The 136,244-nt window shown below is 42.3% G+C and overlaps 1 protein-coding gene, 2 long non-coding RNA genes and 2 pseudogenes across 12 annotated transcripts; 2 read left to right on the forward strand and 3 right to left on the reverse strand.

Annotated features, from left to right (window-relative positions):
* Positions 1–19,261: 19,261 nt before the first annotated feature.
* Positions 19,262–21,146, reverse strand: LOC129018344 (uncharacterized). Its single transcript, XR_008495240.2, has 2 exons — positions 21,036–21,146; positions 19,262–20,725 (listed from the first exon to the last, which is right to left on the reverse strand). It is a non-coding gene; the product is annotated as an uncharacterized LOC129018344 (long non-coding RNA).
* RHOT1 (ras homolog family member T1) lies at positions 20,474–103,536 on the forward strand. 10 transcript variants are annotated; one of them, XR_008495238.2, is made up of 22 exons: positions 20,609–20,741; positions 52,998–53,056; positions 55,821–55,902; positions 57,310–57,353; positions 57,949–58,002; positions 58,148–58,200; positions 61,887–61,995; positions 62,307–62,408; positions 69,941–70,039; positions 70,870–70,978; positions 71,721–71,841; positions 76,694–76,778; positions 77,152–77,297; positions 78,698–78,798; positions 80,507–80,637; positions 81,655–81,738; positions 84,676–84,795; positions 85,876–86,078; positions 87,126–87,221; positions 88,886–89,008; positions 90,501–90,614; positions 102,420–102,535. XR_008495238.2 is itself a non-coding variant. In XM_054459966.2 (21 exons), exons 1-21 carry the CDS (start codon positions 20,666–20,668, stop codon positions 102,535–102,537), a joined length of 2,163 nt encoding a protein of 720 aa, XP_054315941.1. In that variant the 5' UTR covers positions 20,511–20,665; the 3' UTR covers positions 102,538–103,536. The 10 variants fall into 10 exon arrangements, 8 of the variants coding, with proteins under 8 accessions (XP_054315937.1, XP_054315940.1, XP_054315941.1 ...); XM_054459966.2 differs by lacking the exons at positions 87,126–87,221; positions 90,501–90,614 and adding an exon at positions 100,554–100,697 and having other exon boundaries at positions 20,511–20,741; positions 102,420–103,536; XM_054459959.2 differs by lacking the exon at positions 90,501–90,614 and having other exon boundaries at positions 20,522–20,741; positions 102,420–103,536.
* LOC129018343 (arginine-fifty homeobox-like) lies at positions 32,562–33,630 on the reverse strand (annotated as a pseudogene).
* Positions 103,537–105,632: 2,096 nt separating the features above from the next.
* Positions 105,633–105,939, reverse strand: LOC129017558 (ubiquitin-like protein 5; annotated as a pseudogene).
* A 14,086-nt stretch (positions 105,940–120,025) lies between these two features.
* On the forward strand, positions 120,026–131,690 carry LOC134738713 (uncharacterized). Its single transcript, XR_010124651.1, has 3 exons — positions 120,026–120,190; positions 121,194–121,305; positions 131,409–131,690. It is a non-coding gene; the product is annotated as an uncharacterized LOC134738713 (long non-coding RNA).
* Positions 131,691–136,244: the final 4,554 nt, after the last annotated feature.

Consider the following 136,244-nt stretch of genomic DNA (forward strand, 5'->3'; position numbering starts at 1 on the left):
GACCAGGTATGACCTCCATGAGGCAAACATCGCTACCTGCCAGTTCATCATTTGTCCTTCTCAGCTGGTCTAGGAGCTGAACCCAGAGGCAGGTTCATCAAGGAGCTAATACAGCTTGAGCTTCAGGGCCCTTCTCTGCATGGGCAATGTGTTCACATGCTCACAGACTTCTCTAATATTTGCAAAAGTTAAAATGTTTTCAATGGACTGATGCTACCGTCTTCTTCCACTCCAACTTCCCCTCCAGCACACTTCCTCTTGAGTCAAGCGGTGGTGGAGAGGCCGTGTACATTTTGGGGATCTTGCTAAGGAGTTGAGTTGGGCAACATTTATTGTAGGTTTATCAGGACAGGTCTATGTGGTTCACCGCCACTTCCATGAATGACTCAGTTATTCCCAGCTGTTAGGAATGGCTTCTAGAACACTCCTCTGCCAATTGCGCCAACTCACCTGGACCCAGATGCAAAGATGCAGGGCCGGAGGGTCCAAGGAGCATCGTGAAGCAACGTGTCCCATGGCGCCTGGCACCCAAAGTATGTGGGCAATGGAGAATAAACAGATCAATGGAAAGACAGAATGGTCACTCTATTTTCTTTATAGAAAATGTGTTAAACCCTGGCCAGGCATGGCGGCTCATGCCTGTAATCCCAGCACTTTGGGAGGCCGAGGCGGACAGATCACTTGAGGCCAGGAGTTCAGTACCACCCTGGCCAACATGGTGAAAGCCTGTCTCTATTAAAAATACAAAAATTAGGGCCAGGCGCAGTGGCTTATGCCTGTAATCCCAGCACTTTGGGAGGCTGAGGGGAGCAGATCACCTGAGGTCAGGAGTTTGAGACCAGCCTGGTCAACATGGTGAAACCCCATCTCTACTAAAAATACAAAACTTAGCGGGCCATGATGGGGGGCACATGTCATCCCAGCTACTCAGGAGGCTGAGGCAGGAGAATCGCTTGCACCTGGGAGGCAGAGGTTGCAGTGAGGAAGATCGCACCACTGCACTCTGGCCTGGGTGACAGGACAGAGCAAGACTCCATCTCAAAATAAATAAATTAATTAATTAATTAAATTAAAATACAAAAATTAGCCAGGCATGGTTGTGTGTGCCTGTAACCCCAGCTATTTGGGAGGCTGAGGCAGGCGAATTGCTTGAATCCAGGAGGCAGAGGTTGCAATGAGCCGAGATCATGCCACTGCACGCCCACTGCCTGGGCAACAAAGTGAGACTCTGTCTAAAAAAAAAAAAAAAAAAAGTTATACCTTCATCATTTGAAGGAGCAATCGAAGAGTATGCTGAAGAAGTAGGACAGTATTAAAATATTAAAATATTTGGCAATTTTTTTTTTTGAGATGGAATTTTGCACTTGTTGCCCAGGCTGGAGGGCAATGATGCAATCTCGGCTCACTGCAACCTCCGCTTCCCAGGTTCAAGTGATTCTCCTGCCTCAGCCTCCCAAGCTGGGATTACAGGTGCCTGCCACCACACCCAGCTAAATTTTGTATTTTTAGTAGCGACAGAGTTTCATCATGTTGGCCAGGCTGGTCTCGAACTCCTGACCTCAGGTGATCCATCCGCTTTGGCCTCCCAAAGTGCTGAGATTACAGGCGTGAGTCACCTCACCGGCCATCTTTCTGGATTTTAAGATGTTTGAGGTATGTGTCAAGTTTTTAAAAATCTGTAATCTGTTTTGATTTCTTTGTTTCTTCTAAACAAATATTTACTTCAGTACCTGGCTTTGTATTCACAATTTTGTACATTTTCTTTTTTTTCTTTTTTTTTTTTTTTTTTTTTGAGACAGAGTCTCGCTCTGTGGCCCAGGCTGGAGTGCAGTGGTGCATTCTCGGCTCACTGCAAGCTCCGCCTCCCAGGTTCACGCCATTCTCCTGCCTCAGCCTCCCGAGTAGCTGGAAATAGGAGCGCCCGCCACCACGCCCGGCTAATTTTTTGTATTTTTTTTAGTAGAGACGGGGTTTCACGTGTTGGCCAGGATGGTCTCGATTTCCTCACCTCGTGATCCACACGCCTCGGCCTCCCAAAGTGCTGGGATTACAGGCGTGAGCCACCGTGCCCTGCCAATTTTGTACATTTTCTTAAAGAGAAATTGCAAAGGCTTCCGGACCCACTAAAAAACCTGGATATGCCCCTAACAGAACCCCAATTTTGTTTAGGGTGACAATATACCTAATAACACTGCTTTTCAGTCTCCCTTGCAGTTATGAGTAGCCACGTGAATAAGATCCAGAAATGGGGTGAAGTTGAATTGCGTGGGACCTCCAGGAAGGCTTCTTAGAGGGAGCAAGATAACTTGTCTGAGAGGAGGAGTGCCCTTTGCCCCTTCCGCTCGTTCTCCTTTATGTTGCCTGAAATACAGATGCGATGGCTGATGCTCCAGCAGCCATTTTAGTTCATGAAGTAACAAACTAAGGGTGATTCAGGAGAAAATACAAGGAGCTGAGTCCCCAGGAACAGTGGGGCTGCCACCCCAGCCCTGAATGGCTGACCGCCAGCCTTTTTCATATGAGAGAAAAACAAACCCTTCTATCTTGTTCCAGCCTCTGCATTTGGAGGTTTTCTGTTCAATGCTCCCAAAAGTAATCCTCAACTGTACAATGATCCCTTGAGAAAGTCACTTCCCCTCTCTGTGCCTCAGAATCTCATCCGAAAACTGAAATGAGGCTGAATGACTAAACTGGTGCCTAATATTTCAGCCAACCACATGCCACATTTCTGAATGTTCCTGTGTCCATGTGCCATCAACACTATTTATTTAATATTCTTCTTTAAATTGATCTGTACTTCAAATTTTTTATTACATACCTTTGACTAATCCCAGATTGCTGTTCTAACATTTCTGCAAAGATATGTCTTCAAATCTTGATTTTAAAAAATAACATTTATTTTTTCAAAGAAGGCATGGGATTTGTTCTTTTTTTTTTTTTTGAAACAGAGTCTTGCTTGTTGCCCAAGCTACACGATCTCAGCTCACTGCAGTCTCCATTTCCCACATTCAAGCGATCCTCCAACCTCAGGCTCCCGATTAGCTGGGACTGCAAGCATGCACTACCATGCCCAGCTTATTTTTTATTTTTTGTAGAGACAGGGTTTTGCCATGTTGCCCAGGCTGGTCTGGAACTACTGGGCTCAAATGATCCTCTTGCCTCCTAAAGTGCTGGGAATGCAGGTGTGAGTCACAGCGCCCAGCGGGATTTGTTTTTTTATGGCCATTTCAGTAAGCAACATGTTGACATGAGCAATTTGGATGACTTTCTTTGAATTACGTTACTGTTTTATACACACAGTATTTTTGGAAGTTGGACACTGGGGAAAGTCCTGGTGGATTTGTAATTTGTGTAACTCCACAGGAAGTTTCACAGAGCTCTTATTTCACTACGAGCCCATTCTAATGTTGACTCTGTCATGGGCCTTACTTTATATAAATTATGCTTCCCTCAAAAGATTGGGACTCACTGTTTTGGTTCACTCACTCCAGCCAAAACTTGAGGGTCTGAAGTTTAGGCTGTATGTCTGGAACTTGTCTTTGTTCATGAAGACAAAAAATGCTTAAATCACTTTGATCTGAGTAGCTCCATGGGGTCTGATTAACTCCACATGGGTGCCAACTGGACTGTCCCACACTCACCCCACTCCCATCAGTGTTTTATTTTTTATTTTTGTATTTTTTGTAGAGACGGGGTTTTGCTATGTTGCCCAGGCTAGTCTCAAACTCCTGAGCTCAACTGATCTGCCCACCTCAGCTTCCCAAAGCGCTGGGATTTACAGGCATGAGCCACTGTGCCTGGCCCCATCACAGTGTTTTATATTGGGTATTTCAGAACCTCTTGCCCACAGAGAAATGGGCAGATGGGACCACACTATGAAAATTGATTGTATGTGCTCAGAAATGGGATCATGGGCCAGGTGCAGTGGCTCACACCTGTAATCCCAGCACTCTCGGAGCCCGAGGTGGGTGGATTGCCTGAGGACAGGAGTTCAAGACCAGCCTGACCAACATGGTGAAACCTCGCCTCTGCTAAAAACACAATAATTAGCCAGGTGTGGTAGCAGGCTCCTGTAATCCCAGCTACGTGGGAGGCTGAGGCAGAAGAATCGCTTGAACCCAGGAGGAGGAGGTTGCAGTGAGCTGAGACTGGGCCATTGCACTCCAGCCTGGGCAACAAGAGCGAAACTTTTGTCTTAAAAAAAAAAATGAAATGGGATTGCGGTGCCCACATGGTTGCCAGACAGACCAGGTGTCTGCCAGGGAGTGGTTTCATATCAGATGACCTGCTATCTCTGTGAAGTTAATATTGTACCATGGCCTTATCCAGCCCTGCTGCAGTTCTTTACTGTGGGTAATAGGAAGCTGTGAAACAGCACTTTTCATAACACAAATGGCCAGTTACTTGGCCTGTCTCTGTCCCACTGCCACTGCCCAGGCTCTGAGCTGAGTGCGAGTCTCAGCTGGATGTCTGCACTGCCTCCCAGACAGCCTCCTGCAGTTTGTCTTACCTCCTCCAACCCCTCCTCCTCTTTACCACCCGAGTATTTTTATGACACCCAAAACCTGCTTTCTTATTCCTCCACTTACAGTCCTTCGGTGATGATTCGCACTGCTCAGGAAAAAGTCTGAGCTCCTTTGCTGGAACACAAGGGCCTCCAGATCAGTCCCCTGCCCACTTCTCCAAACCAGGCCCCTGCTGCTTCTCCAGCACCCGGTGTCTAAGCTCCTTGGCCTGGAACACGAGGCCTCCAGACTGGGACCCTGCTGCTTCTCCAGCACCTGGTGTCTAAGTGCCTCCTTCTTGATGTCTGCTCTTCAGTCACAAGGAGCTGCTCATCTCTCCCTGAGGACACACGTGCACAAACACACACACACACCACACACACATGCACACACAAGTGCACACACAGAGAGAAGCGTGCTCTTCTACTCCTTCTCCCTGTGGTCCCTGGAATGCACCATCTGTCCTAAACCAAAGGCCCACCCCCTCCCTGAAGTTCACCCTGGTCTCATCAATCACAGGTCCGATATGCAAAAACACAGATATAACTTATAGAGTGCTCACTCTGTGCCGGGCACTGACTTAAGTGCCTCACAAGCATTAGCTCTTTTAATCCTCACAACAACCTTATGAAATAGTTTCTGTGATGAGCTCCATTTTACAGAAGAGGAAACTGAGGCTTGGAGATTTAAAGTAACTTGCCTGGTTTCACTCAGCTGCCGGCCCCTTATCTCCCCCCAGAACACTGACTACATTTCCTTCATAGCATGTTAGTGCATTTAATACTTTTCATAACCACCAACTCTAATGATACATGGTGGGAAAGGTCAGTGCCCTCTTGGTCTGTGGTCCCCACAGCCAAGCTCAGGGCCTGGCACCCAGCAGGCGCTCAGTAATGCTGTGACTAAAGCACTGGTCTGTGTTTCTTCAAGGAAGCTCTTCCTGCATTAAAATCCTCTTGGCTCAGAAGTGGACTCATGGGAAGGGCTACGAGGCTTGTGTCGCAGGGTCCTTCCCTTGTGTAGGGCCCCTCTAGCAATGCGCACAGATGCTCATCTAGTTTTGTAAAGTAAGATATTATTTTTTGGCCAGGCATGGTGGCTCATGCCTGTAATCCGAGCCTTTGGCAACCCAAAGCAGGAGGATCGTTTGAGCCCTGGAGTTCGAGGCCAGCCTGGACAACATGTGGAAACCCTGTCTCTACAAAAAATGTAAAAATTAGTTGGACGTGGTGGTGTGCACCTGTAGTACCAGCTATTCAGGAGGCTGAGGTGGGAGTCCTGGAGGTGGAGGCTGCAGTAAGCAGATATCATGCCACTGCTCTCCAGCCTGGGTGACAGAGTGAGACTCTGTTTCAAAGACAAAAAAAAAAAAAGAAAGAAAGAAAAGAAATTATTTTTCTTAAAGATGCCCCCTATATTTGTAATCTTTAGGGCCCACAAAACCAAGGCCTGGGTGAGAGGCTTGTTGAAAATGCAGATTTCAGCTGGGCATGGTGGCTCACACTTATAATCCCAGCACTTTGAGAGGCCAACGTAGGGGGATCACTTGATCCCAGGAGTTTAAGACCAGCCTGAGCAACATAGCAAGACTCTGCCTCTACAAAAAAGTAAAAAATTAGCCGGGCATGGTGGTGCATGTCACTGGTCCCAGCTACTTAGGAGGCCGAGGTGGGAGGATCACTTGAGCCTGGGAGGTCGAGGCTACAGTGAGCCATGATTGAGCCACTGCACTTCAGCCTGGGCAACAGACCGAGACTCTGTCTCAAAAAAAGAAAAAGAGAATGCACTTTTCTAGCCCTACCCCCAAGCACCCAAATCTTGGAAGATTCTTGTCTTACCAAAGTCTGAGCACCACTATGCTAAATGTTTCTTCCCTACCCCAGTGATTTTTCTATTTGCTTTAGGGCTCAAAAGAGAGTCATTGCAGTGGTGGGGTCAGCTATTAACATCTCTCTTTTCCTGGAAACCAGTTGATGCCTGTAAGAGGGGTTTCCTGAGCTCTCTGAATAACTTCAATTTGTTCTTTTTGGGCCAAGCCCTGTGCTGCCTGGTCCTGCTGATGAGAGTTCGGCTAGAGGGAGGGGTGGGGAGGGGCCTGGGCTGGGGGATCAGCTGGGGGGCAGCCTGCAGCCCTGAATCCTAATCCTCGCCACTGCCCCTTCTCTGCCTCATAAAGGTGTTCTTGCTCTTTCTCCTTTCTAGCCAAGCCTCCTCCCTCCACATACGTGTTCTCATCCAGATCAGTTTTGATTCCCGTTGGTGGAAAGCAGCCTCAGGCAGGGCCACTGCGCAGGAAGGGAGGGCCTGGGTGCAGGCAGGGCTCTGGGAGTCACCCCCAGACGCCCGGCTGCCCTTCATTGTCCTCCGCATGACGCTGGTGCCGGAGCCCACGTGAGCCTTTGCCAAGGAGAGATTCAGAGATGTGAGCGGAAGAACTGGAAGAGGGACTTCTTCAATAAGACAGCGGGACGGTTTGGCTGTATCTGATTTTCAATTTTGCTTGAAATGTGATGCAAGTGGTGTCAGCCTGCTGATAAGTTAACATTGTTCAGGATGAATCTTCTACAGAAATAATTGCTTTTTTTCCCCAGTATTTAGTACTGAAAGATATTAATGGTAATATATTTCTGGTTTAATATAAATTAAGCATGTTTTCTAGTTGTGCGTGAATGCTGGCTGGCAACTTAGTAAGTTTTGACAGTTGTTTAAATATGTAATGTTAAGCTTAGGTTTTAAAAAAGTAAAAGTTATAAAGGAAAATAAAAAGAATCTCAGGCTCCCCAAACTCCTTATGCCAAAGATAAAGTTAAGCCTGGAGGTTGTGCCACACAACACTGCCATGCTTTTGCCAAGTGCAAAGCTGCTACTTCACAAGCTTGTGTGAAAGCATGAAGCATTAGCCAGACTCCCACAGGATGCAAAAGGCCTCAGGCAGCTCCAGATGTTTGCCCCACAAATCAGTCACACTTAAATATTTTGCTGCCTCAAAAACTTTCAAGATGTATATCTGCCCATAAAATGAGGGTATGTTGATTGTAACTTTAGGTCTGCAATCTAAATGTAGCTCCTGAAACCAACGTTGTTCCTTTCTACGCAGATAATGTTGATTCCAAGCTTGTCTTTCCAGATGCAGAGCAAAGCGAAGATGTAATTAATCATTCTTCCACCTACCCAGAGACACCTGCACAATTAATTCTTCCTTTACTCCCTTTTTTTTCCTTCAGAAGTTCACCTTATCTTATGTAAAATGCAGATCTACTGGGCACTAACTGAAGTCTCACAAGAATATAACTATTCCCTCTCTCACTACCTACCTGCCCCTCATCCTACATGCCTTCCTCACCCCCCTTTTTTTTGAGATAGAGTTTCGCTCTTGTTGGCCAGGCTGGAGTGCAATGAAGTGATCTTGCCTTACCGCAACTTCCGCCTCCTGGGTTCAAGTGATTCTCCTGCCTCAGCCTCCCGAGTAGCTGGGATTATAGGCATGCACCACCACACCCATCTAATTTTGTATTTTTAGTAGAGATGGGGTTTCTTCATGTTGGTCAGGCTGGTCTCCAACTCCCAACCTCAGGTGATCTGCCTGCCTCAGCCTCCCAAAATGCTGGGATTACAGGCTTGAGCCACCGCGCCTGGCCATGCCTTCCCCTGTTTAAGGATATGTATAAATACTAAATCTCCTTAAAACCTCTTCAGAGGATCCATGGCACAGACTGTTTCTGTGCCTTGTGTTTTTCCTGGGCACTTCCTCAAGCTTGGACTCAATAAATTTTGGCTGATGGAGACTTACCTCAGCCTGTCATTTTTTTTGTTTAACAAACTGATAAACTGCTGTTTATGATTTACTTTTAAAAAAAGAAAATAAATATGAATGTGTTGGCACATTCAAAAAAATTTAAGAACTGCTTTTGAAAGACGTTTTTGAAAAAATGAAAAGATAGTCACAGGCTGAGAGAAAATATTTGAAAATCAGTTTTCTGATAAAGTGCTTGCATCTGTCAAGTCTTGTTAAATACCAACAAAAAAAGAAAAAAGTACTCTCATCCAAAATATGTAAATTACTCTCAAAACTAAATAATGAGAAAACCATCTAAGTTTATAAATGGGCAACATGTTGGAACAGACAATGCAAAAAAAGAAGAGACACAGGCATAAATAACCAACTGAATAGATGTTCAACATCATCACTCTTTAAGGAAATGCAAATTAAAACCATTAATGAGACACCACTCCACAACTATTAGAATGTCTAAAATGAAAACATTTCACTCAGGCTTGAGAGGCTGATAATGAGGTTCTGCCTAAGTCTTGTCACCCAGAGTTATCTGATATACCTTAGGAATGCACCCTAAGACTGGGTAATTTACAGAGAAAAGAGATTTATTTTGGTTCACAGTTCTAGAGGCTGGGAAGTCGAAGATTGGGCAGCTCATCTGGTCAGCTTCTGGTGAGGGCCTTTGACCTGTGTCCTAACATGGCAGAGAAGCAGAAGGGCAAGCAAGCATGTGCCAGAGAGAGAGGACAAAATAGGCTGACCTGCTTCATAACAACCTACTCTCAGGAGAGCTAATCCATTCTCTCGATAATTCACCCAAAGGAAGTCATTTATCCATTCTAATAACCCAGTCACCTCTTAAAGACCCTGCCTCCAAACACCATCATGTTGGCAAGTAAATTTCAACATGAGTTTTGGTTGGCACAAACCACATTCAAATCATAGCACCTGTCAAGCAGAGAGACCAGCCTGTCCTGAACACCCTGAAAGAAGTGCCTAGGGTAAGGCCCTGTGGGGGGACGGGGAACAGAATAAACCTGGCAGTGGTAGATTCTCAGTCTGGTTCATAGAGACCATCATACTTACATTAAAAAAAAAGTTTTTTTTTTGAGACAAAGTGTCACTCTCGTTCCCCATGCTGGAGTGCAATGGCGCGATCTCGGCTCACTGCAACCTCTGCCTCCCAGGTTCAAACGATTCTCTTGCCTCAGCCTCCCGAGTAGCTGGGATTACAGGCACCTACTACCATGCCTGGCTAATTTTTGTACTTTTAGTAGAGACTGGGTTTCACCATGTTGGCCAGGCTGGTCTCAAACTCCTGACCTCAGGTGATCCGCCCACCTCGGCCTCCCAAAGTGCCGGAATTAACAGGCATGAGCCACCGTGCCCGGCCACATTTTTAAAAATTTTAATTGCAGGCAGGTGCAGTGGTTCATGCCTGTAAATCCCAGCATTTTGGGAGGCCAAGGGCGATCTATTAACACAGCCAAGCGGGGACAGCAGATTGCTAGAAGGAATGGGACACAGTCACACAGGCCACACTAGCATGGGCTATCGATGGGGTGGGGAGGAGGAAGGCAGAGGAGATTTAAATTATGAGATGTACCTCTTAGGGAAGATTTTTGGCAGGGGTGATTAGGGCAAATAGGGAATGATTTGCAGGATTCTAGTGAGAAGAAATATGGATGCCTAAAGATGAACTTCCTTGTTCACAACTTGCCTGCCTTGATAAATCTATGTTGTTCATTACTATGTCCCTAGCACCTAGCACAGAGCCTTAAGCATAGTGGAACTTAGTAAATATTTGTTGAATGACTTAATAAACATGATATCCTACATTAATATCTCACTTAAAGCATTGCTATCCTTCTAAATATTTCTACTTAGTTTAAAATACATAATTATTAAATCAACTTTGGGCCGGGTGTGGTGGCTCACACCTGTAATCCCAGCACTTTGGGAGGCTGAGACGGGTGGATCACTTGAGGTCAGAAGTTCGAGACCAGCCTAAAAATACAAAAATTAGCCAGGTGTGGTAATGTGCACCTGTAATCCCAGCTACTAGGAAGGCCGAGACAGGAGAATGGTTTGAACCTGGGAGGCAGAGGCTGCAGTGAGCTGAGATTGCACCTCTGCACTCCAACTCGGACGACAGAGCAAGACTTGAGACTCCATCTCAGAAAAAAGGCCGGGCCAGGTGCGGTGGCTCACACCTGTAATCCCAGCACTTTGGGAGGCCGAGGCAGGCGGATCACCTGAGGTCAGGAGTTTGAGACCAGCCTGGCCAACATGGTGAAATCCTGTCTCTACTAAAAATGCAAAAATTAGCCAGGTGTGATGGTGGGCGCCTGTGATTCCAGCTACTCGGGAGGCTGAGGCAGGAGAATCTCTTGAACCTGGGAGGTGGAGGTTGCAGTGAGCCAAGATCACGCCACTGCACTCCAGCCTGGGCAACAGAGACTCCATCTCAAAAAAAAAAAGGCCGGACATGGTGGCTCACGCCTGTAATCCCAGCACTTTCTGAGGCCGAGGCAGTCAGATCACCTGAGATCAGGAGTTCAAGACCAGCTTGGCCAACATGGCAAAACCCCGTCTCTACTAAAAATACGAAAATTAGCCGGGCGTGGTGGTGCATGACTATAATCTCAGCTACTTGGAAGGCTGAGGGAGGAGAATCACCTGAACCCAGGAGGCAGAGGTTGCAGTGAGCCGAGATTGCACCACTGCGTTCCAGCATGGGCAACAGAGCGAGACTCCGTTAAAAAAAAAAAAAAAAAAAGATAATAAAAATAAATCAATAAACTTTGAAATTTTACAAAAGATGGTTGTACTAAAATTAATTTATGATCTTTAACTTACTTTTTCCTTCATTTGTGCTCTTATCTAATATTTATGTATATCCATTAGTTTTTATTATCTGAGTAACGCATGGGCATGCTTGTAAAAGTTCAGAATTTAAAAAGTCTAGAAGGTTAAAGTTGCATAAATGAATATATCACATGGTTTTTACATAGTCATAATTGTATATAGTTTTATATTTCTATATTCTCACTTATTTTGTAAATACTTTTCCATTTCTCTAATAGTCACTAATTTAAATGACTGCAAAAATTCCAATCATGTTATGTCATACTTAATTTAGCTAGTCCCCTACAATTGTACATATTTCAATTTTTAAACATTTTTTAAAGCATGTAGTGTTGCTTACACAGAATATATATATATATATATATATATATATATATCTGTTGATATAAACAGAATATATGTATTTGAGATATCAAGGGGAAAAAAAACCAAAGTGTCTTTTTTTTTTTTTTTTTGAGACAGAGTCTTACTCTGTCACCCAAGCTGGAGTGCAATGGCACGATCTTGGCTTACTGCAGCCTCCACATCCTGGGCTCAAATGATCCTCCTGCCACAGCCTCCTGAGTACCTGGGACTACAGGCATGTGCCACCATGCCTGGATAATTATTGTATCTTTTATAGAGATAGGATTTTGTCATGTTGCCCAGGCTGGTCTCAAGTTCCTGGCCTCAAGTGATCTGCCCGCCTCGGTCTCCCAAAATGCTAGGATTGGAGGCATGAGCCACCGCACCCAGCCCAAAGTGTCTTTTTCCTATTCTCTTACACAGTCATTCAGCACAACACTTTTGATACCAGATATGTGTGAGTTTTTTTCCTCACACACCAAACAAGCAATTCTGTAACAGACACCAGCTGGATGTCTTATAATTCAATTCAATTCAATTCTGACACCTGGCGATCCCACAGGTTAATGGCTCAATGCCATAAAACCATCCCCCATTGCTGCGAGGCACGAACCTGTACAACATGTTACTACACTGAATACTGTAGGCAACAGTAACACAATGGTGAACATTTGTGTATCAAAACGTATCTAAACACAGAAAAGATATGGTTAAAATACAGTTTATAATCTAATGGGACCACTTTCATATATGTGGTCCATCACTGACCAAAATGTTGTTGTGTGGTGCATGACTATATATATACATGGTCATCCCTCGATACTGAAGGGGAATTAGTTCCAGGATCCCCTTGAATAACAACATTTGAGGATGCTCAGGTCCTGCAGTTGGCCCTGCTGAACCCCCAGATGTGAAAAGTAAGCCTCTGTACGTGGGTTCTGCATTCTGAGAATATTGTATTATCCCCATTTGGTTGAATCCACAGATGTAGAGCTCATGGATATGGAGGGCTGACTGTACATATTTATCTATCTACATTTTTTCTTTTGAAGTATTTTCTTATACTATATTTAATTCTGCTGATTTCTTTGCAGAGGTAAACAAAAATGATATTTTTTTCTTGCTTTACAAAAGAGCAAGAAAATAAATTATAAATGTGCCATTCCATGGAATTTTTTTGTTTGACAGAAATGGATTGTGGTCTAAAAAAATCTTGAGAATACATATATGTTTGTGTGTGTGTATGTATGTATAAAAGATTTAAAAAGTCAGCAGGCCAGGTGGCTCATGTCTGTAATCCCAGCACTTTGGGAGGCCGAGGCAGGCAGATCACTTGAGCCCAGTTCAGGACCAGCCTGGGCAACATGATAAAAACCCCATCTCTACAAAAAATACAAAAAAAATTTAACTGGGCATAGTGGTGCACGCCTGTAGTCCCAGCTACTCAGGAGGCTGAGGTGGGAGGATCGCTTGAGCCCAGGGGTGGGGGATGGAAGGGTGGGGGTGGAGGTTGGGGTGGGGTGGAGGTTGCAGTGAGCTGAGATTGCATCCTGGGTGACAGAGTGAGACTCTGTCTCAAAGAAAAAAAAAAGAGGTCAGAAAAATTGTTAATGTCTCTAAAGTGATTAAAAATTAAACGCATTTTTGCCTTTCAGAGTTTACAATTTGGTAGGCTGTAGGGACCAGCCCCATAGGGTCGGTGGGTCTCTCCCCATGTGCAGAGATGAGAGAGTGTAGAAATAAAGACACAAGACAAAGAGATAAAAGAAAAGACAGCTGGGCCTGGGGGACCACTACCACCGAGATGCAGAGACAGGTAGTGGCCCCGAATGCCAGGCTGCCCTGATATTTTATTGGATACAAGACAAAGGGGCAGGATAAGGAGAGTGAGCCATCTCCAATGATAAGTAAGCCCACGTGGGTCACATGTCCACTGGACAGGGGGCCCTTCCCTGCCTGGCAGCCGAGGCAGAGAGAGAGAGGGAGAGAGAGAGACAGCTTACACCATTATTTCTGCATATCAGAGACTTTTACTACTTTCACTAATTTTGCTACTGTTATCTAAAAGGCAGAGCCAGGTGTACAGGATGGAACATGAAGGTGGACTAGGAGCATGACCACTGAAGCACAGCATCACAGGGAGTTGGTTAGGCCTCCGGATAACTGCGGGCAAGCCTGACTAATGTCAGGCCCTCCACAAGAGGTGGAGTAGTAGAGTCTTCTCTAAACTCCCCTGGGGAAAGGGAGACTCCCTTTCCTGGTCTGCTAAGTAGCGGGTGTTTTTCCTTGACACGTAGACTACCGCTAGACCACGGTCCGCCTGGCAACGGGCGTCTTCCCAGACGCTGGCGTTACCGCTAGACCAAGGAGCCCTCTGGTGGCCCTGTCTGGGCATAACAGAAGGCTTGCACTCTTGTCTTCTGGTCACTCCTCACTATGTCCCCTCAGCTCCTATCTCTGTATGGCCTGGTTTTTCCTAGGTTATGATTATAGAGCGAGGATTATTATAATATTGGAATAAAGAATAAGTACTACTAACTAATGATTAATTATATTCATATATAATCATATCTAAGATCTATATCTGGTATAACTATTCTCGTTTTATATTTTATTATACTGGAACAGCTCGTGTCCTTGGTCTCTTGCCTCAGCACCTGGGTGGCTTGCCACCCACAGTAGGTAGGCTAATCAGTTTGCCCTTGGGAAGATGATGTAAATCAGCAAATGAATTCCTAATTTAAAATGTAGCTGTTAAGGGTGATATGTGAGCATGTTTAAGCAATGTGACAAATGCTTTACCTGCATCATTTTATTTAATTCTCAGAAGAGTCCTATGAAATAGCTCCATTTTGCAGATGAGATTTATATTTTTCAGAGAGGTCAGTCACTTGCCCAACATTGCTAGTCAGTGTTACACAGCTAGCAAAGTATTGGAGATAAACTGTAGACTCCAGAGCCCATGCTCTTAATCACTCCATAGACATTCAGGCCATTTGGAGGTAGGCTTCTCAATATCAATTATGTCTTAATTGAGGGTATTTGTTTTCCAATTTATCTGAAAGGAGCTCAAGAAAATTAAAAAGAAGACTGGATGCAACCTCATTAACAGATGAAGCTCTTGTCTGGAAATAGCCTTTCAACACTGACAGTTATAATCAAATGCCTTTTAATAAGTAATTGTGCTGAGTGATGTACCTTCAAGCCAAATCAAGCAAACAGGCAGAATCCATGTCCTCTAGAGACCAACCCTTGTGACTGACTATGCCGAAGACATGGATGTTTGAACAATGAACCAAGAACGAGTGTGTTAAAAGGCAAGATAAAATATAGCATTTACCTGGTATCAAAGCATTGGACTTTTCCACTCCACCAGAGTGGGCCTGGCAGGAAAAGGAGGAAGGCATCCTGGAAGGAATGGGACACAAAAGTGAAGAAAACACAGATGATGGATGCTGCTTTCGGTTTAACTTGAAAGACCAAAGATAGATGGGTCTGAAGCATGGGACTGATGCCAAGCCAAGTCTTATTTGGTTTCCTGCCCAGGACTGTGTCTAACTCACCAATCAGAGATGGAGCCCCTGTTCCCACCCAATGTCAGTCATTTAACACACACTTTATCTTCTACCCAGCAGGCCTGCCCACTTGTCCTGGGTGTTCTGCTATTCTGGAACTCAGAGAGAGGCTGTGTCGCTAGGCATAAAGATGGATCCTCTTATCTCCTGGCGAAAGCACTTTGCTCTGACCTCCTCCCCTGCACAGTTGAGGAGGCATGAAGCCTGTATTGTAAGAGTAGAGCTCCTTCCTAGCATTCTAGAGGAAAATTCCATCAGTGCCTTCTAGATACCAATCTGTCCTCTTGGCCTTATCCAATCTATTTAATACATTGTATTCAATCTGTAATATCCCAACAGTAAATTCACTGCCAACAACTCTGTTCTTTGGCTTATGATTTGCTGCAGTATGTGTCATCATGAAGCTCTGTCCTTAAGCTCAGAGAGGTGTACGGAAGCCACTTCCCTTATAATTTATTTTATTTGATGTGTGGGTGGGAAGGGGGAGACTAAACCTCCTTATTTGCATCCTCCCTGGAATATTTCTTCATTATCTGCCAATGAACAAGGAGTGTGTCTTTCCTATCTCCCTCTTCCAACATTTATATATCACTGACCATGCACCAGGCAGAATTCTAAGTGTTTTCCTTATATATATATATGTATACATATATATATATACACAAATATATATATATACACATATATATACACAAATATATATATATACACATATATATACACACACATATATATACACACATATATATTTTTTTTTTTTGAGACAGGTTCTTGCTCTGTCACCCAGTCTGGAGCGTAGTGGCACAATCACAGCTCACTGCAGCTTTGACCTCCTAGGCTCAAGTGATCGCCCACCTCAGCCTCCCAGGTAGCTGGGACTATAGGTGCATGCCATTATGCCCAGCTAACGAATTTTTTTTTTTGTTTGAGATGGAGTATTACTGTGTTGCCCAGGCTGGAGTGCAGTGACGTGATCCCAGCTCACTGCAACCTCCACCTCCCAGGTTCAAGTGATTCTTCTGCCTCAGCCTCCCGAGTAGCTGGGATTACAGGTGCCCACCATCATGCCTGGCTAACTTTTGTATTTTTAGTAGAGATGGGGTTTCACCATGTTGGTCAGTGTGGTCTCGAACTCCTGACCTCAGGCGATCCGCCCACCTCATTCTCCCAAGTGCTGGGATTACAGACGTGAGCCATCGTGCCCAGCCTTTCCTATTATATTAACTAATTTAATTTTCATAACAATCTCATGAGGTATGTCCTATTGTTATTCCCATTTGGCAGATGAGGCACAGAGAAGTTAAATAATCTGTCCAGTGATGCACAGCTAGTAATTGGCACAACTGATGGTCAGACCTAGCAGGCAGACTCCAGCATCCTTAGTCTTCGTTGTTGTTGTTGTTTAAGAGACGGGGTCTTACTCTGTGGCCCAGACTGGAGTGCAGTGGTACAATCACGACTCACTGCAGCCTCAACCTCCTAGGCTCAAGCAATCTTCCCACATAGCTGGGACTACAGGTGTGCGCCACCACGTCCAATTAATTCTTTAATTTTTTTTCTTTTCTTTTCTTTTTTTTTTTTTTTTTGGAGACAGTCTCGCTTAATCCCCCAGGCTGGAGTGCAGTGATGCGATCTTAGCTCACTGAAACCTCCGCCTCCCGCGTTCAAGAGATTCTCATGCTTCAGCCTCCCAAGTAGCTGGGATTACAGGCGCCTGCCACCACACCCGGCTAAGTTTTGTATTTTTAGTGAAGACAGGATTTTGCCATGTTGGCCAGGCTAGTCTCAAACTCCTGGCCTCAGGTGATCTGCCCACCTTGGCTTCCTAAAGTGTTAGGATTACAGGCGTGAGCCACGACGCCCGGCTTAATTCTTTAAAATTTTCTGTAGAGACAGGGTCTCCTTGTGTTATTCAGGCATGTCTCGAACTCCTGGGCTCAAGCAATCCTCTCATCCCCAGCCAAGCTTCCCTGCTTTAACCAGCGACCTGTGCTGTCTCCAGGAGAACATCAGAGTGACCCCTAGTGGACGTTTGTTAACATCATAAGGCGGGCATAAGGTTCAAGGCAAGTCAGGGAGCCAGACTGGCAGAAATATAGATGATCAGGAGATGGCTGCGGACTGTAGAAAGAAACTTACATTGCAGGGGAGGCAAACCCTGGCATACCAGACTCCCTCTCCCCAACTTTAGCAAGTGCTGGCCTCAGTTTGTACCAAACCATATCCATTGCTTGCTGAAAGTGCTTGATATCGCCTCTCTTCTGCAGCTCTTAAATTAGGTTTTTTATTTTATTATTTTTTTTTAGATGGAGTCTCACTCTGTCGCCCAGGTTCGAGTGCAGTGGTGCGATCTCAGCTCACTACAACCTCTACCTCCTGGGTTCAAGCCATTCTCCTGCCTCAGCCTCCCAAATAGCTGGGATTACAGGCATGCGCCACCACACCCAGCTAATTTTTGTATTTTTAGTAGAGACGGGGTTTCACCGTGTTGGCCAGGCTGGTCTCGAACTCCTGAGCTCAAGTGATCCACCCGCCTCGGCCTCCCAAAGTGCTAGGATTACAGGTGTGAGCTATCGTGCCCGGCCTAGTCAGATTTTTATTTTTTTTATTTAGAGACAGACTCTGGCTCTGTCACCCAGACTTGAGTGCAATGGTGCAATCATAGCTCACTGCAGCCTCCAACTCCTGGTCTCCAGCGATCCTCCCACCTCAGCCTCCCAACTGGGACTACAGTTGCATGCCACCACGCCCAGCTAATTTGTTTATTTTTTGTAGAGATGGGGTTTTGATGTTTCTCAGGCTGGTCTTGCACTCCTGGCCTCAAGAGATCCTCCCACCGCAGCTACCCCAAGCTTTGGGATTATAGGTGTTGAACCACCATACCTGGCTGGATATGGATTTTTAAGTAAGTTTTACTTACAAAGGAGTTCTTTGTAATATTGTATCTGTGATGTCCCTCTAAATAAATGCTTTTTCCCAGCCCCTGCCTACCAGACATTACCCAGTACACATCTACAACCCCATGAAGACCTTGTTACTGCTCACCCTCCTGGAGAAGCCCCAATGAGTCAACATTGTCATTAACTGGCAACGCTGATTGAGAGCTCTTAGGGATCTAGATTCTTTACAAAGCTGCATGGTGCAAGCAGTGCCCTAAAGAATTTGCCCCTCTGTAAAAGGCTTTTGTCCTCTGTGCTCTGATATTTGTGTAACTTGTTTTGTTTGTTTGTTTTTTAGGAAAAAAATTTACAATTCATTACATTATTCACATAAAATGCATTATTTACATAAAATACATTATGAGCTCCTCCAAACAATTTCATAAGAGATCACAGCCTTCACTTGGTAGAGAGGAAACTGAGGCACAACTAGGTGACATGAGTTGCCTAGAGTCATGCACTAGGAATGGCAGAGCAAAGCTCAGCCTCAGCCATGCCGTCTGTGCCAGGTCACTGTGTCTCTGTGGGCCTTGCTTTTTTTTTATCTACAGAGTGACGGGATTGGAATAGGAGCTCTATCAGGGTTCTTCCAACTCAAACATTTTGTAACACTAAAATTCTGAGGGCTACTTTTCCCCGAAAGATCAGGTAACCAAGCCTCCTGAATTTCACATTTCCACTCATTGAGGTGGGGCGGGCGGGGAGGGAGATGAAAGCTCCTTATTTACGTCTACCCAGGAACGTGATTTCATTATCTCTCAGTGAACAAGGAGTATGTCTTTCCCATCTCCCTCTTTTTCCTAACAGGGACAGGGATAGAGTTGTTTTTGAAAGGGCTTTCTCCCCTATGCTCCTTATGGACATCAAATAACTAAGATGGTGAAATTCTGCAGTAAACACAACAACATATTTGCCTCAAAACCTGTGGATTAGGCTGGGCGCGGTGGCTCACTTCTGTAATCCCAGCACTTTGGGAGGCCAAGGCAGGCGGATCACGATGTCAGGAGATCGAGACCATCCTGGCTAACACGATGAAACCCCTTCTGTACTAAAAATACAAAAAATTAGCCAGGCGTGGTGACATGCGCCTGTAGTCCCAGCTACTCGGGAGGCTGAGGCAGGAGAATGGTGTGAACCCAGGAGGCGGAGCTTGCAGTGAGCCGAGATTGCGCCACTGCGCTCCAGCCTGGGTGACAGAGCGAGACTCCGTCTCAGAACAAAAACAAAAACAAAACAAAACAAAAAACCTGTGGATTACAACTTTTTAGTGACTTTTTTATAATAATGACAGCTGAGATCAGTAGAGCACACATTCTGAGTCTAGCACTGTACCAAATGCTTGACAAGTATTATAGTATTTATTACTCACAACCATCTCAAGAGGAAGGTATTATCATCATTATTTCCATGCTACAGAAGAAGGAACAGTGGCTGAGAGAAGTAAAAATAAAAGCACTTAGTCGGGATCACAGAGCTATTACGGGGAGCCTAGATTCAAACCCAGGAAATTTGCCAGCAACTCTTAACTGCTGCAAGAGACCACATGACTTCTCCTAGGAGAAAGGGAGATTGGTATTACGCACATTTCATTCCCTTTAAGTGTTTATTATGTAATATTTAAGATAGAAAAAATGTACATTATGCACAGATAGTGCTTCCCCATTAATTTATGTATTTTATATTTCCCACTGTGTGCCAAGTATTAGGGATGTGATATATATTTGCACGCTTATGTATGTATATATATTTGCCATTGTGTACCAAACATTAAGCATGTAACAACAAATTCCTCCAGATGGAGAGGGTCAGGAGAAAATTAAGGCAATGTTAGAAAAATCATTTAGAGTTTATTATCCAGTGCCACCTCCGAGTCTAGCATTACGCTGGGTAAGCCTGAGTAAAGAAGAGTGTCCGAAAACCCTGCCATAAAATAAACTACATAGACAGAAAAAAAGTCACTTAGTTTGGTTATAAAGAAAGGAGTCTGTTCACACAGCGTAAAAACGAATCTTATAATCGTACTTTATAAGCATCACAGGCAAAAACAGCTAGGGTGACGGGCTTTGGGGAGTGGGAAGCGCCGGATCCTGGGAGCCAGTCGTCCTACTCGATCAAGCATTTTCTGAAGGCCCTATCCAATAACGTGGGGACGCAGCTGAAAACCATGCAAGCTGATCGCTGCCCTCCCGGAGTTTATGATCTGGTGAGAAGATCCCTGCTCTGAGTCACTGCCAAGCTCTAGCTATGTGACTTTGAACAGGGAATTTCTGTCCCTATCTATAAAATAAACGGGGTTAAACCAGGGAATCCACCATTCAAATTCCTGGCCCAAGTGTCTCCTGGGTTGCGGTGCCCAAAGGAGGGTGGGCGAGGCTCCCTGGGCCTGCGCTGCGGCGGCCTGACAGCGGGAGCGCTCTTCCGGCGCGGAGAGCGTTCGCGTTCCGAAACCGCGTGTCCCTCGCCGCGTGCCGTCGTCCCCGCCGCCGCCGCCGCCGCCGCCGCCGCCGCAGCCCGCTGGGCCGGAGGAGGCGGAGCTGGTGCCGTCCTGGCTCTCCTGCGGGGAAGCAACTGAGGGGGCGGCGCGGCGGGCCCCGGCGGCCGAAGAGGCTGGCAGGTGGCGCCGTGGGGTGGGTGCTCCTGGTGAGAGGAGTCCACTCCATGCGTGCGGGCGGAGGCCGGCCCCCGAGAGCCGCCGACATGAAGAAAGACGTGCGGATCCTGCTGGTGGGAGAACGTGAGTCCGCACCCTCTGGCCGGCCCGAGTCCCTGCCCTCCCTGCCCCTGCAGCTCCTGTCGCCCCTGTCGCCCCTGCAGCCCCAACCTTTGCAGCCCCGGGCCTTCTCGCGCCTCACAGCTCCGCTCGCCTTTCTTCGCGTTCCTAGGCCTTCCAGCCCCTTCACTCTTCTCTTTTGGCGGCCCGCCGGCGGCCCTCACACTGTCACCTCACTTGGGCCCTCCAGAGATCTCCTTTCCCTGTTCCCCAGCCGTCCTCCCAAGCCGTGTCCCCATTAGCCCCTAACCGCCCGACCTCATCCCTCCGAAGGTTCTCTCCTTTTCCTCTTCGAACCCTGTCCTTCTGGGCCTCACAGTTTCCCAGGCCTCCTCCTTTCAGACCTTCTTGTCTTCTCCTGGAGATTCCCTTATCACTGCCAGGCAGGTGCTGGAATAAGCAGACTGACCAATAGGGATTGCGTGAACCGGCTCCCGGGGAAGCTGGGGGAGGGGTGCAGAACTATTCGACTTGTGGGCAAGGTCAGGTTTCTGCATTTTTTTGGCACTCGCAGTCTTCATTCCCTCTATGTGTTGACATTAAGATATGAGTAGTGGAAAGGGCCGGATCCTTTTTACCAATACTTGTACTTTGCATTGGACTAACTCCTCGTACTCGAGATATTTCATCAAAAATTTTTTCTCAACTTCGAGTTATGCAAGCGCTCAATGAATTAGAATTATCTGGGGAGGGTCCAATTATTGTTACCCTAAAGCCTAATCTTTGCACTCTTTTTAAGCATTATTTATTCCATAGTTACTTGGTAGTTAACTTATTAATAACCACAGGCACACAGACATTTGATATCTCCCCCCACCCAGAAATTTCATACATTTCACCTTTTGAAAATATAATAAAGGAGAGTTGCTTCTGTTCACTGACATGAGGACACAACAGCGGGGACTTCTTGATATCACTCTGCAAGTTATGTGACTCAGTTGCTAGAACTAAAATAAGAAAGTGGGCCAGGGATAACTGGATTGTTTGTTTTAAAGTGTTAATACATTCGTTAATAGTCTGCCATTGCTGTTTCGAAGCATTCTATTCTAAATCATTATTTCATTCTTGGTAACTCCTCAGGGTCACCATGATGGAATCCCAAGGAAGAAAGTTAACACGTTTTTACCCTCTTCTGTAGTGTTGAGTTCATTGAAATTTCATCCACCTGCTGTTTGGAGAAATCTTCCTTTAGAATTAGAATTTAGGAGTAAGCTTAGCCAGCCATAGTTTACTTTTTGATTTGCAGTTGTAAATTTTAATTTTTATTTATAACTATATCTTAATCTGTATTTTTCATGGACTTCCTTGACAAAGTTCAGGAAGGTATTATTTAACATATAATTCATGCTTATGCTTTTGGAGCAAGGTAGGGAAAGTGAGTAGACGACTTGCTTAAAAAACTGATCCTTAAATATATGATGAAATAGTTTGTTGTTGTTGTTGTTTTGAGACAGTCTTGCTCTGTCAACGAGGCTGGAGTGCAGTGCCGTGATCTTGCTCACTGCAACCTCTGCCTCCCAGGTTCAAGAGATTCTCCATGCCTGGCTAATTTTTTTTTTTTTTTTTTTTTGTATTTTTAGTAGAGACAGGGTTTTTACCATGTTGGCCACGCTGGTCTCGAACTCCTGACCTCAGGTGATCTGTCTGTCTCAGCCTCCCAAAGTGCAGGGATTACAGGTGTGAGCCACCGTGCTTGGCCATGAAATAGTTTTATAGTATAATAATTTTTATACTAGTTTTTAAAAAATAGAGTCTATGTTTTGGGTTTATTTTTGAATATAGGATCAATATTTTGAATATCATTAGTGTGTAAAACATCTAAATAGGCTGGGCATGGTGGCTCACATCTGTAATACCAGCACTTTGGGAGGCTGAGGCAGGTGGATCACCTCAGGTCAGGAGTTTGAGACCAGCCTGCCCAACATGAAACCCCATCTCTACTAAAAATACAAATACTAGCTGGGTGTGGTGGTGGGTGCCTGTAATCCCAGCTACTAGGGAGACTGATGCAGGAGAATCGCTTGAACCCAGAAGGTGGAGGTTGCAGTGAGCTGAGATCGCACCACTGCACTCTAACTTGGACGATAGAGTGAGACTATCTCACACACACACAAAAAAATCTAAATAGAAGTGTTACACATACAAACAATGTGTCATCCTTAGGACATGTAGGTTAAAACATTAGCAGTATTACTTGGGCCGGATGCGGTGGCTCACACCTGTAATCTCAGCACTTTGGGAGCCCAAGGCGGGAGGATGTCAAGATCGAGACCATCCTGGCCAACATGGTAAAACCCTGTCTCTACTAAAAGTACAAAATTATCTGGGCATGGTGGTGCGCGCCTGTAGTCCCAGCTACTCCAGGAGGCTGAGGCAGGAGAATTGCTTGAACCCAGGAGGCGGAGGTTGCAGTGAGCTGAGATCAGTAGAAAGCTGACTGCATGTTCTGTAGAAAGCAATAAGAAAGTTGGTAAAACTATATGTATGTGCTAGAGTTTTCTGATTATAGTGAGCAACTTGACACAAGAGAAAGCCTTCGTTTTTGAGAAAGAAACCTTTCTTTCTTTCTTTTTTTTTTTTTTCTGAGACGGAGTCTTCCAGGCTGGAGTGTGGTGGCACAGTCTCAGCTCACTGCAACCTCTGCCTCCTGGGTTCAAGCGATTCCCCTGCCCCAGCCTCCCGAGTAGCTGGGATTACAGGCGTGCACCACCATGTCTGTTTAATTTTAGTTGAGACGGGCTTTCACCATGTTGGCCAGGCTGCTCTTGAAATCCTGACCTCGTGATCTGCCCACCTCAGCCTCCCAAAGTGCTGGGATTACAGGCGTGAGCCACTGCGCCTGACCCTTTTTTTTTTTTTTTAAAGAGATGGGTCCTCGCTATGTTCCCAGGCTGGAGTACACTAGCTGTTCACAGGAATGATCATGGTGTACCACAGCCTCAACCTCTTGGGCTCAAGCGATTCCTCCTACCTCAGCCTCCGGAGTAGTTGAGACTACAGGTGAAGGCCACCATGGTCAGCTACAGGAAGACACTTTTTTTTTTTTTTTTGAGATGGGGTCTCACTCTGACAACCAGGCTGGAGTGCAATGGCACGATCTTGGCTTACTGCAACCTCTGCCTCCCAGGTCCAAGCAATTCTCCTGCCTCAGCCTCCCACGTAGCTGGGATTACAGGTGTTTGCCACCATGCTTGGCTAATTTTTGAATTTTTAGTAGAGATGGGGTTTCGCCATGTTGGCCAGGCTAGTCGAAGACACTTTTCTTAGAGGATGGTACCAAAAGCCTTAGGCCATCAATCATGTATGTTATTTTTTACATTTAAAAATATTAGAAATAGAGTTAATCAGAATATGTAATTTTAATTTTAAAGGCTGATATTTTGGGGGAAAATGTTAGAGGCTTTACTTCGTGAGATATAATGTAAATATTTGGCAGCTGTTAGCCTAGGTGTAGCACTTTTAAATGCTAGGTCTTGGCGGGGTGTGGTGGTTCATGCCTGTAATCTGAGCACTTTGGGAGGCCAATGCGGGTGGATCACCTGAGGTCAGGAGTTCGAGACCAGCCTGACTAACATGATGAAACCCCATCTCTACTAAAAATACCAAATTAGCCGGGCGTGGTTTCCCATGCCTGTAATCCCAGCTACTCTGGAGGCTGAGGCAGGAGAATAGTGTGAACCCAGGAGGCGGAGGTTGCAGTGAGCCAAGATCGCGCCACTGCACTCCAGCCTGGGCAACAGAGCAAGACTCCGTCTCAAAAAAAAAAAAAAATGCTAGGTCTATTTTAGTAGTGATCTGATACATATATTTATCTACAACATTGACATTAGAAAAAAGTAGTAGAGATTTGAGTTATTACTTACCTGTTTGAGCAAGTTTAGTTTTCAGATGTAGTTTTAACATGTTTAATTGAGAGGAACAGGAAAAGCAAAGAAAAAGAAGTATCTTTGTATTATTGTTGTAAATCCTGTTCATTCATTCACTATCACTTCAGTAGTTGCACAGTGATATTTTGTTGCTGTTAGTATCTTTCTCTGAACCATAGTAGCAGCATCATTCACCAAAGCTCTGAAATAGTTGTGAATGGTTTCAACATTATGTTGACTAAACCATTATGCTGTACTGTTGAGGTGAAATGGATCTTTTCTTGGCCTGCTTCTCATCTATCCAGGTTTTAATGCTAACTAATTGCTTAATGATTGTTTAGTGCTTAGATCAAAGAAGTTACTATTAATATATATATTTTAAGGTATTTATTTGCAAGGAAAGCCAAAGTGTTTTAAATATTATCTGCATCTTAATTTTTTTTTTTTTTTTTTTTTTTTTAGATGGAGTTTCGTTCTTGTTGCCCAGGCTGGAGTGTAATGGTGTGATCTGGGCTCACCGCAACCTCCACCTCCTGGGTTCAAGCGATTCTCCTGCCTCAGCCTCCTGAGTAGCTGGGATCACAGGCATGTGCCACCATGCGCGGCTAATTTTTTGTATGTTTAGTAGAGATGGGGTTTCACCGTGTTAGCCAGGATGGTCTCAATCTCCCAACCTCAGGTGATCCACCCACCTCTGCCTCCCAAAGTGTTGGGATTACAGGCGTGAGCCACCGCGCTCGGCCCGCATCTTAATTATTGAGCAAACCAAATACAAATCAGGCCAAATCAAAAGTCAGCTACTATTCCTTAAACAAAACAACATTTTGCCAGGTGCACTGGCTAATACCTGTTATCGTAACACTTTGGGAGGCTGAGGTGGGAGGATCGCTTGAGCCTAGGAGTTAAAGATCAGCCTAGGCAACATGGCGATTCTCCATCTCTACATAAAATTTTAAAAAATTAGCCAGGCTTGGTGGCACACACCTGTGGTTCCAGCTACTCAGGAGGTTGAGACAAGAGGATTGCTTGAGCCCAGAAGGTTGAGGCTTTGGTGAGCCATGTTTGTGCCACTACACTCCAGCCTGGGCAAAGACCCTGTGTTGACAACAACAAAAAAAAAACAAGGCCAGGCACGGTGGCTCACACTTGTAATTCCAGCACTTTGGGAGGCCGAGGCGGGAGGATAGGTTGAGCCCAAGGAGTTCGAGACCAGCCTGGACAACATAGCAAGACCTCGTCTCTAGAGAAAATAAAAAAAAAATTAGCTTGGCATGGTGGCACATGCCTCTAGTCCCAGCTACTTAGGAGGCTGAAATGGGAGGATTGCTTAAGCCTGGGAGGTCAAGGCTACAGTGAGATGCGATTGTGCCATGGTACTCCAGCCTGGGTAATAGAACAATAGCCTCTCTCAAAAAAAAAAAACAGACCGGGCATGGTGGCTCATGCCTGTAATCTCAGTACTTTGAGAGGCCAAGGCAGGTGGATTGCCTGAGGTCAGGAGTTCGAGACCAGCCTGGCCAAAATGGTGAAACCTTGTCTCTACTAAAAATACAAAAATTAGCCAGGCATGGTGGTGTGCGCCTGTGATCCCAGCTACTCAGGAGGCTGAGGCAGGAGAATTGCTTGAACCCAAGAGGCGGAGGTTGCAGTGACTGAGATCGTGCCACTGGACTCTAGCCTGAGTGACAGAGTGAGACTCTGTCTAATATAAATAAACAAACACAATTTTAAAAATCTGCCGGGCACGGTGGCTCATGCCTGTAATCCCAGCACTTTGGGAGGCCAAGGCAGGCAGATCACTTGAGGTCAGGAGTTCGAGACAAGCCTGGCCAACATGGTGAAACCCCGTCTCTACTAAAAATACAAAAATTAGCCGAGTGTGGTGGCACACACCTGTAGTCCCAGCTACTCTGGAGGCTGAAGCAGGAGAATCACTTGAACCCTGGAGGAGGAGGTTGCAGTGAGCTGAGACGTGCCGGCCTGGGCAACAGAGCAAGACTGCATCTGAAAAAAAAAACTTTAATAATGCTCCCACACAGCTGGGTGAGGTGGCTTATACCTGTATTCCAAGCACTCTGGGAGGCTGAGGCAGGAGGATCACTTGAGGCCAAGGAGTTCAAGACCAACCTGGGCAATGTAGTGAGATCCTGTCTCTACAAAAAATTTAAATATTAATGGCTGGGCACGGTGGCTCACTCCTGTAATCCCAGCACTTTGGGAGGCTGAGGCAGGAGGATTGCTTGAACGCAGGAGTTTGAGACCAGCCTGGGCAACATAGTGAGACCCTGCCTCAAAAAAAAAACAAAAAACAAAAAACAAAAAACAAAAAAAACACACTATTAGCTAGGCATGGTGGTATGCACCTGTAATCCTAGCTACTGGGGAGGCTGAGGTGAGAGGATTGCTTGAACCCAGAAAATCGAGGTTGCAGTGAGCCATGATCACACCACTGCACTTCAGCCCAGGTGACAGAGCAAGACTGTCTCTTAAAAAAAAAAAATGAATTTTTAATGGCTGGGCACAGTTGCTCATGCCTGTAACCCCAACACTTTGGGAGGCCAAGGTGGGCAGATCACCTGAGGTCAGGAGTTTGAGATTAGCCTGACCAACATGACGAAACCCAGTCTCTACTAACAATACAATAATTAGTCAGCTGTGGTGGCACGCACCTGTAATCCCAGCTACTCAGGAGGCTAAGGCAGGAGAATGGTTTGCACCCAGGAGATGGAGGTCGCAGTGAGCTGAGATCACACCACTGCATTCCAACCTGGGCGACAGAGTGAGACTCTGTCTCAAAAAATATATATATATATTAATAATAGTAAACAGGATAGTTTTCATTTTAATGGAGTCTTCTTTTTAAATTAAATTGAGATATATTTGTTTTTTACTAGTTAAGTTCATTAAGAAAATGGAACTGTTATCTTCTTTTAAAATGAATCTAGCAGCTCTTTAACTGGTTTGTCTGACTCTGATTATCATTGCAACCTCTGCCAAACTAGTTCAAAATTCCATTGGCTTTGCCTTGACTTTTGCAATATCTTCCTTAACCAGTCTTTCTGCTCCTGCTTTCCTCCATTTTCCATGGAGCAGGCAGATTCATTTTTATTTTTTTATTTTTAATTTTTTTACCTGAAGTATAGATTCAAGCTGTCCTGAATATATACAGATTCCTATTTAGAAAATATCTCAGATTCTGCTATGCACCTTAAAAATCATCTAATATGCCAGGTTTGGTGGCTCATGCCTATTATCTCAGCACTTTGGGAGGCCGAGGCAGGTGGATCACTTGAGGTCAGGAGTTCGAGACCAGCCTGGGCAACATGACAAAACCTCATCTCTACAAAAAATACAAAAACTTAGCTGGGTGAGGTGGCATGCACCTGCAGTTCCAGCTACTTGAGAGGCTGAGGTGGGAGAATCACCTGAGCCCAGGAGTTCGAGGCTGCTGTGGGTCGTGACTGCACCCCTGCACTCCAGCCTGGTTGACAGGGTGAGAATCTGTCTCAAAAAATAGATGTATATCATCCAGTGATTTCTATTTTCACTTAGAATAAAGTCCAAACTTTTTAATGTAGTCCTGTTAGGCCCGCCACAATCTAGCCCTTACTTCCCTTTTATGCTACTCTCTCTTTCATTGCTCTCTCTATAAGAAGGCTCTGACCTAGGCATTATCCCCATAACCATGTATATTTGTACATTTTTTGTCCTGTCTCTTGGGCTAGAAAAGAATCATCATGAAGGCAGGGGATTTGTCTTTCTTCTTGCTGTATCCCCAGTGGCTAGAACAGACCTGGCACAAAAGAGGCACTCAGGTATTTCTTAAAAGAATGAATGAGTTCAAGCTAGTTCAGTTTGTTTAGACTTTCCTTGTTTTCCAAACCACTCCTCTTTGTCATAAAAATTTGATCATTTTTCTTTATTATTATTATTATTATTTATTTATTTATTTATTTTTTGAGACGGAGTCTCGATTTGTCGCCCAGGCTGGAGTGCAGTGGCACGATCTCGGCTCACTGCAAGCTCCACTTCCCAGGTTCAGGCCATTCTCCTGCCTCAGTCTCCCGAGTAGCTGGGACTACAGGTGCCCACCACCACGCCCGGCTAATTTTTTTTGTTGTTGTTTTTTGTTTTTTTGTATTTTTGGTAGAGACAGGGTTTCACCATGTTAGGCAGGATGGTCTCAATCTCCTGACCTCGTGATCTGCCTTCCTCGGCCTCCCAAAGTGCTGGGATTACATGAGTGAGCCACTGCACCCGGCCTATTATTATTATTTTTTTGAGACAGGGTCTTGCTCTGTTGCCCAGGCTGGAGTACAGTGGTGCCTTCTTGGCTCACTGTAACCTCAGCCTCCCAAGTAGCTGGGATGACAGGCATGTGCCACCACGTCTGGCTAATTTTTGTATTTTTTTTTTTTTTTTTAATAGAGACAGGGTTTCACTGTGTTGGCCAAGCTGGTCTGGAACTGCTGACCTCAAGTGATCCACCCACCTCGGCCTCCCAAATACTGGGATTATAGGTGTGAGCCACCATGCCTGGCCTGCTCTTTTTTTATTTTTTTTGAGACAGTCTCACCCTGTCACCCAGGCTGCAGTGCAGTGGCACAATCTCGGCTCATTACAGCATCAGCCTCTCAGGTTCAAGCGATTCTCCTGCCTCAGCCTCCCAAGTAACTAGGATTACAGGCGCATGCCATCATGCCTGGCTAATTTTTGTGTTTTTAGTAGAGACAGGTTTTCACTATTGGCCAGGCTGGTTTTGAACTCCTGACCTCAAGTGATCCACCCACTTTGGCCTCCTGAAGTGCTGGGATCACAGTCATGTGCCACTGTGCCTGGCCTAAGATCATTTTAAAGCCATATTGCTAATCCCAGCACTTGAGAGGTTAAGGCAGGAGACTTGGTTGAGCCCAGGAGTTTGAGATTGGCCTGGGCAACATAGTGAGACCCTGCCTCTACTTTTTTTTAACTGTTAAAAAAAAAAAAGCCATATTGCTTTCCATTCTGGTCTTTGTTGGAATGATATTTAAAGATTAAACTGGCCGGGCGCGGTGGCTCACACCTGTGATCCCATACTTTGGGAGGCCGAGGCGGGTGGATTACAAGGTCAAGAGTTCAACACCAGCCTGACCAACGTGGTGAAACCCTGTCCCTACTAAACATACAAAAATTAGCTGGGCATGGTGGCGTGTGACTGTAATCCCAGCTACTCAGGAGGCTGAGGCAGGAGAATCACTTGAACCCAGGAGGCGGAGGTTGCAGTGAGCGGAGATTGTGCCACTGCACTCCAGCCTGGGCGATAGAGTGAGACTCCATTTCAAAAAAAAAAGATTAAACTGCTCCAGTTTCAATTACACTGTGTTTACTACTTGGGTAATATTCTATGGCCAGGGATGTTCAGACACCCATTGAGGTGAAATGGATCTTTTCTGGGCCCACTTCTGATGCTTGCAGGCTTTAATGAAAATTGCTTAATAAGGGCGGGGCGCAGTGGTTCACGCCTGTAATCCCAGCAGTTTGGGAGGCCGAGGCAGGCAGATCACAAGGTCAGGAGATCGAGACCATCCTGGCTAACACAGTGAAACCTCATCTCTACTAAAAATACAAAAAATTAGCCAGGTGTGGTGGCCGGTGCCTGTAGTCCCAGCTACTCGGGAGGCAGAGGCAGAGGCAGAAGAATGGCGTGAATCCGGGAGACGGAGTTTGCAGTGAGCCGAAATCATGCCACTGCACCCCAGCCTGGGCAACAGAGTGAGACTCCGTCTCAAAAAACAAAAAAGAAAAAGAAAATTCCTTAATAAGTATTTAGTGCTTAGATAAAAGAAGTTAGGCTGTCTTTAAATTTAGAGAAAGCCAAAGTTCAAACATCCCTGGCCATAGAGTCCATTCTGCATAAAGAGTCTATTCTGTTCATACAGAGTCCTTTCTGTAACATCCTCACATATGTATTGAAACCTATTCTCTGCTGTCTTTTATTGCTGCACCAGTTGGTTACTAGTGTTGATCTCATTTGAAGGAGGATAGCTGAGCAATAGCTTTTGTTCTGCAGGCCACATCATCTGCATGTGGGCAATGAAACTGTCCTTTGGAACAGTGTTTAGCTATTTCGCCAAATGCTAAAGTTTTCCAGTTAAAAATATAACTCCATAGTTACCTTCCTCCCCGCAGTGTATTCTAATTTCAATAACTTAGGAAGAGCCAAAAAGGCTTCTTACTAAAGAAACATAAAAATGAGGAGTAGGTCTCTTTGCCACTTGAAGCAGGGGGTGTTTGTTATCAAGAAAGATAGCCGGTATGGCTGGTAGAGTGGTAATTGGAACCAGAGAATGTTATTTCTGCTTCATGAATATTAGGAATTTGCTGTCATTTGGAACTAGATGTTCAAAAGATGTGATGAAAAGACAAATTTGTAGCCTGGATAAATCTAGATAATTTGTTCTATAGTGATGAATTATGTTTTCCATGGATGACCTACTTAGAAGCATGGAGTCTCAGAACTGTGGCATATTCTATTGAACTGGATCAGAAGGCCTTCTGTCCTTGCGGATAATTGTGGTCTTGCTTTTAGTTTTTATAGATTACTTCAATATTTCTCAGGCAAAATAGAAGAAATAGAGACCATTAGTCGGTTGGCTAATGAAGGATAATTTTTTTGTCCTCCATATTAATAACATACTAAATGTTTGTATCAAATGTATTTATATTACATTTTATACATTTTATTATAAATTTTATTTGTAATTATTTATTATAAGTTTTATTATAAAATACAATGTTTTATATGCATTTGTCCTATAATTTTTATAGTAAATATGAAGTTTAATTAGTGTAATTTAAGAAGAGCTTGGGATTTTTGTTTCCTCATAAACAATCTTTATTTTCTGAAGCAGTTAAAAATATATAGTGTTTATATCATATTTGCCATTATTAAGATACCTTTTTGATTGTAAGCATATTTAAATAGTTTTTAGATTTAATATTCTAAAATGTTTCATTATCTTTAAGGCACTCTTATTTATTTCTCAATTAAAATTAGCATAGTCTGGGTGTGGTGGCTCATGCCTGTAATCTCAGCACTTTGGGAGGCTGAGGCGGGTGAATTGCTTGAGCCCAGCAGTTCCATATATATATATATATATATACGTGTATATATATATACACACACACGTACATACACACATACACATATATACACACATATACACATATACATACACACATATATATATACACACACATCTATAGAGAGAGAGAGAGAGGGAGAGAAGAGAGTCTCGCTCTGTTGCCCAGGCTGGAGTGTACTGGCATGATCTCGGCTCACTGTAACCTCTGTCTCCTGAGTTCAAGTGATTCTCTTGCCTCAGCCTCCATAGTAGCTGGGATTATAGGCACGTGCCATCACACCTGGCTAATTTTTTGTATTTTTTTAGTAGAGATGGGTTTTGCCACGTTGGCCAAGCTGGTCTTGAATTCCTGGCCTCAATTGATCCACGTGCCCCAGCCTCCCAAAGTGCTGGTGTTACAGGTGTGAGCCACTGCCCCTGGCCAAAATATTAATTTTTAAAAAATAGCTTAAAAGTGGCTTTTACACTTGCTGCTTTATTCCTTTGATAGTCTCACATAGGGTTAGGTAGGGAGGCCCTAAGGAGAGCAAAAAACCCTAGTTTAGATTTACTGAAGCATTTTTTAACTAAGTCACATTTGTCTGATACTTTATTAAAGTAGCTGTTATTTCACTGCCCTTCCAAAAGGAAACACAAAAATGATACTGATGAAGATGTGCTTTTTTTTTCCATAAATTCACTGTAATCTGTCTTTCTCCAATTTTGAACTTTTGCTGCTAATGAACTTATTTTTTTTTTCATGTATAAGATGCAAGACCTGTTTTCTAAATGGTCCATATTTATTAGTACTCTGGTCAGAGAAATCCAAAGTCTACCATATTGGAGGTTTTCTGGAATTCCAGGCTGTCTGTTAGACTGTAGTCTTTAAAGCCTTGCCTTATACTGGGCCAGGTTTGTGTGGGAGATAGGCCTACAGCTAGACCAGCAAAGGTGCTGAGAGAGGAACCCTGTCCTCCTACCTGGTACTTTGTGAGTGAGAGATACTGATACAGACGGTGGAAAGAAGAGCTGGATATCTCATTCTCATCAGGAAGATTATACAGTTCTATGATTTGGGATATGTCATAGGCATCAGAGTACAAAGCAGGAATTGAGGCCACCAGCCTCTCCCACTGAGTATCTTGGATTTGGAAGTCACTTGTGGGACTCTCAGTGAAGGTAGAGTTCCATGCCCAATTGGAAGGGTCTAAGAGCTGAGGTGCAAGGGAGCTGTAAAATCTGAAACCACGGGAGAAAAAGCATAAGCACTGGGGGATGTTCTGGGGGAGGTGGACACATTCTTCTTGGGTGGAAGGTATCTGGTTTGGTTGCTTTGCTGATTGCTGCTGCTGCTGATGCTTCAATTTGAATCGCCGGTTCCTAAACCAAACCTGGGAGTGGGGGAAGAGGGGAGATTGTGGTCTGTTCTTGGAGAAGGCATTCCAGGCTTCTCCTGAGTGAAAACAGCCAGGTTATCATCTTCACGTCCTCTCCAATTTACCATGACACTGGGTTCTTTACTGTTGACTCTGGTAGGTTGAGTTTCAAAGCTAGTTTCTCCTGAAGATTTCTGTCTGGGAACATGGTCTGGCTAAACAGAGCTTCTAGCTCTTCATACTGTTGGCGGGTGAATGAAGTACGTTCTTGATGCCTTCTCCATATTGCTGTAGTCCCAGATACTTGGGAGGCTAAGGTGGGAGGATCACTTGAACCTGGGAGGTTGAGGCTGCAGTGAGCCAAGACTGCACCACTGCACTCCAGCTTGGATGACAGAGTGAAACTGGGACTAGCTGGATCCTGTGGTGGTATCACCTTCATGTTGGAATCATTCCTGTTGATGAAAGGGTCTAGCTGGGGATTCTCTGGGGCCATTCTGTTCATCATGGTTTCTGAAATCTGTCATGAATCCCCTTAGACCATTTTCAGTCCTGCGTGGTGTGTCTCTCTCTCAATGAACTTTTTTAAAAAAGGAAATCATGGCCCAGAGCAGTGGCTCGCGCCTGTAATCCCAGCACTTTGGGAGGCTGAGGTGGGCAGATCACGAGGTCAGGAGTTCAAGACCAGCCTGGCCAAAATAGTGAAACCCCATACCTACTAAAAATACAAAAAATTAGCCAGGCATGGTGGTGGGCGCCTGTAATCCCAGCTACATTGGAGGCTGAGGCGGGAGAATTGCTTGAACCCGGGAGGCGGAGGTTGCAATGAGCCGAGATTGCGCCATTGCACTCCAGCCTGAGCGACAGTGCGAGACTCTGACTCAAAAAAAAAAAAAGGAAATCACTCTTAGATTTTAATGTGGAAGAGATTCATGTTCTTTGATTTTTAAAAGATCTTTTATTGTACAATTACTTCACAAACTAGATGGTATTTTTTATAATGTAGTGAGTGCTAAATTACCTCAAATTCTTTTCCAGATAAGGCAGGATATGAATAAATTTTTTAAAATCACACTTTAAAAGATAGTGACTGATACAAATAACTTAAACAGAATTGCCCCCACTCTTCGTTACCACTGTGTTGTATGTCTGTATGTTCAAGCGTGAGTAAAGCTACTTGATTATTGTTGTCTTTACAACACCTCCTCTCCTGCCAAAGTGTTTTCTTTCCTATCTCTGAGGCCTGCCCTGCTGGAATAGACCTGGTGGCAGGTTTGTACTTTGGCAGGAGCCTGCTGCTACACAGGCAGCCAGAACTGCCCTTCAGACTAATGAGCAGAGCTGTGAAGAAATCTGAATTTCCTCATAATGTTGGTTGTCTGTTCTGAAAAGTCCATGGGAAAAGCAGAAGGGGACTGTGACTGGGAAAAAGGTTGTTCTAATGAGTTTTAAGAAGAGAGATGAGGGTCTTTTCTCTCTTGGACCTTCAGGCAAGAAGAGACTTGGGTCTCTAGCAAGCAAATTTTTCATTTGTTTCCTCTTATAAAGCCTTTTAAAATAAACTTCCACTTCTGCTCTGAAAAAAAAAAAAAAAGAGAGAGAGATGAGGAAGAATGGATGAGTTTTAAGGGCCATGGTGAGGGAGGGAACTTCAAGGGGAACAAAACATCTCTTGAAAATCTGAATTTTGCTAAGAGATCCTGTGTGATTGGGATTAAGGAACAAGTGCTTTCTTGGAAACCAGTAGCCTTTCAGTGTTGGGGATTGGCTTAATTTTGATCACATTATTTATCCTTTTTGTTTTTTCTTTTTGAGACAGGGCCTCACTCTGTTGTCCAGGCTGGAGTGTACTGGCATGATCATGGCTCACTGTAGCTTCGACTTGCTGGGCTCGGGTGATTCTCCCATCTCAACCTTCCGAATACCTCCATATAGGCATGCATCGCCATGCCTGGCCAATTTTTAAATTTTTTGTAGAGATAGAGTTTCACCATGTTGTCCAGGCTGGTCTAGAACTCCTGGGCTCAAGTGATGTGCCTGCGTCAGCCTCCCAAAGTGCTGAGATTACAGGCGTGAGCCACCTCACTTGGCCTGTTTAACATTTTTTGAACTGTGGACTAAAAGGCAGGTTTTTTTTTTTCTTTCTGAAACTGGTGAGGGCCTCAGAGTGGTGGAACATGAGTAAAATTTTAAAAAGATAATTCTGAAAAGGGGATTATGAGAAGAATCAGGGTCTTAAGCATATTAAGGTAGGCACATTTCTTATGGACCTAGAGTGGGACTGAATTATTGAATGTCAGCTTAATTTTTGCCATTCTTAATATAGTAGATGAAGGATGAGAATATGGAGATATTTGAAATATCCAGGTAGCTGGGCTCTGTGGCTCATGCCTATAATGCCAGCACTTTGGGAGGCCAATGCAGGAGGATAGCTTGAGGCTAGAAGTTTGAGACCAGTCTGGGGAACATAATGAGAACCTATCTGTACAAACAATTTTTAAAATTAGCTGGGTAAGGTGGCATGCACCTGTAGTCTCAGCTACTTGGGAAGCTGAGGCGAGAGGATCACCTGAGCCAGGAGTTCAAAGCTGCGGTGAGCTATGATCATGCCACTGTACTCTTTCTTGCCTGGGCAAAAGAGTGAGACCCTGTCTCAAAAAAAAAAGTGTAAAATATCCAGGATAACTCTTTAGAAATGGAAAAGTTCCTGGAAATATCCATGCTGGTGGTAGTTGTGATGATGGAGACACTCCAGGAAAAGCAGACATCTCTACTGGGAATAGTCAGGCCCAGAAGTTCAAAGGTCTCAGAAATTATACAGGCATTGTATCCTTTAAAAGGCCTTGCTGTTTTGAGTACCTGGGAGTTATACTACTACTGAAATAAATTAGATAAAGTACAGGGCATGGTGGACTTGATGGGACTTCATAACAGAGGCATTCTGTCTGTGATCCACAGAGAGCTCTGTCTGCTGTGTGTTATTCATATAAACCAATTGTAAAGTTGAAAAATCGGGGGAGAGGCGTAGTGGCTCACACCTTTAGTCCCAGAACTTTGGGAGGCGAAGGTGGGAGGATTGCTTGAGCCCAGAAGTTCAAGAGCAATCTGGGCAACATAGTGAGACTTTGTCTCTAAAAAAAAAAGAGAGAGAAAAGGGGCCAGGCACAGTGGCTCATGCCTGTAACCCCAGCACTTGAGAGGCCAAGGCAAGAGACTCACTTGAGCCCAGGGGTTTGAGGCCAGCCTGGGCAACATAGGGAGCCCGTCTCTATGAGAAATTTAAAAAAAAAAAAAAAAGGCCAGGTGCAGTGGCTCACGCCTGTAATCCCAGCACTTTGGGAGGCCGAGGTGGGCAGATCACGAGGTCAGGAGATCGAGACCATCCTGGCTAACACAGTGAAACTCCGTCTCTACTAAAAAAAGAAAGATACAAAAAAATTAGCCAGGTATGGTGGCGGGCACCTGTAGTCCCAGCTACTCGGGAGGCTGAGGCAGGAGAATGGCGTGAACCTAGGAGGCAGAGCTTATGGTGAGCAGAGACGGCGCCACTGCACTCCAGCTTGGGCGACAGAGCAAGACTCCATCTCAAAAAAAAATTGGCCAGGTGTGGTGGCTCATGCTTGTAAACCTGGCACTTTGGGAGGCTGAGGCGGGTGGATCACTTGAGATCAGGAGTTCGAGGCCAGCCTGGCCAACGTGGTGAAACCCTGTCTTTACTAAAAATACAAAAAAATTAGCCGGGCATGGTGGCACATGCCTGTAATCCCAGCTACTCGGGAGGATGAGGCAGGATAATTGCTTGAACCCGGGAGGCGGAGGTTGCGGTGAGCCGAGATCATGCCGTGTACTCCAGCTTGGGCAACAGAGCAAGGATCCATCAAAAAAAAAAAAAAAAAAATTAGCTGAGTGGTGGAGTGGTGTGTGCCTGTGGTCCCACCTACTTGAGAGGCTGAGGCAGGAGGATCACCTGGGGCCAGGAAGTTGAGGTTGCAGTGAGCTGTGATTGCACCACTGCACTGCAGCCTGGACAACAGAACAAGATCCTGTCTCAAAAAAGAAAAGAAAAAGAAAAACAGAACTATGGTAAGTCAGGGACTATCTTTCTGTGTTGTTAGCATTAAATGCATTCTCTTTTTTTTTTGAGATGGAGTCTCGCTCTGTCGCCCAGGCTGCATGGAGTCCAGTGGTGCAATCTCGGTTCACTGCAAGCTCCGCCTCCCGGGTTCAGGCCATTCTCCTGCCTCAGCCTCCCATGTAGCTGGAACTACAGGCGCCCACCACCACGCCCAGCTAATTTTTTTGTATTTTTAGTAGAGACAGGGTTTCACCGTGTTAACCAGGATGGTCTCGATCTCCTGACCTCATGATCTGCCAGCCTCGGCCTCCCAAAGTGCTGAGATTACAGGTTTGAGCCACCGCGCCCAGCCTAAATGCATTTTCTTTTCTTTTTCTTTTTTTTTTTTTTTTCTTTTTTAAGTTTTGGTTGCCAGGGAGGATCCTAACACATTTCAAAAAATTTTTTGAGACAGGGTCTCACTCTATTGTCCAAGCTGGAGTGCAGTGGCTCAATCATGGCTCACTGCAGCTTTGACTTCCCAAGCTCCAGGGATCCTCCCACCTTAGCCTCCCGAATACATGAGACTATGGGTGTGCGCCACCATGCCTGGCTAATTTTTTATTTTCTGTAGACATAGAGTCTCACTTTGTTGTCCAGGCTGATCTTGAACTCTTGGGCTCAAGTGATTCTCCCACCTCAGCCTCCCAAACTGCTGGGATTACAGACATGAGCCACTGCATCTGGTCTAAGTATATTTTTAACTTATATTTTCAACTTATGATGGGTTTATGGGGAAGAAATCCCATCATAAGTGAAGGAGCATCCGTGTTTTGCTTCCATCATGCATAATCATCTGGAATCAGGATGAACTACTATGAATGTTGACAGGAATACTACCTTGAGCTAGCTGAAGGTTTGGGATTGCTGGAACCTTAAGCAAGGGCATGATAAATGTAGTTATTTAAGGAAAAAGGGTTATGAAATGTTGCACGTAAGTTGGCAAGATCTGAAAATTCTGGGACCCAACATTGGCTTGGTGAGTTCTACTTTGTTCTTGTAGCTAGACGAATGTTTCTGCCAAATCACTTTCCCACACACAGTTAAAACAGATATAGTTTGCAGATCTCTCTACCATTTCTAGGGTACTATATCTTACGTAGTGGTGTGTGAATGTGTGTTTTGAGACAGGGTCTCGCTGTGTCACCCAGCCTGGACCAGCCTGGTGTGCAGTGGTGTGATCATGGCTCACTGCAGCCTCAACCTCCTGGGCTCAGGTGATCCTCCCACCTCAGCCTCCCAAGTAGCTGGGACTACAAGCACACGCCACCATGACTGGCTAATTTTTAAAATTATTTTTGGTAGAGACGGGGTCTCACTGTGTTGCCCTGGCTCGTTTTGAACTCCTGGGCTCAAGTGATCCCCTCACCTCAGCCTCCCAAAGTGCTGGGATTATGGGCATGAGCTGCCATGCCCAGCCCTTAATGTGCACTTTTTCTCATGTTACACACCCGTTTTCTAGGTGTGCTCCATGGAAGTTTAAGCATATGCTGTAAGCATTTAGATAACATCTAGTCCACCTATCCCCACCTTTTCTTTTTTTAACTGATTTAACTGGTGAGAAAAATTGAGGCCCAGAGAGAGTTGTAACTCAGGGTCATACTGTTAATGGCAAAAGCCAGTTCCTGAATCCAGGTTTTCTGACCCAGGCCAGTGCTCATTTTAATACCTTTAATTCAAACTGATCATTGTCATGACATTTACCATTTGTGTACTTAATGTGTGACAGGTGTTATGCTAAGCATTATATAGCTCTCATCTTGGTTAATCCTCTTAACAATTCTATGAGGCTGGCCAATATTTTATAGATGAATAAGCAGGCTTGATGACTTGCCTGAGGAAGCACAGCTAGTAAGTGCTGGAACTAAGATTTCAGCCCAATTCTGTGTAGTTCCAAAGCCTGTGTTGTTTTTTCTGCTTTTCTTTTTTGATTAAATATTTATGTAAAAGGTAATAAAGAATAATATGACAAATACCCAACACCCAGCTTAAGAAATAAGTATTACCAATCATTTGAAGCTCCCTTCCCGTTACATTGTCCTCTCTTTCCCTCCAAAGTAATCATCGGCTTTCCCGAGTTTCAAATTTGTGCTCCTAACCACCAAGCTATACAGCTGCATTTATTAAGTGCCATGGGAGCTGGAGCTACTGTTATTCAACAGTAAACAAGAAAGACATGTTTTCTGCCCTTGAGGAGTTTCCTATGGGTGATAATGAAATATTTGTTTCTTAATCTTTCTGGAGATCTTCAGTAGCTGGTAGGAAACGTGACACCAAGGAGGTTTAAGAAGTCTTTCAGGAGATCAGTGGTGATATGTTGGAAGGTTGCCTAGATATTACACAAATGAATCAGAGTTAAGAATACATGTGTTGGCTGGGCGCAGTGGCTCATGCCTGTAATCCATTTGGGAGGTCGAGGCTGGTGCATCATGAGGTTAGGGTTCAAGACCAGCCTGGCCAACATGGTGAAACCCCGTTTCTACTAAAAATGCAAAAATTAGCCAGGTGTGGTGGTGCATGCCTGTGATCCCAGCTACTCAGAAGGCTGAAAGACAGGAGAATCAACTTGAACCCGGGAGGTGGAGGTTGCAGTGAGCTGAGATCGTGCCATTGTACTCCAGCCTGGGTGACATAGCAAGACTGTCCCCCGCTCCCACCCCGCCCCCCAGAAAAAAAAAAGAATACGTGTGTCTTAATTGGATCACTGATTATCTTTTCCTCCTAGAGACCAAGTTATAGATTGGGTGTTTTGTTTTCCCACAGGGTCTTGCTCTTTCATGGCCCACTGCAGCCTCAACTTCCTGGGCTCAAGTGATCCTCCCACCTCAGCCTCCTGAGTGTCTAGGAATCCAGGCCCAGTTAGTTTTTGTATTTCTTAGAGAGATAGAATCTCGCCACATTGCCCAGGCTGGTCTCAAACTCCTGGGCTGAAGTGATCTGCCTGCCTCAGCCTCCCAAAGTGCTGGGATTACAGGCGTGAGCCACTCTGTGCTCAGCCTTGTCTTATTTAATATATTTTCCATATTATCCCCACATAGTATGTAAGACAAAACTTTGTCCTTAGAAGACAATCAGGTCAATAATTATAAAATGAACTAATAGTAGGAGTCTAGACAAAAAAGATGGGTCATGTAGAAGAATAAGTTAATACCCTGCATGTTCTAGTGTTTTCCCTAGTTTGTTACGGGCAGGGTAGACATGTGTCTGGGTGGAACTAGTGCTCTTGGATAAAAAATCTATTACAGTGTTTCTCAGTTTTTGTTTGTTTGTTTTCTGTTTTTTTGAGACAGAGTCTCCCTCTGTCATCGTTTTTTGAGACAGAGTCTCGCTCTGTCACCTGACAGGCTGGAGTGCAGTGGCACCATGCAATCTCGGCTCACTACAACCTCTGCCTCCCGATTTCAAACGATTCTCCTGCCGCAGCCTCCCTAGTAGCTGGGACTACAAGCGCATGCCACCATGCCTGGCTAATTTTTGGATTTTTAGTAGAGACGAGGTTTCACCATGTCGGCCAGGATGGTCTTGATCTCTTGACCTCATGATCTGCCCACCTCAGCCTCCCAAAGTGCTGGGATTACAGGCGTGAGCCAGCGTACCTGGCCGTTTCTCGGTATTTTAGCTATAAGTTCTTTTGATAAGTACAGAGCTCACGTACCCTCTGAGTTCCGACACCAATTTTCCTATACCAACTGAGTGTCATACAATTCAATTCAATTCTAATGATGGCAGTGGCGGCCATCTTGAGTGGCCATCAGCTGCAGCAGGGAGATGCAAGCAGTGGCAGCAGGAGTGGCTGCTGGAGCAGCAGTGGTGGTGGTGGGACCCCTGTGCCCTGCATCCCTGAGGCAGCTGAGTGCATCACTCCTACCTCACATGGCCGGGCAGGACCTGCTTCCAGGCCTGGAGCCTCCACTATGGCCTCAACCTCTCCCCACACCATGTCTCAGGAGCTCATGAGCACCCGGCTGAAGGCGCAGCTGGGACTCGTGGGGCCAGCCTCAAGATCATCGGGTTTGTTTGTGCAGGGTTGGCCGGGGCTGCCAGGCCACCTGTACCTCTCCTGCTCCTGCTGCAGGGAAAACGTGGAGAGGAGGCATGTAGTCCCCAGAGCCCACACCTGGGAGCCCCCTGGAGCCTGATACCCCAAGAGCCACCATGATGGGGCCGGGCCGAGTTACCCGTTGGCAGGGGAGCAGTGTGATCAGGCACGGAGGGGTGGACAGAGAGGGGCCCCGAGGTGGAGCTGGGCCCTGAGCGGTGCCGCACTCCATGGAGCTGGCAGGAGCTGGAAGCTGGCAGGAGCCCCACCTCCCAGTCGCAGCTGCAGCTGCCCAGCCGTGGCTGTGGACCCAGGCATCTCTGCAGTCTCAGGGACCCAGGAAGCCCGTGGGCTTGGAGGTGTCTGCTTCTGCTGCCTGGCCTCTCCCTGCTCCTGGTGCCCGTTCTGATCTCAGAGCGAGGTTGGGCCCAAGCCTGGGTGCTGTTGCAGCCTAGCTGGGTGTGTGCATGCTTGGGACAGTGGTGACATGCCAGGCCCCTGCCACTTTGGCCTCCTCTAGACTTCAGGCACCGGCGAGCATGGGAGGGAGGCTGAGATGGGGGCTGAGGGCAGCTTGGCATAGGCCTGCAGGTACCTTTTGGCATGGCCTTGGCACCTTGAATGCCAGCAGGAGGCAGACAGGCTCCTGGGCAGAAGGGGGCAGGTCCCCTGTGAAGCCCCACCTTCAGGCTGGGGAGGGTCTGAAGCCCGGGGGCTGGGCTGCTGATCCCGCAGACCAGGGTGGGAACTTGTGACGCAGGTCCTCCCATGGCTGCCCATGGACCAATCGGCACACTCTTCCTCCCCTCTGAGGTCCATAAAAAGCCCCTCGGACTCTGCCAGACCAGAAGAGAGACAACGGCATGACCTGCCTACAGGGAGGAACTACCCTCTCTGCTGAGAGCTGAAAAGATGACAGGATGATCCGCCTGCAGAGAGGAGCTACCCTCTCTCCTGAGAACTGAAGAGACGTTGGGATGTCCTACCTGCAGAGAGGAACTACCCTCTCTGCTGAGAGCTGAACATTCTTCGGGACAGCCTGCCAAGCAGAGAGGAGCTATCCTCTCTGCTGAGAACTGAACACTTGTTGGGACACCCTGGCTACAGAGAGGAGGTACTCACTGTAGGTTTCCTCTGAGCTGTTCTGTCGCTCAGTAAAGCTCCTGTTTGTCTTGCTCACCCTCCACTTGTCTGTTACCTCATTCTTCCTGGATGCAGGACAAGAACTCAGGACCTGCTGAATGGTGGGGCTAAAAGAGCTGTAACACAAACAGGGCTGAAACATGCCCCTTGCTTGCTACCTTGAGAGCATAGAGAAGGAGAGAAGCGCTGCAGTCCTTCAGGGAGCCCAGACCTGGGAGCTCCCTTAGCCAGGGCTGTGACTCCTTCTTTGGGGCCCTGTGGTTCCTGGAGTCGCCAAGCTTCCGGGCACCACTGTGTTCTCCAGTGCCAGCTGTGGAAGCTGCTTGTGATGCACCTGGTCCAGTTGCAGCCTTGCAGGGAGATGGTGCCCAAGCTGGCACCTGGAGCTGCCCACCCCACAGCAGCAGCGGGCATGCCTGGCTGTGTACAGAGGTCGGACCCCATGCTTGCTCACACATCCCTCACCACTTTGTGCCTGGCTCACCTTTGGCAGGCATGGGATCCAGGCTGGTCGTGTGAGTTGAGCACAGCCTGCCAGGCTGAGTGGGTGGAACGAGCCCAGTGGGCCACAGCAAAACTTGGACAAAGCCACCACTGGCCACAGAAGTTTCCAGTTGGTGAAATGACACCCCAAGGATCCCGTAACACTGAGATCACCCAGAGTTAGCTTCAGATCCACTATAGTTGCCCAGTGGGTTCTTCTGCCTGCTACACAGACAGACCAATTCACTGAGACCACAGTATTGTAGTAAAGAAATAATTAACACAAGGCTGGCCATGCAGGAGAACTAGATGTATCACTCAAATTAGTCTCCCAGAAGGCTCAGAGGTTTGGGTTTTTCAAGGATAGTTTGGTGGGCAGGGGGCTAGAGAATGGAGGATGCTGATTGGTTGAGGATGAAATCATTGGGATGTGGAAAATGTTCCTCGTGCTCAGTCAGCCGCTGACTGGGGGCCACAGGATCGATTGAGTCACAAGTTGTGGGTTCTGGTAAAGTCAGTCCTTCACCAGAAATGCAAAAATATGAAAAACATCTCAAAATGCCAATTGTAGGGTCTATTATAGTGATGTTATTCACAGGAGTAATTGGGGAAGTTACAAATCTCCTGATCTCCAGAACAATGGTTGGTTATCGTTTACACCCATATCTTAGCAGAATTCAGGTCCCTCACATAATCCTAACCTTGTGGCCTTTCATTAGTTTTACAAAGGTGGTTTAGTTTTAGGAAGTGTTATTATCATTCTTGCTTTAAGATTAAACAGTAAACTTATATTCCTCTCAAGGTTATCTTGGCCTGTTCCCAGGAATGACCAAGGACAGCTTGGAGGTTAGAAGCAAGATGGAGTCAACTATGTCAGATTTCTCTTACTGTCATAATTTTGCAAAGGCAGTTTCACCACCAGTTAAAGAGCAAGGTTTCCAACAACATTGCCTTTACTTCAGCAGCATGCACTTTGGCCTGATCAACCACAAATTCAGGGCTTCCTACTACCCCCTCAGACTAGAGTGAGTCACAAAACTCGGGAAAGTGCTATATTCACGATTATACAAATGAACAACCAGATTGAAGAAGTACATGGGGAAAGGTCTGGAAGAGTCCCGAGCTCAGGAGCTTCTTTGTCTGTAGGGTCAGGGTGCACCACCTTCCTGGTACATTGACCTGTTCACCAACCAGGAAGCTCTCCTGAGCTTTGATGTTCGGAGTTTTTATATGGGTTTTCAGTAGGTAGATGTGATTAAGTCATTGGCCACGTGCTTGACTCCAGCTCTTTCTCTGTTGGAGGTTTTGGGGTGGGGCTGAGAGTTCTGACCCTCTAATCATGTAGTTGGTTTTTCTGGTGACCAGCTCCCATCCTGCTAGCATGCTCTGTTGCCCCCTCCTCCCCACGAGTCACCTCGTTAGGATGAACTCTGTGGTTGAAAGGGACTCATTATTCATAATAAAAGACACTCCTATCATACAGGAAATTCCAAGGGATTCTGATGCTCTGTGCCAGAAGCTGGGGACAAAGAGCAGATGTATTCTATGTTATATCATTCCCTCCTTTATATTATTTGAAATTTTAACATTTTATTTTTTACTAAAAACAAATTGAACACAGTAATTTTAGCATATGTTTATATTTTAACTGCCTCAGCAGTTACCTGTTATTTCCAGTTCTCCAGTTGCTGTTAAGAAAATCTTTGAATGCTAGTTCCAGAATCTCCAGGAGGTGGGACCAATTTCCTTAGTGGTGATGCTGAAAATACAGCAGTACCACTGTGCTTGGGCCAGGTGAAATCAAATCAGATGATTCAGTCTCGCTGATGTGCTAGAGGCCCTTTTCCCATTCATGTAAAATTGGAAAATTTTGTTCACTATCCAAGTGTTTCCAAATATTTGGTTATTGTGTCAATGTAGACTCATACATATTAAGTATGTATCTTGGGTATAAATTTAAGTTATAGTTTAATATAAATTATGTGGCACAGAAGCAGTTCAAAGGAGGAAGTGGTGGAAATAAGAGCTATAGGTAGAATTTGAACCATCCTCGAAAGATAATTATTAATAACATTTGGAAAAGTAGAGGGGAAAGCAGGAATGATGTTTAGATGAGGGAAACTGTGTGAGGTGGGCAGGATTTATCGTGGCTTGTTTGCACTTAAACAATGCAGAATGGCCTTATTTGAGCAAATTGAGTGGGGGATAGTGGGAAATGAGATTAGGTAGGTGAGCTAGGGATAGATTATTTATGATATTCAAAGGCCAGTAGTATGATTTCATTTTGATGTGCTAGATAATTGAGAGTCAAAGAAAGCATTTGATCAGGTGAGTTAGAAAATGAAAAGAGCATGTAAGAAAAATGGACCAGCATTTGTGTTGTTGGTAGATTAATGAGGAGAGAGACTGGAGAAGGGGATAGGAAATTTGGGACTGGGAGATTTTTCAATAAAAGTACCGTAATTAGGGAAATAGGGGAAGAGTGAGGGAAGGAATGAATATTAAAAATTTCAAAGGAAAATTTGACAGATCTTGACTGCTAAATGCAGAAGAATGATGAATCAGAGATGGTACATTTTTAAAATTTTTCTTTTTATCCAGATATGTAAAAGAATGTTAACCAAGGCTGGGTGTGATGGCTCATGCCTGGTAATCCCAGCATTTTGGGAGGCCAAGGTGGGCAGATCACAAGGTCAAGAGTTCGAGACCAGCCTGGCCAATATGGTAAAATCCCGTCTCTACTAAAAATACAAAAATTAGCCAGCGTGGTGGTGCGCACCTGTAATCCCAGCTACTTGGGAGGCTGAGGCAGGAGAATCACTTGAATCTGAGAGGCAGAGGTTTCAGTGAGCTGAGATTGTCCCACTGCACTCCAGCTTGGGTGACAGAGCAAGACTCCATCTCAAAAAAAAAGAAAGGAAAAAAAAAAAAAAGAATGTTAACTGTATTGGTGATAACTATCTAAGTCTGTTACAATGTAATGTAAAAGTAGAGAGGACCTAGTGGCCATGATCATTATATCCCCAGGATCAAGAATAGTGCCTGGCGGCCGGGCGTGGTGGCTCACCCCTGTAATCCCAGCACTTTGGGAGGCCGAGGCAGGTGGATCACAAGGTCAAGAGATCGAGACCATCCTGGCCAACATGGTGAAACCCCGTCTCTAATAAAAATACAAAAATTAGCCAGACGTGGTGGCGTGCACCTGTAGTCCCAGCTACTAGGGAGGCTGAGGCAGGAGAATTGCTTGAATCCAGGAGGCAGAGGTTGTAGTGAACCAAGATCACGCCACTGCACTCCAGCCTGCCAATAGAGTGAGACTCCATCTCAAAAAAAAAAAAAAAGAATAGTGCCTGGCTTATAGAATTGCTTAAGAAATATTTATCAAAGGATGAAAGAATGCATTTAACCTGTCAACTTTTGGGTAAATTTTAGTTGTCATCTTTAACATCCCAATTTTTTTTTTTTTTTTTTAGACAGTGTCGCTCTGTCGCCAGGCTGGAGTGCAGTGGCACGATCTTGACTCACTGCAGCCTCCGCCTCCCGGGTTCAAGCGATTCTCCTGCCTCAGCCTCCCAAGCAGCTGGGACTACAGGCGTGTGCCACCATGCCCAGCTAATTTTTGTATTTTTAGTAGAGACGGGATTTCACCATGTTGACCAGGATGGTCTTGATCTCTTGACCTCATGATCCACCCGCCTCGGCCTCCCAAAGTGCTAGAATTACAGGCGTGAGCCACCGTGCCCAGCCTAACATCCCAATTTTTAATACCAAAAATGACTTTAAAAATAATACTTATTGAGGCTGGATGTGGTGGCTTACACCTGTAGTCTCAGCACTTTGGGAGGCTGAGGCAGATGGATGTTGACCCCAGGAATTCAAGACCAGCCTGGGCAACATAGTGAAACCCTGTCTCTACTAAAAATACAAAAAATTAGCCAGGGATAGTAGTGCACACCTGTAGTCTCAGCTACCCAGGAGGCTGAGGTGGGAGGATCATTTGAGCCTGGAAGGTCAAAACTACAGTGATCTGTGATGATGCCACTGCACTTCAGCCTGGGCGACAGAGTGAGACCCTGTCTCAAAAATAAATAAATAAGCTGGGCGTGGTGGCTCACACCTGTAATCCCAGCACTTAGGGAGGCCAAGGCAGGTGGATCACTTCAGGCCAGGAGTTCAAGACCAGCCTGGCCAACATGGTGAAACTCCCTCTCTACTAACAACAACAACAACAAAAAAAAAAAAAAAAAAAAAAAACAAGGCCGGGCGCAGTGGCTCACGCCTGTAATCCCAGCACTTTGGGAGGCTGAGGCGGGCAGATAACAAGGTCAGGAGATCGAGACCATCCTGGCTAACACGGTGAAACCCCATCTCTACTAAAAATACAAAAAATTAGCCGGGCGCGGTGGCAGGCGCCTGTAGTCCCAGCTACTCGGGAGGCTGAGGCAGGAGAATGGCGTAAACCCGGGAGGCGGAGCTTGCAGTAAGCTGAAATCGCGCCACTGCACTTCAGCCTGGGCGACAGAGCGAGACTCCATCTCAAAAAAAAAAAAAAGAAAAACAATACAAAAATTAGCCACGCATGGTGGCACATGGCTGTAATCCCAGCTACTCGAGACTGAGGCACAAGAATGGCTTGAACCTGGGAGGTGGAAGTTATAGTGAACCAAGATCGTGCCACTGTACTCCAGCCTGAGTGATCGAGAGAGACCCTGTCTCAAAAAAAAAAAAAAAAAGTTACTGATCTTTTCTAGTTAAAAAAATTTTGTGTTTATTTTCCAAGATAACCACTTTAGTATAATATATTCATCCAGGGTTTTTTCTGTGCACATACATATTTATCTTTAAAATGGGACCATATTGCACATGTTGACTTATACCTGCATAAATACCATTTTTAGAAGTAAAATGGAACTTGAACCTCCAAATAATGACAAACCATAAAATAATAGGATAATATGGGAATCTGTGAGTCTGTACTCATATATAAATAAATAAACAGGCATACCTCAGAGAAACTGTGAGTTTGGTTCTATACTACCACAGTAAAGCGGCTCACACATTTTTTTGTTTTCCCAGTGCATATAAAAGTTATGTTTATAGGCTAGGTGCGGTGGCGCATGCCTGTAATCCCAGCACTTTGGGATGCCAAGGTGGGCGGATCTCCTGAGACCAGGAGTTTGAGACCTGCATGGCCAACAAGGCGAAACCCCTTCTCTACTAAAAATACAAAAAAATGTAGCCAGATGTGGTGGCACATGCTCGGAATCTCAGCCACTCGAGTGGCTGAGGCATGAAAATCGCTTGAACCTGGGTGGCAGAGGTTGCAGTGAGCCAAGATTGTGCCACTGCACTCCAGCTTGGGTGACACAGCGAGACTGTATCTCAAAAAAAAAAAAAAGTTATGTTCGTACTATACTGTAGTCTGTTAAGTGTGTAATGTAATGTCTAAAAAATGTACATACCTTAATTTAAAAATACTTTATTGTCAAAAAATGCTAATGATCATCTGAGCCTTCAGTGAGTTGTAACCTTTTTGCTGGTGGAGAGTCTTGCCTCAGGGTTGATGGCTGCTGGCTGATTAGGGTGGTGATTGCTGAAGGCTGGGGTGGCTGTGGCAATTTCTTAAAATAAGACAACTATGACGTTTGCTGCATCGATTGACCCTTCCTTTCATTAAAGATTTTTCTGTAGCATGTGATGCCATTTAATAGCATTTTACCCACAGTGGAACTTCTTTCAGAATTGGAGTCAGTCCTCTCAAACCCTACTGCTGCTTTATCAACTAAGTTTATGTAATATTCCAAGTCCTTTGTTGTCATTTCAGTATTGTTCACAGCATCTTCACCAGTAGATTCTGTCTCAAGAAACCACATTCTTTGCTCATCCATAATAAACTTTTCATCTGTTCAGGTTTTATTATGAGATTGCAGCAGTTTAGTCACATTTTTAGGCTTCACTTCTAATTCTAGCTCTTTTCTTGCTATTTCCACCATATCTGCAATTCCTTCATTGAGGTCTTGAATCCCTCAAAGTCATGTGAGGGTTGGAACCAACTTCTTCCAAACTCCTGATAATGTTACTTTGATCTCCTCCCATGAATCACGAATGTTCTTAATGGCATCTAGAATGGTGAATTATTTCCAGAAGGTTTTTAGTTTACTTTGCCCACATCCATCAGACAAATCACTATCTATGGCAGCTATATATAGGCTTACAAAATGTAAATAGTAAGCCTAAATAATAAGGCTTGAAAGTTATAATTACTCCTTGAACCATGGACTGCAGACTGGATGTCATGTTAGCAGGCACGAAAATAATCTCCTTGTACGTCTCCATCGGAGCTCTTGGGTGACTAGGTATATTGTCAGTGAGCAGTAATATATTGAAAGGAATCTTTTTTTTTTGAGGAGTAGGTCTCAACAGTAGGCTTAAAATATTCAGTAAACCATTCTGTAAACAGGTGTGCTGTCATCCAGGCTTTGTTATTCCGTTTATAGAGCACAGGCAGAATAGATTGAGCATAATTTTTTTTTTTTTTTTTGAGACGGAGTCTCGCTCTGTCGCCCAGGCTAGAGTGCAGTGGTGCAATCTAGGCTCACTGCAAGCTCTGCCTCCCAGGTTCACACCATGCTCCTGCCTCAGCCTCCCAAGTAGCTGGGACTACAGGCATCCACCACAATGCCCGGTTATTTTTTGTATTTTTAGTGGAGCCTCCCAAGTAGCTGGGATTACAGGCGTGAGCCACCATGCCTGGCCAGATTGAGCATAATTTTTAAGGGCCCTAGGATTTTCAGAATGGCAAATGACCACTGGCTTCCACTTAAAGGCAGCAATCTGCATTAGCCCCTAACAAGAGTCAGCCTATCCTTTTAAGCTTTGAAACCAGGCATTGATGTCTGCTCTCTAGCTATCGATGGCATCTTCTTCTGATATAAGGCTGTTTCATCTACATTGAAAATCTTGGTTGGGTCCTATAATACCAGCAACTTGGGAGACCAAGACAGGAGGATTGCTTGAGGCCAGGAGTTTAAGATCATCTTGGGCAACATGGTGAGACCCTGTCCCTACAAAGAATTAAAAAATTCACTGGATGTGGCGGCATGGCCTGTAGTACTAGCTACTCAGGAGGCAGGAGGATTGCTTGAGCCCAGGAGTTTGAGGCTACAGTGAGCTATGATCATCCCACTATGCTCCAGCCTAGGTGACAGAGACCCCCATCTCAAAGGAAAAAAAGAAAAGGAAAAGTGCACACGCACACACACACACACTCTCTCTCTCTCTCACATACACATGCATATATTTTTTCCTCCAGACACGGTTTCACCATGTCACCCCGGCTGGATTGCAATGGTAAGATCATGGTGCACTGTGGCCTCCAACTCCTGGGCTCAAGCAGTCCTCCCGCCTCAGCCTCCCAAGTAGCTGGGACTACAAGTGTGTGCCACCACACCTGGCTAATTTTTTAAAAACTGTTTTGTAGAGACAGGGTCTCACTATGTTACCTAGGCTGGTCTCGAACTTCTGGCCTCAAGTAGTCCTCCCACTTCAGCCTCACAAAGTGCTGGGATTACAGGCATGAGCCACTGCACCAGATATATATATATACACATATATATATACACAAACACATATGTAATATATAATATTTATATGTATAAATATTTTTTACATATATTATATATATACGCCTCATAAATTATTCTGATGCATGGCTTTAGAGGTCACCATTCCCTTTCGGTGTTGTTAACTTGTATTAGCAATATTTTTTAAAGTATGGCACAAGAAAGAGAAAGCATTGGCTTGGCCATCAGGAGATGGGTTATTCTCTTAAATCTGCAACTAATCTTTTAGTAAGACTTGGAGAAAATGACTGTCTCTGGATCCCAGATTCTTTATCTGAAAATTTTCTGGGGAGCTGAATAAACTGACATTGTTAACTAGATTCTAGCAGTTCTATGATGATGGATTCACGGACATCATCAGAACTCCATGAAATGTGACCTGTGGTCAGCCATTTGAAAAAGGCCTAAACCTTCTTACACAAGTCAATTGAAAAGGCCTGTAGAAATCAGAGCTCGAAGACACCTGTTAAATCATCTATCTATCCCTCTACCAGCGGTACTCGGTTGTTCATAGCCCTCTCTAAGCTATTTTCACTCTCCTTCCTGTGTTCCAGACATTCAGTATTTTCCCAGAGACTTGACTTGTGTTCACCCTTACTTTTAATCATTTAAGAAGGGAATGTGACTTTTCTTAACTCAAAAAATTTCATTTCTTTTATATTTAGACTTTAATTTTGGAAACTGTAATTTGTTGATAATGGCAGAGATTAGTAAGCATATGGACTGTTTTCCTCTAGATTCACAAAAGGATTTAGTTGATGACTTGAATGTCTAACAATAGTAATTATATGATCAGAAAGTGACAAGAATAGAAGTCAAATTTCATAATAAAAGTTAAGATTTTAAAGTTTGGGTATAAAAAAATTGCTAGAATAGAAAATGTAATAGGAGACTTTCTTTGCTTTTACCTTGTTACTAACCCTTTAAATATGATGCTCTATGGAAGAAAGAATGTAGAGATGCAGAGAAATGAGCACTCTGATATTCTGTTTATGAGGATGTAAATTAGTTTATTCGTTTTTGGAGAAATTTAACAACATCAGTTAAAAAAAAAAGATCTTGTGCACTAACTTGAGTTCTACTTCTAGGAATTTATTCTGTCGAAATACTAATTGTTGCATTGTTTCTACAAGTGAAAACTCAGGGCCAGGTGCGGTGGCTCACACCTGTAATCCCAGCACTTTGTGAGGCTGAGGCAGGTGGATTGCTTGAGTCCAGGAGTTTGAGACCAGCCTGGGCAACATGACGAAACCCTATCCCTATTAAAAATACAAAAAAATTAGCTGGTTGTAGTGGCGTCTGCCTGTAGTCCCAGCTACTCGGGAGGCTGAGGTGGGAGAATCACCCGAGCCTGGGGAGGTCGAGGCTGCAGTAAGCCAAAAAAAATCACACCACTGCACTCCAGCTTGGGCAATCAGAGTGGGACCCTGAATCAAAAAAAAAAAAAAAGTTAAAACTTGGAAACCATTCCAATGTTCCTTGTTAAGAGTTTATTTTAATAAATGATAATACATCATACAGTGGATTCTAATACAACTATCAAAAATAATGCAAGATGGCTGGGCGCGGTAGCTCACGCCTGTAATCCCAGCACTTTGGGAGGCCGAGGCAGGCAGATCACCTGAGGTCAGGGGTTCGAGACCAGCCTGGCCAACATGGGGAAACCCTGTCTCTACTAAAAATACAAAAATTAGCTGGACGTGGTGACACATGCCTATAATCCCAGCTACTTGGGAGGCTAAGGCATGAGAATCGCATGAACCCAGGTGGTGGAGATTGCAGTGAGCCAAGATTGTGCCACTGCACTCTAGCCTAGGCAATGGAGTGAGACTCCATCTCACAAAAAAAAAGAGATTTAAAAAAAATTAATATAAAATGGGTTTATTATTGCTGCTTTTAAAAATTGGTTAAAATACATGTAACAATTATCATTTTAACTGTTTGTAAGTATACAATTCAGCAGCATTAAATTTATTCATAATGTTGTGTAACCATCACCACTATCTGTACTTAAAACTTTTTTGTTATCCTCAACAAAAACTATGTACCCATTAACCAGTAACTTTTGTCTTCTCTTCTCCTAGGAGTTTTTATGTACTGACATGAAATACTGCCCAAATGCATAATTAAGTGATAAAGGAAAATTGCAAAGTAGTGTGATAACTATGATTCCATTGTGGTAAAATATTGCAAGTTAATATAAGTATAGGAAAAATCTGGGAGAATATTAAAATGTTAGAGGATGTTAGGAGGGATTTGTACTTTTACAGAATATATTTTGGCAAGTTTTTAAAAGTGAGTATGTGTGACTTTTCTAAACATAAAGATATACTTTTAAGTATTATACTAAAACTTGATAATTTGGATGCCTTAGATTTTAGCTAATGAGTAACAGACTTCCTTATGTGGTTGCCGAATTTGAGCTTATGTAGAACCTAAACACTTTATTAAAGTAACGATTTTTCTTTTCACAGCTAGAGTTGGGAAGACATCACTGATTATGTCTCTGGTCAGTGAAGAATTTCCAGAAGAGGTAAACATTTTGATTTCCATATTTAAATTTTAAAAAATTTATCAAAATCAAATTAAAATGAACTGAATTCTGTCTCTTTTGGCATGTGTTATGTGCTTCCTTTTGGACAGTTGAGACTTTTTTTTTCTCCCTTCCTTAGAGACAGGGTCTCACTCTGTTGCCCAGGCTGGAGTGCAGTGGTGCCATCATAGCCCACTGCAACCTCCAACTCCTGGACTCAAGCAATCCTCCTGTCCTGGCCTCCCAAAGTGCTGGGATTACAGGCATGTGCCACTGTGCCCTGCCAGCTGAGACTTTTTAAAAAGCTAATATTTGTTTATCAGCTGTATCTATGAAATACAGTATAGGAGAAATAACCAGCCTGTGTCTAAGTTCACCTAAGTCTTTTGCATTTTCTTCCTTTGACTTTGTCTAGGACCTTTGTATTCTCTGTGTCTCAGTTGTCTCATCTATAAAATGGAAGCTGAAAGGGATATAAATGTCATATAAGCTCTGTAACCCTTTCTTAAAAATAAAATGTTGCTCATAAACCCAAAATATAAAAAAGATAATGAGCATTCCATGAGTTGAAGTTAAGGGGAAAGGTGTGAATCACTACTTGCCTTCTGCCTGACACTCCCTGGTCTGTGAGGTGTTTTTGTCAGAACCACTAGAATTATGATACATATATTTGAAAACCTTTAATATGATCTACCTGCTTCATTTTACAAATGTTGAAACGAACTCATTCCACCTTTGCCTACCTCAAAGGATTGTTATGGGTCTCAAATGAGATGAACTTAATAGCAGGGAAGTGCCACCAAAAGTAGTAAGGTGGTTTTATTATTACTGGCAATAAATTTACATTTTGGAAGTTCTAGAGTGAGGAGCTGTTGGCTAAACTTTACATAAAGTTAGCATATAGTTATAGGGAATGAAATTTGTGCGATGGGATGAAAATGATTTCAAATTACCCTCTTTCTTGCATAGTAGGTATCATTAGTGTCACAGTTTACATTTATCCTTCCTTTACTCTAGTTTAGATAGGAATATCTGTATAATTTCATTGTTCAAATAGGAATTTGATGTATCATGTGGTAGTGTTTTCAACATTTACAGCTGCCAAAAGACTATTATTATTATTTTTTGCTTTTTTTTCTCTTAGACAAGATGGTTAAATAATTAATTGCTTAATTTAAGAAATGAAGTATATTTTCATGTATTATTTGTAGAATCAGTAACATTAATTTATAATTACTCTGGGTATAACACCTAAAAGTTTTCTGTGAGAGTTTTAGTTTAGAATTGTTTTAGCATAGTCCTCTTGATTGTGGATAAGGGTTTTGTGTTTTTGATTTTTTAAAATTTATTTTTTCACTTTTTTAGGGATTGTAAGTAATCTAGAAGGGTTTTTAAGTAATTTAAAAAAATTCAGTCCTTGTGAAAAATGGAATCATTAAACATAAGGCTTGGCTGGGCGCGGTGGCTCACGCCTGTAATCTCAGCACTTTGGGAGGCTGAGGTGGGCGGATCACTTGAGGTCAGGAGTTCAAGACCAGCCTGGCCAACATGGTGAAACCCCATCTCTAGTAAAATACAACATTAGCCAGGTATGGTGGCGCATGCCTGTAATCCCAGCTACTTGGGAGGCTGAGGTAGGAGAATAGCTTGAACCCAGAGGCAGAGCTTGCAGTGAGCTGAGATCGTGCCATTGCACTCCAGCCTGGGCAACAAGAGCAAAACTCTGTCTCAAAAAATAAATAAATAAATGAAAAACAAGCAAACAAACATAAGGCTTATGTAGCCAGTCAATTATTTTCTAGAGGAAATGAATGTTGATAACCTGTTGGTTTATTTGCAGATTGTTGTGGATTTAAATGCCTCTTCATTTGCAGAGTATCTTCAGCCTTCAACAAAATAGAATGAAAACAACATATTTAAAAAATCTAACACTGAAACACCAAATTAATCCAAGAATCCTTTGAGTCTGTGTCAGATCTGAAGTATCCTTAATGTATTGTGTCTACGTAGATAGAAATATGCATTTAAAATGTTTTTATCCTATAGTTTTAATATATATTTGCATCTGTGGTAAAGCACAAAAATAAACACTTGTATATACAACAAATGGGTATTGGTGAGAGGGGCTAATACAAGTTGAGCATCCTTTATCCAAAATGCTTGGGACCAGAAGTGTTTCAGATTTCAGATTTGAGATTTGTTCAGATTTTGGAATGTTTGCATTATACTTACCAGATGAGCATTTCCCTAATCTGAAAATCAGAAATGCTCCAATGAACATTTCCGTTGAGTATCATGTTAGTGCTAAAAAGTTTAGAATTTTGGAACATTTCAGATTTCAGATTTTGGGCTTAGAAATACTCAGCCTGTGATCCCAGCACTTTGGGAGGCCGAGGTGGGTGGATCACAAGGTCAGGAGTTCAAGACTAGCATGGCCAAGATGGTGAAACCCTGTCTCTATTAAAAATAGAAAAATTAGCTGGGCACAGTGGTAGGCGCCTGTAATCCCAGCTACTCGGGAGGCTGAGGCAGGAGAATCACTTGAACCTGGGCAGCAGAGGTTGCAGTGAGCAGAGATCGCACCACTGCACTCTAGCCTGGACCATAGAGTGAGACTCCATTAAAAAAAAAAAAGAAAAGAAAAGAAAAGAAACACTCAACCTGTGTAGATAAATTTATATCATCTGTTACAAGTTTGAGTGATAATATTCAAAGGTGTGTTTTTTTTGTTTTTTTTTTTTCCTATATTTGTTTGTAAATGAAGGTTCCTCCCCGGGCAGAAGAAATCACCATTCCAGCTGATGTCACCCCAGAGAGAGTTCCAACACACATTGTAGATTACTCAGGTAATGAATATCCTCTTGTAGGTGAAGGTGTAGGTTAATTTAATAGACTTGAAAAAAGATACTTACTGAGCTTTTACAAATGTTCAGAGAGGTGGTCTTTTCTCTGTAGCAGTAAATGATCCTTTACGATTCTTATCTCATTTATGTCTGTCAGCCTCTACCCTATACCCCACCCGGTGCCTCCATCTGACAGTTCTTCATCCCCAGATTACTAAGTTGGGTTCCATAATACCTGTGGCTGTTGAACACTTGAAATGTGACTGTTCTAAATGAAAATGTGTTGTTAATTGTAAAATATAACTGAATTTTGAAGACTTAGTATGAAAAAAGGATGTAAAATACCTCGTTAATTTTTCTATTGAGTACATGTTGAAATTTAAATACTTTTGATATTTTGGGTTAAGTGAAAATTTAATTTTACCTTTTTTACTTAACCTTTTTAAAGGTTGCTACTAAAAAATTGAAAACTATATATGTGGCTTGCATTGTCTGTATGTTGGACAGCACTGTACTGGAAGCTGAGGGAGGTGAATGCCTTCTGCTACTATCAGTCTCATAACTAGATTTATTTACAGAATTATTCTTCAATATGCGTAGCCATATAATTAGATTCACCTCAGTATTAGAATTGAAGCCTTAACCCATTGATTACTTAACATATGGAAAGATATTAAAAATATGGCCTGTTATTTAGCATAGTATAAAATACCACTGAATTCATGTATGATATTAGTTTATATGTCAGAAGTAACAGGTATTTTTAGGGGAAGATATATGTAACCTAAGGTGGTCTAAATCAATATGCCAGTAATTACTTTGCTCTTCAATTATTTGCTTTCTATCCTAGCTATATCCTTCATATCCCTGCATCCGTGGAATTGCAGGCACACTCACCCATTGAGACCAGTTCTAGCTAAAGATACGTGCTAGAGAGGGAATTCTCGTCACTTCATTATCAAGCTACAGTTTTCCCTCTGGGTCTTGGTTATTATTACTCCCACCTGCTATCTAGATCTTAAGCTTGTATTACCCAGAATCTCACCTGCCTTTTTATCCTGTGTGTATAGACTCTTTGTCCGAGCTTCTGACTCTTCAGCACCCAGTCTGCTAGCTTGGGTTTCTGAGGTCCTTTGCCTGACCCTTTTCAACTCTGGATCAGATGCTGGCCTAGATTTATTACACAATGCTTCTGCTGTTCCATGCCTAAGTTATCCTTTTATAGACTCGTCTTTCAGGGCCAGCCGCCTTATCATAGTTGAACCTTTTCCTTCCCCTGGCTTTCCCTTGTGTTTGCTACAACATGTCATTTTGAGGGATGTTAGATGGGTGTTGCATAGAATTTAGCTTGGCCATTAGTTCTTATGAAAGTGTCTGCAATATGAAACATTGACTTTTTGTCATTTGTAGAAGCAGAACAGAGTGATGAACAACTTCATCAAGAAATATCACAGGTGAGCTTTAAAAAACAGAGGTGTGGGTTTTTGTGTAGAAAAACAGTGATGATTTTATGAGCCTGCCTTTTTCATTCTCTTTTTGTTTGTTTTTGTGTTTTTTTGGGGACCGTGTCTCACTCTGTCACCCATTCTGTCATCCAGTGCAGTGACACAATTTTGCCTTATCACAACCTCCATCTCGCAGGCTCAAGCGATTCTCATGCCTCAGCCTCCCAAGTAGCTGGGATTATAGGCATGCACCACCATGCCCAGCTAATTTTTGTATTTTAGTAGAGATGGGGTTTTGCCGTGTTGACCAGGCTGTCTCAAACTCCTGGCCTCAAGTGATACACCCCGTCCCTTTTTCATTCTCTTAATTACCAAAAGTTCTTTTGCAGTTCTTTGTTGTTATGGCTGTTACTGAGTATGTGTTTTTGCTTTAAGTCCTTAGGAACATTTTCTCTTAGAGGCAAGCTAATTCTTTTTTTGTTTTTTTGTTTTAGCTGTTAAATTTTTTCTTCCTTTCACCCAAATGTATTAACAAGTTGCTAATTAAGTGCTGTCTATGTTTTTATTATTTTTAGACACCATTAATTTGTTAATTTTCTTCTAGGCTAATGTCATCTGTATAGTATATGCCGTTAACAACAAGCATTCTATTGATAAGGTAGGTGTGATCTTTTTTTCACTATAGTTGGTTTCAGTGGAGTGCTTCCAAAGTTGATCCTCAGTTTAGAATTTTAGGGGTCTAAGAGAAGAGTGTTTTGTAAAGATCCTTATCATGGCTAAGCGCTTGTTAATTTTCATTTTAGGTAACAAGTCGATGGATTCCTCTCATAAATGAAAGAACAGACAAAGACAGCAGGTATTTTTTCCTCTCTCAAACTTTTTATAATTAAAAAGTTTAAAGCTTGCAGAAAAGGTACAAGAAGTAGTACATTGAACTTCCCTAAGTCCTTCACTTAAATTTACTAGGTAACATTTTGCCACATTTGCCTTATCTATCAGTTTTTCTGTCTGTTCATACACACACCCACATGCCTTTTTTGGGGGGACTCATTTGAGGCAGTAAATATACTTGAGAGCAAAGCAAGAGACAGAACTCTGATATCATAATGATTCACAACTTCAGACAGATTATTTTGGTCATAAATCTTACATTTCTCTTTCTCAAACTGCTGCTTGAAAAGTCTCAGTTTTATTTATTTATTTATTTATTTATTTATTTATTTATTTATTTTTGAGACAGAGTCTTGCTCTGTCGCCCAGGCTGGAGTATAGGGGCGCAATCTTGGCTCCTTGCAGCCTCCACCTCCCGGATTCGAGTGATTCTCATGCCTCAGTCTCCTGAGTAACTGGGACTACAGGCATGTACCACCATGCCTGGCTAATTTTCGTATTTTTTAGTACAGAGGGTTTCGCACATAGGTCAGTCTGGTCTCAAACTCATGACCTCAAATGATCTGCTCGCCTTGGCCTCCCAAAGTGCTGGGACTACAGGCATGAGCTACTGTGCCTGGCCTGAATCTTTTTAAATAGGAAAATCAGACTAATATCTATGTATTGTACACTTTTGGTCCTTTTCTCAATTTTTTAGATTTCTCTTTTAGTTGGACATTTTCGTGCCTTGAAACTCTAAAGATCTGGTTCTAAACATCTGACTATGGTCATTAACCCTCTGTCTTACATATTTTGGAAGGGAGACTGAGATGACATTATATGTGCTGTGAGCAATGCTGTGGCATTGTATGGCTTCTCTTTTATCATGGTTGAACTTTGTGATGATTTGACAAGGTGGAAAGGAAGGAATGACCCTTTAGAGCTGTGCTGTCCAATGCAGTAGGCTCTCGTCAGTTGTGGTGATTTAACTTTAAATTAATTAAAATTAATAAAACTAAAACTTGTTCCTCGGATACACTTAGCCACATTTCAAGTGCTCATAGCCACATGTGACTAATGGTTACAGTAATGGAGAGTAGAGATAAAGAGCATTTCCATCATCATAGAATGTTGTATTGGACAGGGCTGCCTTGGGGGATCCAATACCCATATGCTCCTAATATCTGCTTTTCTTGCTCTTGCTTGAGCCATTTCTAGGAGGGAATCTTTAAGAGAGGGCAGTTTTGCCAGGTGCGGTGGCTCACGCCTGTAATCCCCGCACTTTGGGAGGCCGAGGCAGGCGGATCACGAGGTCAGGAGATCGAGACCATCCTGGCTAACACGGTGAAACCCCGTCTCTACAAAAATACAAAAAAATTAGCTGGGTGTGGTGGCGGGCGCCTGTAGTCCCAGCTACTCGGGAGGCTGAGGCAGGAGAATGGCATGAACCCGGGAGGCAGAGCTTGCAGTGAGCCGAGATCACACCACTGCACTCCAGCCTGGGCAACAGAGCAAGACTCCGTCTCAAAAAAAAAAAAAAAAAAAAGAGAGGGCAGTTTTGCTAAGATCTATCAATCTATCAAGCACCAGCTTGGACCACTGAATTAAACAATTTTGGCTTTACCATGACAGCTTCCTAAGTAGCTGGAACTGCAAGTGCATGCCATCACACCTGGCTAATTTTTTTAAAACTTTTGTAGAAACAGGGTCTCACTATGTTATCCAGGATAGTCTTGAGCTCCTGGTCTCAAGCAGTCTTTCCGCCTTGGCCTCCCAAAGTGCTGAAATTACAGGTGTGAACCACTGATGCACACCTTCGGTTACAAACCACTACATTTTTGGAAACCCTCCTGGTTCTGTTAGGAATTTATATTTGGGCTATATGGTGGTCGGTCTTTTCAAGCATAATGGCACACCAAGGGTAGGTAAGCTAAATTCTTTCAAGTGCTTCTGTTGCAGTCTAGAGTTCCAGCAGGATGATTTGCTTTCCCTCCAAGCTCTCTTGCAGGATTCACAACAGTTCTCCACTAGGTTGGTCCTCCTTAATATCCCCATTAAGATTTTTCCCCACAGACTTATCAGATTTAACTTGTCTAAAACAAAATCTTTAATTCCCTGCCTACTCCCTGCCAAAAACAGAAACAAAAAATCATTCTCAATCTTCTGTAGCTTCTGAGATCTACCCATTTTTTTCCAGCCAAAACCTAAGTATTTTTCTTGGTTTCTGCTTTTCCCTCAGTCTTCACATCTAACCTATCAGCTGTTTCTGTCTTATAAAATATATCTGAAATTTGAATATTTTCCTTTTCATCTTTACTGTCACTGTCACTAGTCCAAGTTACTATTATATTTTTTAAAATTTTCACTAACAAATTTTTTAAAATTTTTAAATTTTTAAACATTTAACAAATTTTTAAAAATTTATTATAGTGAAAATTTTTAAACATTTAACAAATTTTTAAAAATTTGTTAGTGATAGTGAAAAAATGTAACATATACTGAGGTACATACCTGTTATCCAGCTTCAACAATTAATTCATGGCCAGTCTTGTTTCATCTATTACCCCTCCCATTGAGATCATTTTGAAGCAAATAGAGACATTATTTTCATGGTGTAAGTATTTCAGTATGTAGCTCTAAAAATCACTGCATTTAAAAATGTTAACCCCTTTCTTAGAATCTCTTTCAATGACTTCCCATTTTACACTAACAATAAAACCTACACTCCTTACTGCAGCTTGTAAGTCCTTATGTGTCTGACCTTTGATCCTCTTTCTAACCCCATTTTGTACTTTTTTCTCTTTACTCAGTACTCTGTAGCCATTCTGGCATTTTCCTGTTGTTTGGCCCCATCAGGATGTTTTTTCAGTTTGGGGCCTTTGCACATGCTGTTCCTTCCTCCTCACTTGCTCTTCCCTGACTCTACATGGCAGATTTCATCTTATCCTTCACCCCTTGGCTCAAATGTCACCTTTACATAGGGAGTTTTCCTTAATTACTATACATAACTAGCTCCTTCCCACTACTCTATCCCCCTGTTTATTTCCTGCATAGTACTTATTGAATTGGAAATTATTTTATTTGCTTATTGCTCATTTTCTGTTTTTCACTATTGGAATGGTCAGGTTTATAGATCTGCCCAGGCATGGTAGCTCATGCCTATAATCCCAATACTTTGGGAGGCCAGAAGTTTGAGACTAGCCTGGGCAATATAGCTAGACCCTTCTCTACAAAAAAAAAAATTTTTTTAATTTGCTGGATGTGGTGGCTTGTGCCTATAGTCCTAGCTACTAGGGAAGCTAGGGCAAGTGGATCACTTGAGCATAGGAATTTGAGGTTGCAGTGAGCTGTGATCCTGCCACTGCACTCCAGCCTGGACAACAGAGCTAGACCCTGTCTCAAGAAAACAAAAAACAAAACAGGATGGGTAGGGACCTTCTGTCTTGTGTCCTTAATACTTAGAGCAGTATGTGGCTTATAATAGGTGCTCAATAGATAACATGTTGCGTAAATACGTGCTATCTAGGGGGCTCGACGTGAGTGTAGAGGAAGGTTCATGTTGTTGAGAAGATTAAATAAAAGCTTTTTAGTTAGAATGGGTTATGATGTAAATTAAAATATAAATCTAATGTCTTTTGCCTTCCTTATTACAATGTGCCCTGTTTGTTTTAGGCTGCCTTTAATATTGGTTGGGAACAAATCTGATCTGGTGGAATATAGTAGTATGGAGACTATCCTTCCTATTATGAACCAGTATACAGAAATAGAAACCTGTGTGGAGGTATGCCTCATAATTTGATTTGAAAATTTATTTTTAATGAATTCTTACTAAATTGGGGTTTTAAATAGGGGGGACAATGTGGGATGGAATAAATTTCCTGCTCTTTGTGAAGTCACGTAAACCAAATAAAACAGAGAAGTTGGAGTTGGCCTCTGAGCTCTTTCTAGACATTCATGTTGTGATGTCCACAAAGATGCATTTTTCGTTTTTTTTCAAGGAATCTTTCCTTTGCCTTATGTTGATAGTTTGAAAATTGTTTTTAGCTCTCATAATTGATTTCAGAGTGTAAAATTTTAATTTTATTTTTTCAGTGTTCAGCGAAAAACCTGAAGAACATATCAGAGCTCTTTTATTATGCACAGAAAGCTGTTCTTCATCCTACAGGGCCCCTGTACTGCCCAGAGGAGAAGGAGGTAACAGGCTGTGTTTATAGGGGCTGGAATGTGTATGTAGTAACTCTAGTATGGTAGTGATTTTTAGTAACTCTTAAGTATTTGTGTAGAGATTAAACTGCTGAAATTTAAATTTATTGCTTATTAAATGATTACATTTTCCAGGTACTCTTGTTCAATGACATTCACATTAAATATTCGTAATATTTTCTACATCAATGGAATCTAATCAAGTACTGCTTCAGGAAGTGCCATTAAAACAAACAAGAATTGGCAACAATAACAACAAAAAAGTCCTCCAAAGACTTAGCTAATAGTCTTGTTTTGCTACTATAAAATCTACAAACTGAAAAACACACACAAATAAAAATCTTATATAGTTTTTTGACATAGGCACAATGTAATATAATGTGACTACTCCTTTTGTTTTTGTTTTTTTTCTTTTGAGACAGAATCTTGCTCTGTCTCAGAGTTTCGCTCTTGTTCCCCAGGCTGGAGTGCAATGGTGCGATCTCTGCGCACCACAACCTCTGCCTCCCGGGTTCAAGTGATTCTCCTGCCTCAGCCTTCCGAGTAGCTGGAATGATAGGCATGCGCCACTACACCCTACTAATTTTGTATTTTTAGTAGTTATGGGGTTTCTCCATGTTGGTCAGGCTGGTCTTGAACACCCAACCTCAGGTGATCCTCCTGCCTCAGCCTCCCAAAGTGCTGGAATTATAGGCATGAACCACTGCTCCTGGCCTATTCTCCTTTTTTTTGGGTCAGGACCTTAGTCTGTCGCCCAGGCTAGAGTGCAGTAGCGCAATCACGGCTCACTGCCCCCTCGACTTCCTGGCTTGAACGATCCTCCCACCTCAGCCTCCCAAATAGTTGGGATCACACGTGTGTGCCACCATACCCAGCTAATTTTTGTATTTTTAGTAGAAGATGGGGTTTCACCATGTTGCCCAGGTTGGTCTTAAACTCGTAGGCTCAAGCAATGCACCTGCCTTGGCCTCCCAAAGTGTTGGGATTACAGGTGTGAACCACCATGACCGGCCTTTTTTTTTTTTTAATTTAGAGACAAGATCTTACTTTGTGGCCCAGGCTGGAGCACAGTGGTGTGATCATAGCTCACTGTGGCCTCAAACTCCAAGGCTCAGGCCATCCTCCCACCTCAGCCTCCTGAGTAGTTGGGACTACAGGCACATGCCACTGTGCCCAGCTAGTTTTTAAATTTTCTTGTAAAGTCAGGATCTCACTTTGTTGCCCAGGCTGGTCTCAAACTCCTGGCTCAAGCAATTTTCCCATCTAGCCTCTCAGAGTGCTGGGATTACAGGCATGACCCAACACTCCTGGCCTGTTTTAAATTCTTTTGAGTACAAATAGTAGTTGAATTGCTGAGTCACATGGTAATTGTATATTTGACATACTGAGGAACCAGCAGCTATTTTACACAATGACTGGACCATTTTACATTCCCACCAGCAGTGTGTGAAGGTTCCAGTTTCTCCACATCTTTGCCACACTTGTTATTTTACTTTTCTTTTTTGGTTTATTATAGCCATCCTAGTAGATGTGGTTGGGATCTCATTGTTTTGATTTGCATTTCCCTGATGGCTAATGATGTTGTGTAATTTTTCATGTGCTTATTGGCCATCTTCTTTGGAGAAATGTCTATTGCCTATTCAAATTCCTTTCCTTTTTTTTTTTTTTTTTTTTTTTTTGAGACGGAGTCTCGCTTTGTTGCCCAGGCTGGAGTCCAGCGGCGCGATCTCGGCTCACTGCAAGCTCCACCTCCTGGGTTCACACCATTCTCCTGCCTCAGCCTCCCGAGTAGCTGGGACTACAGGCACCCACCACCACACCCGGCTAATTTTTTTTGTATTTTTAGTAGAGATGGGGTTTCACCATGTTAGCCAGGATGGTCTCGATCTCGTGACCTCATGATCTGCCCTCCTCGGCCTCCCAAAGTGCTGGGATTACAGGCGTGAGCCACCGCGCCCGGCCCCCATTTTTGTTTTAAAGAGACAGGGTCTCACCGTCATCCAGGCTGGAGTACAGTAGCATGATCATGGCTCACTGCAGCCTCAACCTCCTGGACTCAAGCAGTCCTCCCACTCAGCCTCCTAAGTAGCTGGGACTACAGGTGCATGCCACCACACAGCTAATTTTTCATTTTTTTTGTAAAGAGGGGGTCTCGCTGAGTTGCCCAAGGTGGTCTTGAACTTCTAGCCTCAAACAGTCCTCCTGCCCCAGCTTTCCGCGTAGCTGCCTTTGCCCATTTTTTAGTTGGGTTGTCTTTTTTTAAATTCTTGTTAAAGGTAATTTTTCTTTTAAGAAGCAGGGACCGGGTGCAGTGGCTCCCAGCACTTTGGGAGGCTGAGGCAGGGGGATCACTTGAAGCCAGGAGTTCGAGACCAGCGTGGCCAACGTGGCAAAACCTTGTCTCTACTAAAAATACAAAAGTTAGCCAGGCATATTGGCGCATACCTGTAATCCCAGCTACTCGGGAGGCTGAGGCACGAGAATCATTTGAATCTGGGAGGTGGAGGTTGCAGTGAGCTGAGATTGCACCACTGCACTCCAGCCTGGGCTACAGATTGAGACTCTGTCTCAAAAAAAAAAAAGAAACAAGTCCTTGCTATGTTGCCCAGGCTGGTGTTGAACTCCTGGCCTCCTCCTGCCTCAGCCTCCTGAGTAGCTGGGAATACAGGTGTGAGTCACCACACCACCACACCCAGCTTGAGGTGGTTGCTTTGATTCTGTTTGTCGGGAGAGGTATTGTTTTTAAGAATAAAAAGTTGCAGATATCTTTCAGGAAAAGTTTATAATATAAGTGAGTGGTTAGCAATGACTCATGGGCCATATTTGGCCTACCACCTATTTTCACACAGTCTGTACACTAAGGAAACATTTTATATTTTTATTTATTTATTTATTTATTTATTTGAGATGGAGTCTCGCTCTGTTGCCCACGTTGGAGTGCAGTGGTGGGATCTCAGCTCACTGGGTTCAGGTGATTCTCCTGCCTCAGCCTCCCAAGTAGCTGGGACTACAGGCATGTGCCACCACATCCAGCTAATTTTTGTATTTTTGGTAGAGATGGGGTTTCACCATGTTGGCCAGGCTGGTCTCAAACTCCTGACCTCAGGTGATCTGCCTGCCTTGGCCTTTCAAAGTGCAGGGATTACAGGCATGAACCACTGTGCTTGGCCATATATTTTTAAATGATTGAAAAAAGTCAAAAGAAATAATATTTTGTGATAGGTGAAAATATTACATTCAAATTTTATCATTTCATAAAAATAAAGTTTGATTGTAACATAGCCATGGTCATTCTTTTATGTTATCTGTGGCTGTTTGTGTGCTGCAAAGGCAAAGTTTAGTAGTTTCAGTAGAGCTTATATGTGCTACTCTCATCTCTTCTCACTGCTGCTGAGTGCACTACTAATTGCGCTGACACACTAGACAGCATTTCAGGTACTATGTATATCACTCTACCAGGACCTTTTATTTATATTCATTGCATACCCATCATGCCAAAGCATGAAAAGAATAATAAAGTGTTTTTTTTAGATGGGAAAGCAGATAAATATTCCAGGTTCAAATTACAGTTCCAGCATCATCTTTTTAGACCTTGATGCAAATGCAAAGGAAATTTCCATATTTCGTAATCCATTTAACTGTGCAATTGAGTTTCCATTAACCTTCAATTGGAATTGATTAATCTGCAGTGTAATGACACGCTAAAAGGCAAACATCAAGAAAATAATCAAATATAATTTTATAAATACCTTGTGCTCTATAAAGTCATAAGTTGTGGATATGTACCAGTATTGGCAATATATATTTGTGCAAAAAGACATTTTCAAAGATGGGACACGTAAAATCTCATTACAGATCAGCGTTAACATATAAACATTTGCAATTAATTTTCATGGTGGACAACACTAACTTTGAACCCCAACAAAGCAAAATGTTTTCCTTCCAAAAAGAATTTCATTCTGCATTAATCTGTATTGCAAAACTGTACTCAGTTATATTTTGAGTTTTGTCAAAAAAACTTTGTGGAAGTTTGATTTCTTTCTTACTATGTAAGTACCTACATGACATACTTGATTTTGCCTGTTGGCCCCAAAGCCTAAAATATTTGCTATGTGGCCCTTTACAGAAAATGTGCCAACTCCTGGTATAAATAATTAATTTGAGTTATCCCTTAATCTGATGCTAGTTTACTCTTATTCCTGTTTTACTTTTCCTTAGTTAGGATTCTTCTTTCTAATTTACTCCGAATCCAGTATTTCCCAAACTTACCTCATCATAGTAGTCACTAAGTGTTACTTGTTAAAAACATGGATTCCGGCCGGGCACAGTGGTTCACGCCTGTAATCCCAGCACTTTGGGAGGCCGAGGCAGGCAGATCACGAGGTGGGATATCGAGACCATCCTGGCTAACATGGTGAAACCCCGTCTCTACTAAAAATACAAAAAAATCAGCTGGGCATGGTGGCGGGCGCCTGTAGCCCTAGCTACTTAGGAGGCTGAGGCAGGAGAATGGCGTGAACCCAGGAGGTGGAGCTTGCAGTGAGCCGAGATCGTGCCACTGCACTCCAGCCTGGGTGACGGAGCGAGGAGACTCCACCTCAAGAAAAAAACAAAACAAAAAACAAAAAAACCCATAGATTCCATTCTGATTCAGCTAGGTGTTGTATTTATGGTAAAGGAAATTTGGAAAACAGTCTTAATACTATGGGAACTCTTACAAGAATTTACCTCTGAGGCCTTACTTAGCCTAGCAGTATATGAAATCCCCTCTATTAGTTTGTTCTCAGTTTTTTAATTGTTACTTTGTTCTCAGGCCTGTTATTAGTTCTGCTAATCTGTTAATCCCTCATCACCACCCCCATCCCACAAGAGTAAAATATCTACCACCATCTGTTACTCAATTCTTAGGTGGACCTGAGTGAGAGGTAAAATTTTCAACTTTTAAACTATACCTTGTTTTACACAAGTACAAACTTTAAATTGCCTATAACAGAATCTTTTATTTAGACAACAATAATATCTTTTCTTTTCTTTTCTTTTCTTTTTTTTTGAAGTGGAGTCTCACTCTGTCTCCCAGGATGGAGTGCAATGGCGCCATCTCAGCTTACTGCAACCTCCACCTCCCAGGTTCACATGATTCTCCCTGCTTCAGCCTCCCAAGTAGCTGGGATTACAGGGATGCACCACCATGCCTGGCTAATTTTTGTATTTTTAGTAGAGATGGGGTTTCATCATGTGAGCTAGTCTGGTGTCAAACTCCTGGCCTCAAGTAATCTGCCCGCCTTGGCTTCCCAAAGTGTGTGAGTCACCACGCCCAGCCAAATACCATAATTTTTTATAGCTTTATTAAGTAGAATTTTTAATACTTTTTAGTAGTCCTTTTTTGGTGTTACATTTTCAGGTGGTTAGTTTTTAAATATGACATTGGGCCAATACCTTAGAGCTCTTTAGCTTTGCATTTCAAGCTTTAATGAAAAGTGCATCGTTGGCCGGGCGCAATGGATCATGCCTGTAATCCCAGCACTTTGGGAGGCCGAGGCAGGCAGATCACGAGGTTAGGAGATCGAGACCATCTGGCTAACATGGTGAAACCCCGTCTCTACTAAAAATATGAAAAATTAGCTGGGCATGGTGGCACGCGCCTATAGACCCAGCTACTCGGGAGACTGAGGCAGGAGAATCGCTTGAACCTGGGAGGCAGAGGTTGCAGTGAGCCAAGATCACACCACTGTGCTCCAGCCTAGGCGACAGAGCAAGATTCTGTCTCAAAAAAAAAAGAAGAAAAGTGCATTGTTTATTTTTCTTAAAATTACTTTTTGAAAATGTACCCCTTTATTATGTGAGGAAAAATCACTTAGACAAAATAAAAGGTTATCTTTAGGTTCTGTTTTGTATATTCTTGCTGTTGTTTCTTTTGGAAACTTCAAATTGTTAAACTTTTTTAAAAGGAGAGTAAATAAAATATAACAATGTAGTTTTTATTAATCTTTAAAGACTAACATTAGGATCACATTTATAGAAGCATTATCTTACCATTCATTATTTTAAAGAATAAATCACGTGTGATTATAGATGTTATAGTCCATTTAGTACTCTTTTATAAGGGAAGCCCCATCAGATGCTTTCTTTTTTTTTGAGATGGAGTCTTTATTTGTCTCCCAGACTGGAGTGCAGTGATGGAATATCGGCTCACTGCAACCTCTGCCTCCCGGGTTCAAGCGATTCTCCTGCCTCAGCCTCCCAAGTACTGGGACTACAGGCACATGCCACCACACCCAGCTAACTTTTGTATTTTTAGTAGAGACAGGGTTTCGCCATGTTGGCCAGGCTGGTCTCGAACTCCTGATCTCAGGTGATCTGCACTCCTCGGCCTCCCAAAGTGCGGGATTATAAGTGTGAGCCACTGCGCCCAGCCTCAAATGCTTTCTAAATGTCTGACTTCTTTTTCTCATTTCTTTCTCTTTGTATCTTAAGCTTTATCTTTTTCTCACTATATCAAATTACTCTCCCAGAAACCCTATTTAAAACAAGAATAGAAGGGGTTAACTGTGTATGTTTGGGAGATAATTATTTTCTTTCCTGTTTTTTAAAGAATTTCTTTTCTGCGTTTGAGTTTGATAGCATGATCAAAGCTGTCATCATTACCATTTTGTAAGTTAATAAGTTTATCTTTCCTCACCTTGACATCTCATTTCTCTGATTTAGGTAGAACCATAAGAGATCTATCTCCAAGCTTAGACAAAATTCAAAGCTCTCCTTGAAGTTTTATTCTCAAAATTGTTGACAGTGATTACCCTATAGTGGTTATACAGTGTAGAAGCATGTGGGCCTTATTTTAAAATAGTCATATATTTATTCTATCCATGATGAATCATAAAACAAAAATGAAGGAAATTGTCAGAATATATTTCCAGCAGCATTAGTCATAAAAGTTTTAGAGTCACAAAAGGCAAAATTCTTTTTAAAGTATAAATAATTCTTATACTAGGAAGTTAGTAAAAATTTTTTACACTTATTAACCAGTGATAATTTTGTCACTTGTTTGTGAATAAGCATATTTTATTTCCCAGCTTTAACATACATACAGGGGAAAGATCAAAACAAATCTCATTCTGTTACCAGAAGGTTGATGGTCAGAAATCAGAAGTTGAGGGGAAAGTCCTTGGTAGTTTTAAAAGTCAGTTCATATCCTCTATGGAATGAGGGAAGATATAAATAAATAAACAGTTCTTCTTTCTGTGACTAGAAAAATGAATCCCTCCTAAAGATGAACTTCTCTTTTCCCTGTTCTTAGAGGATTTGTGGTCATGAGGGGAGAGCTTGACCATTCCAAATATCAGTCCCAGCAAATATTGCCTCATTTACTTAAAAAGGCTTGCATATAAAGTAAATGGCTTTGCTTTAGTTCATTTTTTCATGTTGGTTGTATTTGATATTATGTAAAAATAATCAGAATTATTCTCAGCATGGCTTATGAAAATCAGTTTAAATAATTAATTATTTCTTTTCTCAATGATTTATAGATGAAACCAGCTTGTATAAAAGCCCTTACTCGTATATTTAAAATATCTGATCAAGATAATGATGGTACTCTCAATGATGCTGAACTCAACTTCTTTCAGGTAATGGTCCTTTATTTCAGACATTTGCGTATCTTTTTTTGTTTTTTTTTTTTTTGCTGAAAGCTGTAAAATGTGTTAGCTTAAACAACAAGAACAGTATGTTACAAACATAAGTTTCTTTCTCATAAAACTATCTTTCACATCAACCTATATATGCCTAAACTCTCTTATGCCTCGGAATTGAGGGGATTTTGATAGCTTCATTTTATGGTATAAAGTGGGTGTGTTAAGGATGACTTGGAGTCTGAACTCTGAATCATTTTGCTTTCTTGGTTTTGAATAACATAGCTACACAAAGAGCCCTGTGTTTTAGAAACAGGATGGAGGGAGTTGGGAATGTTTCTTTCTAAGTATGACATGTTTTACTTTTTTTTTTTTTTTTTTGAGATAGAGTCTCGCTTTGTCACCCAGGCTGTAGTGCAATGGCGCGATCTCGGCTCACCGCAACCTCCATCTCCCGGGTTCAAGCGATTCTCCTGCCTCAGCCTCCCAAGTAGCTAGGACTACAGGCATGCGCCACCACACCCAGCTAATTTTTGTATTTTTAGTAGAGACAGGGTTTCACCATGTTGGCCAGGGTGGACTCGATCTCCTCATGATCCACCTGCCTCAGCCTCCCAAAGTGCTGGGATTACAGGCGTGAGCCACCGCACCCAGCCCATGTTTTACTTAAATAATACATTTAAAAAAGTGGTGACTATTCCTAATGTAGTATATGTTTCTTTGGTTGCAATTCGTGGATTTAATATTGCTTTGTAGATTATCATTTTATATTATTTGTGGTTTTAATGCTGGTTTATTTTTAAATATATTTTTATGTTTTTTGCTAGAGGATTTGTTTCAACACTCCATTAGCTCCTCAAGCTCTGGAGGATGTCAAGAATGTAGTCAGAAAACATATAAGTGATGGTGTGGCTGACAGTGGGTTGACCCTGAAAGGTGGGTAAATGGTATTTTTCCCCCTTTTGAAACTTAATATTTTCAAAATTTTGCAGAAGGTGAAGGTCTTTATTGCATTATTTATACTTTAAGGAAATGTTAATATTTACTAGTATGCCTCAAGTCTGATTTGGATATTTACGAGTTGGGAGGGACAGGCCATTGTTGGGGATTATCATCTTTACTACCAATATAAATTAGAGGTAGGGAAATTGGTTGGATCTCAAGGATACAGAGGTCCACCTGAGGGAAGGAGATATCTGGAACAAAAAAAAAGTATCTTAAAATTCTTCCTACTCATAAACAGCCTTTAAATAGTCATTATTTTTAGGGAATTTTGTCTGTGAGTCAAATTTACCAGTATAGAATGTTCCCTGGAGAATATATTATAGAGGCACAGTGAAGTTAATGAGATTGAAAACCAGAATTTTCCATGACAAAAATAAGCTCAAAGATCTGTAGAACACTACTCTCTTATAACTTTGTGCATGTCAGTATATTCCTTGAGATGCAATGTTGGCCATTTCCTCCAGTGCTCTCTCTTGCTGAGCTGGGTGTATATGTGAAACAATTCTGAAATCAGCTCTGTTTCATTGAGATACTTGTGAATTTTGTTTTGTTTTGAGCTTTACAATGCAAAGCTAACATCCGTATGTTCATGAATCTGGTTCTTGCCATTATGTTACATGCTTTTCTCCTATGTGACTCTGTACCCTTTATTTACTAATTTTCTTTATTTCAGGTTTTCTCTTTTTACACACACTTTTTATCCAGAGAGGGAGACACGAAACTACTTGGACTGTGCTTCGACGATTTGGTTATGATGATGACCTGGATTTGACACCTGAATATTTGTTCCCCCTGTATGTACCTTTGTTTTTTTTTTTGGTTTTTTGTTGTTGTTGTTTTTTAATTTTTTATTGAGACAGGATCTCACTATGTTTCCCAGGCTGGTCTTGAACTCCTGAGTCAAGTGATCCTCCCACCTTGGCCTCCCAAATTGCTGTGATTACAGGCATTGAGCCATGCCTGGTCACCTTTGGTTTTGTAATGATTTTACTTGCTAAATATTTTTAAGGTTGATTTAGCACACATAGGGAGGTAGGCTTCAAGCTAATTGGAAATATTTTAGAATTATAGCAGAGCTTTATAGCAGGGTGTCTCAACCTCAGCACTAGGCATTTTGGACCAGACAATTTTTTGTTGTGGATGTCCTGTGCAGTATAGGATGTTTACCACATCCGTAGATGTCAGTGACACTTCCAGTTGTGACAACCAAAACTGTTGAGAAATTGCCAAATGTGCCCTCTGAAGTGAAATTATCCCCAGTTGAGAACCACTGATTCCCTCATGGCTCAAACTTTTCCTCTTCTTGTGGAGACTACAAGTATCTTTTTTTGTTCATTTTACTGAGGAAGAAAAAATAAGATGCTAGACAACAAACTTGTTTTGAGAGTCAAGAGATCTCAGAAATATGTTGATTAACATTTTTCTTACATTGTTCTTCTCCCTCAGTTTTATAGCCTGTTCTTAGCTTAAGTTGAAGTAGGTATTTTCCTAAACGATTGGTCTATTTGTGGTTCTTTTTCTTTTTCTTTCTTTTTTTTTGAGACGGAGTCTCGCTCTGTCCCCCAGGCTGGAGTGCAGTGGCATGATCTCGGCTCACTGCAACCTCCCCACCGCGTTCAAGTGATTCTTCTGTCTCAGCTTCCCGAGTAGCTGGGAATACAGGCGCCCGCCACCACGCCCGGCTAATTTTTTGTATATTTAGTAGAGAAGGGGTTTTACTGTGTTAACCAGGATGGTCTCAATCTCCTGACCTCGTGTTCCATCCACCTCGGCCTCCCAAAGTGCTGGGATTACAGGCGTGAGCCACTGCACCCGGCCTTTTTTTTTTTTTTTTCCCTAAGAGACAAGGTCTCATTTTGGCTAGCTCACTGCAACCTCGAACTCCATGGCTCAAGCAGTCCTGCCACCTGAGCTTCCCAAATAGCTGGGACTATAGGTGTGCACCACAATGCCTGGCTTTTTTTTCTTTCTTTCTTTCTTTCTTTTCTTTTTTTTTGTAGAAAAGGGGTCTCACTATATTTCCTAGGCTGATCTTGAACTCCTGGCCTCAGATGATCCTCTTTCCTCAGCCTCCTAAGGTGCTGCGATTACAGGCATGAGCCACCATGCCTGGCCAGTTATTTTCCTTTGATAATGCTGTGTTTAAGTTCTGTTTGTTTAAAAATGGACCCAGTGCCATCCCCAAACAAGACCACCTTGTTGCAGGATCCCTCTTCTATACCCCAGGGAAGCGAGCTTTTCAGGGATGGTGACTTCCCAGGATCTGGCCTCAGAGTTTTCAATCATTCTTCATTTTTTCATTGGCACATTACCTTCATAGTGCTCTTTTATTTTAGCATAGCACCTTCAGCTGTCTATGTAATGATTCAGAAAGACTGTTGTTTTTTACTTCTCCATTATTGAGGAAGCAAAGTTCTTTCTGATTAGATTCCTAGTCCATTAATCAGTTCTAAATTGAAACTTCCTTTGACTAAGTTACTAAATCTTGGCTCAAGTTAATTTCCTAGATTTTTCAATAAATATATACTAAATGAATGAATTTGTTATAGGACTCTCTCATAAGGTTTTCTTTTCTGTGTCATTTATGTGAATAGATGAATTCTATGGGAGGCTACTTATTGCTTTCTTAAGTATGACAGTTAGGAAATTCCATGTCTCATGGCATTGTGGCTTACACTAATCATCTCTTTCAGTTTTTTTTATCGTCTTTGCCTTTAATTTTCTGCAAAATAACTCCCTGGAGCTACTACATGAATATCTCTATCCTTATGAAACCCTCTGCCTCTATCCTTCACATTACTGCTAGAATAGTGGATAAATAAATAAAAATTTGGCTCTGTCACTTCCCTTCAAGACACAGGATAAAACCCAAGCTGCTGTGTTTTTTTGTTTTTTTTTTTTTGTTTTTTTTTGAGACAGGGTCTTGCCCTGTCTGTCATCCAGGCTAGAATGCAGTGGTGTGACATGATCACAGCTCACTGTGGCCTCGGCCTCCTGGGCCCAAGCAATCATCCCACTTCAGCCTGCCAAGTAGCTGGGACTACAGGCACATGGCCACCATTCCCAGATAATTTTTAAATTTTTTGTAGAGATGAGGTCTCCCTGTGTTGCCCAGGCTGGTTTCTGTCTTCCAGGCTCAAGAAATCCTCCCGCGTCGACCTCCTAAAGTGCTGGGATTACAAGCATTAGCCACCACACCTGGTCTAAAATCCAAGCTTCTTAACATGGTTTGCAAGGTCATTCATGATCTGTTCTCCTCATGCACACTCCCTGCCTTCATTCTGGAAGTCAATACCAAACTATTTGTTGTCCACCAAGCATATGTTCTTTTCTACACCAGGCTTTTGTCCATGCTATTTTCACCTCTCTCCCTCTCACCCCAACCTAATTAATGCCTCTCATCCTTCAAGTCTCAATTCAGATGACACTGTTCCTCAGCAGTGTTGAGGTTTTCCCAGTCCCCAGGCCAGAGATGTTCCCTTTCATGTGGCTCCCTAGCATCCTCGGCTTGCACATACTTAGCTCCTGCCTCATTCTGTTGAAATGTCTTTGGGGGCCGGGTGCGGTGGCTCACACCTGTAATCCCAACACTTTGGGAGGCTGAGGCAGGTGAATCACGAGGTCAGGAGTTCGAGACCGGCCTAGCCAACATGGCAAAACCCCATCTCTACTAAAAATACAAAAAATTAGCTGGGTGTAGTGGCGGGCGCCTGTAATCCCAGTTATTCGGGAGGCTGAGGCAGGAGAATCGCTTGAACCTAGAAGGTGGAGGTTGCAGTGAGCCGAGATCGCGCCATTGCACTCCAGCCTTGGCAAGAGAGGGAGACTCCATCTCAAAAAAAAAAAAAAAAAGAAATGTCTTTGTGGTCCACCTCCCACTTGTTTGTGGTTCCTTAGAAGTGGGGAGCCTGTCTCATTTTTGTCTCCCTAGTACCTAGCTCAGTACATTTGCTTTTTTTTTTGAGATGGAGTCTCGCTCTGTCACCCAGGCTGGAGTGCAGTGGCACAATCTTGGCTCACTGCAACCTCCATCTCCTGGGTTCAATCACTTCTCCTGCCTCAGCTTCCCGAGTAGCTGGGATTACAGGTGCATGCCACCACACCCAGCTAATTGTCTTTTTCTTTTTTTTTTTTTTTTTTTTTTGAGACGGAGTCTCGCTCTGTCGCCCAGGCTGGAGTGCAGTGGCATGATCTCGACTCACTGCAAGCTCCGCCTCCCGGGTTCACCGACATTCTCCTGCCTCAGCCTCCCGAGTAGCTGGAACTACAGGTGTCCACCACCACGCCCAGCTAATTTTTTTTGTATTTTTAGTAGAGACGGGGTTTCACTGTGTTATCCAGGATGGTCTCGATCTCCTGACCTCGTGATCCGCCCGCCTCGGCCTCCCAAAATACTGGGATTACAGGCATGAGCCACTGTGCCTGGCCACACCCAGCTAATTTTCATATTTTTAGTAGGGACGGGGTTTTACCATGTTGGCCAGGCTGGTCTCGAACTCCTGACCTCAAATGATCCACCTGCCACAGCCTCCCAAAGTGCTGGGATTACAGGCATGAGCCACCATGCCCAGCCAGTACATTTGTTTTTTGTTTGTTTTTATGTTCGTTTGTTTGAGACAGGGTCTCATTCTATCACCCAGGCTAGAGTGCAGTGGCACAAACATGGCTCACTGCATCCTTAACCTCCCGGGTTTAACCTGTCCTCCTGCCTCAGCCTCCCCAGTAGCTGGGACTACAAGCATGTGCCACCATGCCTAGTTAATTTTTAAAATTTTTTGTAGAGATGGATTTCACTTTGTTGCCCAGGCTGGTCTTGAACTCCTGGGCTCAAGTGATCCTCCTTGCCTCGGTCTCCCAAAGTGCTGGGATTACAGGCATGAGTCACCATGCCCAGCACTCAGTGCATTTGGTTAATGTTTATTAAACGGAATTTAGGGTGGGTCCAAAAAGTCAAGTCAGGTAGGAATAACTTCTCTTTGCATCATTTTCAACTCATTACAATATTGGAATTAATATGAAGCTCATAAGTATGACTTAAAATTTGTAGGAAGAACAAACCCATGACAGGTAAATCAGTATTATTTGTAAATTTTTTATATTAACCTGCTTTTCTGATGTCTAAGAAAATGGGCCTGGTACAGTGGCTCATGCCTATAATCCCGACACTTACTGGGAAGCCAAGGTGGGTGGATTGCTTGAGCCCAGGAGTTTGAGCCAGCCTAGGCAACATGGTGAGACCCCATCTCTACAAAAATACAAAAATTAGCCAGGCATGGTAGTGTGCACCTGTGGTCCCAGCTACTCAAGAGGCTGAGATGGGTAGATTGATTGAGCCCAGGAGGTCGAGACTGCAGTGAGCTGTGATCGTGCCACTGCACTGTAGCCTGGGCAACAGAGTGAGACCCTGTCTGAATTTAAAAAAGAGAAAAAAAGAAAATGTTACTTTGGAACGAGCATTATTATGACTCTTCTGAAGAGTGTCAAAATCACTCCAGAGAGTTTCCTTGGGAAAGTCTAAATGATACCAAGTGAAGATATTCTTGTAAATGGTGTTACCTCACAAAAGACTTGTTGCAATTTTATATTAATTTCTTAAATTTTAAAATTTGATTAATGATTTATTTTACTCTTGAATTTTTTCAACAGGCTGAAAATACCTCCTGATTGCACTACTGAATTAAATCATCATGCATATTTGTTTCTCCAAAGCACCTTTGACAAGCATGATTTGGTAAGCCTTTAGCTGTAATTTTCCATAATATATAGTAAAATATTTTTCTATGGATGATATAACTCTGTTCCCTGAGCTATGAGACATGTATGTTACATAGCCAAAAACTGCTTAACCTCTTTAAGTTAAATTCGCAAAAATATTTTCTGCTGTTTACCTTTGTTGTTTTCTCAAGATGAAAATGTCTAATTTCTGATAGACTCTCTTATAGGTTTTCTTACATACATGTGAGGAATTTTCTTGATAAAATGTAAAATTTCTTGTCATTTATTAAGTAGTTTTAAAAAGCATAGCTTTACTAGATTGGAGGGCTTTTGAGTTGGGAATTATTATCTTAGATATCTAAACATTCTGTATCCTTGTGTTTCTTCAGGATAGAGACTGTGCTTTGTCACCTGATGAGCTTAAAGATTTATTTAAAGTTTTCCCTTACATACCTTGGGGGCCAGATGTGAATAACACAGTTTGTACCAATGAAAGAGGCTGGATAACCTACCAGGGATTCCTTTCCCAGTGGACGTGAGTATAGAGCTCACCTCTTTCCTCTAGAGTTACAAATAGTTTAAAATTATGGTGTATTACATTTGTCACTTTGTAAGCTTGTCAGGCCTTATGAAATGCTTCAATCATAATTGCCTCTAAGCAAGATTAGCTGCTGATATCTCTAAGATGAACTATAAATGTTCTATAAATTTATCAGGAAGGGATTGTTTTCTTTTGGATGATGTACAGGGAAAAAGTAGTAAGTCTTATATGAAAATTGAACTACATTTTAGCACTTTTTTGTTTGATTAAGGGAATTGGAAATGTCATTGCTATTGCACAATTCTTACTCTTTCAGGATATGGGGTGAAGCATATTTTACTTGACACTGAAGACTTTTTTTTTTTGTTATTGTTTGTTTTTAATGAACTCTTTTTTTTTTTTTTGAGATGGAGTCTCACTTTGTTGCCCAGGCTGGAGTGTAGTGGCGCGATCTTGGCTCACTGCAAACTCTGCCTCCTGGTTCAAGCCATTCTCCTGCCTCAGCCATGAGGTTCTTTCACTCAGCACATTGTGGACATTTTTCTGTATCAATAAGTATACTTTTATATATCTTAATGTTAAATAATGTCACAATATGGATGTTCTATAACTTATTTAACTATCCCATAATTATATATTTTTATCGTTTTCAGTTTTTTTTCTACTATCACTAGTATTCTGGTGAGGTCTGTTGTAGTTCAGTCTTCAGGTATAGCCTAAGGAGGTTGTTTTTTTTGGTTTGTTTTTAACTTGGAAGGTAGATCGCATAAAATATCCCCACTCTGTCTAGATTTTACCAGCCACTCACCACTTAGGTTTGTAGCCTTGGTGTTTCTGGGCAGATGGAGTAGAGAGAGGAATTACCCACCATTTTGCATTCTTCTCCCTTTCTTCTCTGCCTTAAGAATGGCAGTGTAGGGCCAGGCAACGTGGCTCATACCTATAATCCTAGCACTTTGGGAGGCCAAGGTGGATGGATCACTTGAGCTCAGGAGTTCGAGACCAGCCTAAGCAACATGGCGAAACCCTGTCTCTACTAAAAAATTTTTTTAAATTAAAAAAAAAATGAGCCAGGCTTGGAGGCACATGCCTGTAGTCCCAGATACTTGGGGAGCTGATACAGGAAGATCACTTGCACCCAGGGGGTCAAGGCTACAGTGAGCCGTGTTTGTGCCATTGCACTCTAGCGTGGATGACAAAGTAAGACCCTGTCTTTCAAAAAAAAAAAAAGAATGGCAGTGTAAGAAGAACTATGGTTGGGCACATAGGAAATTAAAGTAGTCTGGACAAAAATTATCTAGGTCTGGTGCATAAAATTTTTTTAGCTATTGGCTTTTTTTCCCATAAATATTCATTTAGGAACTTTTCACATTTTAAACTCTTTTCTTTCATAGACTCACGACTTATTTAGATGTACAGCGGTGCCTGGAGTATTTGGGCTATCTAGGCTATTCAATATTGACTGAGCAAGAGTCTCAAGCTTCAGCTATTACAGGTAAGTATCTAGATACTGTTCAGCTCATGATTAGAGATGTTTTTTAAGACTCCATTTTCAAATGTAACAAAGAGTAAGAATAAACTCATCTTCATTAGTCTTCCATCTACACTCTATTAGTTTTCCTTGTGATCAGATCATTTCTTTTGTGTTGAGGTGCTTGATTTTATTGTTTATGAAAAGAAAGAAAGAGTAGAGACTTTGCTTCAAGTCTACTCCCTGCGGTTACTCCACTGATGAAAATGAGGAAGAGCTGTGGGCATTAAAGGATTTACCAGTTGATCTTGCATTTTAATTTCCTTTAAACATTAAAAATAATGCGTATTAACTGTTTTCTGTATTAATACAGCTTTCACAAATCTTGTAAGCCAGGCATTCTTGCCAAGCAATGTCCACCACTTAAAGTAAACCATATGTATGGAAATAGCAAGTTAAGGAACTGATCATTTCAAGAGTTTCTTATATCCCTGTTGGTGGAAAATCTGCCATATCTTACAGGAAGCCCTAGCACAAGAAGACAGCCTTTCTTAAATTGACAGAGCAGGTACCCTTTAAAATACTTAACCAATTAGACAGTATTTAATTCAACTCTAGAGAATAAGAAAACAGTCACTAGCCAGCCATGAGGTTCTTTCACTCAGCACATTGTGGACATTTTTCTGTATCAATAGGTATACTTTTATATCTCTTAATGTTAAATAATGTGTCACAATATGGATGTTCTATAACTTATTTAACTATCCCATAATTATATATTTTTATCATTTTCGGTTTTTTTTCTACTATCACTAGTATCTCTGGTGAGGTCTGTTGTAGTTCAGTCTTCAGGTATAGCCTAAGGAGGTTGTTTTTGTTTGTTTGTTTGTTTGTTTGTTTGAGACGGAGTCTCTCTCTATCACCAGGCTGGAGTGCAGTGATGAGATCTCGACTCACTGCAACCTCCGCCTCCTGGGTTCAAGCGATTCACCTGCCTCAGCCTCCCAAGTAGCTGGGACTACAGGCGTGCACCACCATGCCCAGCTAATTTTTGTATTTTTAGTAGAGATGGGGTTTCACCATGTTGGCCAGGATGGTCTCAATCTCTTGACCTTGTGATCTGCCCCCCTTGGCCTCCCACAGTTCTGGGATTACAGGCGTGAGCCACTGCACCCGGCTCTAAGGAGGTCTCTTTACCTCAGGAAGGGATGCCTGCTGTCCTGATGATACAGCATTGTTTTGTGGCATGCCTCTTTTACAGTTTACATTTGAAAGGACGGCTAACCCCAAAGTGTGTGTCCCTTTCCGTTTTATGGATCCAGCTCCAAGAGAGTGCAGATTTGAAATAGCATCTTTTAGTTTATAATAAGTGACAGTTTATCACAGAAAAAAATTAGATGGAATATAATGTTGGCTATATTCTTAGTAATTTTCATTCATTTTTTCCTTATGAAAATATACTATTTTATGATGAAATAAATGTTTGGTTACTCAAAATTCACATTCCAGTCAACTTTCAGAAATGCATTTTTTCCACTAACTGGGGCCCTTCTGCATTCTGTGTACTTCATTCACATACAGCTTGGCTGTTGTACAATATGTTTGTTTATAGATCAGCTACTTCATAAAAATAATAAGCAGCAATGCCCCATTTTGCAAAAGGTGGAATGGAGGCTCAGTGAATCTAAGTGGTACATATTTAGTGGGTTTTTTTTATTATTATTATTTTTAGTAACAAGAGATAAAAAGATAGACCTGCAGAAAAAACAAACTCAAAGAAATGTGTTCAGATGTAATGTAATTGGAGTGAAAAACTGTGGGAAAAGTGGAGTTCTTCAGGCTCTTCTTGGAAGAAACTTAATGGTGAGAGTTCTCGTAAAATACAATTTTATCCAACAAATTTTTATAGTTACAAGTTTACATAATGTTTTCATAGCCATTGACCTTTTTAGATAATTATTAGAACTCAATGGCCTGTATTAGTCACGTACAGTCTAAATGTAACAATAATCCTGTTGAACTATCTTTATCTTTGTTTCATTGATATTAGCTATCATTTGTCTTTTTTTAACCAGTGTTTAAATGGGCATTAAATGACTACAGATGTGAAAGCACCTAACACAGTCCTTGGCATGAAGTAAATGCACAGTAAATAGTTTGAATATTGAATATTGATATCTAGTTCTTACTACTCCCTTGAGTAAGAAGAAGAAGAAGACATATTTCTTTTCTTCTTCTTCTTTTTTTTTTTTTTTTTTTTTGAGGCAAGGTGTTGCTCTGTTGCCCAGGCTGGAGTTCAGTGACGTGATCATGGCTCACTGCAGCCTCAACCACCTGGGCTTAGGTGATCCTCCCACCTCAGCCCCCGGAGCAGCTGGGACTACAGGCGTGAACCACCAGGCCCAGCTAATTTTTGTATTTTTAGTAGAGATGGGGTTTTGCCGTGTTGCCCAGGCTGGTCTTGAACTCCTGAGCTCAAGTGATCCTCCCACCTTGGCCTCCCAAAGTGCTGGGATTACAGGCATGTGCCACCACACCCTGCCGACATATTTCTAGATGGGTATTAATCTCGATCAGACCAAATTATAGTATAATGAAGATTGCCAGCAGGTGGCTCTAGAATATACTTTCAGTAATACGGATAGTTTCCTTCCTTTTTAGCTACTGCTTGTACTTTATGCAGAACAAATACATCTTTTATTTTAGGTCTTTAGAACTAAGAAACATAAAATCAATATCTCCTTTGTACTGATAAATAGTACACAGTGTAGGGAAGAATGCCCTTTTATTTATAACACACCTGCACATATACACAGAGGTGTTTGTGTATTGTTGAAAACTAGTTACTGCAGATATTGAGATTTTTGGTTCTGTTTTCAGAGGCAGAAGAAAATTCGTGAAGATCATAAATCCTACTATGCGATTAACACTGTTTATGTATATGGACAAGAGAAATACTTGTTGGTAAGAAATTCTGTGGCATACAAAAATTACTAATTATTGGGTACATTTTTAAATGACTCTTTGAAAACAAATTGGCTTCAATTGAATGACTCTATGTAGAACTTGTGTGTGATTTTTTTTTTTTTATTTAATTTTTTTTAGAGACACGGTCTCACTGTGTTGCCCTGGCGAGCTCTTGGGCTCAAGGGATCTCCCACCTCAGCCTCCCAAGGAGCTGGGACCGCAGGCATGTGCCACCATGCCAAGCTTGATTTTATTTTTTTTCATCTGGTTTATTCATTAGAATTTTAAGTCTTTTGGCTAGGCATGGTGGCTCACGCCTGTAATCCCAGCACTTTGGGAGGCCAAGGCGGGCGGATCACCTGAGGTCAGGAGTTTGAGACCAGCCTGACCAACATGGAGAAACCCCGTCTCTACTAAAAATACAAAATTAGCCGGGCATGGTGGTTCATGCCTGTAATCCCAGCTACTCGGGAGGCTGAGGCAGAAGAATCGCTTGAACCCAGGAGGTGGAGGTTGTGGTGAGCCAAGATAACGCCTGCCTGGGCAACAAGAGCGAAACTCCATCTCCAGAAAAAAAAAAAAAAAGAATTTTAAGTCTTTTTATCTATGTGATGATTACATAGGTTTAGATATAAATAAAAATTCATCATTTAAAAAAAATTTTTTTTTAAAATTAAGTTGGTACACTTAATTGTATGTTAGCTATACCACAATAAGAAAGTTGAAAAAAATGGGTCAGGCGTGGTGGCTCACGCCTGTAATCCCAACACTTTGGGAGACTGAGTCAGGTGGATCACCTGAGGTCAGGAGTTCGAGACCAGCCTGGCCAACATAGTGAAACCCTGTCTACTAAAAGTACAAAAATTAGCTGGGCATGGTGGCACGCGCCTGTAATCCCAGGTACTTAGGAGGCTGAGGCAGGAGAATCACTTGAACCTGGGAGGCAGAAGTTGCAGTGTGCCAAGATTGTGCCACTGCACTCCAGCCTGGGCAACAAAGTGAGACTCCATCTCAAAAAAAAAAAAAAAAAAAAAAGTTGAAAAAAACTGAACTCCCCTTTTACTTTCTTCTACTTCTATTTTTTTTTTTTTTAATTTTACTTTAAGTTCTGGGATACATGTGCAGGTTTGTTGCATACGTCAACCCATCATCTAGGTTTTAAGACCTGAGTGCATTAGGTATTTGTCCTAATGCTCTCTCCCTCCCCTTGCCCCTCACCCCCCGACAGGCCCCTGTGTGTGATGTTCCCCTCCCTGTGTCCATGTGTTCTCATTGTTCAACTCCCACACTTATGAGTGAGAACATGCAGTGTTTGGTTTTCTGTTCCTGTGTTAGTTTGCTGAGAATGACGGCTTCCAGTTTCATCCATGTCCCTGCAAAGGACATGAACTCATTCTTTATTTATGGCTGTATACTTCTGTTTTTTAAAAAAATTATTTCCTGTACTATTGACTAGAAATTAATATGAAAACCCTGCTAGTGCTTGGTATTTTATCTGTAATCTGAATCAAGTTTATTTAGCAGGGAAGGGAATATTTAACAAATATGTTAGCCTTAAAAATGTATAGGCTACTCTAGGCACACTGCCTATGGGTTAGCCCTGCTCTGCAAGGAGCAATAAAATCAAACAAACAATACAAAAAGTACAAAAGAAGGGCTGAAAAGACACTATGAAATACAGTAGAAGGAGGATTATATGGGCCAGGCGTGGTGGCTAACGCCTGTAATCCCAGCACTTTGGTAGGCCGAGGCGGGTGGATCACCCTAGCCTGACCAACATGGAGAAACCCTGTCCCAGGCTGGTCTCAAACTCCTGGGCTCAAGCAATCTGCCCACCTCAGTCTCCCAAAGTGCTGGGATTACAGATGTGAGCCACAGTGCCCACCCTTGAATTTTACTCTTGTTGGAGATCGTTTTATCATAGATGGACTATTTAAGAAATTTTATAATAAGCACCGAAGAGTGGCAGTGAAACAGAACAAAAATGACCTTACTGTAAAGAGTCATTTGCTTTTTGTTTTTGATTAGTGGGGAGAAAAGGTGGTGTGGTAGAAAGAAAATAGATTTGAGAATCATATCTGAGTTTAAATTTTGATTTGATGACTTCTTAGATGTGTACCATGGGCAGCTGACTTAATCTTTCTAGCCCGTCTCCTTATCTGCAGAATGTAAACAATGCATGTAGAGGGCCTGCCCCCACACATTAGTCACTCACTAATACTAGCTTCCATAGAATCTTTTTTTTTTTTTTTTTTGAGACAAAGTTTCACTTTTGTCACCCAGGCTGGAGTGCAGTGGCGTGATCTCGGCTCACTGTAACCTCTGCTTTCCAGGCTCAAGCGATTCTCCTGCCTTAGCCTCCCCAGTAGCTGGGACTACAGGCACACGTCACTGCACCTGGCTAAGCTTCCACAGAATCTTAATCACCATTTTTAGTCTGCAGAATCAGAAGATACTTATTTGTCTGTACTTTGTTTTTTGTTTTTTTTTTTTTGAGACGGAGTCTTGCTCTGTCACCCAGGGTGGAGTGCAGTGGCGCAATCTCTGCTCACTGCAAGCTCCGCCTCCCAGGTTCATGCCATTCTCCTGCCTCAGCCTCCTGAGTAGCTGGGACTACAGGCGCCTGCCACCACGCCTGGCTAATTTGTTTTGTATTTTTAGTATAGGCAGGGTTTCACTATGTTGGCCACGCTGGTCTCGAACTCCTGACCTCGTGATCCGCCCGCCTCGGCCTCCCAAAGTTCTGGGATTACAAGCATGAGCCACCGCGCCCGGCCTTGTCTGTACTTTCTACTTTTAAAAATGGCCTGAAAAGTTATGCTTAACCAGTACTTTTAAAGTTAGAAAGTCCAGGGAAGGAAGTAATAAGCAATCATGACTTAATGTATCAATATTATGATACTTATATTTTTCATTATCTTTTTCTTTTACAAGTTGCATGATATCTCAGAATCGGAATTTCTAACTGAAGCTGAGATCATTTGTGATGTTGTGTGCCTGGTATATGATGTCAGCAATCCCAAATCCTTTGAATACTGTGCCAGGATTTTTAAGGTTTGTTGCTCCTACAGACTATGACTGAATGTAACTTCATATGGACTTTTTATGGAATTGCAGTGTGGTGTTTCCTAACCACAAAAATGCAACAAAATCATATGTATTTTAAAAATGCATACATCTTTACCCTATTCCTGAAGGTTCTGGTTTTGCTCTAAAGTGGCAGAGTCTCAGACATACATATTTCTGAAAGTTTTCTACATGTGATTCTGAGGTGCATTCCTGACTGAGAACTTTTACATTAATGCAAGGTCTTCCTGGCTGTTAAAGTTACATATGTCTGCCTTCTCTCTGATGAAAAAAAGGAGTAGTACATATGGATTATATATTGCCAAATATACCAAGAATAAATAACAGCCAGAGGAAAGGGATAAATCTGAAGCTTAGAAAGTCTATCAGTCACTTAGGGATTATCAATAAGATTCAATAGGAGTAAAAAGCTATATGTACAAAGGTGTTTATTCTAGCATTGTTTTTAATAGAAAAAAACTGGAAATAATCAAGATGGCTAACAATGGACGATGATTTACTGAAGTAAGATAAAATAATCTAGTGGAATATTAGGCAATATTTAAATTACAAAATAAAAACAATAAATGTAAAATTAAAAATAGTTTTGAATTCTGAAGAATATGGAGGACACAGTATTACCTTTTAAGTGGTTATGTCCAGCATGACTGTGACTGTACAAACACACATAAAAATGCATGTGCTCAAGGACTAGAGGTGATATTAAAAAATGAAAGTAGTTTTTATAAAAGAATTCAGGTGGATTTCTTTATATTTCAAAATATGTGTGTTTAATGTGTGTTTTTAATTACATGTATTTTTTTAATTGTAGTAAATCTAAGGAATCAGTATAGGTCTGTTTTGTCATCAGCATTGGAAAAGTGGTCTGGATCTTATTTATTATATGAGATTTACCTAGACCACTGCCAATCTTTGCCTTTTGGTTCATTTTTTCGCTTTGAAACTACTGTTGCTTTGCCCATCTGGAGGAAATGCTTGGTTCACATTTAATTAAATAGTAATTTTCGAACTTGTTACCAGATTTTGATTTCATTTTTTATTCCATAGCAACACTTTATGGACAGCAGAATACCTTGCTTAATCGTAGCTGCAAAGTCAGACCTGCATGAAGTTAAACAAGAATGTAGTATTTCACCTACTGATTTCTGCAGGAAACACAAAATGCCTCCACCACAAGCCTTCACTTGCAATACTGCTGATGCGCCCAGTAAGGATATCTTTGTTAAATTGACAACAATGGCCATGTATCCGTAAGTACTTGCTGTCTTCATTTTCATGTTGCATGGTTCATAACATTGCATGCCATTATTAGCCGTGAAGGGAATGCAATATCTTTGTCACATAGGAATTGTTCAGCAACAGAAAGATACTTTGTAATGAGAAGGTACAAATTTGAGTAAATGCAAGTTTGGTTTGAATGCCGTAATAAAATGATATAAACAGTGCTTCTGGCAATATCTGTATATTTTTGAGCAGGCTGTAACTACCTTAATAAAATAGTACAATAAAACACAACCCCCCACCCAGCATTAAAAAATAGTTTTACTGGAATAAAATGGGTTTGGCATCATGTTGTTTTATGCTTATAAAGCATTTTCATATGAACAGAAAGTTTATATTTTTCTGTTTTTGACCTTAGGTATATGAAGTTTTCTAAAATATTTTATTAATTTATGTTGAAATTATGGGTATGCTTCAGTTAGGATATGTCTTTTTTAAGTGCTGCAAAGAGTAGTTGTAATTGAAATTTCTACTGTATAAATGTTTTACATTAAGTGTTACGAGCCACAAATTTCATGTACATTTATTATATATCTATACATGCATATGCACAAGCACATAACTGTGGTCATCTCTGTAGTTTACTAACTGCCTTAAAATTGCATGGTTCTTAATGGCATTCGCCTCAAGTAGTGTGTTTGTATAAATTCTGTTTTGTAACAAAATAGTTTTTCAGGCAGTGCGTTTCTCAGGACTTTATAGCTTATTCTACTTATTCTTATGTTAGTCTCTAAATTATTTTTCTCCTTAAGAAAACTACAGTGTAACATAGAGTAATAATCAAACATTGCTATAAACCAAGAATGACATTTTTCAAAAAGGTGTTGATTTGTACAGATTTTTAAAGTCAGAGTTAACTTTACTGCTATTTTATTACCTAATACTTTTTTTAGATGCAACAAACCCTTGAATTTCTATTTGTATTCGAAGACAAGTCATTCCTATTATTATAGAATAACCAAAACCTTATTTATGTTTTACCTTTGCTTTAAAACTCTCATGTATGTTATCTACAGAGAGGATCATTACAGAGACAGACTCTCCCGAGACATGGGCCACACTGATAGAATAGAGAATTTGAGAAAAATCTGGGTCTTTCTAAAAACTGCTTTGTAAGTTACTTTTTCTTTATGACTTCTGTGGGATTTTGTTGATATTTTCTTAGAGAATGACCAAATCTCCTTTCTTGCCATAATTAACATTTAGTAATTATGTAGAAACGCACTGCTTGGTCAGGCTTCCTGCCTAGCTATATATTACGTTGTCTTCCTTACTACATAGATGTACTTCTTTAATCTTGTAATTACAGTAACTGCAACTGTGTTTTTACATCTGCATTTTTAAAACATTTTGCTGTAATTCTGTTGTGTGTGTGTGTGTTATATGATAAATGTACATACATGGACCACTTGTTTATATGGTTAATCCCAAACTACTTCTCATGAAGCATCTCCCTGTTGCTAAGCATACTTTGCATCTCTCCTTTTTGGTGGGTGGAGCCTTGTGTATGTTAAAGAATCAGATTTGATTTATAAAATAACAGATGGATTCCAGTATGACAGCTGGCAGTGACTTAGTAGCAGTGATTTGTTCATCATCACAAGTCAAAAATAAATGAAAAAAAATGAAAAAGGAATGTCTTGAGCCTATACAAGTTTTTTTTTTTTAATTCTTGTTTTTCTTCATGTTGGGAATTAGGCATCATTGGAATGCTGCTAATCGTCACAACCATGCCACCATGTGCTGTGGTCTCATCAGATCTCATAAGCTAAGCCAAGTCAGATTGGGCCAGTCTTTTGACTGAGAAGCCTATAAAAAAAGTTCAGGTGTTACAGGAAGTGATGTCATTGATTCATCAGGTGGCGCTCTTCTGAGTGGGTTCTGAACCAGTACCTCTTCATGGGTGGTGTGATGGCTTTGTATGAATGAGTGGCTCTGACCACTGAACAGTCATTGGAGACCCCATACTTTGGTAGTTAGAGCCGAGGTGAAATGGGTTGTCCCCCGTGCCTGCACCAACTAGTGCAACTCTCCTCAACCAGAAAGGAGTCAGAAAGCCTCCCTAAATTTCATATCTAATTTCAATTGGATCCATTGTTGATTTTTACATCCTCAACCAGAGTTTCATACTGTCATATATAGCTGCTGTGTTTGGGTAGCAGATGAAATCAACCCTATATTTTATTTGAGTAGAAATTTATAAAGCACCTTGATTTAGTTCCTTTGAGAGCCAGGGTGCTTGATGAATTAAAGACGTTGTTGTTCACATCTTCTCAGGGTTGAATATACTTGTCTTTTGACTCATTCGTATATTTATCATTCTTCTCCTTCCTGGTTTTCAGGCATGTGTGTATGCTGAGGGAGGAGGAGGAGGGAATGGTTATTTAAACGCTAGCAAACTTTGTCCTTTTGGTGGGTGCTTATGGCTTACTCAGTTTTTATTTATTTAGACGAGGGTGCCATCTATTGCTGTGCATATTTATTCCACAAAAATTCATGTAATAATAATTCCATCCCCCCTCCAAAAAAAGCAAAAGTATCAGCTAATTTTCCCTAGATTTTCTACAGGGAGGGAGGAGGAAGCTATTACTATTTATTATGTTTTTGGTAAATGTGGAATTCTGCACAACTTTAGCATGCCCCATACTGTCCTTTTCCTTTCTACAAAGAGTGTTGCTTATGCCTAAGTCTTTTTTTTTTTTAAGTTGGCACACCCTGACTTGTGCCATATTTGTAAGTAAGAACTCAACTCCTGTCCTTCTGTGTGTTTTCGCAGCCATGCCCGGTTACGCTGTATGTGCACCTGCAACAGGTGTACATTTTGCATCTGTCAGAACTTCCTCAACTCAGACTTGCTGCAATCTGTAAAGAACAAAATCTTCACTGCAGTTCTTAACAGGTTCTTAACTTTATTTACTGGGTACCAGGCATTCTGTTAAAATACAAAAGAAAAAAGCGGATAACTATTTATTATACAGATACTCACTACAAAGACAAGCTGACTGATGCCCAACTAACTTCCACTAAAATTCTCACTGTGATGACAATGTTTAGTTTTGGAAGCATCCTTAATAATATTTTTAAATTAATAGGTATATTTAGAGGACTATAAAATAAGATTTTGGATTTTTTTCATAAGGAAGATAAATTATCTTTCCTATTAAAAGATAATATGTATAGGGAAATTAAAATTTTTTGGCTGTGAGTTAATAGATTAGGACTTTCGTAGTAAAGAAAAGACACATTAATCCTAAATGAAAGATATTATATTATACTGTACTCAGCTTACATTAAAATAATATATCTCATTAAAACCGTAGTAATGCAAACAGTATTTTGAGTTTGAAAAAATATTCTATTCTTGAAACCATTTATAATTATAATCTGCTTTTAAGTACCTGGAGTGTTTATTTGAAAGAACATGGTTTCTAGACATGATGATAATAACCAACTTTAAGAACTCAAAGGAATATGGAAAAGAGAAAAAGATCTGTAGTACTGTTTTTTTAGGCCTTTATAATTGAACCAAAAGCATGAAGTAATCCTATAAAGTAATACACTTTTAAGAAAGAAAGAGAAAAAAAAAGGATGCATATATTCCCTCAAAGCAGTAATCTTGGAAGTTTGTATTCTTATTCTGATCATGCTACCTTTGTTCAAATCAGTTTTACATTTTTTGAGCATTTAAGAGCTGAATACTAATTTGTACCTGATGTCATATGTGTATGCATTAGGTTTCATTAGGTTTTTGAAAGCATTTAAAAGTCATTGGGAGCTGGGCTTGATTAAGATCAAGCTAAATATTCATTTTTGGTTAGAAATGGGTCAGTTATTTGGCTCACCATTGGACATTCACTGAGGGCTAGACTTTAACTGTATCAAATGACCATAGTTTGTATCCACCAGCAATATAGTGGATGTGTCTATGAAACAGTGAGTTTATTTCTTCTGTGAGTCAGAAACTGATTTTGAAGGCATTCTGAGAGTTTCAGTGATGTTTCGAGCACTAGCAGCTCTGGAATAAGAATGCAACCATCTCAGGTGACTGCTTTGAAGGGATCACCACACTCATTTGGTGGCAAAGTTCTGCTTCTGTGCTTTAGCACCTTGTAAAGTAGTAACATAGACAGATTCTCTCATGATGACTGACAGAAAATGCAAGGCTAGTTCAAACCAAACAACACTCAGGTGCTCCAGTGTTGGGAATCGTTGAGTTGGAAGAAAATTCTAGAATTCATCTGGCCTAACCTCCTGTTAGAATGCCTTCCTGCAAGCCTTCCTGAGAGAGTGCTGTTTATCTGCTGATGGCTTGCCTCATTGGAAAGCATTTTTGCTTTTGCTTTTATTATTTTTTTTAACTAAATGTTTTCCCTATAACTTTCTCTCTTTAGTTTTAGTTCTGCCCTTTAGAACAACATACGACTATTCTACTCCCTCTTCAACATAGCAATCCTTCAGGCATTTGAAGACGGCCATCATGTCTCCCCTAATTTTCTCTTCTCCAGGTAGAACATCCCCATTTCTTTCAGCCTTTTCTTAAATTAGATGGTTTAGTGAACTTATCATTCCTGATTGTCTTCATCTGAAAGCCCCTTAGGTTTTCACAGTACCTCTTAAAATGTGCCACCAAGAATAGAAAGCAGTGTTGCAGTTGTAGTGCGACTAGTCCAGAACAGTGGGCAGCTGTGTTTCACAATTAGGACAGCATCTGTCCAGGGCATGAATTAACTTTTTGGCAGTCCCATCCCACTGTTGACATACATTGTCTTGGGGCTAATTAAAGTCAGATGTTTTTCATATGAAGAGACAGATGTCCCCTCCTTTCTGATGTGTATTTGACATTTTTTAGTTGATGCTTTAAATCTAAATGCAGATACATATATATCTCTATTAAGTGTCATATTCTTTTTGATCCATTTGTTCTAGCTCAGTCATTTCAAACATTATTTCTGTCATTTGTCCCATTATATATTTCTCTAAGCATTGTGTTATTTGCAAATTTGGTAGATATGTACTGTTTTTCAAGTTACTGATGAAAAATGATGTTGAATACCCAGAGGTTGGAGAGAGAGAGAGTGCTAAACTGAGCAAGCCCTATAGTATTCCACCAGAGAACTCTTCGTCAATGACAGGTTCAAAATTCTTGGGGAAGGATTTTTCAGTCAATGAAAAATATGTTATTATCCAGCCCACATTTTATCTTCCTGTCTTATCAGATATTTCATGAAGGATTTTTCTAAAATCAGTACATAATTTCTTCCATATTCCTCTGATCTACCAATATCATAATTTTATCTAATTAGCAAACAACATCTATTTGATGTCTTATTTTGGTGAACTCACCTTGGCTCCCTGTAATTGCTGGTCACAAACCACCTATTTTATTACCTATTCTAGAAACTCTTGATTGTCCATAATTACAGATTGATTCATTGTCTGTGTCCCTGGTGACAATTTTATTCCTAGATTGGTTTAGTTAGCTTTCAAATAAAATTGATTTAGTTAGCTTTCAAATGAAATAGGACAGATGTGCATTAAATGAATACTATTGCGCATAGTATATTATACAGTGGCCCTCAAAGAGAAATCAGTAATTTTTGGTCATATCTATTTATAAACTGGTAGTAATTTAATGGTAATGTCAGCACACATCCTGACATCTGGTAATCAAGAACGGAAAGAATGAAAATGACAAGTAGAGGAAACAGTATACTTTTCAAACACTCCTTCCTTATCCCCGTTAGTATTTCAATCATTTATTTAAGAGAAGTACAGTGGAATTTTAGGGGCTGCGTATTGGAGTTTCTTCTAGTTTATGAAAGGTAAGTAAGATAGGTAGGTGGGGGCCAAAAACTCAGTGCCCACAGGTCCTGGATGGATAATGTAAAAGAATGAAGGTGGCCAAGTATAAGAAACAAGGAGAGGTGGGGATTGTGACAGGCACTGTCTAAAAGAGGCAGCCACCACTCAGCTCTGGCCATTTGTTGTTGTACAAGTCTGGTGTTGCCAGGTTTTCTGGTTTTACAAGATACTGGAAATCAAGGTTTTGGTGTGAAATTTCCAGATATTTAGAGATTAGCAATTAATTAACAAATTTCTAAAGTACTAATCAGAACAAAGCATGTTTATAGTCCACCAGCTTGCAACCTCAGTCTTAAGGTATGGCCTAGTCGTGAAAATAGAGGCCAAGGAAAAGGACACATAGAATGAAAATGTCTCTGGTCCCATCACCACACCACCACTTTACTCCTTTCCCATGAAAAATTTGAAAAAGTTATTGGGTGGTGGGATGAGAATGGAACCACCTTTCCCTGTTACTTCTCAGGTTTTGGCAGCTGTTACTAGTTGGTCATTATTGGTTTCCTGTGTTAGACGTATCCTAATGTTAGGCACAAAAAAGATTGATTGACTAATTAAGTAAAAGTCATTTAAAATTTTTTCACTGTATTTTATTCATAGGGAGGGTTCTCACCTAACACTAGGTCCTAAGTCTTTGTTTTTAGATATCAGAACTACCATGCTTAGTGTTTGATTTAGAATTGTGAAAGAGCAGTTCTAAAAGGCTTGTCTTTTTTTTTTTTTTTTCTTGAAATGGAGTCTCACCCTGCCACCCCAGCTGGAGTGCAGTGGCATGATCTCAGTCCACTGCAACCTCCACCTCCCAGGTTCAAGTGATTCTCGTGCCTCAGCCTCCGGAGTAGCTGGGACCACAGGCATATGCCACCTTGCCCGGCTAATTTTTGTATTTTTAGTTTCGCCATGTCTCAAACTGGTCTCAAACTCCTGACCTCAGGTGGTCTGCCCGCCTCAGCCTCCCAAAGTGCTGGGATTACAGCTGTGAGCCACCGTGCCCAGCTGTCATTTTTATATAAGTAAAAAGTTTCATTGAATGTCTACAAAGAATTAAATTAGTAGACAAGTATTGGTCTCAAATCAGCACATTGTTTTAGTGTGCTTGTAAAAATTTTGGTCACTGAAATAGAAATTACTACCAGATATGATACATGTTTGAGACCACATTCTCTTATTACCCCACTGTCCCCTAACCCCACCTTGATGTGATTTATTCATTCAGAGTACTTAATTTAAGTACCTGCTTTGAATAGGAACCTGCTGTGAACTGGGGCAAAATTTGAAAATGAAGAATATATGGAACCTGCCTTTAAGCATCTTTCTAAATATTATTTCTCTAAGAAAAACATTTTTTAACTTTGGTTATATTTTCAGTGATGTTAGTCCTTCATGCTAAAAAGGAAAGTGCTATATAACCTGATAATGAATTTAGGCAGTTTCAAGAGGTTAATTTCTGCAAGTGTTTTTCCTTCTATGAGAAAAAAATTGTCTTTTTTCTTGAACTTATTTACTAACACTATATATTTTAAATATAGAAAAGAATGAATTAAAAATTTTTATTTCCAACTTAATTGAATGTATATTAACTTTGATATGTGAGAGTAGTGTTAAACACATCTATCTCACATGTAATCTTTCTCTTGGTAATTATGATCTCACTCAGATCTGGATAGGTTTATGTTTTACTTTAGACTAATTTATGAATAACTGGAATTATTTGAATTTAAATACGTGTGGAGGATGATTAACGTGGTCAGATGATTTTAATCTTTGGGACTGCTTTCATTTCAAGTGGTATAAATTACGTTACTGGAGAAAAAGACCTTTTGAATATATTTTAAATTTTAAATATCTTTTAAATTTGAAAGTGATTATATATAGATGAGCTTGATTGTTGGTTTGAACTACCCAGGATTTTTATTTATTAAGTATTTATTACTCTGACTTGAGAACACTCCTGCTTTGCATGAGAATGTTACTAGATTGTAGTGTGTCGTGAACTTTAATTTGTCCTTTTTTTTAGGTGTTTGTTTTCATTTGTTTGTTTGTGTCACTTAGTCATTTTTTAATACTCTCAATCTCCTTCCCAGCTAGGTTTTGTGTATAATCTCACCACTTCTAACCTGTTATTTAATCAAATATTGCTTATTTTACAGTTTATTATTTGGGCATGATTTCCTTTGTGCATATTTTGGTTTTAGGATTTCTTTCATTCTGTTTTATTATTTGCATTAGCCATATAAGTTGTTGGTTCGTGTTACTTCTTAAGTTCAGTAGCAGCATTTTATTTTGACAACCAAGTGCATAGTTCACACTGAATATTTACAGAGACCCAAAAGTATGATGGATAGACATCATACCTATTGTATTTTTTTACCCTATTTATAATGTATTTTTAGATTAAATATATGTGTGACTTTTAAGCCACTCATTAATGACTGACTTCATTTACCCATATTGCTTTAATAATCACCCAAGTTCTTCCTTTATGTAGTTTGGATTCATTAATTAATATAGGAGCCCTTTGTTGACGAAAGGATTTTATTACTGTTAGACAAAAATGAACTGCTTTTTCATAGGATTGCCTTATGAAAAGGATAGGTTTCTAAAAATTTTAATGTTGTTAAATGTTGGAAATCTAAGAGTCCTTGGGATATTACGTTATAGTAGAATATTTTATCCAAGGAAGTCCTGCTTTAGTTTCTTATGAAACTTATTTATTCCCTTGTATGAAGGTCCTTATAAGACTATTTGTGAATTTGTATACATAGTCATATATTTAAAGTTATACAAGAGTTTATGTTATAGATTTTCATTAAGTAAGCTGCTACTGCTTATAATTTTTAAATTTTCTGTCATTTGGTTAATATATTAAAGGACATGACAAGGTGAAGTTTGCCTTATCTGATCTTTAAGTATCACTAGCTAACATATAGATATTGGAGCATTTCCTTTGTATTCATGATCATCTGTAAATTCAGATTCTTCTAATGCTTGGTGAAGCATTTCTTGACATTAGTGCACACCTGTGTCCTTTCCCAAAGTATGTTACTATTTAGGCGTGCTCAGTTAACAGCTTGCTTATGGTTTGTGTTGAAGCTGCTAGACACTGTATATTGATTCCTTAACCTATTTTATCCTATTAAATATTTATCCTAATAAATATTTATCCTAATAAATATCCTATTAAAATATTTTATGCCTATTGGCTCAGTTAGGAGAATTGTCCTTATTAAAATTGTTATTAGCAGTAGTGGCATTATTTTTAAAAGTAGATACAGAAAATATGGGCAGGCGCCGTGGCTCACGCCTGTAATCCCAGCACTTTGGGAGGCCGAGGAGGGCGGATCACGAGGTCAAGAGATTGAGACCATCCTGGTCAACATGGTGAAACCCCGTCTCTACTAAAAATACAAAAATTATCTGGGCGTGGTGTTGCGCACCTGTAGTCCCAGCTACTTGGGAGTCTGAGGCAGGAGAACTGCTTGAACCCGGGAGGTGGAGGTGGCAGTGAGCCAAGATTGCACCACTGCACTCCAGACTGGTGACAGAGCAAGACTCCATCTCAAAAAAAAAAAAAAGAAAGAAAATACTTCACCATATTGAAACATTTGGAGAAATAAAAGCAGAGAGTCCAGAAGACTTTTTTTTATTTTTAATATTTTATTTTATTTATTTATTTATTTATTTTGAGATAGAGTCTCACTCTGTTGCCCAGGCTGGAGTGCAGTGGCCCTATCTCAGCTCATTGCAACCCCCACCTCCCAGGTTCAAGCAATTCTTCTGCCTCAGCCTCCCAAGTAGCTGGGATTACAGGTATGCACCATCACACCTGGCTAATTTTTTGTATTTTTAGTAGAGACGGGTTTCACCATGTTGGCTAGGCTGATCTCGAACTCCTAACCTCATGTGATCTGGCTTCCTCTGCCTCCCAAAGTGCTGGGATTACAGGCACGGGCCACCATGCCTGTCCTCAGAAGACTTTTTTTTTAAGTGTAATATTTGAAAATAGAAAAGGGCCAAGCGCAGTGGCTCATGCTTCTAATCCCAGCACTTTGGGAGGCCAAGGCAGGAGGATCACTTGAGCTCAGGAGTTCAGGACCAGCCTGGGTCACAAAGTGAGAGCCTGTCTCTATAAAAAATAAAAATAAATAAATAAATAAATAAATAAAGCTGGGTGTGATGGCTCACACTTGTGGTCCCATCTACATAGGAGACTGAGCTGAGAGGTTTGCTTGAGCCCAGGAGGTCAAAACTGTAGTGAGCTGTGTTTGTGCCACTGTACTGTAGCCTGGGTGACACAATGAGATCCTGTCTGAAAAAAAAAAAAAAACAGAGCTGGGCACAGTGTTTCATACCCATAATTTCAGCACTTTTGGAGATCTAGGCAGTAGGATTATGTGAGCCCAGGAGTTCCAGACCAGCCTGGGCAACAAAGTTGTATTAAGACCCCCATCTCTACAAAAAATCATAAATTAGCCAAGTATGGTAGCACGCACTTGGGGTCCCAGCTACATGGGAGGCTGAGGCAGGAGGATCACCTGAGCCCAGGAGGTTAAGGCTGCAGTGAGCTGTGTTCATGCCATTGCATTCCAGCCTGGGTGACAGAGCAAGACCCTGTCTCTAAATAAATAAATAAGGACAAAAAAATTTATGGTAGTTTGGTGACCTCAGTATAGTTTTCAACTTGAGATACGTAATTACAAATGAGAAAAAGCTAAATATGGTATCTCTGTGCCCTGGTAACTTTAGATACACTTGTATTGCAGTTATATTGGTTGTTTTAGAGTATTATCTTAAAAATCTATACCTGAGATATATATATGGGTAGAGTTGTAAAATTAGAAGACCATTCACATTAGTGCATTTGTACATCTCTTAGTTGTATTTTGGAAAGAATAAGATGGGGAGATGAGAGGAGTGAAAAATAGGAAATTCAAATACATTTCTGAGAAATTGTGTGGGAAGACTGATAAAAATGACTCTCTGAGTGGAGCTCCTCTGAGTAAAATCTCTCAGTTTTGCTTCTTTTCAGTATTTTCTACTGAACTTTTCTTTTCCTCTGCACAATAGCTTACAGTCTAAGACAAGGTTAATTGATATCTGGGTAACAATTTCTGAATTCTTACCCTTCCTCTATGTTGCCCAGGCTGGTCTTGAACTCCTGGCCTCAAGCAGTCCTCCAACTTCAGCCCCCCAAAGATCTGGGATTACAGTGTGAGCCTCTGTGCCCAACCAGTTCATGTTTTTATATTCACCTTAAGTTGCAGAATTAATTAAAAGTATTTTGTATGCCCTTGCACTAAAGATATTCAGTGCAAAGGTACATAGGAATTTTGGCCAGTCTGCATATGCCTTGTGTGACTGTTCACAGTTCACACAGTTATTCGTTTAACTCTCTATTACCTGAATTTTGCAACATTTTCTTCTCTCTGCATTATTAAGTAGTGGCCTTAATAAAACCCAAGTCCAGATGTGTTGGTTGGCTCCTACACCTGTGTCAAGGAGAAACTTGACGTCTGATACATTCATGGGCCTTCAGCACTTCTAAGCCAGAAAGCCAACATCCCAGACACAGGAATTTTCACCTAAGAACTTGAAAGCTCTAACAAACTGCGAATGATTAGTTAGGTTATATTCAACATTTAGTCATTATTTCTAATGTTCTAAAAAGAGATACTGCTTAACTAAATGATCTTATTCCACATAGAGTAGGAAAGTTTGGTGATTTTGATATATCACTAGGTTAGAAAAAAAACCTTTATACATAGACACGTACACATTTTTGACCTTGTAACATTTAATTCTGGAAAGTCTATCTTAATGAAAACATCCTAAATATAGAGAAAAATTTTATGTAGAAAGATAGTCTTTTTTTTGTAGCCACAAATAAATGGAGATAGCCAGGTTGGGCATGGTGGCTTATGCCTGTAATCCCAGCTCTTTGGGAGGCTGAGGCCAGGAGTTCAAGACTAGCCTGTGCAACATAGCAAGACTCGATCTCTACAAGAAAGATGAAAATTATCCAGGCATGATGGCACACACCTGTAGTCCCAGCTACTTATGTGGCTAAAGCAGGAAGATCACTTGAGCTCAGGAGTTCGAGGCTACAGTGAGCTAGGATTGCACCACTGCACTATCCAGCCTGGGTGACAGAGCAAGACACTGTCACTGAAAAGTAAAATAATAAAATAAAAGGAGATAGCCAGCAATAGGAGAATAGAATATAATCCAGTTATTTAGAATGTTTCCATAATTGATGAAGAAGTCCATACCTTATAACATGTATGAAAAATATATGGAATTATACACACGTTGTGTTTGCAGCTGTGTAAAAAATACATAGAAAAAGTCTAAAAGGGGCTGGGCACAGTGGCTCACTCCTGTAATCCCAGCACTTTGGGAGGCTGAGGCAGACGGATCACTTGAGGTCAGGAGTTTGAGACCAGCCTGGTCAACATGGTGAAACCCCATCTCTACTAAAAATACCAAAAATTAGCTGGGCACCAATACCAAAAATTAGGTGGTGCACGCCTGTAATCCCAGCTACTCGGGAGCCTGAGGCACAAGAATGACTGGAAGCTGGAAGGCGGAGGTTGCAGCGAGCTGAGATTGCGATACTCTGTCTCAAAAAAAAAGAAAAGTCTAAAAGGAAATACCTGACCTTTTAATTTGTTGCCTTGGGTAACATAAATGATTTTTTTTCTTACTTTGCCTTATTTTCTAATGAGTGTATATTAGCTTTTTTATATTTGAAAATAAAGTAAACTTTAGAAAGAAAGAAAAACTATGCAGTAAGATACTATAAGTTATTCTAAGATGATATTTTCTATAAGTCATTTTGAAAGAATTATGCTTTTGAATTGTGGAAGAATTATTTCTGCTTAAGTTTAGAAATGAGCCAGAAGCGGCCAGTCGTGGTGGCTCACGCCTGTAATCTCAGCACTTTCGGAAGCCGAGGTGGGTGGATCACCTGAGATCAGGAAATCGAGACCATCGTGGCCAACATGGTAAAACCCTGTCTCTACTAAAAATACAAAAATTAGCTGGGCGTGGTGACATGCACCTGTAGTCCCAGCTACTTGGAAGGCTGAGGCAGGAGAATCACTTGAACTTGGGAGGCAGAGGTTGCAGTGAGCTGAGATCGCGCCACTGTACTCCAGCCTAGCGACAGAGTAAGATTTCGTCTGTCTCAAAAAAAAAAAAAAGAAAGAAAGAGAAAGAAATGAGCCAGAAGCTTTATGAAACTGTACTTGCCTCTGTTTGAGAACTGAAAGGACAAACATGAATTAGTTTTTGATACTTTTGGAATACATGTGTGACCACATTATTCTCTATTCAGGTTAAGCAATGATAAGCGTGCCCTCCATTTTAAATGCTTTCTCTTTTAAATAGAGCCTGGTAATGCAGCCTTTAAATGCAGGTGGTACAGGTGTAAAATAGTTCTCTAAGTAACTTTCCATGTCTAAAAGTGTCTTAAACAGCTACTGTAACATTGATGGAGCCATTGAAATATATTTTATAAGTTAATAGTTACTTTAAGTTTTAAACTAGCTGTATCTTGAACATGTATCTGTATTGATCTTGAAATGCAAAAGAAAACTAAGCAATAAGGTCAGTCAGAATATATTATTTCATGTGTCTTAAAACACAAGGGAGACCAGCCTGTAGTTCCAGCAGTTAGAGAGGCCAAGGTGGAAGGACTGCTTGATCAAGCTCAGGAGTTCAAGACCAGCCTGGACAACATAGTGAGACTTCATCTCTATCAACAAACAAACAAACAAGAAACCACAAGGGAGCTCTGTAAAACAGATATCCATATTTGAAGACTATTTATAAGAAATCATTTTGATTGATTTTAATATGATTATAGCTAGCTTAAATCCTAATTCTTTTTTCCTCCTAAGTTAAAAAATAAATGTAAAAATTTCAAAATAAAATAAAAAATCTCCATCAGTGCAGATGCATGATAATCACAGGGAGGCCAAAGATAAAGAGAAACCTCTAATGCACCTTTATCTATGCTCTGACTTTAAATTCTGTACATCTGCATTGACTTGGAGTTGTAAACTTTTGTTACTCTCATCATAGGTCCATGGTGGTCTGTTGAGTTTGGGATGTTGGACTCAATTTTTTCACAGATATATATTTGTAGTTTTTGATAACCCAAAGTTATAATCATCTGTAAACTTCATGACTAATAGTTGTTAACCTCATTTCTGTTGAATACTTATGGTTACTATATGTTGTCAGGTACTGCTTATGGTATTGGTTTAAAGGACTTGGTATTTCAGATGCACCAAGACCAGCCTCATAGGGATGTTTAGAGAATGTATATAACAGCTTTAGGTTTCCTTTTCTGGGGTGGGTGGGTGTGTGTGTTTGTTAACAGAGTACATACAGAGATTTTTTTTTTAAGTTTGGCAATTTGCTATAGAATACATTTATTTTAAATATAGAAAACATGAGATCCATCATATAGGGTGGCAACTCAATTTATGTGTGGGATGCATAATTGAGAGATGTTATTTTGAGTCCCTTTTTTTGTGAGCTCTGCTGTGAACTGCAAACTATGTGCATGTGTATAAAAGGTTAAGAGCCCGGGTAGCTGAGTGGGGTGCCATGCTGTTAGCAGACAACGAAGGCAGTATTACTCACCAGGTGCATGCTGTCAGCTCTGTAGAAGATTCCATCTTCATGGAGTCATCTCGTGGTCCACTTTTTCTTGAAGCCAGGTAACATTTCCAATGGGTTGGCCTCGTTGGAGTTTTTCCAGCTTGAAAATCCTAAGCATTTTCTTCTCTGACTTTTTTTTTTAATAAAACACTGTCTGTTGGAAAAACTAACTTGCAAGCTGGAATGAACCTGTGATATCACTTTGCTTTGTAAGAAATAATTACGTGAGGAGTGATTTTTTTTTTTAAATAGAAACTGGTGAGGGTGAGAACTGGAGTGTTGTGTCTTGCTTTGTTGTGGTGTTAAGCATGGAGCACTCTGGCTTGTGTTGTAGACTTTTGTTTCTAGGGATGTACAGACTATTTTGTGATAACTAATCTGTTCACTTTGACTATTACTGAGGCAAAGTAGTTTTGTGCAGTTTGAATTCTTGGCTCTGAACTCTTGCATATGTCAGTGCCTTGGTCTTTTAATGATATCTGACTTTTGCTTCAAATCTGTTTAACTTAGTTATAAAATAACCTAGACAGTCTCTCTAAGCTCTTAATTTTGTAAGTTTTCTTTTCTTTCTTTTTTTTTTTTTTTTTTTTTTGCGATGGAGTCTCACTCTGTCACCCAGGTTGGAGTGCAGTGGCACCGTGTTGGCTCACTGCAACCTCTGTCTCCTAGGTTCAAGCAGTTCTCCTGCCTCAGCCTCCCGAGTAGCTGGGATTACAGGCACCCACCACCATGCCCGGCCACTTTTTATATTTTTAGTAGAGATGGGGTTTCACCAGGTTGGCCAGGCCAGTCTCGAACTCCTGACCTCAGGTGATCCACCCGCCTCAGCCTCCCGAAGTGCTGGGATTACAGGCATGAGCCACTGCACCTGGCCAATTTTTTAAGTTTTCTACATCATCTCAATTGTGTTCACTTAGTAACTAAGACTTCAGTGACATTTAAATAAAATGTTCTGACCTTTTCTTTAGAGCTTTATCCTCTTCATGGTAAGCTGTCATACTTGAGACTCTTGAGGGTACTTACTGAGCATGCTCACAACTCAGTTTGTGGTACAGGCTGTCCCTGTTCTTGTCATGCATACTATGGCTTCTTTTATGTCATTGCCTTTCAATCCATCACATTACATTATGTCTGTTAGTTGGTATCATTATCACTGCCTGTCTGACTAACACCAGGGATTGGTTTTTTTTCTCTTTAATTAGCAGTAACCAAATTAATGCAAACTGATAAATCTTCCCCTCCCTCTTCGGGTTTTTTGGGGATTTTTTTGTAAATTTTTATGAGGCTTAGTGTTTCCAAAGTTGACTTTAATCATTTCTCTTAGAAAAGTATTGTCACTTGTCACTTAACTGCTTACAAAATAGCTTTCAGTTCCTGGGGATAGGAGGTTGCACATTATTTAACCATGAATATGATCCTCAAAATTGTGGGAACACCGCCTTAATTTTCATTTTGAAGGACCGTGATGGTATTATAAAATGCTAGATTGATTTGTCTAACTTCTTTATTTCCTGTGTGAAAAAAAGTTTACAAATTTAGATGTCTACTCCCACAAAGTAGCTAATTGTCTTTATTAGTGTCTACATTATGTCATTTTCTTAAAGTAATGATTAAGTAATTATATACATGGCTATATTGATCAATGTTTTTGATAAGCATTACTGTATGCAATTAGCTTGACAAGTGTGCTAATACTTCCTTAAAAGTAGACTGCTAAATAACTGGTATAGGGTTTTCATACTAATCATGTTTTAAATAATAATTATATTTTCTGACTGCAGGCACGTGACACAAGCTGACCTCAAGAGCTCCACGTTTTGGCTTCGAGCAAGTTTTGGTGCTACTGTTTTTGCAGTTTTGGGCTTTGCTATGTACAAAGCATTATTGAAACAGCGATGATATAAAAAGAAATACTGTCCCTACCAAAAACAAATACTTTTATGTATATTCTGAATGCTTTAAGTTCTGCTAGAAATATTGAGATATTTATACATGCAGAGTTACTTTATTAATATTTGTAATTCATGCATAAGAGTATTTTAATGATAGTTATAACTGCAGTATTGGTTAGCATATGGAAAGAGAACAGCTAACAGCCAAACTAAAATGGCTAAATTCCAGAGGCCAAAAGGGAATATTTTGTAAATATATGTACATATTCAGGCAAGATATGGTCTCCCAAGCTGAGTTCTAGAAATGATGTTTCTAGACATTTCTAAATGGTATTGTTAGTGCTCACTTGGTTCACTCTTCTAGGTTTAAGTTAGCCCAGAGATTGTATTTACTCATGGATCACTTTATTTATTTCACATTTACTCAGAATGATCCTTTGGGTTCTATAAGGACATAAGGCACAATTTGCCATTCTCTCTCCGTTTTTAAAAACATACAAGTCAGTGTCAGCTTACCAACATGACATTTTTTCAGTCACTTGTGGTAGGCCAGCCTTGAATCCATCGCACAGTCTAGAAACTTGTGTAGCTGAGTGTGCAGCTCACCTTTAAGGGTGAAGTGAGGTAAAAGCAATTAGCAGAGGCGTTATCTATGTGATTATGTTGCTTCCTTGTCAGTATGTTGAATTTTATAGCCCTTTCAATGAAATGAAAAAAAAAAACAATTTGTATATTACCAATGTTTTTAGTTTAAATAAAGAGTCACCCTTACTACTGTTGAATTTCATCCCAAGTGTAAATCATTCTATAATGGCTGTGTCTGTTATAGTATATTACAGTAACTGCATGTGTTACCAAGTGTTCTATATCAGGCTAGGATAACCTAGAGGCAGTAATTTTTTAAATGATAAAATAAATCTAATGAATATAAACTCTCATGATAAACCTATTTTTTCCATCATCAACCTTTTCAAGTATTTAAATAAATAACTGCTGTGTACTGTGATCTTGAGTTCTTTTGTCATCTAAAGTAAATATTTCTGTACAGATGTGAGTGAAGTCCTCTGGTTTCTATCTCTCGTATTGAAAATTATCCTGTATAAAAGGAATACTCAGCCGGGAGTAGTGGCTCAGTCGTGTAATCCCAGCACTTTGGGAGACCGAGGTGGGTGGATCACCTGAAGTCAGGAGTTTGAGACCAGCCTGACCACCATGGTGAAACCCTGTCTCTACTAAATACAAAAAATTAGCTGGGCATGGTGGCACATGCCTGTAATCCCAGCTACTTGGGAGGCTGAGGCAGGAGAATCGTTTGAACCTGGGAGGAGGTGGAGATTGCAGTGAGCCAAGATCACGCCATTGCATTGCACTCCAGCCTGGGCAACAAGAGCGAAACTATACCTCAAAAAAAAGAAAAAAAAAAAAAAACTCATTAGGAAAAAAGTCAAGTATGATTTATATATGTAAGAGGAAATTTATTTAAAAGTTGTAGAGAAATCTATTCTGGTAAAAGGCCAATTGTTTTCGCCTACACATAGCTAATTAATGTGGTTTCTGCTATTGTTTGCATGTTTATTTTCTCCTTTAACGTGATTTTTCCTCTTTGCCATTCTGAGGGACATTTTCTTACAAGATCACACTTCTTGAGCAACTAGTAACAGTATAACTTACTAGCTGGCAAAATAACATGACACTTCATTTTTTATTTTTTGATAAGACAAGGTCTTACTCTGTTACTCAGGCTGGAGTGCAGTGGCACGATCATAGCTCACTGCATCCTTGAATTCCTGGGCTCAAGTGATCTTTCCATCTCAGCCTCCCACAGTGCTGGGATTACAGGTGTGAGCCACCACACCTGGCCTGACTCCTCATTTTTTATTATTTTCTGAGAATTTCCCACTTACCAAATTTATGTCAGTTGTATAGTTTGCAATGACAGTTAATTTTTTCCAAGTTCTTTTCTAGTTTGTCTGAAATACTGCTTTAAATGAATATGCTTTATAGATTGTTGTGTTTGTGAGAAGCAGAGGTAAGAAGCTAGCTTACCAAGATTTAATAAGTGGTGTGTTTATATATTTAGATATTCTCCATCTTTTCATTTGGGGAGCTTACATTTCTTTGGTTCAGAAGAAGGCAGGGGGCAGCTGCCCTATCTTGCACTTGCTCTGGACACACCCCCTTGCTAAGCTAGCCCCTTTCCTCACTTGTCAATCACTCCAGGTGGGGCGGATTAGTAGAGGGAATGCTCACTGTTTTCTCATCTTTAACCTACAGGCACATATGGGTTTTTTCTTTCTTTTGGAGACAGAGTCTTGCTCTGTTGCCAGGGCTGGAATGCAGGGGTGTAATCACAGCTCACTGCAACCTTGACCTTGTGTGCTGAAGCAATCCACCCTCCTCAGCCTCCAAGTAGCTGGGACTACAGGCATGTGCCACCACACCTGGCTAATTTTTAAAAAAATTTTTTAGTAGCGATGAGGTCTCACTTTGTTGCACAGGCTGGTCTCAAACTCCAGAGCTCAAGTGATCCTTCCGCCTCAGCCTCCCAAAGTGCTGGGATTATAGGTATGAGCCACCAGGCCTGGCCTATTTTTCATTTTGCATCCACTTTAGAGACTAGTGAATGTGAGAAAATAATGTGAACACAAGAAAAGGCTTTTTCTGGCTTTTACAGTTTACTCAGGAGATGCAAGCTTTAAGAGTACTAAGGAGAAATGAAGAAAATAGGAACTTGAGAGTCAAAAGGAGATCTTTCACTTTATACCAGTTGGATTGTCTTTTTTTTTTTTCTTTTGAGACAGAGTCTTGCTCTGTCGCCCAGGCTAGAGTGCAGTGGCACAATCATGGCTCATTGCAACCTCAGCCTCCCGAGTAGCTGGGACTACAGGTCCCACCACCATGCCTGGCTAATTTTTTTTTTTTTTTTTTTTTTTTTTAATTTTTAGCAGAGGCGGGGTTTCACCATGTTGGCCAGGCTGGTCTCAAACTCCTGACCTCAGGTGATCCGCCCGCCTCAGCTTCCCAAAGCATTGTCTTTTATTTTTTATTTTTATTTTTTCAACATCTAAGTCTTTATTAAGGTGAGTTTTTACAAACAAGCATCTATCCCAGTGTGCGGGGTGAGGATGGGAGAGGAGAGTGGGGCAGCAGGAAGATGAGGATTCTCATCTTTTGATAATAAAGCTCTAGGTTCATCCCATTATGGATTTCATAGTCCCCCAGAGACGCATGGTCTTTAAAAATTGTGTACCACTTCTGTTCAGGACAATCTTGTTCCAACGGGTACCAGTTGAGGCTGCAATCAGCTTCTTAAGGTCCCTGATGGTATCATCCGTGTTGCATTTAACGTGGACCTTCTTCCCCAGACGGTCGTTGCAAGCAACCTCGATCATCCTAGCTGGAGCTCGAATTGCCTTGCATCCTAGCTAGAGCTCAAATCGCCTGGAATCTTCGAGGCCACTAGCTCCTCAGCATTGTCTTTCAAATGGGCAATTCTGAGGCTGTTTGCTGCAGTGCCTTAATGAATAATAAGGCAGTTGTGTGAAGAAGCATTGCTTTGAAGGTTTGTAGTCCTAGCATAATGTAGTAACTTAGCCTTAGTATATCAGGGATCTGTTGCTTCTTGCTATTCATGTCTTTCTCTTTCACATTTGACCAAAAAATGAGCAATTTCTCACATTGTTGGCACTGATAATGCTATAGTAGGAGTGGGCTCTGATGTTAGGAATTTGGGAGCACATGACCATTCTGAAATGGCCTATGAAAGTGGTAGGAGGACTTTGGGTATCAGTGCATACATGCACATCACCTGCCAGGGGAAGGCACCAAAGAAGAAATATACTGATGAGGCCGGGCACAGTGGCTCACGCCTGTAATCCCAGCACTTTAGGAGGCCAAGGCGGGCGGATCATTTGAGGTCAGGAGTTTGAGACCAGCCTGACCAACATGGTGAAATGCCGTCTCTACTAAAAATACAAAAAAAAAAAAAAAGCCGGGCGTGGTGGCACACGCCTATAATCTCGGCTACCCAGGAGGCTGAGGCAGGAGAATTGCTTGAACTCAGGAGGTGGAGGTTGCAGTGAGCTGAGATCGCACCACTGCACTCCAGCCTGGGCAACAGAGTGAAACCCTGTCTCAAAAAGAAAAAAAGAACTATACTAATGAGCCAGTCTTGAATGAAATGAGAACTTTCCCAATCTGTGAAGGCAGCTGAATAATGAATAAAGAGAGGGAAGCAGATGTAAGTGCCCGATCTCTGTGGTAGAGCATAAATCTTTCCTAAACAGGCCCTCAAAATGCAACTGGGGTTGGCTTTTTTTTTGCCTATCATTGGCTGTTAGGTTAGTTTTGATGCCCCTTTTGTCTGAATTGCACTAGGAAAAGTCAATACAAAGATGCCTTTAAAATATATGTGCAAATCCTAAAAATAAGTGTGTAATCTAGTTCCATTAACATGTTTATTTGACTTCATACTTTAATACTTCTTTTTATTTATTTTTTTAACCAACCTACCAGATTCCTAAATCATACTTTCACAGTCCACGTGTTTTTAGGAAACTGATTTGGGACTAGATACTTTTTGAGAAATACCACATGTCAAGATGCTAAATCTAATGTTCACAGTATGAGAATGACCCATGCAGGCAGCTTGACCTTTCCAATGCCTTTATCCCCAGATTCACAGTCCAATAACACACTTATTTAAACCCCAAAGGTTGCAAGTAATTTGTGTCTTTTTAACTCTTTTTATCAAACGTCGCTGTCAGTGAGAGCAAGTGTCTGTTAACCTGCTTGGCCCTCAGCTCTGTGGAAGTCTGACCTGTGAGTATCACAGCTGTGTATCTCAGGTTTCTCTAGTGCATCTCAGTTTCATAAAATATCCTCTTGCTCCCATGGCACTCAGACTTGTCAGACCATTTGTCCCAGATATTTTGGGTTCAGAAAGTATCTTACTAGAAGGCAAGATTTTATTTTATTTGAGACAGAGTCTCCCAATGGCGCCACTTGGCTCACTGAAACCTCTGCCTCCCGGCTTCATGTGATTCTCCCGCCTCAGCCTCCTGAGTAGCTGGGATTACAGGCATGTGCCACCATGCCGAGCTAATTTTTGTTACCACGCCCGGCCAATTTTATCTTCTTTAGCATAGACAGTTGCAGAGGTCCAATGGCGAAATCGAGAGATTGTTAGTCCTTCTGGGTTTGAAAGCTGAATGTCAGCTGTATACACACAAGGAGGAATTGCCAGTATCGTTTTCATATTTTGAAAATTCCAAATTCCACAAGAACACTGTGTTTCTCTTTCAGCATTTTCCTATTTATAGTTTACATATAAGTATTTTTTATTTTTTTGAGACGGAGTTTTGCTCTTGTTGCCCAGGCTGGAGTGCAATGGCGCCATCTCAGCTCACCGCAACCTCCACCTCCCAGGTTCAAACGATTCTCCTGCTTCAGCCTCCCGAGTAGCTGGGATTACAGGCATGCGCCACCATGCCCAGCTAATTTTTGTATTTTTAGTAGAGACGCGGTTTCACCATGTTGGCCAGGCTGGTCTCGAACTCCTGACCTCAGGTGATCCACCCACCTCGGCCTCCCAAAGTGCTGGGATTGATTACGGGCGGGAGCCACCGTGCCCGGCCCATATAAGTGTATTATAATAAAACTTAGGAGTTTTATTAGGATGACATGAATGTGTATACTGCAGTTTAAGTTATAAGTCGCAAACTTTTTCTGCAAAGGGCCAGATAGTAAATATTTGAGACTTTCACAACTACTCAACTCTGTTGTAGCATGAAAACAGTTATAGACAATATATAAGCAAATGAATTACTTCATTCTAATGAAACTTTATTTATGGACACAGAAATGTGAGTTTTGTATCATTTTTATGTACCAGAAAGTATTCTTATTTTGATTTTCTTAACCATCTAAAAATGTGGAAACTAGCCAGGCGCGGTGGCTCACGCCTGTAATCCCAGCACTTTGGGAGGCTGAGGCGGGCACCTGAGGTCAAGAGTTTGAGACCAGCCCGTCCAACATGATGAAACCCCTTCTCTACTAAAAATACAAAAATTAGCCAGACGTGGTGGGGCATGCCTGTAATTCCAGCTACTCAGGAGCCTGAGGCAGGAGAATCACTTGACTCCAGGAGGCAGAGGTTGCAGTTAGCCAAGATCACACCACTGCACTCCAGCCTAGGTGACAGAGCAAGACTCCATCTCAAAAAAAAAAAGTGGAAACCATTCACATGCTGTACAGAAACTGACAGTGAGCCAGATTTGATAAACGCCCCCTGTAACCGATGAAAATATAGTAGTAAATGCACAGCAGCATTTACTAATGATTAAAAAAAAAATTACCTGATTGTTTTGGAATGTGAAAAGGTTCAATACTAGGAAGAACTTAAAAATACTGTAGTCATGTTTTGTTTGTATGAAAACCAAGAGTGGATGTAGGAGTTGTTTGATTTTTTTTCACTTTTACTGATCATATTGTTTATAAGAGCACGGTGCTCCAGCCAACGTGGGGTTAACCTCAAAGAGCAGTTTGATGCTTAGAAGGTAAAGGGAGCATCAATTCCACTTCCTCTGAGGACTCACGTGGAACTGTTCTTTTGGCACTTTATCCATGCTTGTTTTCAGTTGTCCAGTTGTATAATTGGCATACATGGAAAGTAAAGGAATCCCACGAGAATGTTTAGTTTGAACTCTAGTTATCTAGGGAATTTACCTGCTTGTGTGCATGAACATGTGATCATGCTTCTTATTTCTTTAAATTTTAAAGCCAAAATTTCAGAGCTTAAATAGCTTATGTAGTATAAAGGTCATCTGTCCAACTCCATACTTTCGTAGCATACAGGGAGCACAAAAAGGCGAGAAGTGACGGCTGGGTGCAGAGGCTCACGCCTGTAATCCCAGCACTTTGGGAGGCCGAGGCAGGAGGATCATGAGGTCAGGAGATCGAGACCATCCTGGCTAACATAGTGAAACCCCGTCTCTATTAAAAATACAAAAAATTAGCCAGGCATGGTGGCAGGCACCTGTAGTCCCAGCTACTCTAGAGGCTGAGGCAGGAGAATTGCTTGAACCCAGGAGGCGGAGGTTGCAGTGTGCCTAAATCGCTGAACTCCAGCCTGGGTGACAGCAAGAAGTGACTTACTCAAAGCCACACTATTAGTTTGTCCTTGAGCTAGGACTGGAACCCAGGTATCTTGATTCCCAGTTTGGTATTCCTTCCACTGTAGGAGCCAACCTAACGACTGGGCTTTTGTTCCTACCTTTGGTAAATTTGCAGTATAGTCTGTGAAAAACAACAACAACAACAACAACAACAACAAAAAAAAAAAAAAAAAAAAAAAAAAAAAAAAAAACAGGCCTAAGGGGAAAAAGAGAAAGAAAGAAAAACCCCACTAAACAGTTTTGACATCTCTATAACTAAAAAGGGTTAAAGTTGGCAAAGCAAATTTTCTGGAAGCCTTTCATTTCCTCCGAGGCATTCTGCCTTCGTTTCTGCTAGCTGTCACTAGGTAATTGATGTGTCTATTGAGAGGAGTGCAGACACGTGGTTAGGTTTATTTCAGGTACAGATAACTGAGGAGAAGTAAGGATATAACTACTCTTTGAAAAGCACTCTTTATGATTTTTAATTGTTCTTAAGTTGTTAATTTTGAAAAAATACTCTTAAAATTTATTCACATTTTATAAATGGAAAAGTACTTGTGTCAGGGGCTTTGATGGGGGAGAACTCCTAGAATAAAGTTTTGTCACTAACATTTTTCATCTCTGCTTCTGTAATCTGCCTCCAGGATTTCTATAATTCCAGTGGCATCCAGCCACTTCTGTATACCATCTAGAGAATGAGTGGCTGAATATGTCTTCACACATTCACCACACTTTTTACTGACTTCCTCTTACATCTTTTTTTTCTTTTCTTTTTTTTGAAATGGAGTCTCACTCTTGTTGCCCAGGCTGGAGTGTAATGGCACGATCTCAGCTCACTGCAACCTCCGCCTCCTGGGTTCAAGCGATTCTCCTGCCTCAGCCTCCCGAGTAGCTGGGATTACAGGTGCCCGCCACCACGCCCATCTAATTTTTGTATTTTTAGTAGAGACAGTGTTTCACCATGTTGGCCAGGCTGGTCTCAAACTCCCGACCTCAGATGATCCGCCCTCCTTGACCTCCCAAAAGTGCTGGGATTACAGGCGTGAGCCACCGCGCCCAGCCCCTCTTACATCTCTTACTTTTCCCCCAGATTCTCAAAGTGTGATCACATCACCTGGGAATTTGTAAGAAATACGATTTTCAATAGCCCTTCCCCCACCCCCACCCCAGACCTCCAAGACTCTGAGGCCTCAGAAACTTGGAGGATGGGACCCAGCAAAATCTGTGTTAACAACCATCACCACTACCCACCCCCTACCCTGCCCCGCGATTCAGATGCATGTGAAGGTTTGAGAACTGCTGCAGTAGACATTGAAGAAGTCAGAGGTTACAATCTTTGGGGGCAACAAAACTATAAATTTGCTAGCAGTGCAGTAGTTAAAAATTTTAAGATAAATTATACATATGAATAATTTTGATAAAACAATAGAACAACCCCTTCCATGTCTCCCCCTTTCCCCTGGGAAAATTCCAATTCAAATCTCAAGGCCCTGCAGACCCAGACCCAGACCTTCTTTGCATGTTCTTCATACGTATTATCTTCTCTCTTATTCCTTTGTTTTCATTGTCTCCTTTCTCAGCTTTCATCATCATTTATCTTTTTCTTTTTTTTTGAGATGGAGTCTCGCTGTATTGGCAGGCTGGAGTGCAGTGGTGCGATCTCAGCTCACTGCAACCTCTGCCTCCTGGATTCAAGCCTTTCTCCTGCCTCAGGCTCCCAAGTAGCTGGGACTACAGGTGCGTGCAACCACACCTGGGTAATTTTTGTATTTTTAGTAGAGATGGGGTTTCACCATGTTGGCCAGGATGGTCTCGATCTCTTGACCTCGTGATCCGCCCACCTCGGCCTCCCAAAGTGCTGGGATTACAGGCGTGAGCCACCACACCTGGCCTGTAATTTCATTTTCTTGATTTACACAACCCTTTCTTGAGAAGCAGCTTTACTCAGTCACTGAGTCCATGTGGAAAGAACTGACTAGCAGCCCTGGAAGCTAAATGATCTCTTAGTGATAGTGGAAATTCACTAGATTATGGGTCGGGGAGTAGTAAAGGATTGAGTTAAGAGCTAAGATCCGAGTTTAAATCCCAATTTTGCCACATTCCATGTGCAAGTTACTTGAACTTTCTGTTTCCCTCCTAAACAATGAAGATTGGGATTGTGCGCATTTACTGAGATCTGTTCCTGGGGGGTGTTATTTCCCCTTCCCCTTGTCAGGAGAATAGGAGGTCTGCATCCCACATCAAGACCCACAGGATGGCAACCCTCTGCCCTTCCTCCTGCACTTGAGCAGAGCTGCACCACTGCGTCTGGGGAGTGGGAGAGGCATGGGTTGCAGCCAGTTTTTTTTTCCTACATGTATCTGAGAAATGTCTTGATTCTCTTGAGTATTGGAGCTGTCTTAGCCTATTCAGGCTGCCATAACAATGTAACAAAATACCATAAACTGGGTAGCTTATAAACAACACCAATTTATTTCTCACAGTTCTGGAGGCTGGGAGGTCCAAGATTAAGGTACCAGCAGATGCAGTGTCTTGTGAGGGCTCGATTCCTGGTTCATAAATGTCACCTTCTCACTGTGTCCTTACATGGTAGAAGGGGCAAAAAGTTCCCTTGGGCCTGTTTTATAAGGGCAACTAATCCCATTCATGAGGGCTCTACCCTCATGGCCTAATCACCTCCCAAAAGGCCTCACCTAATACTGTCACCTTGGAGGTTAGGATTTCAACATAAGAAATTGGGGTGGGGGGGATATATTCAGACCATAGCAGGGGCCAATAAAATGTCCCTCACCCCTATTGTCTTGGCAGGCAGCACAAACAGTTGAGTTTCCTTATTTCACTGGTTCCTTTCTCAGTCCTGTGGGCTGCCCGACCTCTGCTCAACCTCTAGGATACTCGAGTACCCCAAGGTTCTGTCCTGAGTTTCCTTATCTTTCCTATCTAGACTTTGTCTCTAGGTGATCTCATTCAGCACCTTGATTTTGATTTTTTAACTTTTTTTTTTTTGACAGGGTTTCACTCTGTTGCCTAGGCTGGAGTGCAGTGGCTCAATCTCGGCTCACTGCAACCTCTGCCTCCTGAGTTCAAGCCATTCTCCCACCTCCTCCTCCTGAGTAGCTGGGACTACAGATGTGCACCACCATGCCAGGCTAACTTTCATATTTTTTTGTAGAGACAGGGTTTCGCCACGTTACCCAGGCTGGTCTCCAACTCCTGGGCTTGAGCAAACAGCCCACCTTGGCCTCCCAAAGTTCTGGGATTACAGGCGTGAGCCACCGCGCCTGGCCCTGATTTTTAAACTTTTTATGTTGAAATAATTTGAAACATTAAAAACAAAGTTACAAAAGTAATCATAGGACTTGCTCCTTTGTGGTATTTCTTATAAATGGAATCGTACAGCCTGTGGCCTTTTGTGACTGGCTTATTTCACTTAGCATAAAGTTTTCAAGACTCATCCGTTTTGTAGCATATACCAGTACTTTACTCCTTTTTACTGCTGAATAATATTCCATTGTATGGATATGTCAATTTTGTTTATCCATTCTTCAGTTGGTGGACATTGGGATTATTTCTAATTTTTTCCTGGTATGAATAATGCTGCTATGAACATTTGTGCACAAGTTGGTTTTTTCATTTTCATTTTGTGTTTTGTTTTTCTGTGTACAAGTTTTGGTGTGGATGTATATTTTCATTTCCCTAGGGTATATACCTGGGAATGGAATGGCTGGGTCATTGAGTAACTCTGTGTTTAATATTTTGAGGAAAAGCCAAACTGTTTTCCAAAGTGGCTGCACATTTCACATTTTCACCAGCAATATGTGAGGGTTCTAGTTCCTCCACTTCCTCACCAACACCTACCTGTCTTGGTTTTTGTAACTACTTAATATTCTAGTGAGTGTGAAATGGTGTCACTGTGGTTTTGACAATTGCTGATCTTGCCCAGAACATTTATTACTGCAGTATTTCCCAATTTTCTACTTCAGTTATTCCCCCTGTATTTATTAATTGGAGTTATACAGTAAAAGAGAAGAGTGTCCGTCCCCCACTGACTTATTTATTTATTTGATATTTATTTATATGATGGATATTTACTTTATCCTATGGGTCATAACACATTACTCTTTTTTTTTTTTTTTTTTTTTTTGAGATGGAGTTTCACTCTGTCACCCAGGCTGGAGTGCAGTGGTGTGATCTTGGCTCACTGCAACCTCTGCCCCCCGGGTTCAAGCGATTCTCCTGCCTCAGCCTCCTGAGTAGCTAGGACTACAGGCGTGTGCCACCACACCCAGCTAATTTTTATATTTTTAGTAGAGACGAGGTTTCACCATGTTGGTCAGGCTGGTCTCGATCTCCTGACCTCGTGATCCGCCTACCTCGGCCTCCCAAAGTGCTGGGATTACAGGCGTGAGCCACTGCGCCTGGACTTCATAACACATTACTATTGTTATTTATTTTGTTGTTCAGTTTTGCTCATCCTGTTCTTATCCCAGATTGGGCCATCAGGAGCTCCTTCAAGCTGGCCCCTGCACCCGTCAACATGTGCCCCATTATTTCTGAGCACTTCCTTACTTCTAGGCATCACAAGATGTTCCAAGCAACTTGTTTACTTCCCATCCTCATCCTGTACTTTACTTGCCCTTGTCCCAACATCAACCATTTCTCCAAGGAACTCTGGTTCCTTTGATTAGAGAATGGTTATTTAGAAACAAAGATTCTGGCATTAGGTGTAGCTCATTGCTACTAGCAGCCCCTGGACTTTAAATACAATCCAGCTGCAACTCCTAAATTGCTATCACCAGCCCTGACCTCGTTCTAGAAATCCACACTCTGCTTCTAGTTTATTTTTTCTTTTTCTTTTTTTTTTTTTTTTTTTTTTTTGAGACATAATCTTGCTTTGTCACCCAGGCTAGAGTGCAATGGCGCGATCTCGGCTCACTGTAACCTCCACCTCCCGGGTTCAAGCAATTCTCCTGTCTCAGCCTCCCAAGTAGCTGGGATTACAGACGCCCGCTACCACGTCCAGCTAATTTTTTGTATTTTTAGTAGAGATGGAATTTTGCCATGTTGGCCAGGCTAGTCTCAAACTCTTGACCTTAGGTGATCCTCCCACCTCAGCTTCCCAAAGTACTGGGATTACAGGCGTGAGACACCGCCCCTAGCCAACTGATTCTAGTTTCTTGCCTGTTGTTTCTTCATTGATGTCTGAAGCACCTTAAACAGAACCCTTCATACCCAGCAGTAACTGCCCCTTTCCCGATCATCCCCGTCCTGTTGACTCTACTTCCAATACATGTATCTGTCCACTTATCTCCATCTCCACTCCTACCACCCAGGGCCAGCCCATCACGACTTCCCACCTGGAATAAATGCAGGGTAACCTCCTAACGGCTGTAGCAGTTTCCCAGTTTCTTCTTTTCCTTCCAAAATCTGTTCTCTTTAAGCAACCATCTTGCCACCCCTACACTTAAATTCTTTCATTGTCTTCCTGTCACACTTAAATAAAACCCAGTTTCCTTGTCCTGCTTTTTTGTTATTTTATTTATTTATTTGTTTATTTATTTATTTATTTATTTATTTATTTATTGAGACGGAGTCTTGCTCTGTCGCCCAGGCTGGAGTGCAGTAGTGCGATCTCGGCTCACTGCAAGCTCCACCTCCTAGGTTCACGCCATTCTCCTGCCTCAGCCTCCCGAGTAGCTGGGACTACTGGCGCCCACCACCACACCCGGCTAATTTTTTGTATTTTTAGTAGAGACGGGGTTTCACCATGTTAGCCAGAATGGTCTCGATCTCCTGACCTCGTGATCTGCCCGCCTCGGCCTCCCAAAGTGCTGGGATTGCAGGCGTGAGCCACCACGCCTTCCCCTTGTCCTGCTTTTTAAAGCCTGACCACGCTGTTCCTTGCCTGCTTCTCTGACCTCACTGTTTCCAGACCTATTGCCTGCTTCCTTCGGAGCATTTGCACTGGCTTTTCTCTGCTTGAAACGCTCTTCCCTCTTTTTTTGAAAAGCTGCCTCATGCTTGTCACTTACATCTCAGTTTAAATGTTACCTCCTCAAAGTGGAGCCTTTCCAGATCGTGTAAAGAAACCATCTAGAAACTCAATCTGACAGTCAGGCGTGGTGGTTCACACCTGTAATCCCAGCACTTTGGGAGGCTGAGGCGGGTGGATCACTTGAGGCCAGGAGTTCAAGACCAGCCTGACCAACATGGTGAAACCCTGTCTCTACTAAAAATACAAAAATTAGCTGGGCATGGTGGCGGGTGCCTGTAATCCCAGCCACTCGGGAGGCTGAAGCAGGAGAATCACTTGAACCCAGGCGGCAGAGGTTGCAGTGAGCTGAGATCACACCACTGAACTCCAGCCTGGGCGACAAAGCAAGACTCTGTCTCAAAACAAACAAACAAAAACTCTATCTGACATCACCCAGATTGTTAGCATCTCACCACCAGCCATCCTCCCTCCCTCCCTCCCTTTCATCCTATCTGGTTGCCTCCCTTCCATCCTCCCTCCCTCCCTCTCTCATTCCCTCTCTCCCTCCCTCCCTCTCTCGTTCCCTCTCCCTCCCTCCCTTACTCCCTTCCTTCCTCCCTGCTTCCCTTCCATCCTCCCTCCCTCCCTCTCTCGTTCCCTGTCTCCCTCCCTTCCTTCCTTTTCCACGTGTGCTCCTTCATTTGTTGAGGGTCTCCCTCCTGCTTCAATGTAGGCTCTATAAGAGTAGGGCTTTGGGCCGGGCGCAGTGGCTCACGCCTGTAATCCCAGCACTTTGGGAGGCTGAGGTGGGTGGATCACCTAAGGTCAAGAGTTCGAGACCAGCCTGACCAACATGGAGAAACCCCGTCTCTAATAAAAATACAAAATTAGCCAGGTGTGGTGATGCATGCCTGTAATCCCAGCTACTCGGGAGGCTGAGGCAGAATTGCTTGAACCTGGAGGCGGAGGTTGTGGTGAGCCCAGATCGTGCCATTGCGCTCTGGCCTGGGCAGTAAGAGCAAAACTCCGTCTCAAAAAATAAAAATAAAAAAAAGAGTAGGTCTTTGACTGTCTTAATCACCACTTTATATTCAGGGCCTAGAACAATACTTGGTACATAGTCGATGCTCAGTAAATATGTTTTGAATCAATGAGTAAATGTACAAATAAATGAACTTTAAGCCATTTGCCTTAAAACTCTATGAAAGTCAGTGCAGCTTATTGGACTGAGTGAGGAAATAAAGCTAAAGGACAACCAAAATATTTCCTGCAGAGCTGGCTCCAACAACTGAGCTGTGGGGAAGGGCGTCCACAAAATCAATGACAGAATGTCAGGGACTTGCACAATTCAGAGCCAGGGGTCACAGGCCCCAGACTTGGGGTCTGAGCCTTTCTTCAAGTCGTCTGGTCAACTAGGCCTCTTGGCCGGGGCTCAGTGATCTCTCTGCTACTGCTACACTTAGTTTATCGCAAGGGATTCTGTTCTGCTTGGTCATTCTTTCCTTCAGAAACATGTACTTGGAGCCTCCTTTGTATAAAGTGCTGGGCTGTATGTGGTGAGAAATAGAGATGAAATAGTTATGGGGGAGGTGCCTGATTCAAAGATCTTCCAATACAATAGGGAGAGGTAATATGTTAATAAGTATCTACTATAGGTAGAAAAATAAGAACTATAAGAGATAAAATCAAGTGCAGGCCGGGCGCGGTGGCTCACGCCTGTAATCCCAGCACCTTTGGAGGCCGAGGCAGGTGGATCACCTGAGGTCTGGAGTTCAAGACCAGCCTGGCCAACATGGTGAAACCCCATCTCTACAAAAATACAAAAATTAGCCGGGCATGATGGCAGATGCCTGTAATCCCAGCTACTTGGGAGGCTGAGGCAGGAGAATTGCTTGAACCTGGGAGGTGGAGATTGCAGTGAGTTGAGATCACGCCATTGCTCTACAGCCTGGGCGAAAGAGCAAGACTCCATCTCAAAAAAAAAAAAAAAAAAAATCAAGTGCTATGGGAATTCGAGCAGAGGGGAGATTTTCTCCTGTTGAGGAGCTCCCAGAAAGCTTTTATGGAGGAGGTGGTGTTCACCTTGCCCCATAACAATTCATACATAAAGAATAGTTAGTTAGTTTCATTTGGCCTGAAAGAATTCAAGTGCCTGTGTGCCTCAAGCTTCTGGGGCTGGAGATCAGTAATCACTTCACTGGATAAATTTCCTCCAGTTTGGTATGTAAAAATTGAGACACATACTTTCTATAAAAACTGTCAAAGTACAGCTGAATTTGAAAAAATATGCTGTGTAATAATATGCTTGGAACAGAATAGGTGTTCATTTCAAGCAGCATGAACGCTGTGCTCACCTGTTATGTGTAAGTGGCAGCTGAAACATGTACCAGCTTATAACTCTGCCACCAGCCAGGTGCAGCTGTAGCATCTTACATTGTCATCAGGATTCTTCCACATTTTAGGATCCACATTTTGGGAGTGAGAGTTACTGTTTGCCAAAAATGACCTCCCAAGCCTGAATGAAGAGGCCCTACCAGTGCAGCAGTTAGCGAGAAAGAATTGGGAGATGCCTGTCACCCGCAGAGAGAGCCTTCCTTATGTGGTCAGGACCATGGAAAGCCCAAAGCCGAGGGACCTGGGAAGTCAGCCAAGGACGCTTGCCTGGGTGTCTCCTGGCTGGTTTCTCTGTGCTGTGGAGCCACCTATGTTTAGAACCTCTTGCCGCGCTCCCTCTGCTGAGCTTATATTTATGCTAGATCAAATGTTTAAACTGCTTTTCTCTTTATGGATCACAAATTTAAAACAGAAAATGTGGGTTCCGGAGGGTGTGAGAGACAGGGACAACCATATGTATTGCTTCAGTAGATGCTTCAGAGAAAGAAGACACTTAGTTCTCTAGTTGCTCACCCAACCCAATACGGTTTCTGCCCCTTAAGCTACTTTCCTATAAAGATTAGCTTTCAGCTGCTACCACCAAGAAACAGTTCAAGTGCTGCTTATGTTGTATTTTAACTAAAGATCTCAAGAACAAAAAAGAAATCCCTAGATGCCGACATTCCAAGTAAACTTAGGTCAGGGGTGGAGGCGGGGAATTGACAGATAAAGATTTCGGTGAGCAGGCAGTTCTCACCTTAGGTGAGTTCACAGTGTGCAGGGGTGCTTGGTGGGATGGTATCCATTTCTTTCATCTTTGAGATATTTAAGGGGTCTTACAATAAGGGGATACCCAATCTGCCTATCTTGACACATTGAACATGAGTTCTTAAATTCTCAGCTAATGGGTTGGATTCCCATTCATTTTATAGGCAGGATGGCTCTATTTGGATGACCCTTCTCAAAAAGTAAAAACAACAAAGGCAAATAAATCCTTCCGAGAGAGAGTACGAGGCTATGGCAGACAAGGTAAAATGCCTGTCACAGGAGATAAATTATTTTTCTCATTAATGAGTCATCTGTCCTTTGATTTCTCAAAGTCCTAGAGAAACAGGAGCTCAGCTGACAATGACCTGAGGGGACCCCTACAGTGCTTCAAGCAGTGGATGGAGGAGGAGATGCCTTCCTGGTTAAGACATTATCCCTGAGCCCTTGTAGAGGACAGTCCAGCATAGGAAATTCTGGAACTACTAGATGAAAATGTGTGCCAGCATGCTTCTACTTTCAGGGTACAGTCTGAGGCCCTAGGGAGGAGGAGTTCCTCAAGTGCTTTGACCTCTTGCCAGGACAAAGACGGAGAAGTATTTAGAAGCATCTGAATTTGTTAGCTCTTCAGTTTTCCTCCTCCACTCCACCCTGCACACAGAGCCTCAGAAGGACAGACCAGCTTCACCCCCTTACCAGCAATTACTGAAGAATCACCCCCCACCAACCTGAGGATCACTGATCTCCCTCCTATATGGGAACCCTGACCCTTGGAGAAAAACTGCTGACCTACAAACTCCCCACATTCACCTAGAATGCAGCCAGAGCAGAGTTTTGAGTGAGATAATCAGTCCTTTAGGGGGATCTGTTTTTCCAGCTTTCATTTTTCTCCCCTTGTTTCCTTTATCTCTAGAATTCTAAGAGCTGCACTGTTCATTGTTTCTACCCATCATTATTAAGGGAGAGATATGGAAACATTCCCATGGTAACAGTTTCATCTCAAAATATCTGAATGCTATTAGCTGCCTTTCCACTCCAGGGAAAAGATGAGATTTTTTTAAAAAAAAGAAATCTTTATTCTCAGAGTATAGTTGACAGGTCCTCTCCACACTGCAGGGAGGCCTGCCCAGATCAGCGGAGATGGGAAAGGGCTCAGAAAGCCAAATTTGTTTCTTAGCTGATTTCACTTCCTGAACATTTCAAAAACTTATTGTTACATGGTTCTGACACCAACCCAGAGAATTGCTGGTGGAAGTACTGATGAATACACCAACATCTCTGAGGGAAGTCATCAACTGGGAGCATATGAGATGGGCCAGCACAGACTTGGCTCAAAGACCCACAGACCACACTGTGTTACTGGAGAGCAACAGGTTTGAACAAACTCAGAGGTATGTGCTGGTTGCCATCAGAAAGCTGGGGAAAGAAAATGGGATAGGAAGCATTGTACTTCATATTCATGACACACTTTATGGCTGGCCAAGGGCTTTTTCTATTGAAATGGGATGATGGAGGAGATAGGACACATTTATCTTAAACATGCATCTTAATTATCTATTGCTGGCGGGGTGTGGTGGCTCACACCTGGAATCCCAGCACTTTGGGAGGCCAAGGCGGGTGGATCACTTGAGCCCAGGAGTTCAAGACCAGCCTAAGCAACATGGTCTCTATCCATCTCTATAAAAAGTTAAAAAATTAGCCGGGTATGGGACTGCACGCCTGTAGCCCCAGCTACTCAGGGGGCTGAGGTGAGAGGATCTCATGAGCTGAGGAAGCAGAGGTTGCAGTGAGTTGAGATTGTGCCACTGCTCTCTAGCCTGAGTGACACAGCAAGACCCTATCTCAAAAAAAATATATTTTATATATATTATATATATATATATATATATATATATATATATAGCTGCGTAACAAATTATTCCAAAACTTAGCAGCTTAAAATAAATATGTTATCTCACAGTTTCTGTGGGTCAGGAATTTGGGAGCAATTTAGCTGGGTGATTCTGGCTCCAGGTCACTAATTAGATTGTATTCAGACTGTCAACCAGGGCTGCAGTCACCTGAAGGCTTGACTGGGGCTGGCAGATCCCTTTCCAAGACAGCACATTAGCCATTGGCAGGAGGCCTCAGCTCCTCACCACATGGGCCTCTCTTCACAGGGCTGCTTTAATGACATGGCAGTTGGCTGACCCCGGAGCAAGTGACCCAAGAGATAGAAAACAGGAGGAAGCTGCACTGTCTTGTTTGACCTAGTCTCAGAGGGCACACATCATTGCTTCTGCCATATTATGTTCTATAGAAGCATGTCACTAAGTCCAGCACACATGTTTGGGGAGGGGAATCGAGCCACCTCTTAAAAGGAGAAATTTCAAGGATTCTGTGAACATGTTTTAGGACTATGATGTCATGGCAGTTATGAAAACGAATGTGTCAGTGCTGTATGTACTGATATGAAGCAATCTCCAAGATGTATCTTCAGTGACAACAGCATGATGCAGAACGCTAGGTAAGTCTGGATACTATTTGCGGTTTTAAAAAGGGAGGAGGGAGCCAGGCGCGGTGGCTCATGCCTGTAATCCCAGCACTCTGGGAGGCTGAGGCGGGCGGATCACAAGGTCAGGAGATTGAGACCATCCTGACTCACACGGTGAAACCCCGTCTCTACTAAAGAAACACAAAAAATTAGCCGGATGTGGTGGTGGGCACCTGTAGTCCCAGCTACTTGGGAGGCTGAGGCAGGAGAATGGCCTGAACCCGGGAGGTGGAGCTTGCAGTGAGCCGAGATCGCAAAACTGCACTCCGGCCTGGGCGACAGAGAGAGACTCTGTCTCAAAAATAAATTAATTAATTAATTAATAAAAAAGGGAGGAGGGATAAATATGCAATTATGCGTAGACTACCTCTCAGAGGATATACAATAAACTGGCCTCAAGAAGGAGGGCTGGGGACAGGTGGGAGAGAGATTTGCTTTCTGTACCTTTTGGATTTTATTTGAGCAAGTATTACTCTTTGATAATAAAACTTAATTTCGAAAATAGATTAAAATAACATAGAAATAAATAACATTGTTGAAAGAACTCAGAATGACCAGTTTGAGGTGGAATTTTTTTTTTTTTTTTTGAGATGGGGTTTCACTCTTGCCCAGCCGGGAGTACAGTGACACGATCATAGTTCACTGCAGCCTTGCCCTCTCGGGCTCAAGCACTCCTCCCACCTCAGCCTCCCGAGAAGCTGGGACTACAGGCACATGCCACCACACCTGACGAATTTTAAAAAATTTTCAGAAGAGGTGAGGTCTTGCTAGATTACCCAGGCTCAAATTCCTGAGCTAAAGCAGTCCTCCTGCCTCAGCCTCCCAAAGTGCTGGGATTACAGGCATAAGCCACTGTGCGCCTGACTGGAATTCACTTTTTAAAGCTATTGGGGCCATCAGTGAGCTATGATTGTGCCTGGGTGACAGAGCAAGACCCTGTCTTGAGGAAAAGAAAAGAATAAAACTATCAGGGTAGATGATTTTAGGGGATTGGTTTGCTTGCTTTCTTGCTTGTTTTCCTGGAAGCAAGTGTACTTTCTTGGCAAGCACGTTTTGAGACAGGAGGCTATAAGCAAGATGTTGAAGGAAAACAGACCAAGCTCTCTGAAGGAGAGCACTTGGAAGAGAATCTTGTCCTGTTCTCATCCCGTGCACGCCCACCTATCTGGGCTTGCACATATCTGCTATATTTTCCCTTCTGTGACTACAGAGAAACTGTCCACAGGCAGCTCCTTCACTTACGCATTCGAGTCTGGCCTCTGTCGTCTGCATCCTCCAACAATTCCCCCTGCCTTTCTTGGATCTTTGATTTGTTTTCCTCTGGATTTATTAACAAACAAACAAACATTACTTCTCCCATCTGAAAAAAAAAAATATCTCTTCGTCCGCATTTCTCTGTTCCCTTTATAGCTTGCTTGAAAGAGTTTCCTCAGTGTCTCCTATTATGTCTCTTTTCAGAACCTGAGATATAGCTCACACTCCATCAAATTCACCTTTTTAGCACGTACAATTCGGTGGCTTTTAGTATAGTCACAAACTTGTGCCACCATCACCACTGTTTCATTTCATCACTCCCGAAAGAAACTCTGTACCCATTAGCAGTCACTCCCCAATCCTCCTTTCTCTGAACCCCTGGTAATCACTAATCTACTTTCTGTCTCTACGGATTTGCCTCTTCTAAATATTTTATATAAATGGAATCATACAATATGTGGATCTTTGTGACTAGCTCCTTTCAGATTTCATGACGTTTTCAAGGTTCATCCGTATGAACCTTGTATCAGCATGTATCAGCATTCCATTCCTTTTCATGGATGAGTAATGTTTCATTGTATGGAAATATCACATTATGTTTATCGTTCATCAATTTATGGATATTTCGGCCGGACACGGTGGATCATGCCTGTAATCCCAGCACTTTGGGAGGCCAAGGCAGGCGGATCACTTGGGGCTGGAGTTTGAGACCAGCCTGGCCAACATGGCAAAACCCTGTCTCTACTAAAAATACAAAATTAGCCAGGTGTGGTGGTGCATGCCTGTGATTCTAGCTATTGGGGAAGCTGAGGCATGAGAATCACTTGAACCCAGGAGGTGGAGGTTGCAGTGAGCCAAGATCACCTGGGCAACAGAACAAGACTCTGTCTCAAAAAAAAAAAATTATGGATATTTTGGGTTGTTTCCACCTTTTCATTATTATCAATAATGCTGCTACAAACATTCATATACAAGTTTTTGTATGGGCATATGTTTTCAATTTTCTTTTCTTTTTTTATAACAGGGTTTCACTCTGTTGCCCAGGCTGCAGTACAGTGGCATGATCTCGGCTCACTGCAACCTCTGCCTCCCAGGCTCATGCGATCCTCCCAGTTCTGCCTCCCCAGTAACTGGGACCACAGCCACAGGCCACCACACCCAGCTTTTTTATTCTTTCTTTTTTTTTTTTTTTTTTTTTTGGAGTTTTGCTCTTGTTACCCAGGCTGAAGTGCAATGGTGCAATCTCAGCTCATCGCAACCTCCACTTCCCGGGTTCAAGTGATTCTCCTGCCTCAGCCTCCCGAGTAGCTGGGATTACAGGCATGTGCCACCATGCCTGACTAATTATTTTTGTATTTTTAGTAGAGACAGGGTTTCTCCATGTTGGTCAGGCTGGTCTCGAACTCCCGACCTCAGGTGATCGGCCCGCCTCAGCCTCCCAAAGTGCTGGGATTACAGGTGTGAGCCCCTGTGCCCGGCTAGTCTTTCTTTCTTTTTCTTTTTTTCTTTCTTTTTTTTTTTTTGGTGGAAACACAGTCTTGCCATGTTGCCCAGGCTGGTCTCCAACTCCTGGGCTCAAGTGATCCTCCCTCCTTGGTCTCCCAAAGTGCTGGGATTAGGCATGAGCCACCACACCAGGCCTAGGATTTTCTTTTTTTTTTTTTTTTTTTGTTTGTTTGTTTGTTTGTTTTGTTTTTATTTCAATGCCCAGGCTCCACTCCAGGCCAAATGAATCAGAATCTTTAGAACTGGGGGCAGAGTGTTGATACTTTTTTTTTTTTTTTTTAATTTGTGTAAAATAGTTTTCTTTTTTTTTTTTTTTTACTGGTTGAATGGTTTTATTTTTTTTTTTCTTTTTTTTTTTTTCTTTTATTATTATTATTATACTTTAGGTTTTATGGTACATGTGCACAATGTGCAGGTAAGTTACATATGTATACATGTGCCATGCTGGTGCGCTGCACCCACCAACTCGTCATCTAGCATTAGGTATATCTCCCAGTGCTATCCCTCCCCCCTCCCCCCACCCCACAACAGTCCCCGAAGTGTGATGTTCCCCTTCCTGTGTCCATGTGTTCTCATTGTTCAATTCCCACATATGAGTGAGAATATGCGGTGTTTGGTTTTTTGTTCTTGCGATAGTTTACTGAGAATGATGATTTCCAATTTCATCCATGTCCCTACAAAGGACATGAACTCATCATTTTTTATGGCTGCATAGTATTCCATGGTGTATATGTGCCACATTTTCTTAATCCAGTCTATCATTGTTGGACATTTGGGTTGGTTCCAAGTCTTTGCTATTGTGAATAATGCCGCAATAAACATACGTGTGCATGTGTCTTTATAGCAGCATGATTTATAGTCCTTTGGGTATATACCCAGTAATGGGATGGCTGGGTCGAATGGAATTTCTAGCTCTAGATCCCTGAGGAATCGCCACACTGACTTCCACAAGGGTTGAACTAGTTTACAGTCCCACCAACAGTGTAAAAGTGTTCCTATTTCTCCACATCCTCTCCAGCACCTGTTGTTTCCTGACTTTTGAATGATTGCCATTCTAACTGGTGTGAGATGGTATCTCATTGTGGTTTTGATTTGCATTTCTCTGATGGCCAGTGATGGTGAGCATTTTTTCATGTGTTTTTTGGCTGCATAAATGTCTTCTTTTGAGAAGTGTCTGTTCATGTCCTTCGCCCACTTTTTGATGGGGTTGTTTGTTTTTTTCTTGTAAATTTGTTGGAGTTCATTGTAGATTCTGGATATTAGCCCTTTGTCAGATGAGTAGGTTGCGAAAATTTTCTCCCATTTTGTAGGTTGCCTGTTCACTCTGATGGTAGTTTCTTTTGCTGTGCAGAAGCTCTTGAGTTTAATTAGATCCCATTTGTCAAGGATTTTCTATACATAAGATCATATCATCTGCAATTAGAGGTAGTTTTATTCCTTCCTTTCCAAAGTATATGTCTTTTATTTATTTTTCTTTCTTAATTGCCCGGCCTAGACCCCCTAGTACAATGTTAAGTACAAATGACAAGAGCAGACATCCTTGTTTTGTTCTTGATCTTAGGGGGGAAAACATTCAGTCTTTTCAGTAGTAAGTTACGGGTTAGCTGTGGGTTTCCTCTTTTTTTTTTTTTTTTTTTTTTGAGACAGGGCCTTGCTCTGTCATCCAGCCTGGAGTGCAGTGGCGTGATCTTCGTTCACTGCAACCTCCTCCTCCTGGGCTCAAGCAAGCCTCCCAGCCCCCAAGTGTCTGGGATCACAGGCACACACCACCACGCCCAGCTAATTCTGTTTTGTTTTGTTTTTTTTCGGAGATGAAGTCTTGCTGTGTCGCCTAGGCTAGAGTACAGTGGTGCAATCTCAGCTCACTGCAACCTCCGCCTCCAGGGTTCAAGCAATTCTCTTGTCTCAGCCTCCCAAATAGCTGGGATTATAGGCACGTGCCACCACGCCCAGCTAATTTTTGTATTTTTAGTAGAGACGGGGTTTTGCTATGATGGCCAGGCTGGTCTTGAACTCCTGACCTCAAGCGATCTGCCCACCTTGGCCTCCCAAAGTGCTGGGATTATAGGGGTGAGCCACCGCACCCAGCCTCTGGCTAATATTTGTATTTTTTAGTAGAGACAGGGTTTTGCCATGTTGCCCAAGCCGAGCTGTGGGTCTTTCATAGATGTCTTTTATCAGATTAAACCAATTCTCTTCCTAGTTTGTTGAGTGTTTTTATAATGAAGCAACATTGGATTTTATCAAGTGCTTTTTTTTGTTTACTGAAATGATCATTTGTTTTTTGTCCTTTATTCCATTCATACAGTCTGTGTATTACATTGATTTTTGTATGATGAACCAATCTTGCATTTCTGGGAAAATCCCGTTTGGTCATGGTATATACTCCTTTTTATATATTGTTGGATTCAGTTTGCTAGTATTTTGTTGAGGACGTTTGCATCTATAGCATAAGGTGTATCATTGTGTAGTTTTCTTGTGATGTCTCTGTCTAGTTTTGTTATCCAAGTAACACTTTTCTTTTCTTTTTTTTTTCTGAGATGGAGTCTCACTCTGTCTCCCAGGCTGGAGTGCAGTGGCGTGATCTCAGCTCACTGCAAGCTCCACCTCCCGGGTTCACGCCATTCTCCTGCCTCAGCCTCCGGAGTAGCTGGGACTACAGGCACCTGCCACCACGCCCGGCTAATTTTTTGTATTTTTAGTAGAGACAGGGTTTCACTGTGTTAGCCAGGATGGTCTCGATCTCCTGACCTCGTGATCCACCCGCCTCGGCCTCCCAAGATGCTGGGATTACAGGCGTGAGCCACTGCGCCCGGCCCCAAGTAACACTTTTCATGGTAATACCGGCCTCACAGAATGAGTTGGGAAGTGTTCTCTCCTTTTCTATTTTTTGGAAGAATTTTTGAAGAGATTGATGTTCCTATTCTGTCTTGAGCCACTCCTCCCAGCTTGTTACCTCCCCTACCATACAGAAACTGCTCTTGTAAAGGTCTCCAATGTCCTCCACATTGCCAAATTCAACAATCAGTTCTCAGCCATCGTCTTACCACTCAGCAAGAGCATCTGATCTCAGCCATCACCTTACCCTCAACAACAGCATCTGATCTCAGCCATCGTCTTACCCTCAGCAGCAGCATCTGATCTCAGCCATCGTCTTACCCTCAGCAACAGCATCTGACACATTTCCTTTCTCCTCAGAACAGTGTCTGCTTCTGGCCTCCACAATCTCCTGGTTTTCTTTCTGCCTCACTGGCCACTATTTTCCGGGCTTCTTTGCTGGATTGTCTTCCTCTATCAGATATCTTCATGGTGAAGAGACACAGGGCTGAGTCCTTGACACCTTTTTTCTGTCTTTTCTCAGATTTTTGGTAATTTTATTTCTCTCCTAAATTTAAACACCAACTATATGCTGAAGTCTCCCAAATTTAGAGCCCAAATATGGTCTCTCTCTTTATCTTTGGATTTATATATCCTCTGCCTATTAGACATCTTACCTTGGATGCTGAATGTATATCTCAAACTTAACATGTCCAAAATTAAACTTTTGATCTATTCCACCAAAATCTGCTGTGCTCACCATCTTCCCCATCATTATTAACCACAACTTTAGCTTTTCAGTTGATCAGTCCAAAAATATCCGAGTCATCCTTATTGGATACTTTCTTTCCCTCACTCCCTACATCATTCTATTAGCAAATCCTGTTGGGCCTACCTTCAAGATAATCAGAGTGGCCACCTCTCACCACCGTCATGATCCAGTTATCTCCCTAGTCTTTCTCTAGCTGGGATTGATGGACTAGGCTTCTAACTGGTCTCCCTCCTTCCCCCTTTGCCCACCTTCAGGCTGCTCCTGGGACAGCAACCACCTCAGAGTTCCTGTCATAAATAAATGTTGAATTTTGTCAGATGATTTTCTGCATCTATTGAGATTATCATATGGTTTTCCTTCTTCAGTCTGTTAATATGGTAAATAACATAGTTTTTGGTTTTGTTTTGTTTTAGATGGGATCCCTGCCTCCCAGGCTGGAGCGCAGCGGTGCAATCATGGCTCACTGCAGCCTTGATCTCGGCTCACTGCAGCCTCGATCACCCAGGCTAAAGCAATCCTCCCACCTCAATCTCCCAAGTAACTGGTACTATGGGCGTGTGCCACAACGCCTAGCTGACATTTTAGAAACAAAATCTCATTATAAGATCTCATAATGTTGCCCAGGCTGGTCTCAAATTCCTGAGCTCAAGCAATCTCCCTGCCTCAGCCTCCCAAAGTGCTGGGATTACAGGCATGAACCACCACACCCAGCCAGCATCGATTTGCAAATGTTAAACCAACTTGCTCTGCTGAGATTAACCCCATTTGGTCACGATGTATTATCCTATTGATATATGTTAGAGTTGACTTGCCAACATTTTAAGAATATCTGAACCTATGTTCATGAGGGATATTGGTCTGAAGTTTTCTTTTCTTAAAATGTCTCAAGTGTTTGTTGAGTGTATAAATGAGAGCCTGTCGGTCCAAGGGGGTGGGTGGGAGAGTGTAATAAGAAGGAAAAAATAGACTGGGTGCGGTGGCTCACGCCTGTAATCCTAGCACTTTTGGAGGCTGAGGCGAGCGGATCACCTGAGGTCAGGAGTTCGAGACCAGCCTGACTGACATGGAGAAACTCCCGTCTCTATTAAAAATACAAAATTAGCCAGGTGTGGTGGTGCATGTCTGTAATCCCAGCTACTCGGGAGGCTGAGGCAGGAGAATTGCTTGAACCTGGGAGGCGGAGATTTCGATGAGCCTAGATCGCACCATTGCACTCCAGCCTAGGCAATAAGAGTGAAACTCCATCTCAACAAAAAAAAAAAAAAAAAAAAAAAGAAGAAGGAAAAAATTAGCAAATTTATAGAGCTGTTTCCAAAGCCCTTTTCACGTATCATTTGTTTGTCATAACCAAGAGGTGTAGATATTACTATCATGCCCATTATAAGATAACTAAGACTAAAGGAGTTTAAGGAACCTGTCCCAGACCTAGCTAAGCAGAAGGACTGGGACTTGAACCCATGCCCTCTGTTTGCAGATGCCATGTTCGAGGTTAGTACCCAGTGAGTGAAGACCTTTAGGGACAGGCAGAAGGGCTCCTTTCAGCTTTGATTATGCTTGTGACCATTTCCCAAGGGAAGGAGCAGAGCTTCTGCCATGAACATGATACAAGTAATTCCATGTTTCTTACTTACAGCATCTTAAGAAAACTCCAGCATGGCAGAATGAGCGCTCCACCTGCAGATGCCCAGGAGAGCCTGAGGCTTATTTTTAGCCAGAATAGGAAAATGCCAAATATCTTCTAGGAGAGTTGGCAGCTGGCGGGCTGCTGATACAGCTGTGTTTATATAAGCTGGTGCAGAGGGAAGAATGATGGTTGCAAAGGAGGCAGGAGGTGTTAATCCACCTATACACTTGCTGAGGTTTTCTTGGGAAGTTCTGGTCAGGAGTTACTGCTCAGGAGAGAGGGTCATGCAGACAGTCTGGAGATTGCCAGGAGCATAGGTGCGACTGGCTTCCTTGAGTCAGAGCATTTGTCAAAGCCGCCCTTAAATGATCTGTCCACTGGTTCTTGGCCTCTTCCCACCCTATTATCCAGGGGTAAATAAAAGAACAGAAGCTCTTTCAAATGGTGCCGTTTTATTTATTTTTTTGAGACAGGGTCTCTGTCGCCCAAGCTGGAGTTCAGTGGCACCATCACGGCTCACTGCAGCCTTCATCTCCTGGGCTCAAGCAATCTTCCTGCCTCAGCCTCCTGAGTAGCTGGGACTAGAGGCCCATGCCCACCACCCCCCCAGCTTTTTAAATTTTTTTGTAGAGGTGAGGTCTCCTTGTATTGCCCAAGCTGGTCTCGAACATCCTAAGCTCAGGCGCTCCTCCCACCTCTGCCTCTCAAAGTCCTGGGATTATGGGCATGAGCCACTGCACCTGACCCTCAAGTTTTAAAGCATAGAGGTTCACCCGATTCTGACCATACTTCTCAGATGTGCTTGATGAAAGCAATCTATAACTCCCCATCCTACAGACGCTGTCAAATAGTTTTCTCACAGAGGCAGCAAAATAAGGCTTTTAAAGGTGTTACCTATGGGCTCTCAAAGAGAATTAAAGTAAAACTTACCTTAGTAAGGATTTTTTAAAAGATTTTTTTAAATATTCAAATAAAAACAAAAGTAGAGTAAATAGTATAATGATCTGTCATGTACATGTACCCACCACCAAACTTCAACACTTAACAACATGGTCAATCTGTTTCATTGTTCCCCCACCCATTTTGGAATTATGCTGAGCAAATCCCAGATAGCCCATTATTTCATCTGAAAATACTTCAGTGTGTACCTCTAAAATGTAAATAATCTTAAAACAAAACAAAACAAAACCACAATACCATCTTCACACTTTAAATATGAACTATTGGCCAAGCATGTTGGCTCATGCCTGTAATCCCAGCACTTTGGGAGGTGAAGGTGGGCAGATCGCTTAAGCTCAGGAGTTCAAGCTCAGGAGTTGCCTGGGCAACATGGTAAGACCCCATGTCAACAAATACAAAAATTAGCCGGGCGTGGTGGTGCAGGCCTATAGTGCCAGATACCCAGAAGGCTGAGGTAGGAGGATTGATTGAGCCTGAGATGTCGAGGCTGCAGTGAGACCTGATGGCACCATTGCACTCCAACCTTGGCGACAGAACAAGACCCTGTCTCAAAAAAACCACAATTCCTTAAGATCAAATATACAGTGTTTGGATCGCCCCAACTCTTTAACAAGTTTTTTTTTTTCCACTTGGTTTTTTTAACTCAGGATCAAATATATATATATATATACACACACATAAATATATAAATATATATAAATATATGAATATATAAATATATATAAATGTATATAAATATATATATATATATATATATAGCTGACAGAACCAGGTGATTTGTCGTGTAGTTTTCTATGGTACGGATTTTCCTGATCATATCCCTGTGGTGTCATTCAACATACTCTTCTAAATATATTTATTCATTAATGACCAATGTATTTCCTGTGAATTGGATCTAGAGATTTGAACAGATTCAGGTTCAATTCTGTAGCAAAAATACTTAGGGGGTGCTGTATACTTCCATCAGAGCCAGCAAACATCTGGTTTCTTTCTGTGATGCTAGCCTATAATCATCGCCTAGACCCATAAATTGACTGACAATTAATTTTAAGGAGCAAATGTGGCTGCAATGGCTTTCTGAGTAATACGTGCAGAAAAACACGTCCTGTAAAGTGTATTGTTTGTTTGTTTTTTGTTTTCTAGGCATGAAAACAGCCCTGGAAGTCTGCCCTGGCGCCTGCACTGAGACTAATCCAGGTCATTTTAGGGAAACTGCCCAGCTCTGGCACCTCACTGTGTCTCAGTCAGCTCTGTGGGGTGCTATGGCCTCATTTTCCCACTAGAGGACACTGTGGCTCCAGGACTTCATGTGGCTCCCAGCCAGTCTTGCTACTCCAGCACCTCTAAGGAGGCAAAGCCTTTAGTGTGCATTTATTAGGCACCAACTGGGTACTTTCTGTATCAAGGAGAGAAATAAAAGAGGTCAAACACAAGGTCCTGTGGCATTGTTTCCTGATGTAGTTCCTTTCTTTCTTTTTTTTTGAAATGGAGTCTCGCTCTTGTCGCCCAGGCAGGAGTGCAGTGGCGCCATCTCAGCTCACAGCAACATCTGCCTCCTGGGTTCAAGCGATTCTCGTTACTCAGCCTCCCAAGTGGCTGGGATTACAGGAGCCCGCGACCACACCCGGCTGATATTAGTATTTTTAGTAGAGACGGAGTTTCCGCATGTTGGCCAGGCTGGTCTCGAACTCCTTACCTCAGGTGATCCACCCGCCTCGGCCTCTCAAAGTGCTGGGATTACAGGCGTGATCCACCGAGTCCAGTCGTGTTTCCTGATGTAGTTTCTTTGCATTATTTTATTTTATGTATTTGTTTATTTTTTGAGACAAGGTCTTACTGTGTTACCCAGGCTGGAGTGCCGTGGTGCAAACACAGCTCACTACAGCCTTGAACTCCTGGGCTCAGACAATCCTCCCATCTCCACCTTCCGAGTAGCTGGGACTACAGGTGCCTGCCACTGTGCCCAGCTAATTTTTAAATTTTTTATTTGTCAGGATGGAGTATCACTATGTTGCCCAGGCTGGTCTCAAACTCCTGGGCTCAAATGATCCTCCCACCTCAGCCTCCCAAAGTGCTGGGATTACAGGCATGTATTTCCCTTTAGAAAACAACAGAGGTGCTTCTCCATCGCTGGAAATCATTTTAGCCCCTGCTATAGGATGGCTGCCTTCTGCAAATTTGGTTACCTAGTTGATTTTTTTTTTTTTTTTTGAGACAGGGTCTCACTCTGTCGCCCAAACTGGAGTGCAGTGGTGCAGTCTTGGCTCATTGCAACCTGTGCCTCCCAGGCTCAAGTGATTCTCCTGCCTCAGCCTCCCGAGTAGCTGGGACTACAGGCACTCACCACTACGCCTGGCTAACTTTTGTATTTTTAGTAGAGACGGGGCTTCAGCATGTTGGCCAGGCTGGTCTCAAACTCCTGACCTCAAATGATCCACGCGCCTTGGCCTCCCAAAGTGCTGAGATTACAGGCATGAGCCACCGCACCCAGCCGTTGGATGTTTTTTTTTAACTGCAATATTTGGGCTTTGGGGAGTGTGAATATATCCAAGAAAGATGCCAAAGTGTATTCATCTCGGAAATAATTTATTCATTTATTCAACTCCATGTATTGAGTATCCTGGGCGGGGAAGGAATGGGGAACGGATGCTTACTGAGAGCTACTCTGTGCCAAGTACTGTCCCATCCTTTTTACCTACATCCTCACAAGATGGGTAATATTAGCCTCATTTAAATCCAAGGAAACTGAGGCTCATTGAGGTTAACCAGCCTGCTGAAAGTTATCCTGCGAGATGCAAATGGAAGTCTAAATGGATAAATATGTACGTTTTCCACCAAATCCCTCAATGCCACACTGACAAGCATGGTACTAGGATGTAGAGAAAGTAAGATGATTACAGAGACATCCTTTCCTTAAGGAGGTCATGATATAACACAGAAGTTACAATAAAGGGACAATTATAGAACTTCTAATAGGGGGGCACCCTTTCAATAAGTAGCTTACCACGCACAGCCTCCCTCTGCTGCTATGACACTGTGCTTATGCAGAGGCAGGCGCTGACCACCAAGAATAGGGCCTCTGCTTGTAGTGATGCCTTTGTGTTGACTATCCACTCACCCTCACCCCATCACCCCCATGACCAAGGTTTCTGGGGGCATCAGCATGATTCAGGCTATAACCATCAATCTGCCTGGAGAATGTAGCAAAGCCAAGACAGACATCTTCCCTACTCCTCAAAATCTCTAGTTTAGGCTGAGCGCAGTGGCTCATGCCTGGAATCCCAGCTTTGGGAGGCTGAAGCAGGTGGATCATTTGAGACCAGGAGTTCAAGATCAGCCTGGCCAACATGGTAAATCCCCATCTCTACTAAAAATACAAAAAAATTAGCCAGATGTGGTAGCATGCTCCTGTAGTTCCAGCTACTTCAGAGGTTGAGGCAGGAGAATTGCTTGAACCTGGGAGGTGGAGGTTGCAGGGAGCTGAGATTGCGCCACTGCACTCCAGCCTTGGTGACAGAGCGAGAGTCTGTCTCAAAAAAAAAAAAAAGTCTCTAGTTTAATGGAGGAAAACAAACACAGACATATGCAATATCAGGACAAAGCAATGAGTTCTTGAAAATTCTGTGATAATGCAGCAAACAATTTTAAATGCTCTTCCCAGGCTGGAGTGCAGCGGCGCGATCTCAGCTCACTGCAAGCTCCGCCTCCCGGGTTCACGCCATTCTCCTGCCTCAGCCTCCCAAGTAGCTGAGACTACAGGCGCCTGCCACCACGCCCGGCTAATTTTTTTTTGTATTTTTAGTGGAGATGGGGTTTCACCGTGTTAGCCAGGATGGTCTCGATCTCCTGACCTCGTGATCTGCCCGCCTCTGCCTCCCAAAGTGCTGGGATTACAGGCGTGAGCCACAGCGCCCAGCCGGGTTATTCATATTTTCAAGCCCACTTAGCCTGTCCCAGCCTTGTCCCTACTGCCTCATAGTTCAGCACTGGCAGCACAACTGAATTCATATTGTCAGAGCCCAAGCTGTGTTATTTACTAAAATCTGACCAGTTGCACTAAGGAGAAAATGACAGCTGGCAGTTGGGAGAATGGACTGGCTGGTGTAAGTTGGAAAAAGAGACACAGGTGGCAGGTGTCTAAAGACGCAGAGCTGTGGGTGTTTAGAGAGGCCCAATCCCGAATGCCACTTCAGCTTCAGGCAACCACAGCTTCAAGGTTCCGGGAAGGAAGGACAAGCGTGGGTGTGCTCCAGCCACCACCCTCCTCCAAGTGAGTCCTGGGATAATGAATGAGTGGTCAGCCAGAGTCTTTGCTCTCTGATGAAAGGACCTCCGCTGCAGTGTCCCTCTGCAAATACGATTGTGCCCCAGGAACCATCTGGCAAATGTGCCAGTTCCTTCAGCATTTCTGTTATTTCTGTGACTTCTGGCCCCTTTTTTTCCTGGGATATAAATTGTTGCAGCAAGCCAAGCCAAGCCAGCAGAATGTTTACTGCCGCTTCGCAGGCCTTCTCTGAGCCTGGATAACCCCATGGCTCACAGCCTATGAGGCTGCTCACAGCTAATGATGTCTTGGATACATGTGTCTCCCCTCTGCCGTTCTTGTGTATTTTGGAGTATGCAGAGCCAGGCATGTGAGCTGCAGCCCAGAGCTGCAGACCAGAGCTACAGTGACCACATCGAGAAGCTGGGTTTGGGGGAAGTGCATTTCTGTTGCAGGATGTCCTTCACGGAAAAGGGACAGGTTAATTTCATCTCTCTGCAGAGGACTTGGACAGCTCCCCAAGGAGCCACAACAGGCCACCCCAGCTGTAGGACAGATCACGTGCTTTGGCTGCACAGGGCAGGATGCCCAACAAACCGAGACGGCCCACGTCAGCCACTGGGCCCCATTTTGCACAGTGCCACGTTCCTCCTCTGACCCGGCCTGATGGTGAGCGAGGCTGAAGAGTTATGGGTCACCTTCGGACCCTTTGAGCCAGCCCCCCAGTTTCAGTCTGCTTCACTTATTTTCATTCAGAGAACAGCTACAGGCATGTGGAAGGGGAGACTTACTCAAGTCACTCATCTCCTTGGTGATGCACTTCATGGGCAGGGAAGCCATATGGAGCCATCAACCGTTAAGTCCCCTCATCCCAACCCAGGGAGTACCAGATTGTTCTAAAGGGATGGCAGAGGAAACAGTCAATGCAAAGACTCCCAGAATGTCACTGTCAGCCTAACAGTGGACAAGTGGGCAGTTCCAATGCAGATTCACACCTTCCTGCCTTAGTACATGCAGTTCCTTCTGTCTTGAACACATCAGGCCCCATCCACCTGGTGAACTCTTACTCAATCTTTTAAGATCCAGCTCCAGCATCACCTACTTGGACCCCTTAATGCCACCACATCCTTTGCACCCATCTCTACTTAGTACCTGTCACATTGCACCTGCAGTTGTTTTTAGCATGCCTTTTCCACCTGACTTGGAGTTCACTGAGGGCAGAGAACTATGCTCACTAATCTCCATGTCTAGAGACTCGGTCTGTAAACATGTTTATCAGCAGTGTTTTGGAAGGGAAAATCAGGGATTATGGAATTTACAGATGGATTCTCCTCCAGAAATCTCTTAGTCCCTCCCACTGGTTTCACAAAAGACAAAACTGAGATTAGGAAACTGCCTTCCCCAGGGCCACAAGGCTAAACAGTGACAGAGTTTGGACAAGAGCCTAGGTCTGCTGGCCCCTTGTCCTGCTCTCAGGTACTAAGAAATCAGATCCTGCTGGGCGTGGTAGCTGACGCCTATAATCCCAGCACTTCGGGACGCCAAGGCGCGCAGATCACCTGAGGTCGGGAGTTCGAGACCAGCCTGACCAACATGGAGAAACCCCATCTCTATTAAAAATACAAAATTAGCCGGGCATGGTGGCGCATGTCTGTAATCCCAGCTACTCAGGAGGCTGAGGCAGGAGAATCGCTTGAACCCAGGAGGAAGAGGGT

Source organism: Pongo pygmaeus, chromosome 19, assembly GCF_028885625.2.
Source record: "Pongo pygmaeus isolate AG05252 chromosome 19, NHGRI_mPonPyg2-v2.0_pri, whole genome shotgun sequence".
NCBI classification, from domain to species: Eukaryota; Metazoa; Chordata; class Mammalia; order Primates; family Hominidae; genus Pongo; species Pongo pygmaeus.

Excerpts from the sequence above, each read along its gene's own strand:
- RHOT1 (XM_054459966.2), top strand. The coding sequence starts at position 20,666 with ATGCGTGCGGGCGGAGGCCGGCCCCCGAGAGCCGCCGACATGAAGAAA. Across the intron at positions 84,796-85,875 it reads ACTGTGCCAGGATTTTTAAG|CAACACTTTATGGACAGCAG; the intron begins GTTTGTTGCTCC and ends TTTATTCCATAG. Across the intron at positions 89,009-100,553 it reads TTCACTGCAGTTCTTAACAG|GTTAAGAGCCCGGGTAGCTG; the intron begins GTTCTTAACTTT and ends TGTGTATAAAAG.